The sequence below is a fragment of the Canis lupus genome, chromosome 20, assembly GCF_048164855.1.
Source record: "Canis lupus baileyi chromosome 20, mCanLup2.hap1, whole genome shotgun sequence".
Classification (NCBI taxonomy): Eukaryota; Metazoa; Chordata; class Mammalia; order Carnivora; family Canidae; genus Canis; species Canis lupus.
Window position 1 is genome coordinate 9682983 of NC_132857.1, and position 144179 is coordinate 9827161.

The 144179-nt window shown below is 36.0% G+C and overlaps 1 protein-coding gene, 1 long non-coding RNA gene, 1 other non-coding gene and 1 pseudogene across 3 annotated transcripts; 3 read left to right on the forward strand and 1 right to left on the reverse strand.

Annotated features, from left to right (window-relative positions):
- Positions 1-49478: 49478 nt before the first annotated feature.
- Positions 49479-102749, forward strand: LOC140612039 (uncharacterized). The gene is made up of 3 exons (XR_012013363.1): positions 49479-49763; positions 101936-102007; positions 102507-102749. It is a non-coding gene; the product is annotated as an uncharacterized lncRNA (long non-coding RNA).
- On the forward strand, positions 63133-64915 carry PABPC4L (poly(A) binding protein cytoplasmic 4 like). Its single transcript, XM_072788381.1, has one exon. The coding sequence runs from the start codon at positions 63703-63705 to the stop codon at positions 64813-64815; it is 1113 nt and encodes a 370-aa protein (XP_072644482.1). The 5' UTR covers positions 63133-63702; the 3' UTR covers positions 64816-64915.
- TRNAV-UAC (transfer RNA valine (anticodon UAC)) lies at positions 65733-65806 on the reverse strand. The gene has a single exon. It is a non-coding gene; the product is annotated as a tRNA-Val (tRNA).
- Positions 94278-95489, forward strand: LOC140612038 (alpha-enolase pseudogene; annotated as a pseudogene).
- Positions 102750-144179: the final 41430 nt, after the last annotated feature.

Here is a 144179-nt window from a genome sequence, read left to right on the forward strand (position 1 = left end):
TTACCTACTATGGTGTTTGGTTTAAAATCTATATGTAGTCCATGAAACAGTCTCACTAGGAAATCTAAAAGTTCTATCTATGCTTCTGTATGTTGTATGTTGTCCATTCAGCTCCAATGAACTGCTTGCTACTCTATCTCAATAGATTCCTCCCATAAGGACCTCTAATTTATGAAGCCCTCAATCCAAGTTTACAACTAGGGATAATATCAATTTAAATCCAAACATTTTAAGATGATTCTTAAATATTTATTTGTAGTGCTTTGCCTTTATGCTGGCTTTTAAAATGTTTAGTAAAGAAAAAATTGCTTGGGTTGCGGGGGTGGCCTACTCAGTTAAGTGACTGACTCTTGATTTCAGCCCAGGTCATGATCTTAGGGTTATAAGATGAAGGCCTGCATCAGGCTTAAGATTCTCTCTGGTTCCCTCTGCCTTTGGCTCATAGCGTGACCCCGGAGTTCCAGGATCGAGTCCCGCATCAGGCTCCCTACATGAAGTCTGCTTCTCCCTCACCCTATATCTCTGCCTCTCTCTCTGTGTGTCTCTCATGAATAAATAAATAAATTAAAAAAAAAGATGAATTGCTTTACTGAAAATCTTACTGAGTTTTACTTTGTCTTGCATTTTTACTGTTTTAGTTTCTTTGTTTCTTTGTTTTTGTGTTTTGCCTTTCTAATCTGTAGAGTAAAACCTGTTTGTTGTTAACTATTTGAAAATATAGGAAGGTATCCTCTGGGAAAAAAGCTTTTAGTTCCATCCTCAGTTATTTTATGCAACTTTGAGAAAGCTCATTGTTGTTTCTGTAGTAATTGAAACAATGACATAGGCAAACATTTTTTTAAATGCTTTAAGAGTATCGAAGTATTAAATGTAGATAAATGTCCAGGTAATTTTTAAATATAAAACTGTTTAAGGGCAGCCTGGGTGGCTCAGAGGTTTAGGGCAGCCTTCAGCCCAGGGTGTGATCCTGGAGACCTGGGATCAAGTCCCATGTCAGGCTTCTTGCATGGAGCCTGCTTCTTCCTCTGCCTGTGACTCTGCCTCTCTCTCTCTCTCTCCTCTGTGTGTGTGTGTGTGTGTATGTGTGTCTCATGAATAAATAAATAAAATCTTAAAAAAAACTATTTAAAATACTATATGTAAAAATCTAGGTCAGCATATTCTCATTATTTCTCATTATTATTGGTTATTCTTCAAAATTAAATCAAGAGTAAATATATAAGAAACTATTACCATATATCATTACATGAAATCTAGATAAAACCAAATTTACAGAAAAATTACATTGAAAAAAATCAATTGTGTCTTTATATGTCTTATATTTCTTCTGAATTTTGTTTTAGCATAATAAAAAGATGATAGTCTTATTTTTAACAAAAATAAAGTTTTGGGGATCCCTGGGTGGCTCAGCGGTTGAGCATCTGCCCTTGGCCCGGGGTGTGATCCTGGCATCCCAGGATCGAGTCCTGCATCAGGCTCCCGGCAGGAAGCCTGCTTCTCCCTCTGCCTGTGTCTCTGCCTCTCTCTCTCTCTCTCTATGTCTCTCATAAATAAATAAATAAAATATTCTTAAAAAATAAAAAAGTTTAATGTTTTGGTCTGATTTAGTTACAATAAAAATTACAGAATTATTATATGCTCAATTGTTATAATACCTACTAACACCTTAAAGCATGCAAATACATATGATTTTTATAAAATCACAATGCTATTCACAATGACATTGATGGAGCTAGAGAGTTACTTTAAGTTTTGTGAACTCTGTGAGCATTACAACAGTTTTGTTAGTGAAGAATAGAACTACCCTATGATCCAGCAATTGCACTACTAGGTATTTACTCAAAGGGTACAGAAGTACTCATTTAAAGGGATACATGCACCTCGATGTTTATAGCAGCATTATCTACAATAACAAAGATATGGAAACAGCCCAGGTGTCCACTGACTGATGGATAAAGAAGATGCAGTGCGTTTGTACACACACACACACACACACACACACACACAGGAATATTAGCCATAAAAAATGAAATCTTGCTATTCACAATGACATCGATGGAGCTAGAGAGTAGTTTGCTAAGTGAAATTTTAAGGATTAGTTTTACCTGTGGATTCAGCGTACTATTTGGCCTGTATTTTTCCTATATCTTTATTTTTTATCGTAGTATATTACATATAGTTTTGGATGCTAACCAAAAGGAATGAGAGAGGGCATAAATAAGTAATCAGATATGTCAACAAATGTAAAACGTGGAATACATTTTAAAATCATGAAAAATTTAAATTAGTTTTTTGTGAAGAGATTGTAAATTGTTGAAATTATATGTCAAAAATGACAGGCGCTCTTTGCAGATAAAGTGTTGTTGACATAATCAGGAGATTAATATGTAATAAATAAGGTAACAGTCAGCATTGTTAGAACTGTTACTGTAGAATGTAAATAAAGTCAAGTCACTGATCTCGTTCCTCTGTTGCTGGGAACTTCTGATGGACAGACACCCACTTGCTAAAACTTCCGTGCACAGTTAAGAATGTGGCATATTTAACAGTGACGTAAAGTCCAGAGGTACACATTCCTTCTTAGGGCTCATTTTAATTTCTTGCTCAAGCTGATTTCTTTCTTTCTTCCTTCCTTTCTTTCTTCTTTTCTTTTCTTTTCCTTCTATATTCCTTCCTTCCTCCCTTCCCTCCTTCCTTCCTCTCTTAGACGTAGAAGCCATAATTATGTTTTTTAGCACCTTTATTCTTTTTCTATTTCTTGTATTTTTTCAGGTCCTATAGAGGAGCAAGGCCTCTCATTTTTTTTCAAATCACAGCATACATGAAAAATGATACCAGCATCATAAACTGGGGAAATCTGGGAGGTCTTTGGAGGCTGGAGGAAATTGGATTGGGACATAGGCTACCAGGGTCCCTGCTGTTGCCCCAGGACTCCCTGAAGAGAAAACTATCTCATCATATTTTTAATCTATCCGAGGTACCGGTTCAAATGTGTGTGGTATTTAAGGAGGCGGGATTTGGAATTTTCTAGAGGTTCACATCTAGGCATAGTCACTTACTATGTATGTGACCTTGGATAAATAACTAATCTCTCTGACACTTGGATTTTTACATCTGTAAAACAGAGATAATAAGGATAACCATTTGAAATGGTGGCTGTGATGATGATTAGACCAGAATGCACATACCTTAGCAAATTACTTGGCATGCAGGTCCTAAGCCCTCAGCTATATTTGCCCTTAACCTGCCCTGTCCCCTCCATTTCAGATGTGTTTGGAGCAGAATGGGAAAGGGCTACTATAGATCTATTGAGGACTCAGTCCTAGATGAGCCAAGTCACAGAAAGGGCATGTAAAGCACACAAAGGAAGCAAGCAAGCATCTTTCATTGACATCTTAATGAAATATCTTTGATGGACAAGAACAAGTTATTTGTCTCTTTTTCATCCAGGCTCATCCCAATTTGATGCTACTGCCTTTGGTCCTAAAGATTCTGCTTTAAGCTTCCGTCAGCTCTCACTGTATTTTGGCAACTGAAACTCAAATCTCTTTCCTCTGGCAGTAGAACTTCCCCCATTGATCTATCTTTGATAGGTTGATAATGTTGCCCTTGTGCTTCTCATACAACTCAATAAAGCAAAGTGTTATTTCCTATCATGAATTCAATTATCATCTTTTTCCTCAGTTTATGATCAACAGTGGCCTTTAATGTTTGAGAAGATTTGCTATGCGAGCTCTATGATATTTACAAAGAAAAAGGCAAATGCACAGGGAATGGAGGGGAATGTTAGAGCTCAGTACAGTGATCTAACTTAATATATTCATCCCCAAACAAGATACTGTGTCCCAAAAAGGAGAGATTATTTGCTGGAGATCAAATAAATATTGAGTGGCAGTACAAGGTCTAAGACCCAGACCTCTCATCTCAGTGGTTAGTGCCTATTTTTCCTAGTGTATGCTTGCCTCCTTACAGGAGAAAATAAAGTTGCCTTTACAAGGTCTGGCATCAAAAAGACACAAACCTGCACCCCGATGTTTCTAGCAGCAATGGCCACGATAGCCAAACTGTGGAAGGAGCCTCGGTGTCCAACGAAAGATGAATGGATAAAGAAGCTGTGGTTTATGTATACAATGGAATATTACTCAGCTATTAGAAATGACAAATACCCACCATTTGCTTCAACGTGGATGGAACTGGAGGGTATTATGCTGAGTGAAGTAAGCCAGTCGGAGAAGGACAAACAGTATATGTTCTCATTCATTTGGGGAATATAAATAATAGTGAAAGGGAATATAAGGGAAGGGGGAAGAAATGTGTGGGAAATATCAGAAAGGGAGACAGAATGTAAAGACTGCTAACTCTGGGAAACGAACTAGGGGTGTTGGAAGGGGAGGAGGGCGGGGGGTGGGAGTGAATGGGTGACGGGCACTGGGGGTTATTCTGTATGTTAGTAAATTGAACACCAATTAAAAAAAAAAAAGACACAAACCTTGGATTCAAAGAGCAGTCATGGAATTCTGACAGTTCTCTGAATTTACAAAGTAGAACAGAGGGAAACTGTGTATTTTCTACACATTTGTAATTTCACATACAAATTAGGCAATTCACAAACTTTTGAATTATAATTTACACCTAACGTTGTAGAAGTTAAAGGTATACAACAATGTGCTGATTTGATATATTTATATATTACAACGTGAATACCACTGCAGCATTAGCTAACACCTCTGTCATATCATGTAATTATCTTGTGTGTGTGTGTGTGTGTGTGTGTGTGTGTGTGTGTGTGATGAGTGCAAGTAAGATCTAGTTTCCTAGCAACTTTGGAGTTTATAATGCAATAGTGTTGACTATAATCGCTATGCGATGCATTAGGCCTTCAGGAGTTATTTCTCTACGAGTTGTAAGTTTGTGCCTTTGCATAACATCTCCCCAAATTTTTAATGGGGCATCAGCAATGTGGATGAGATAGATGGCACCTATCAGGGTTATCATTATAGTAATTCAAGTAGGAAAAAGAAACGGTGCTGCAAGAAATACCTCCACAGCTACTATCTATGTGTACAGCTTATTTATTATTTACTGTGAGTCTCATCCAATGATCACAAAAATCAATAGTGAGTTCTTATTATTAATCTCACTATAGTCATGAGTAAATTAAGCTATGATATACAGGTTAAAGGACGTGGTCCATTTCAAGATGTAAGGAATTAAGTCAAAATTTAAACCCATACCTATCTGACTCCAAGTACTGTGGTTCTTTCTATGCCTATGCACACTGTGTCACAAATATTAGAATATTTAGAAGAAGCCTTAGAGAAGAGTCAATTTTAGCCTATTTTTGACTTTAAAAAAATATATATATCAAGTGTCTTTCCACAGTCTTGCATATATATTGAGGGTTTTTTGGTTTTGTTTTTGAATTTTTTGTCCTTTAAATGGCCCCCAAAGTTCTGAAGCCTCAATAGACAAACTTTCACAGATTTTTCAAAGAAAGAGTGACACTGCTCAGGTACTCAGATTGGACATAAGATCATTGTGTTTTTGCCCCTTCCCTGCCTTATCACATCTCAATTGGGTCTTCTTTTTCTCTTAGTGCCTAAAATGAGTTTGTGTAGGTCACTTGTAAATGCAGTCACAAGTTATAAATCTTATATATCAATGATCAAGACTGACAAGCTTTACAATGCAAATTTATCAGAAATGTATAAATAATAATATTTTTCTATACTGGATGAAAGTGTACTAGAAAGTAGTTTTTAACATTTGGGTAGCTTTAAGTTATAATTTTCTCTGCAGTGAGAAAAAAAAGGTGTATGAAAAAATCAGTTGGATCCCCTTATAAAAAAAAATACTGGAGAATATACACTAAATAAGATAAGTGTTTATTTCTGGTTAGTAGGATTACCAGTGACATTATTTTCTTCTGTGTTCTTCTTTATATTTTCTAATTTCCTAAAATAATCTATTATTATGGATCATATATTATGTTTATAATTAGTAAAACAGTTGAATATAACTGTCAGTTTTCAATTAATGTTTCCTTCAATGTTACACTTTTCTTATCTTCGTCTCCTTCTTCCTTTACCTAATCCTTTTATTTCTTCTGTGCTTTTTCATGTAAAGCTTTATTATGCTCATGGCTAATGAATAGTTGGAAGAAGACAGTAAAACATATGGTAATTTCATGCAACCATAAAAATATGAAAAAAATCACAGCCCTAAAGTCAAAGTGACAATTTCCCCTTGCCTGTCATATTGATACAGCATCAGTTAAGCCTTTTCTAATATTTTCCATTCTGATCATGATAGCAAGGCACATAAAAAATTACAAATGAAAACCACCTATCCTCTGCTAGAATCACCACAGTAGAACTATAACATTTTTTTGGTCTATTTAACTATCTCTAAGATCCTAAGTAGGCATTTTGTTTGGAAATATATTCTGGGGAAATGAAACGCATGAGGTAGAGTCACTAGATTAAATAATTATATTGTAAAATATCAAAGTGGATGAGCTGCTTGTGAGGTGGCATAAAACCAATAAAATTCCAAGGACACTGAGATTACAAGTGACCAAGTGATGCCAGTTTTAAAGTCCTAACAATGGGTGACAAATTTTCTTTGCCAGAACATTTCTATTCATGTGAGAAAGGAAGGAGAAAAAAAAAACCCACAAAACTTGAAGAACTCCAGCCAAACAATAGAAATGACTAACATATAATACAAGAGAAAACTACTTAGGTGGAGAACAATAAAATTGAGAATAAATTTGTAAAATGAAGTGAATTGTGAGATCTCAGCTTTACATAGTAAAATTAGCTCTTTATAGTCAAGCCATTTTGTAACATATTTCAAAGGTAGTACATATTTTGTTTGAGTGAACATGTTTGACAGATTATATAGGGTAACTTAACCAGATAATTATGAATAATAAATTTTAATGTCTCTGTGAAATAAAATGTTTGTTCAAAGACAACTTCAGATGTATTTTGCTATCTTGCTTGTCTTTTAATAATCCAGTTGTCAGGACGCTTGGGAGGCTTAGTGGTTGAGCATCTGCATTCAGCTCAGGTCATGATCCCAATATCCTGGGATCAAGTCCCACATCAGGCTTCCTGCAGGGAGCCTGCTTCTCCCTCTGCCTGTGTCTCTGCCTCACTCATGCAATCAATCAATCAATAATCTTTAAATAATAATAATAATCTAGTTGTCTACCACTGCCAGAATGAACAGAGAAAAAAAAAAGATAAAATATAGGGTTACTCACTATCTCTGCCTCACAAGAGCAAATTGAAAAAACATTTTTTTTCTAAGTTCTTCCTTTTTACATAACCCTGAAGTCAGGAAAAGATTTTTGTGATAATAAGAATTTTGATATCTTAAAGATGCTTCAACTTTGAAATGTTCAAAACCAAAATCTTCCTCGTGGATAAATGGCACCACATCCACCCTGTTGTTACAAGTAGAAACCAGGAAGTGATTTCTGACACCTCTGTTCCCTTACCTCCTACATTTCCTGCATTGGATTCATCACCTAATTCTCCATGTCTCAGTCACAAATACCACCTTCTTCATACCCAACCTTCTTCCTTCTTCACATAGTAATAAAGTCTTACCTGGAGCACTGAGCTTTCTTTTTTTTTTTTTTTTTTCTTTTCTTTTATTTGCTTTTCTTTTTTCTTTTTCTTTTCTTTTTTTTAGTGATAATGTTTTTTTTTTTTTTACTTTTTTATTTTTTTAATTTATTTTTTTTATTGGAGTACAATTTGCCAACATATAGCGTATCACCCAGTGCTTATCCCGTCAAGTGCCCCCTCAGTGCCCTGAGCTCTCTAAGTGTCTTACTTCACATATTCTTGCCTTATTCCTATCCATTTTTCACATGAAAAAAAAATAAATAAAGCCATAAGATAGTCCTAGTTAAAAAAAAACAAAAACAAAAACAAACAAAAAAAAACACTTCAATTTTCTTCTTTACACAGAATAAAATGCAAGCACACTGCAGTACCATACATAACTTTACCTGATCTGGCCCCTCTCTGGGTCCATACCTCATTTTGAATTCAACTCCTTTTCTTTTCCATGAACAACCACATGCTGTCCTCTTTTCAGTCTAAAACCTGGTGCATCTCTTTCTGGCTTCACAGCCACTGTACCACCCTGTTCCTTTATTTCAAAATTTCTCCTTCTTCCAACTCCCTTCATACCTACTACCTATGCACCATCTGACTGATTCCCCAAATGGTCTTCCTTTTGCTCACTTCAGGTCTTGCTTAAAAACAAAAGTGGCAGAAAACTGTGACAATCCCTCAAAAAATTAAACACACATTTACCATATGATCTAGAAATTTTACTGCTGGGTATATACTCCAAATAATTAAAAGCAGAGACTCAAACAGGTATTTGTACATAAAGCATTAGTATAAAAAAAAAAAAAAGCATTAGTATAACAAAAGGTGGAGCAACCCAAATATCCTTCAGTACGTGAGTAGAGGAACAAATGTAATTTATACATAACATGGAGTATTACTCAGCCTAAAAAGGAATGATTTTCTGATGCTTGCTGCAAGATGGATGAACCTCAAAAACATTATGCTCAGTAACGCATGCTAAGTAAAATAAGTGAGGTGCAGAAGTACAAATACATGATTCCACTTATATGAGATAAATATAAACAAAGTACAAAAGTGGTTACCTAGGACTAGAGGCATTGAGGTCCAAGTGAAAAGAGGAGTTAGTGTTTGATGAGTACAGAGTTTCACTGGGGGTGAGATGAAAGTTCAGATGGAAAAAAAAAAAAGAAAGTTAAGATGGTGTTGATGGTTGCACAATATGAATATACTTAATGTCACTGAATTGTACACTTAAATATTGTTAAATGAATGCTATGTATATTTTATCACAATAAAAGGGAACCCTAAAAAAATCACAGAGGCACACATTTAAAAAATTCTTTCTTGGCAACCTTTCCCTTATTAAATTTTTCATTAATTTTAAAAGTAAAATATTTAGAATTTATAATTGTTTATGCTTTTCTCTTTTTATTAGTAAATCTTTCCCATATTAGCCTATAAGTTCCATGAGAATAGAAACATTGATTTCTGTATTTTGAGTTGTGTCATTTGTTTTTAGTTTTCCATTACCCATTTTGAGCCAAGCACCAATAGCCACTGAGTAAATATCTGTCATATGAATGGATAAAATTTGCATATCTGAAACAATATGATTTTTTTTTAGACAAACATTTTATTTTGGGATATTTGCAGATTTAGAAAGAATTCTCATATATTCCTCTCCCAATTTTCCCTAGTGTTAATAACATCTTATAATTAAGACAAAGTATCATACTTGCTATATCACTATTAAACTTCAGACTTTATTAAGATTCCTCTACCTTTTCCACTAAATTTATTTTTCTGTCCCAGCATCCAATCAAGGAAAATAGTACTTTTGATAGTAGTTTCCTAAATAAGACTGTAATATCATGAGGGAAAAGCAATATATATACACTTCACATTATTATAACACAGATACATCATTCTTTAGTACTGTATTGTGGGGACTGAGCATTTTGTTAGTTACATAGTATATTTTTCTTTATTTCCGAAGTTGGCGTTGTTTATAGAAAAAAAAAACGTTTTCTTTAAATAATTTCAAAAAAAATTTCCATCTTTAGAATTACAATTTAGCATTCAAATCCTTTTTTTTTTTTTTTTTTTTTTTTTTTTTTTTGCCTTTCTCATTTTTTTAATACAATTCCTTTGGGCTCACACATGTTAAATGCCCCTTAAATTCCAAACACAGAATATTTAAAGAAAGGATTTCCTTCATTTCACAGTACTTTTATCCTCTTCCTTCTTTTTTGCAATTTAAGCATTTACGCCTAGACATCCACACACCACATGCTCTGATTCTCTCAGATTGGCACACTCAGTTCAGCAAACAGGTGTGAAAGAATCGAGCTGCAGCATCTGTGAGCAAATGCCATACAAAACCAGAAACATTTTCCAACAGCTGGACACTAGTTTGAAGACATCCGAGGAATCATATGAACATCATATATTTTAGAGACAAGTGTCAATGTCAAGTTTCTTCATTGGAAAAGCAAACAGTTCTCTCTACTGTCTTCTTCTCCCTAGGCAGAAAGGCCAACACCAATTGATGTTTTATATGTATTTAGCCAGAAGTTTTAATACAAAAACGATTTTTAAAAGATCTCAGAGTTTTTGCATAAAAAAATCAACACCAACATTACAGAATTTGTTGAACTTCATAATTTTTTACATATTTGTTGGCAAACTAAGATTTTAACCACTTTAAAAAAGGCATATTTTCTAATTGGACAAGAGGAATTTACTGTTAAAGCTAAAACATCAATTTTTAATTGCCATTTTCTCTTCAGATATTCCAAATTCATTGATTTATATATTAAAAATAACATTTCTTTCTTTAAATAAATTATCATCACCAATAAGTTCTGAAAGAAATACAATTTTAAATATAACTTAAAATAAACTCATTATGTTGTCCAAATTGTATTCTAAGGTAGGCTTCAAAAGTATTTTTCAATTTGAAACAGAAAAAAAAAAACTACTCTAGAAAAAAAATATTGCAAAGAGCAGGTATTTGGAGTTTCAAACAGTTTAAAAATAAAGAGGGAAAGTGAGTGCATTTAAATAAAAACAATTCTAATGTATGTTTTAAATTACAACTGCTTAAACATCATTTATACCTGAAAAGAAAAAAGAAATTTACTGCAACTTATTTTAAAGGTATGTTACAATATCAAAGTAAATGATAGAAAAGGAAATGTTTGGAAATAGAAATAAGAACTATGTGAAACTCTCATATTAATATCTAATAAATTACAATTGTTCTGCATGTTATAACATTAACTTTTAGGCTTGAAAGGAATATGTAACACCAAAGTCATGTTAAAATATATATTATGGAAAGAGATATAGATTCAAAGTATAACTCTGATACACAAATTATGGATTTTGGCCAATTTCAGAATTAATCTTATCCTCTATTCTGGAATATTGAATATATTAGTATTTCTCCCATATGATTATTCTAAGATTTACAATGAGATTACATATACAAATGTCTTCCTTGCTTTTCTGGCCAATAGTAAACTTGCAGTAATATTTTAGACATTTTAGTAATATATTCCATATTTGATTTTCGTTCAGAGCTATCCAACAAATCGGTGCTCCTCAGCTCTGTGAATCAAGGTAAACTTATGTGTTACTCCCTAAAAGGAATAAATGTACCACTAAGGATTTTTAAAATTTTTTTTTATATTTATTTTATGTCCAAAGCAAGATAGATACTCTAAAATAAGATGAATCTTTTGTCTATATGTATGACCGAATTAACTATAATCACCAAAGATTCAATTGTTAAAACTGCAGTCAAATCTGCCCCAAAATTCCTTTCACCTAATACTCTAAATGTTAGCATAATATTTCCTTTCATTTACATTGTCAATATAATTAGCCATATGCAGCTTAACTCTTCCTTTCTGATAAGCTATTGCATTAATTTAGTTTCTAAAGTTGATAAAGTAAGAAATAATTATTCTTTATTTCTGCTCTAACAAATGTCTATTTTTCCAGGCCACAGTATAAATAATTGCTACCACATCAAAAGACAAAAGGTTTTTACACTCAGAGTCTCTTCACCTCACCTCAGAAAGGGTATGGGGATAATGCTCTGCTTTCCTTTGTGTTTTTTCCTTGAAGAAAGATGTCCTCATCTCATATTCTATTAAACCTACCATTGTTTTATATGTTACGTGACTTGGAGGCAAATAAAGAAAACTGACATATTGTAAGTTAAAAAAATGAAGAATAGCTGTCTTTTATTTTCAATATTGATGAAATATTTTTATTCTATGTAATTTTGTCTTGTCATACAATGTAAAATGACTCCAAATTTCCTATATCACGTACAAATATAGTCTATTTATTTAAAAATTACAAATTGACATTGAGTCAGATTAAATATAAAATACTAAGAGATCACTTAGTAAAATAGCCCATTAAAAAAAAAAAGTAAAAGAGCTCATTCATAGAAGGATCTATGTTATGCTAGGATCCTTCAAGATGGCTTTTTGTATATGTCCTTTTAAATAAGAATCAATTATTTCTTTCATCTATGCTATAGGTCATTATTCAAAATATCAGGTGATGTTCTTGGATATACTTTAGTATATACTTTCAAGCTTTAGTAATACAGTAATTTCAGTTTTATTTCTTGAAATACTTCAACTGCTAGATATAATAGCAGAAGGAATTCTGACACTATATTCTTTTCTTTGAGTTTGAGTATCAAGGCAATATTGAACATACAATGCACTTTCAACATATATTTAGAATTTTACTGATTTGAGAGGTCCAATCTTCTGAACTAAGGCTTACGTGTTCCTTTACTAAACTTCTTGGCCTGAACTTGGGCTATTTCTAGGATACTTGGGACTATTTCTATTTCATGATCTTTGTGATGGAGGAGAAAAAAAAACATACACACAGCAGTTCCTATAATAAATATAACTGTACTTTATTAGCAAACATTAAGTAAGTGGCACCTGTATATTAAATTATGTGGTCTGTACAAAGACTTTGTTGTATTAGTGATTAAATTCTTACAACAGCTCTTGGATTTTTAAAAATTCTTTCTTTGTAATCCATAAGATCCATAAGATCTAAAACGAATGCCCATTTTCACATACAAGAATATCTGTAACCATAACTATGTACGGAGTTCAAATCTAATAACAATTCTACACATACTTATACTTTTGTATAAGTATGATCAAGGAGCTGGTTCAAGATGTCAGCATAGGATGACCCTGAACCCACCTCTTCTCATGGAAACAATAAAGTTATAGCTATGAAATAAATCCCTCTGAAAAAGACCAGAAAACTAGCAGAACATCTTTTCCACAACAAAGGATAAAAGGACCACATCAAGATGAGTGGATGAGACAGAGACTTGGTCTTCTCCAAATCTCAGTCCCACTGCAGCAATCCACAATTGAGAGACTTTCTTCCTGAGGAACACAAGGTTTGTGCCCCACATCAAGCACCTCAGTTCTTAGGACCTGAACCAAAGTGACAAGCTCCAAAGATATCTGGCTTTGAAATCCAATGGGCCTTACATCTAGGACTGTCGGAAATGGAAATTCTGCTATCAGAGAGCTCATCTGCATATTTGCTTGTTCTGGGACCCAATACCAAAACAGCAGTTTGGAGATTGCCTAAACTCACATATACATGATACTCAATGGCAAAAAATCTAAAATTTTCCCTTTAAGATCAAGAAGACAAGGATACAAAAAAAAAAAAAAAAAAAGAATAAGACAAGGATACGTCACACCCTTTTTATTCAATATAGTATTTGAAGCCCTAGTCAGAGCAATTAGGCAGGAGAAAAAAATAAAAGGCTTCCAAATTGGAAAAGAAGAAGTAAAATTGTCACTGTTTGTGGACTCCATGATTTTATAAAAAAAAAACACTAAAGAGTCCCCCTCAAAAAAATCATGCACACACACACACACACACACACACACACGCCGGTTAGAACTAATAAACAAATACAGTAAAGTTGTGGGGTACAAAATCAAAATGCAAAAATCTGTTTTGTCATATACATTAACAATAAAATATCAGAAAGAGAAATTAAGAAAACAATACCACTCACAACTGCATTAAATGCCTATTTATAAATTTAATCCATGAGGTAAAAGACCACACTGAAAGCTATAAGGCATTGTTGAAAGAAATTTAATAATAATAAATACAATTTTTATGGAGCCATGAAACATCCTAAATAGCTAAAGCAATTTTAAGAAAGAAGAACAAAGCTGAAGGCATCATGCTTCCTGATTTAAACCTATATTGAAAGCTACAGTAGGGCAGCCCTGGTGGCTCAGCAGTTTACTGCCGCCTTCAGTCCAGGGCAGGATCCTGGAGACCCGGTATTGAGTTCGCATCGGGCTCCCTGCATGGAGCCTGCTTCTCCCTCTGCCTGTGTCTCTGCCTCTCTCTCTCTCTCTCATGAATAAATAAATAAAATCTTTTTAAAAAGCTACAGTAAAAAAAAAATAAAAATAAAAAGCTACAGTAATCAAAACAATATGATAATAAAACAGAATAGAGTGCCCAGAGGTAAACCTGTGGGTGTATGGTCAATTAGTTTATAAAAATTAGGCAAGAGTGTACAATGGGTAAATGACAATGCCTTCAACTGGAAAAATTGGATATCCACATGCAAAAGAATAAAACTGGGTCATTATCTTGTAGCATACACAACATTAAATTTAAATGGATTAGATATGAATGTGACACCTAAAACCATAGAACTCCTAAAAGAAAACGTAAGTGTTAAGGTCCATGACATCAGTCTTCATGATATTTTTCTGGATCTGACTTTAAAGGGAATGGAAACATAAGCAAATATAAACAAACAGGATTATATCAAACTAAAAAACCTCTCCACAGTGAAGAAGTCATAAAAATAAAAGGCAAGGGAGAAGATACAATTGACCCTTGAACAAGGTGTGTCTTAGGGGCACTGACCACCCCCATAGTAAAAAATCTACAAATAATTTTTTATTCTCCCAGACTTTACCTGCTAATAGCCTATACTGTTGACCAGAAGCCTCACCGGTAACAAATAGTTTATTAACACATATTCTGTATGTTATATGTATTATATACTGCATTCTTAAAATAAAGTAAGCTAGAGCAAGGAAAGTCTTGTCAAGAAAATAAGGAAAATAAAATACATTTACAATACTGTGCTATATTTATCAAAAGTATCCACATAAGTAAGACCTGCACAATTCGAACTTATGTTATTCAAAGGTAACTGTATTTGTAAATCATATCTGATAAGAGGTCAATATACAAAATATATGTAGAACTTATACAGCTCAAAAACAAACAAACAAGCCATTTAAAAAATAGAAAAAAGAAGAAATAAGAAGAAAAAAAAATTGGCAGAGGATCTGAATAGAGCATTTCCAAGGAAGACATAAAGATGGCCAGCAGGAACATAAGAAAAACAAAAACAAAAACAAAAACAAAAACAAAACAAAACAAAAAACCTCAATATCACTAATCATCAGGGAAATGCAATCAAATCCACAATAAGATATCACCTCACATTTGTCATAATAAATATTATCAGAAAGATAAGAAACAAGTCTTGGAGACAATATGGAGAAAATGAAACCCTCACACTCTATTGGTGGGAATGTAAATTGGTACAGCCACCAGGGAAAACAGTATGGGGGATTCTCAAAAAAAACATGAATAGAACTATCATATAATCCAGCTATTCCACTTCTGGGTATTTACCCAAAGGAAACAAAAACACTAATTTGAAAAGATATGTGCACCCCTATGTTCTTTGCAGCATTATTTATAATAGCCAGGATATGGAAAAACCTGTGTCTATTAATGGATGAATGGGTAAGCATAAAATGAGATACTACTCAGTCATAAAAAGAATGCAATATTGCAATATGAGAAAACACAGGTGGACCTTGAGGATATTATATTAAATGAAATAAGTCAGACAGAGGAAGACAAAGACAAATATCATATGATTTCACTTATATGTGAAGTTTAAAAACCAAAACTCAAAGATAGAGAACAGATTGGTAGCTGCCAAAGGGAAGGGTGTTAGGGGGTGGGCAATATGAAATATATGGAGAGGTACAAACTTCCAATTATAAAAAAATTAATAAGTTATGGGTATTTAACGTCCAGAATAATGAAATTTAAAAGATGCTAAGAAAGTAAATCTTAGAAGTTCCATCACAGGAAAAGGAATTGTAATTTTATACGGTGGCAGATGGTAACCAGTCTGATGGCGGTGATTATCTCTCAATATATACAAATATCGAACCACGTTGTATACCTGATGTTAATATAATGTTGTATGTCTACTATACTTCAAAAAAAGACATAATGACCTATGTATTTATATATTCCTCAAATGCCATTCTAGTAACAAAATCAACATCCTTCACAACTGTATGAAGTGTCATTTCCAAATCAGTTTTTTAAAACCTCCCCCCTAAATGTGTCATTAGATTCATTTGCTTTCTGGATACGATAATATAATTCTTTGTCAATGGCTCCAAGATTTTAGATGGAGGTTTCTTTACACTAAAGTACAATAAGGTGTATTTTATTCCTTCCAGTAAGCTGATTTATTGTTGTAAATGTAATTTTTCATTAACCAGAGCTCACAGTATTCATTGGTCATTCAATAACACATACATTATTTACTTAACACTATGAATGTGGGAATAACACAGAATTATATGAAGGATATCTTTAAAAGACAAATGTTAGTGCTGTATTCTGGAATCATGATGTATACTACTCAATATGCTTCAGTATTTATATGTAAATAATTAAGAGAAATGTTTATATAACAATGCAAGTCAGTGACAGATCTGAAATCATCAGTAAAAATAAAACTTGATTCAGCATACTTTATTTCCAAAGAGTGAAATCATATTTAGCACAAACTTTTAGGAAAAAAATGTAAATGAAAAAAGTTACTTTTTAAAATTCTGAATTTAAAAAACAATATTCCTTTATACAAACACACACCTTAAATCCATGACTTATTTTCTATTATTTTGGTCTCATATATGACAGAATGTTTTATCATTTTATTTTGTTGATTATATCTTTTTATGTGATACAAACTTGACTTCAAAATCTCATGTTTGAATTTATCAATAAAGTGTCACTTAATACCAGACATAAAATGGAAATAGATATGAGCATTTTATCCTTTGGTGGGATACAGATCATTACTTTCTGTAAAGATTGCACTTTATTCTATTTAGAACAAGTAAACAGAAAATGTATACTTCTTGGTGTTTAGAGAATAAAATACAAAGGTCACAGGGTGGAAACTTCTATTTAACTTCATGTTTTAAAGACTTTATTGTCGACCCATTTTGCTCTTAGGTCCAAGAGAAGTTTTGTAGATGGAGCTTTTCTAGTTTTCTCATGACATAGTGCATATGATTTTAAAATATAAGAAAAGTAATCCAAATCATTTTCTATAAGCTTTGTAAGTCCTTTCACAGACCAAGGAATTCTTGATTGCAATCCCATTATTCTGTTCTTCTGTTATAAAATGGCTATGTATGGCACTACTTTTAAAGAATGGGCTACTGGGTCTTGAAGTTCTGGATTGAGACACTGTTTTTACTTAATATTTCCATCATGCCTAACTACACGAGGGCGATAGTCAAGTTAGCTTCATAATAGCCAGAAGAAATGCCTCTGATCCAATTGGTCACAGGGCAGCTATCACCAAAACCAATTTCTCTATAATTAAAAGGTGCTCCCAGGCGCTGTAAAAACTTGGAAGTTGCCCATGGATTTGGGAGAAAAAGGGGGATTTTTTTTTCATAGACAGAAACCACATTGAAGCAATTTCTGAAACACACTGATAAGCTTTGCTTTTGAATTTATATTAAAGAGCTCAATAGTTGCTACCTGTGAGAACGGCCGACACTTCTAAACTGACTCATGTCCTGCAGAGATTAAGGACAGAGGCCTCTAAAAGATTAGCGTGTCGCTTGGTTTAAGTGACATACAATCCATTTTATTGACATGGACTCCATCCTGCAAAACAAGCACTTTTTGACTGAAACATAATGAAAATTCGGTGTGCCTTTATAGACCTGCACATAATACGTTTTACACATTAGTGCTAGCTAATATAGGCAATGTCTGTAAATGAAACCAGCAGTCCTCATAAAGGATGGTGTGGAGGCACGTGCCTCAGAATGCTAATTCAGTGGAACATACCCGAGAAGCTTTACATTACTTTTTAATTTTACCCAAGTCTTGCCATGGTCCAAAGTTATTAAGCTGTATTCATTGAATTCGGCAGGCTATTACTTTGCATTGTTACCATTCCTATTGCATCTCGGCATTCAATTGTGAAGCCAAACAGGCTTTGATTTGATTTCTAATTGTTTGTTTTCAGCAACTTGAACCTGAGTTTGTTGCTCCTGTGCAGAACACCAGTGGGTAGGTGAAGAGTTCTCTCATTTTCCTTTTAATGCCATTCTAACACAAAGGGTGGGCTGGATTCCGCCTCTGTTACGACTGGGCTGCATAACAGAGATGTGAAATGCTACTGAATTTAAACTAAGTACATTGGAGGGCTGACATTTTATAACGTTTCTGCCAGCTACCTGGACTCCATCATTATGAGGAAATAACCCTGTGCTAACACCTTGGAAAATAATTTGACCAATGCTTTCTCTTTTGTTTTTGATCTATAGCATAAAAACACTGCATGTGCTGAGGTTGAAACGGGTCAGAAAGCTGGCCTATCACAGCATTATGGGAAGATTTCATTAGAGAAAACTTACTACACAGCGTGAAAACCACCATTTCCATAAGCTGTATCCACTACTTCAACATTGTTGGAAATATGTTCTATAGACATAGAGGGTAAGGAAAAAATGACATGTTGTACCACACTTCATATTAGTCACTTTAAGTTAAATTGCTTTAAGTTAAAACTTCAGTTGCAATAACATATAAATAAAGCTAGGTCATACGTGACAATTATGATAGAGAGGCTTTTAAAGTATCTGTTATCTTTGCAATACAATAATTGTGGTTATTCTTCACGATGGAACATATATTTGTTTATTTTTTGTTTACTTCCTCCTTCACTTCATTTATTACACCAAGTGTAGAAGGTAATTCTTAAACCTGCTGAGCACCTGAATACTGAGAAACTAGTTCTTGCTTCTACTTTAGTTTCGTTTATAAGAAACAAAGCTGTTCAGCAGAACAACTAAACCTGAACAAGTGAGAACAGTGTCGTGAAAGGAAATAAGCACAGAGAATGGGGAGTTTTGTCACAAACTCTGTTACAGGACAAATGCCACTTAACACTTCTGACACTTAGTTTCCCCGTCTATAAAATTAACAGCCTTCCTTATACGACACTTTCTGATTAGTAAAAAAAAAAAAAATTCCTTCATGAACTCTCACTTCCTGACTCAAATAAAATCAGAAATATCTTTGAATAAGTTAATAGGGTCAATTTCTTGGCTGTCTCATGACTAGCACCGTTGAAAGTTATCTACGCAGCTCATGCCAATGATCTCATCAACCATGAGTCATTCAACTAGCAGAATGGAAGGCCACACAGTCCAACAACCTTACAAATTTTTCGGTCTAACTTTGAGGGGATGTTTGCTTGTCTTTTGGAAGAAAATGGTAGAATGTAGCAGAAAGATTACAAGGAGAGACTTTGAAGAAGTTGCTTAAACTCTCTATGTCAGTTTCCCACCTGCAATATATTGGAGACACATCTACCTATAGTATAGGGTGTTGTATAGTATAGGGTTCCTGTCTAGATCCTTCACATTGAATAATGTAATGTGTTCAAAGTTTGGCACACAGCAGAACTCAATGTTTATCCTCTAATCTATTTATTGAATTTTTCTATCCAAATATTTTTTTTAAAAAGTTGATATGTTTATTTGAGAGAGAGAGAGAGAGAGACTGGCTTCTTGAGTATGTTCCACTGAACTAGTATTTGTGCATACACACCACTGGGGAGAGGAGCAGAGGGAGAGAACCTTTACACAAACTCTTTGCTGAGTGTGGAGCCTGATGCCACCAGGCTCCAATCCCACAACCCTGGAGACTGTGATCTGAGCTGAAACCAAGAATCAGACACTGACTGAACCACCCAGGGGCTCCTTTCCATCCAAATGTTTTCTTTCCAATTATTGGGGAATAGTCTGGGATTCAAAGTTGGAGTGCTGACCTTACTTGACAAGGTGAGAGTAGAATGTTCTGAAGTAAAGTGAGACTTTCAGAGAAATGGTCATGAATTGCTATATTTCTTCTCTCATGGTCAGCAGTTATAGTCATAGATACTCTTAATTGTATATGTAAAAAGCATTCTGATCCTGCAGTACCTACCTCATACCATCATTCCCTAGATGTCTCCACCACCAAAACAAAAAGAAAAAGAAAAAGAAAATCCTCCTCTGACAGTCACAGAATTTTGTCACATAAGGAGATAGTAAAATGGAGAGAACAAGGATGGGAAAGTACACAAGATGATGACAAACTTTTGTCATTATTTTATTAAATGATGTAATATTCAGCACCTCTTGAAAGCTGAGAGTATACATGCTAATACAAGTGCCTATAAAAGATATATATGTAAAGCAAAACCTTTCATAATAACCTTTATATACACTGAAAATGTATGCCACAGTCCTACATAATAAAATGATAACAGGAATAAATTCTGAGTAGTGATAATATGGCAGACAGAGAGAGGCTGAGGGAAATATTCACTTTTGACTCTATGTTCCTATAGATATGTTAGAATTCTAATAGTATCACTCTTATAATTGCATTAAAGTAGAGAAAACTTTATCAACAAGAAAGAATTTCTCCTAACTTTTTAAATTCATTTTTGCAATGAGAAGGATATTATTGAAGTGGATAGAAATAGAATATGAACTTATCCCTTGAGAACTCCTCCTCCATCCAAGATCTAGGTGTTAGCAACAGGGGAAACAGAGGGATTTATAAGGCCGGAGAAGATATTTTTTTCTTTACTCTTAGAACATAAACTGGGTGGCTCAGTGTTTGAGCGTCTGCCTTTGGCTCAGGTCCTGATCCTGGGGTCCTGGGATGGATTCCCTCATCAGGGTCACTGCAGGGAAACTGTTTCTGTCTCTGTGTCTCTGCCTTTCTCTGTGTGTCTTTCATCTTTCATCAATAAATAACTAAAATCTCTGTCTCTCTAAAAAAAAAAAAAGAACATAAACTAAGGAGGAGAAATAAAATCTGTGAAGAACCAATTAGATAGAAAGAAGGCACTGGGAATTTAGAGGGATAATAAAACTTCACAAACTAGACTAGTCAATAGATATTTTGAGAAAAAAAATATTTGAGCTGTTACATTATAAACACTTTGTAATCTTAACATTTCTATTTAAATCTAAGTTGCTCAGGGTCCGGGGACTGTCTCTCTATCTCCCTATCTGTTAATCAATTGACAGTAATGAAAGGGATGGATTTTTTTTTTTTTTGGTCTGGGATGACATGCCATCAAAAAAAGAAAAAAATAACATGTTATTAAGAAATCTGAAAGCAGAGTGTATACTATAGAAGCATGATTCTCTATGAATTTACTCAAACCCAGGAAAGTCTGAAATTTACTGAAAAGGTCAGTTGTAAGCAAATCTATGTGAATTTCACAGGGTAGAGTGAACATATCTGTTATATTAGGTGGTTTAAAAAAACAATAAAATTTAATTTAACAAAAAAATTTAACAATAATTTAACAATAAATTTAATTTAACAATAAAATTTAATTTAAACAAAACAAAAACAGCCAAGTTGTCTTTCATGGTGGCTATACCATTTTTGTTCCTTTTTTTTTAAGATTTTGTTTTTTTTATTCATGAGAGACACAGAGAGAGAGAGACAAAGGCAGAGGGAGAAGCAGGCTCCATGCAGGGAGCCAGATGTGGGACTCGATCCCAGGACTCCAGGATCATGTCCTGGGCTGAAGGCACCGCTAAACCACTGAGCCATCCGGGCTGACCTTAAGGTTCCTTTTTAAAAATACAAGAAAGCTTGGATGTAATCACCATGGAAATGAAAAATAAATTGAACAATGATAAAATACATAAATCTATTAAAAAGTGGGAAATCATCTACTCTGGGACCAGAAAATGAATAAACAAGACCTCTTCTTCTATCCTTTCTCCTGGATAAAGGGAGGGGGAAGTATGGGGGATAGAGAGCATGGTTTAAAAAAAAAAAAAAAAAAGATAGAGTAGAGTGCAAACTTGTCCTTTGTTGTCATTTCAACAATCTTCAGGGCATCTTCACCAGGAGTAGTTTCCCTCTCAAGAAACTACTTTGTTCATCCATAAGAAGCAACTACTATTCTGTTAAAGTTTCATCATGAGATTTCAGGAATCCATTCTCATCTTCAGATCCATCTATAATCCTAATTCTTTTGCTATTTCTACCACATATGTAGTTACTTCCTTCACTGAAGTCTTGAATCCCTCAAAAAATCATTCATGACTGTTGAAACCCACTTCTTCCAAACTCCCATTAATGTTGATATTTTGACCTCTTCCTATGAATCACATACATTCTTAATAGCATCTATGACGGTGAATCCTTTACAGAAGGTTTTCAATTTACTTTGTCTAGATCCTTCACAGGAATCACTATCTATGGCATCTGGAGCCTTATCAAATGTATATTTTTAATAATAAAATTTGAAAGTCAAAATCATTCCTTGATCCATGGACTGTTGATTCAGAATAGGTGTTGTGCTTAACAGGCTTGAAAACAACAATCTCATCGTCCATCTCTGTCAGAGCTCTTGGGTGACAAGGTGAATCGTCAATGAGCAGTCGTATTTTGAAAAGAAGCTTTTTTTTTTCCCCCTGAGCAGTAGACTTCAACAATAAGCTTAAAATACTTAATAAACCATGTTGTAAGCAGATGTACTGTCATCCAGGCTTTGTTATTTCATTTAGAGAGCAGAGGAAAAATAGATTTGTCATAATTCTTAAGGGCTCTATGATTTCAGAATAGTCAGTGAGCAATGGCTCCAACTTAAAGTCACCAGTTGCATTACCCCTAACACGAAAGACAGTCAGCCTGTCCTTAGAAGCTTTGAGGCTGGGCATTGACTTCTCCTCTCAAACTAGGAAGGTCATAGAGGTTCCTCTGGATTAATTTTGGAAAAAGTTGTCAAGTGGAAAAAAAACAACAACAACAAAACACACTATTAGGATCATGATTAGAATCATATTAAATCCGTACCTGAATTTAGAGATGATAATCATGCTTATAATATGAATGTTTACCCATGAATATAACTATTTTTCAAAGTACTTTAAATGCTTCTCAATAAAATAGCACAATTTTCCTTTAAAAGATCTTACAGTACTACTGCTAGTCTTATACATAATTTCTTTTAGTTTGGGTACTAGTCTAAATGATATCTTTTAAATCATATATTCTAATTGCTCCTTGTAAGGAGCAACTATAAACTATAATATATATATTATATATTATTATATATATTATATTATATATTATATATATTATATAGTTTATAACATATAAACTATGTTATATATTATATATTATATTATTATATATTATATATTATATATATAAACTATAATATATATAAACTATAAACTATATAAAATCAACTATATTTTAGTACATTAAACTTGTATATGACAAAATTGCCTAATTCTTGGTAAACTTGAGTTTCATTTATGTATACAATCATTGCATCTGTAAATACTGATTTTTTTAAGGTTCTTTTTGCTTCTAATTTTTTTTGCTTTAATTTTCTTATTATTATAGCTAAAACAGTCAATGACCTATTGAATGTAAGTGATGATATGAGGTAGCTTTTTGTTTTCTCCTGATATGAAAGGGTGGTACTTTAAAATATTACCACACTTTTACATTTGTAATTGTCTTTTTGGCTTTAGTTTTTAAATTAAAATTTTTATTTGAAATAATTGTAGAGTAATGTGCTGTTTTCAGAAAGAATACAGAGAAATCTGGTGTAGCCTTTTAAAGTCTCTTCCAATGGCAAAGTCCTATAAAATGGTATCACAACCAAGATATTGACATCAATCTACTGATTCAGCTTTCTCCAGTATTACTTGTATTTGTTTGCATTGTATGTTTTGTTCTATGTAATTGCATTATACCTGCAAGTCCTTATGTTTCAACTGCCATAAGTCAAGATGCAGAACAATTCCATTACCAAGTGATATCCCAACCACATTTACCCTCTTTATTTCTTGCCTTCATTCCTAATTTCTGGCAATTGCAATTATGTCCTCCATTTCTGTAATCTGACAGTCTAAGAATGTCATTTAAATACAATCGTACACTCTGTGACCTTTTGATGTTGACTTTTTTCACACAACATAATTCTTTAGAGGTTCTTCCTGTTTTTACATCATATTTCCATAGTTTATTCCTTTTTGCAATTGAATTATTCCATGGTATGGATATACCACAGTGTGGCTGGGTTACTTATAGTATTTGATCATTATGAATAAAGCTACAATAAACATTTATAAACAGGTTTTTGTGTGAACAAAAATTTCTATTTCTCTGGGTAAAATGCTTAAGAATGCAAGTGCTATGTCATATGATAATTTCATATCTGGCTCTATAAAACAAAACAAAAACAGCCAAGTTGTCTTTCATGGTGGCTATACCATTTTTGTTCCTACCAACAATAAATGAATGACCTAGTTACTGTCCAGGTAACTTGCAATGGTTGCTTTTAAGTGTTAGGCCTGGGAAAAGTTAGTCATCATAAATAACTAGCCTAAAACTGCCATGCTGTGAAAAGGTCCAAGCCCATGGAGAAAAAGACATCATAACAACAACAAAAAAATAAAAGTGTCAAAGTGCCAGGACTGTGATTGAAGAAGCCAACTTTGAAGTGTGTCCTCCAGCCTGGTACCATGCCAATCCCATGTGGATCAGATGTGAACACACAATCAAGCCCTTCTTAAATTCCTGCCTTGCAATATTATGAACAAAGTAAAATGACAATTTTAGGTCACTAAGTTTTAGGAGTAATTTGATATAGACGGTAGACAAATAGTATAGAAAAATGTGTAAAATTGTAATAAATATTAGTTATGAATGTTTATAAGGGTTAATCCTTGATATTAGTATCCTTGGTTTTATGAAAGCACTTTCACAAATGAAAAGCATTTAAATGCAAATATAAAAGTAGATAATCAATATGAATACGTAATTAACTAAAGAAACATAAAGGACCAACAAGCATCAACATAATGATTCATACTTCTCTACTAATAGAAATTGAAACTTAATAAGATGCCCTTTCTGGCTTAAGATGCTGGCAAAGTTGTTTTTTTTTTTTTTTTTCTGGCAAAGTTTTTAACGCATATACTATTTGTGATGATAAGAAAGAATATAATAGATATATATATATGTATAATATGTGTGTATATTCAGATACATGTATAGAGAAATAACTCATATAATTAGGTTTTGTAGTTTCTTTCTTTCTTATATGCTTTTCATTTTGTTCTTTAAAAGTGTCTCAAAATAAGTAAAACAGGCTCAGAGAAATACGTAATAGTTGTGGATTCTAGATTCCATACACATAATAAAATAGAACACAAGTTTTATTTATTACAATCTCTGAATATTAACTTTAAACCATCAGCAAAAATATTCCCAGAATGACAAACTGGTAAATGTTTGGGATTTTTAGGCTGATATTGTGAATGAGTTGAATAAAATTTTGAGGGAAAAATAAATAAATGCTATGAACATATATCAGGATTATTTGAAACACTTCATGTTCCCTCCTTTGTATTTTGGGACAAATAAAATATAGCATACTCAACCCTGATAGAAATATTGTTGTAACTTTTATATACTTTCTTTCAAGTGAATATGTTTTGATTTTAAAGAACTTTCTTTTAGGTATGCATCTTTTAACATTACCTTTATATGCCTTCTGTGAGTAGCACAGCAAGCTGCAACTTAAAAGAATTAGCCCAGAAGGAAGAATCCATGTCACCTCTTAACATTTTAAATTTTCCTTCTTTCACCATAAACATTTGCCACCGAATCTCTCCTACCATGGATAAGGCACTATACCTGCATCAGTTGTATGATGTTGAAGAATGGAAAAATAGCTTCATATCTCCATATAAGTTTATATTTCTTTTTTTAAGACTTTATTTATTTATTCATGAGAGACTCAGAGAGAGAGAGTCAGGGACACAGGTAGAGGGAGAAGCAGGCTCTGCAGGGAGCCCAATGGAGGACTCGATCCCAGGTCTCCAGGATCACGCCCCGAGCTAAAGGCAGATGTTTAACCGCTGAGCCACCCAGGCGTCCCAAGTTTAAATATATATATTTTTTAATTTTTATTTATTTATGATAGTCACAGAGAGAGAGAGAGAGGCAGAGACACAGGCAGAGGGAGAAGCAGGCTCCATGCACCGGGAGCCCGACGTGGGATTCGATCCCGGGTCTCCAGGATCGCGCCCTGGGCCAAAGGCAGGCGCCAAACCGCTGCGCCACCCAGGGATCCCGCGTCCCAAGTTTATTATTTCTATAGAGAAGACTGGCTTTAAATAAATCTGTGCTTACTGAAGGGTAAAAATAGATCTTATCCCTCAACAAAGTAGGTTTAGAGGGAACATAACTCACCATAATAAAGGCCATATATGAAAACTCAGAGGCAACCTCAGTGGAGAATAGAACTTTTCCTCTACAGTCAGGAACAAGACAAGGATATGCACTCACCATTACCATTTAACACAGTACTGGAAGTCTTAGCCTCAACAATCAGACAACAAAAAGAAATGAAAGACATCTAAAAAAACAGGGAAGAAATAAAACTTTCACTATTTGCAATGACGTGATAGTCTATGTAGAAAACCTGGAAAACTCCACCAAAAAACTACTAGGCTCTTTAAAGAAATTCAGTAAAGTTGGAGATGCAGAATCAACAAAGATCTGTTACATTTCTATACACTGATAATGAAGCAGCAGAAAGAAAAATTAAAGAATGAATCACTTTTACAACTGTACCATAAACCTTAAGATACCTAGGAAGAAACCCAACCAAAAATGTAAAAGATCTATACGCTGAAAACTATAGAATTTTGATGAAAGAAATTGAAGATGACACAAAAAAATGGAAAAATATTCCATGCTCATGGGTTGGAAGAACAAATTTTGTTAAAATGTCTATACTACCCAAAGCAATCTACACACTTAATGCAATCACTATTAAAAAAAATAACATTATTCACAGAGCTGAAATAAATAATCATAAAATTTGTGAAACAACAAAAGACCCCAAATGGCTAAAAAAATCTTGAAAAAGAAAAGCATAGCTGGAGGCATCAAATTGTGGACTTCAAGTTATATTACAAAGCTTCGGTGATTAAAACAGTATGGTACTAAAAAACAAAACAGTATGGTATTGGCACAAAAATAGACACACAGATGAACAAAATGGAATAGAAAAACACGAAAATGAACCCACAACTGTATGGCCATTAATCTCTGACAAAGCTGGAAAGGATGTCTAATAGGAAAAAGAGAATCTCTTCAACATATGATGTTGGGAAACCTGGACAGCAACATGCAGATGAATGAAACTGGACCACTCTCCTTAACTGTACACAAAAATAAATTCAAATTGGATGAAAGACTTAAATGTGAGACCAGAAACCATAAAAATCCTAGAAGAGAACATAAACAGTAACCTCTTTGACATTACCCTTAGCAACTTTCCTTATATGTCTCTGAAGGTGAGGGAAACAAAAGCAAAAATAAACTATTGGGATTTCATCAAAACAAAAAGCTTCTGGGACACCTGGGTAACTCGGATAAGTATCTTCCTTCAGCTCAGCTCATGATCCTGGAGTCCTGGGATCAACCCCAGGTTGGGGAGGGGTCCCCTGCTCAGCAGGGAGTTTGATTCTCCCTCTGCCACTCCCCTTGCTTGTTCTCTCTCTCTCTCTCTCTCTCTCCTTCTCTCAAAAAATAAATAAAATTTTAATTTTTTAAAAAAGTTATAAATAAATAAACAAATAAATAAATTCTGCACATTAAAAGAAAGCGTCAACAAAACTAAAAGGCAACCTACAGAATGGGAGAAGATATTTGCAAATGATATATCTGATGAAGGGTTAGTATCCCAAATCTATGAAGAACTTACCAAACCCAACAAACAAATCATTCAGTTAAGAAATGGGAAGAAGATGAATAAACATCTTTCCAAAGAAGACATCCAGATGACCAATACACACACGAAAGGTGCTCAATGTCACTCATCAAGGAAATATAAATGAAAACTACAATGAGATATCATCTCATACCAGACAAATGGCTAAAATAAAATACAACAGATGTTGCTGAGGATGTGGAGAAAGGGGAGCTTTCTTGCATGTTGGTGGGAATGCAAACTGATGCATTTACTCTGGAAAACGGTATGGGGGTTCCTCAAAAAGTCAAAAATAGAACTACCTGATGACCCAGCAATTACACTATCAGGTATTTATCCAAAGAATACACAAATACTAAATCAAAGGGATATATGTACTCTAATATAATATAATAACAGCAGGATTTTCTACAATAATCAAATTATGGAAACAGCCTGGTGTTTGCTGACTGATGAATGGATAATGAATATTACTCAGCCATAAAGAAAGAATGAAATCTTGCACTTTGCAATGATATGGATGCAGCTAGAGAGTATTATACTAAGCAGAATAAATCAGTCAGAGAAAGACAAATACCATATGATTTCACTCATATATGGAATTTAAGAAACAAAACAGACGTACAAAGGGAAAACAGAATGGGAGGCAAACTAAGAAAAGGATTGTTAACTATAGAGAACAAATTGATGGTTACCTAAGGGAGGGTTGGTGGGAGGATGGTTAAAATGGGTGATGGAGATTAAGGACACCATTTGCTGTGATGAGCACCAGATGATGTATGGAATTGTTCGATCTCTATATCGTACACCTGAAACTAATATTAAACTATATGTTAGCTGACCGGAATTTAAATAATAACTTAAAAATAGATCTTTAAAACAAAAAGAAAAAACTGATCTCTATCAGCTACAGGATTCTTGCTATCTATAAGAAACAAACCAAGGGATGCCTTGGTGGCTTAGGTAAGCCTCTGACTCTTGGTTTTGGCTCACGTTGTAATCTCAAGGTCCTGAGGTCGAGTCCCGCATCAACACGGAGTCTGCTTGAGCTTCTTTCCCCTCCCTCCCTCTCTGTTCCTCTCCCTGCTGGTGCTCTCTCTCTCTAAAATAAATAAATTAATTAAACTAAAAAAAGAAAAAGAAAAAGAAACAAACCAAATGTTTAAGATAGTATATCTATGCCTAGGTTTAGTATGAGACCTAGATATTAGGCATAGTACTATGTCTCATAGTATATCTCATACTAAACCTGAGACATCTCTACTTTTTTCTTTTTTTCTTAATAAGCATAGTGCATGATGTCCTATAAAATGTCCTCCAAAGATACCTAAAATAAATCCATTGCTCCCATATGGATTAACATAATCCAGAGATTTTTTTTAATAATCTAAAGGAACATTTTTTTAATATTCAACACAATTATTATATAAAAAGTTTTTCCATAACATTGAGTAAGAGATTTTCAAGTATTACTCTTTTTTTTATAATGCATGGTATTAACATATTATACAGCCAAATAAGATATATGCTTTAAAAACTATAGCACATGTATACATAAATAATACATACATAGCATATAAGTACATAGGTAAAACTTCCTATGTGTTTGCTTTGTCTTTTTATGTTATTTTGATTCATTTAAAGGTAGGAATAATATGTCCTGAAAAGAAAAATCCCCAATAAGTATCTACCACACACACACAAAAAAAAAAAAAAATCAGAGGATTCTCAACATACAAGTTGTGAGTTTTGCTAGTCATTTGACAATAGTAATAATAATAATAAACCAGAATCAATACTTCAAAATGAATAGTTTCCTTTGTAAAAGTATATATTCTGTTGCTATATTTGATTATACTATGGTTGTCGTCGCCATACTCATTGGAAGCATTCATTTTTAAATCCCCTCAGCTAACATTTAGTATTTAGAATGTTCTAGGTGGCGTTCTAAATGTTGTACCAATATAAATTCATTCAATTTTTTTTAAATTCATTCAATTTTTATAAAAAGCCTACAATTTGTTTTTATCCACATGTGGATGTGTTATTATCCACATTTTGGAGAAGAGATCAAGTCACAGAAAGGATACATACCTTGGCCAATGTCATTTGGCTGTTAAGTGGCAGAGCTAGGATTTACTCCACGATATCTAGCTCCAGCCTCTGGATATTTAATTACAAAGCCATTATGTCTTTTAAACAAACTTAGGGCACATTTTCCATATATAATCACTGGTGACAACTTTTTTTTTTTTTTTTTTTTTTTTTTTTGAGGATGCTTTTGCTACTTGGAAAGAGCCAAATGTAAAAATGTAATATAAAATTACATCTGGTGAAAAACATGGATATTCATGCTTGGCAATAGTTTAGCTGTTTAAAAACTCAGTTTTGAGGAATGAGATGAATTTTTATATGGCCTGTAAACAGCTCTTACAACAATTCTAAAAGAAGCAAAATCCAAAATAGTATTTAAGGATGGTCATTATACATAAAATTATTTTATAGTGTTTGAAGAAACTGTAGCTGAAGTTAAAACTCTCACATAGACATAGAGTTGAAATTCACTCTTTGTATGCTTGTATCCAGCACAGTGCCTGGAAAGTTTTTAACTTTGAAAACTTGATTATTAAATGAATCGCTTGCATATATGTTGCTAAGAACATTTCCTTGGCAAATAATGTATCTTGAGAAAATATAGTACTTGAAAGTCTTTACATAATTTCAGCATATAAAAAAGTCATGTAAATGACCTTTCCATATTTGAAGATCACTGTAGCAAAAACATTTTTAAATGCCACACCAAGTGATTCTTTGCAAAAGTTATCCATGAATAATAAGCAAGAAGAAATAGATTGTTTTAGTCAAGTTTCGCCATTAAAACAACAACAACAACAAAAGGCACGGTCAGAGTAATTTAGAATTTTTTAACAAAGGGGTCATTTGAAAAGGTTTAGACAGGCTTAAAAGAGAGCAAGAAGGGCTGAGGAGCCTACGGTGGGAAGCCCTCATCATCCCCAGGCCTCTGAGGGCAAGAGGAGGTCAAAATCGCCTGAACTAATGAAGAGATCTGTGGTGAGTATAGGAAGAGGCCATTTAGCAATAGCTGTGACCTTAGTTAAGGAAAACAGCCTCTGCTAACTTAAGGCTGGGGAGGGGATGCTGAGCTAGGAAAATAAATAATACTGTCCCGCTTCACCTTTACCTCCTTTCATTTGGCTAAACTTAATTTCAGGAAGTCAAGGAATGGGGAGACCCTTGAAGCAGCGCATAGAGCTCCAAAATCAGGACATAGATCCAGGTGGAGTAGGGTAGAAACTGGCACAACAGGTCTCTCAACGTAGGTTGGGTGGGCATCCCAGGGTTGGGGGAATTTTTAAATGCAGATGTGGGGGCTCCCTCTATCTTTCCATCTGATCTTCCAGCTCTGAAATCTGCCTTCTGACAACACATCCAATAAGCATCTGCTTTTGTGTTCCTGGAGATGTGTGCAGAGTGGGCTAGGCCCTCTAGCAGAGAGCTGTAAACTCAAAATATTATCCTTACACTTTCTGTCCTTCGAGAATAAAAACCTTGTAGCTCTATCTTGTCATCACTCTTCACTGCATTCAAATACTTTTTAAAAATATTTTTTCTAGGGCGCCCTGGGTGGCTCAGCGGTTGAGCATCTGCCTTTGGCTCAGAGCATGATCCTGGGGTCCCAGGATCGAGTCTCATATTGGGCTACCCACAGGGAGCCTGCTTCTCCCTCTACCTCTGTCTCTGCCTCTCTGTGTGTGTGTCTCCTATGAATAAATAAATAAAATCTTTAAAAAAATATTTTTTTTCTAAGAGTGCTTGGAGGGCTCAGTCCATTAAGTGTCTGGCTTTGGCTCAGGTGGTGATCGCAGGGTCCTGGGATCGAGCCCCCACATTTGGCTCCCTGCTCAATAGGGAGTCTGCTTCTCCCTCTCCCTCTGTCCCTCCTCCTGCTCATACTTTCTCACTCACTTGCTCACTCTTTTAAATAAATAAATAAATAAATAAATAAATAAATAAATAAATAAATCTTTAAAAAATATTTTTTCTACATTTTAGAATTGTTATATGTGAGTTAGTCCAACTAGGATGCCTTACCGTGACTACCACGCCTACAGCTTTTTAAAAAACATATATTTTTGATATTTTCTATGGAGAATGGTATAAATTATGCACACATTGTTTGATTTTCAAAGAACTGTATATTGTTCAGTCTAAGCGATAGACGCTGTGCAACCAAAATAAACTGGGGAGACTCACCTCTAGACATCTGAATTCAGAAGACTTCAAATATATTTCTGCTAGACTTATTAATAGACCAAAAATCAACTGATTTGTGCAGAACATAAAATAACATATCTTCCTAAAAAATATACTTTTTTATCACCAATAGGCCCACCATGAATAGATTTCTTGGGAGAAAGATCCCTGACCCCAAACCCTTACTGCCTCTACCTATCAGAGTAATGGAGTGGAAGTGAAAGTAGGAGAGGATTGTAAAATTCTTACATATCAGAAATAATTTCTATATGTACCTTCTGTAAATATGTCCAAGCTGTATCCTCTCTTCAACTAGGTTGGTGAAAGCCATATTCTTACTTCTTTCAATGTTACAGTTTTTAATATTTTCTAAGTTTTTTAATACCAACTGGTCTTCAATCATGCCAGGATACCAAAGGGCCCAGAACAGGGAGTCCTGATACTAGTAATGTTTCTAATCCTTTAAAATATTCTGAATTGTAATTCTTTTAGTATTTTTAATATAGATGTTAAAACTGTGGATCAGAGAATTTGAGTAATTAACCCAAGATTACACAGATAATAAGGGATAGCACTGTGATTTAAACTTATTTTTATAATTCTTAGAGTCTTGTTATTTTGAATCTACAATGCTAATTTTACCATATTTCTCCCTATACCTGATCTTTATCTCCTATTTTTTATATTTTGTGCGTTTGGAGCCATAGGCCAAGGACAATAATTGAATTAACACTCTATCTCTCAATCTAATCAAATTCCAAATACTACATTATTTCCATAAATAAATAATAAATAAATAAATAAATAAATAAATAAATAAATAAATACTTTCCCTAAATTTTATTTATCTCCAGAGTTACTATCACCTTTCATGTGGAGTGTTAAAACAGCCCATGATACTTTTCTTTCCACCTTCCAGTTCTCTAGGCATTATTTGTTTTAAAACAAACAGCAATAAAAACTAAATCATTTTTTGCTCTTTTAAAGATTACTTTTTCATACATGATAATGTCCAAACCCATTGAGATGGCATTAAATTTCCTTCAACATCTGCTCCCTCTCTTCATCTTTCACATTATTTTCTATTTCTTCTTCTCATAACCACCTTTTCCCACTAACCACCTTAATTTTCTGATCATTCTGAAATAGACCAAATCCCCTCACTGCTGAGTGTCTTATCACAGATTGTTCTTTAACATAATATTTCTGTTCCTCTTTTCATAGTTATTAATATTTGATCCTACTTGGGATGGCTGGGTGGTTCAGCAGTTGAGCATCTGCCTTTGGCTCAGGTTGTAATCCTGGGGTTCTGGGATCAAGTCCCGCATCAGGCTCCTTGCAGGGAGCCTGCTCTTTCCTCTGCCTATGTCTCTGCCTCTCTCTGTGTGTCTCTCAGGAATAAATAAATATTATAAAAAAAAGATCTAATCCTACTTCAGCCCTCACCTAAACTCCATCTGTCTTCTGTGATTCTATGTTTTTCCCCTAAGTTTTTCAAACACTGATAATGGGAATAATTACATCTTGAACATCTCTACTCGTGTTGCTTTCAATTTCCATGTTAACTGCCCACGCTGAGAGTGAGATTTCTAGCCCTTCTCCATTCCGTCACTCACTCTTACAGGGTGGAGGTGAATGACTTAACCGAATGGTTCATTTAGTAAGAACAAATCAAAAATCCTTGGGAGTACTTTCTCCTTCTTTGTGAGCTATCCGTCCATAGGAAGCAAGCATCCTTCTACATTCCTTCCTGCTGTTTTATAAGGAGACTCCTCAGGTAGGAACTGCTGAAGATCTGCCTTCCTGTCTGTGACATGAATAGAAAAGACTGTTTCTTTGTGGAGCTCAATATTAGGGACCTACTAGCTCCCCAGTAGAAGCCATATACTCCAGTAGCAGTTAGCCATAAGGCTAACGGAACTGTCCTTTTCTTCTCCATATGCTTTCTTCACCTCTTCCAGTTGCTTCAGAGTCCAGGGTAAGTAAGTGATAGATGCAGGATTGAATTCATATATGACTCCATGAGTACTCTTTACTCCTCCACTATTCTGCTCCTTAAACTCGTCTTTCTTTCTCTGTGCTTCTGGAAAGAATAAAATAATAATAATCTGTTCACATTTGCTCACTAGTACAACTCATGTTTATTTTCAGGATTGTCTGTTTATAATTCTACTCTCTGTCACAGTACAGTGAGTTTTTTGAGGGAATAGATCAAATCATAGGAAGTACAGTATAGTATTTATACTGGTTAACTCTGAAATCAAACTACACAGATTCAAATCTGTTTTATACCACTGCTAGCTGTGTGACCTTGGGTATAAGTGAGTTGACTAAATCTCAGCTTGCATGCAGGTAAAGAAACAGGTTCCCCAAACAGTGTCTGACATAGGGTAAAAAGCAATAGATAAAACTAATCACCACTAGTACGGGGGCAGGTATGTAATTTATGATTGCTGAGTGTATAAATGAATTAATAGGGTGGCCACAAAATGTCAAAAGTAGTTCATTCAAGCATATACTGTACTGTTATGCTGTACATTCTTTTGAGCACCTTAATTTTGTGCAGTGACTTGCAATAAAATGCCTTTAATCCAAAGTACTTATTTTAAAAATCAATTAGCACTGTCTCTTTTTTAGTCTCAACTGATAAGCTAAACAAGAAAATCAATCTTGATACTGTATATTTATATAATGTTTTATTACCTCAAATTATGTTATCTATGTTATCTACTTTTATTCTCTTATTCATTCTGTAGTCACTACATTTAGCTTTTGTACATTGGTATTTTTTACAAAATCCAAACAACACTCAAAAGCTACAAATGTTAAATGCTAAAGCCCTGAAAACGTTCCTAAAAGAGTTCTTAATATGCTTTGAACAGTATTACGGTGGGAAAGGGAAAAGCTTCTCAGATCACACACTGAAGTAGAAAATATCTACACATAATTATTAGATGTTTCTGAAGAAGACAACAAAAGTTTATTTACTTATGTCTATGTATGAAGAGTTCTTATTTAAATTTTACACATTTTCTCTTTTTTTGTCTCGTTCTGCTACTTCCGTTTTGCTTTCAGCAAAATAAATAACTAATTCCAAATTAATACCAAGTTTCACTTGTAATAATTTCCCTGTTCCTTTATCTCAATGGATGGGTCAAATATTAAAGAATTTCTTTTTTATTTTAATAACATTTTATTTTATTTTCAAATGTACAAGGAAAATGCAACAATAAGAGCTCCCAGACCCCCTTCACTTAGATCCACTAATTCTCACACTTTGCAACACTAATTTCATCTTTGTCTTTATGCATATATTTATACATACACATTTTATTTTTTCTTAACTATTTGGGATTAAGTTGGGAATATTATACTCCTTTACTTCTCACTACTTCACATATATTTTATAAGAATAAGCATATTTTCATATGTAGATGCAACACATGATAAAATTCCAGAAATTTAAAATCAATACAATATTATCAATCCACAGTGCATATTCCCAAAGTACCCCAGACAAATTACTAATTAGTTGTGGTGGGGAAAGAGCAACTAGACAGTGGAGAAATTGGACGCAAACTCCCCTAAAGAAGTAATTAAAATTAACATCACTAATAATGCAACAAATAGTGCACAAATCTGATATTATGTGCTTCCTGAAAAAATGATGTGCTATCATTTCTTGGAAATCCTGCCAGAAATGCAGCCTGAATCTAAATATGAAGATATATCAAACAAACCCAAATTGAGAGACATTCTGCCTAAAAATTTACTGTCTGTCAAACATGTCGAGGTCAAGAAAATAAGGAAATGGTAGCAAATCATTCCAAATTAAACAATTACTATTAATTATGTAGTAAATCTTACAAGGGCAAGAATGTTACTTCATTTTTCACTTTATTTATCCTTATATTATTGGCTACTTCCTTTTTTCACTTCTTTATTTTGGCATACTCTGTTATTCTTATTTCTTTTAATGATCATCTTTGTTAGTTTAAATATAACTATTTTATATTCCTGGGTTTTTTTAAGATTTTATTTATTTATTCATGAGATACACAGAGAGAAAGAGAGGCAGAGACACAGGCAGAGGGAGAAGCAGGCTCCATGCACCAGGAGCCCGACATGGGACTCGATCCCAGGACCCCAAGGATGATGCCCTGAGTCTAAGGCAGATGCTCAACTACTGAGCCACCCAGGCATCCCTCTACTCCTGTTTTGACTTATGTAAATGTTAGGAATATTGACTTTCAAATATAAAAGAGGAGGACATTTGGGTAATTAATATTCTTTTTTTCTCTCTATGTTAACCATTTTAGTCTTTTCTTCCTTTTTTTTTTTTTACCTTTTTAATTTAAGTCACATTTACATTCTGTTCTATACCTATAATTCACTTTATTAGGATTGTTCTATGTGTTGCCTCTAAAACTTAAACATTAATAAGTAGCATTTATGGTGGTATGATTATGTAAACATTATTCATTATAAAAACTAATTAATGTAATTGGATCAGCTGCCATCTGCTTTCTCCTGGGAGTTTTTCCAAGCTTTTTTATATGTTCTTATTTTTCTGTGCCTCATAGTTTTTTTATTTACTTATTTCTTCTTTATATATCTTCTATGACTTCAATACAACCTTCTAAGAATGGAGTACTTATATGTAATGAATCTACTGGCTTGAATCAGAATCGCTCATTATATACCTTATGTTATTCAATTTTCTCAAAAACTCAGTGATTTGACTATAAGGAAGTAGAAGTTTGTAGTGTGATGTTATTTATAAAATATTTCCTATTTTGCCTTTACAACTTTAACACCTTCATCAGTCATGCCCTACCTGATAATCAAGAAAGAAAATGATAATGTAATTAGAAATATATTCATATAAATATATTCATTTAGATTTCTTACAAAAAATAATGGTGAAAGTCAAATAACCCGCAAGATATCTAAAATGCCAAGGAATTGATTGTGAATTCCAAACACTGGGTCTAATTTTCCTGACAAAATCTATAGACTTTGTCAACTTTTTTTTTCCGTTAGCTGTTATAGATATGGACTATTTATTTCTTCCCTCAAATTGTTTTTATCAACTTCTAAATTCACTAAGATTTTCAAGTAAAACAAAAAGCCAGATAGTGAGAAAGTTAAAGAGTAAGAAAGCAATGGAGAGAAAGAATAAGGGCAATCATAGATACAAGACATAGATAGGTAGATAAATAGTTATTAGATGTGCATCTGTATGTCTGGTGGTTCACCACAGTTTCACTAAGCTGTTAAACTTTAATATGGGTTTAATGTGAGAGCTGGTGGCCCTCATCCAAGTGTCCAGTAGAGTTCTATCGGGATTATGACTGAATTAACATCAGGGAGAGCTGGATAACCTTTTTCAAAATATTTTATTTATTTATTCATGAGAGACACAGAGAGAGGCAGAGACATAAGCAGAGAGAGAAGCAGATGCCATTCAGAGAGCCCCATGTGGGACTGGATCCTGGAACTCTGGGATCACACCCTGAGCCTAAGGCAGACCCTCAACCGCTGAGCCACCTGGGCGTCTCAGAGCTGGATAACTTTGGAGGGTGAGAGGATCCTTATTCAGAGGCTCATTGCATCCTGTTAGAGCTAAGTTGTTAGTAGATGGAAGTATGAATATGCTCACATGGGTGCCTGTGGATACTGAACAGCAGGTAGGCGCTGTGGGTCAGTTATTTAGCATTGTTTCTCTTTGCTGAGTGATACTAGAGCACCAACTTTCTGTCATATTTTCTTAATGTAAGCGTCTTAGAAAATGAAAGCATGAACAGCATTTGCTGTTTCCCTCCATGTCATCCCAGCAGTAGCAGTCAGGACGCGCCATTGAACTTCTTTGGAATTCAGCCTCCTGTCTTCCCAGTCTTTCACAGATGTAAGATAATTTCATTTAAATAATTTCACTTAAACCAATAAAGATAACCATTTAAAGAAGCAAGAATAACAAAGTCTGCCAAAGGTGAAAAAAGGAAGAGGGGGAGGCAATCCATAGTACACTGATAACTAAAGGAATAAAAACTGATGTATTACATTTGAACTTAAAAGAGTTACCACTAAAAAAATTTTTTTAAATAAAAAATAAATAAATAAATAAATAAATAAATAAATAAATAAATAAAAGAGTTACCACTTAACCAACAGTGGGATAGTATCATACCTTGAGACGCCCGAGCCTCAACTCCATGGGAACTCTTCCCCAAAGAGCTCCTACTGCCTTTCTGTGAAATTATTCAAACAACAATACTTAAATGATGATTTGTTTCAAAATGTTTACAATATAGAGAGCTTTAAAAATATTAATGACTCAGTAACAGTAAGCCTTTGCGATTCTAATTTTTTGAGAGTTGTTTAGCTCCAAGTGAGGTATTTAACTCAGTTTAAAGATTTTAAAACCAGTGATTCAAAGGCAAAGGTTACATGGAGACAAATATTTCAGTCATAAAAACAAAGGTCAAATATCAAATTGAATTTGTATTAAATTTCTAGCAAGAATGGTTTAAATGTTGATCTACTTCATTCTGGGGCACCTTGAAAATTCACATATTAAATTCACATATTTCTGTGGAAGATAAATGAAAAAAAATGAGTTATGTTTCTGAAACTCGAGTCTAGAAACTTCCAGGAACAAAGGAAATTTTTAACAAACTTCTTATAAAGCAACATTCTCTCTGGCTTCTTTTATCCAGTATAATTTCCTATCAACCCTCTTGCAACAAGGATATTTATATCTCATTTTGGGTGGATTGCTCTCCAAATAAGACATTTTACACAGTAGCAAGTGTAGTTTCATGATATTTAAATTAATTTTTATTCTGTTCTTTCTGTGAAAATATTGTCAAATAAAATCTTAAGCAGAAAAAAAAATCACTAAAACTACATTAAAAATTGAAAGTAAGTATACTATTACTTAACCTACAGACTGGCACTGTTTACCTACTAAAATAAATATTTCTACAAAATCCCATCTATACTGCTGAATATGTCAAATGTACTCACCTATGACATAATCAATCTTAGAAAAAATGTTTCAACAGTAAGTACTTAGTTTTGCAACGTAAAGTTGATTGAATTCTGAAGTACTAGTTTGGGTTGTATCAAGCATACAAAGCTCATCTAAGAGCAAGCTAAATTCTTCGAAACTGAAAAGAACCCTATTTCATCAACTATAGTCACATCATTCCACGGCAGATGTGATGTGGTTTAAAAAACCATAAAATATTTTTTAAAGAAATATTAAAATAGAAAGGAATTTCAGGTGGAAGAAAATAGGAAAATCTGGTAAAGCTAAGTTTAGCACATAAGAATCCATGACATTTCATCCTATATGGTTTGCTAGAGATAGGCTAGTTAGGTAATTAAATGTCATGACTTCTTGAGCCTTTCCTTCTGTCTAGTGTAGTCTTGAGGATATCACCCCCAGACTCCAGTTAATCTGAAAAGCATGTTACCTGAAACAGACAGACCCTTCCTACACAACTTGTTTGCCAATTTCACCTCTTACATTTTAGACAGTTACCTAGCAAAAAAGGAACAAAACCAATAACAATTTGGTGTTTTAGAATACTGCCTGCATTTTAAACTAGTATAGATAAATTGGGTTCTGTAAAAACTTGCAGTTAAAATTATAAAGTTATCCTATTTTCTAGCCTGTCTTTTTTCTCTTTGGACATAAATGAACCCAAGGGAAAAGTTTGAAAATGAAAATTCATGCTTGAATACTGTAACGGATATATTGAATAGTATCTTCCTCCCACTCCCTCCCTCACTCCCAACACATCAAAATGCATCTTCATAACACATTTTTAAACTTTTAAAAATAAAAATTATAAAAGTCACTCTCTCAATATTATATTCATCATTCAATTAACAAATATTATGTCCTAAAACTTGTTTCTTTTTAAAGATTTTATTTATTTATTTATTTATTTATTTATTTATTTATTTATGAGAGACACAGGGAGAGAGAGAAAGAGAGAGAGAGGCAGAGACACAAGCAGAGGGAGGAGCAGGCTCCATGCTGGGAGCCCGATGTGGAACTCGATGCCGGGACCCCAGGATCACACCCTGGGCTGAAGGCAGGTGCTAAACTGCTGAGCCACCCAGGGATTCCTAGGTTTTTTTTGTTTGTTTGTTTTTTGTTTTGTTTTTTGGTTTTGGTTTTGTGTTTTAATATTTAGGTTAGAGGGAGAGAAAGGAAGGATGGAGATTCAGATGTATAGAGTTGTTGAACAAAATGAAGTTTCAACATTATTAACATACTATATAAAAGCACAATAACACTCAAAAATACCAGAGTTGCCTATTACAGGGAGAATGGAGAATGCATTTTGGATTCTACACAAAAATTGAGCTTCCTTATGTTTGCCCCCTCCACCATCCATCCACCAAACCCAATGGAATCTAAATTATAGGATTCTCTTGCTTCAAAAATTGTGTCTGAGTAGGAGACACTTATCTGGACAGCTGCGTGGGGGATTAAAGCAGCTAATAAATTTAGCAAAGCAGAAAGTACAAAAGAGGAAGAGAGGTTGGACCTGTCAGATCCTAGCAGGCTTCACAGAATCAGATACAAAGGATTTCTGGTGGCCCTGAAGGGAAAGAAATGGTCTGGGCCTTTTCTGCTATATAGCTCACAAATTACTTTCTATGGGTACACACACTACATGGGGTATGTGTCAGTGGATGTCAGTTTCTCACCAATTTCACAATCAGATCAAGAATTTCTCCTTCCATAAGAGTGAGCAAAGAAGTGTGGAGAAGGGATAGGACATATCTAGGCTGATATGAACTCTCCCGAGGAATGGAATCTAAGCCCTCTGTACTCTCTAAAATAATGAAAGATGGAGGCAATAATTGTTCCTCATCCCTACCTTCACACACAACAGCATGACCCTCTAATCAATTAAGTATATTATGCTTGTTGGAATGGGGAAATGATATTTTAAATTCCTTTTGATACTATGTATATGTTATATTCTGAGCCATTTGGGGAAAATATTTTTAAAACACATTTAACCTTTACTTATTTAAAATAAAACCTAAGAATTTTTAAATGTTACTCAACTGAAAAATAAGATTTCACTTGATTAATAAGTAGAAGCTCTAAAACATCATATTTTGGCAAAAAATATTTATTTTAGCAGGCCTGTTCCAAAACAGAATATCAATTTTTTAAGCGATGTTGACAAAACATTCTATCTTGAACTTCATTTTGTAGTTAACCTTGAAGTTAGGTAACATACAGGTGGGACTTACCATGAAACAAGACAAGCATGGACATCCAGAGGCATGGATTGTTTTCCTACTTCTGGAAAAATCTGGCTAAACTATGTGATATAAGGCATGTAAATATTTACATTTGAGTTTTATTGCTATTGTCATTTTGCTTTGTTCTACATTTAAAAAAATAATGAATTGAAGATGATCTCCAAAGTCATCTCCAGTTTCAATGCTTGGGTGGACATATGTGTCTTAATTATTTTTATTACATAAACAGTAGTTGATAATAGTACTTGTTCATGTTTTAATTTTTTCTGAACTTTTTCCAAGAATTAGTAATGATATAAAATAAAAATGGGGATCCCTGGGTGGCGCAGCGGTTTAGCACCTGCCTTTGGCCCAGGGCACGATCCTGGAGACCCAGGATGCATGGAGCCTGCTTCTCCCTCTGCCTATGTCTCTGCCTCTCTCTCTCTCTCTCTCTCTCTGTGACTATCATAAGAAAGAAAGAAAGAAAGAAAGAAAGAAAGAAAGAAAGAAAGAAAGAAGAAAGAAAGAAAAAAGAAAAAGAAAGAAAGAAAGAAAGAAAGAAAGAAAGAAAGAAAGAAAGAAAGAAGAAAGAAAGAAAAAAGAGAAAGAAAAGAAAGAAAGAAAGAAAGAAAGAAAGAAAGAAAGAAAGAAAGAAAAAAGAAGAAAGAAAGAAAGAAAGAAAGAAAGAAAGAAAGAAAGAAAGAAAGAAAGAAAGAAGAAAGAAAAAATGCAGCTGTCTTCTTTTTAGATCTCTATTCTCAGAATTATATACAGCAGACTCTAGGATAAGAATAGTAGATAACATGTGAAATGCTACTGTAATAAAAATTAATTAGTGATTTCTGGCATCTTATAAAATATAAAGCTTTTGAGTCAATATTAATTCAAATCTCTATTGTGATGTAAAATCACAGAGAAAGGGACTGATGTGAAACAGACTCCACTTCTTATACCATGTGAAGGAAAAGGGAGTATTGCATTTATTGAATCGTCGTTATGTAGTGTGGCCATTGTGGTGGACATAAAGCATTCAACTTTTCAAAGATGCTTTGAAATTTAATTCTATTTTATCTGGTTTTCCCTGGATCTGAAGAATTGGAGGTGACAAGCCATAGCCAAATCATTCTGGGCACAGATGCCATGGCCACTTGCCCCAGGCAGTTCCAACCAGACCCTGAGAATACTTTTTCCTGGAAGCAAGAGATGGAGAATGAACTTCATGTAACAATTTGACCTTCCTTCTCCAAAGTCCCGAATAATAGGCCCATCTCATATTTGAATATCCTGCTTTGAGTAACAGATAGATTAATGTGTGTGTTCTTTGTGTTTGTATTTGGTGGGTTTACCATAATCTCAGCTTCTCTTTTAAAACAAAGACCCTTAATGTGACTGAAGATAAGGATGGTTTTCTTTTGACTGTGTATATCATTCTAATATCAAATATTGTGTAACAAGTTTTTCAAGAATCTCTTGGTCACAAAAAAGGATTTTCTAGCAATTATTAGAATAACGAATGCTAGATGAGCGCAGACAAAACTCAATGTCTACATTCTCTTACCACTCATAAAACAGGAGGGAATAAGAAGACTATATATTGTGTCAGATGGGTATCTGAACTAAAAATCTCCTAAGACTTAAAGGATGAATAAATAAATCCAGTCTTTTCCAAAGACTCAGTTCTTTTATCTCCTTGGTCTTCTGACCATGTCCCACTAGTTATAGCTTTGATGAAATCTCCATAGATTACCTTAGTCTCCCAAGGTCATTTCAGCCTTGGGAAATTCTCAAAGCATCTTATTTTTCTAGCAAACACATTTCTCCAGACCTGGAGGCCCCAGAGCCTCCATGGAACATTCCAGATCTGACCTTCCCACTCTGCTCCCCTCCTGGAACCACCAGGCCCCATCATGCTAAGTCCCTACTGCAGGGGAGACCAGGTTCTCCTCCACAGGAAAGGGATTTGCTCACTCATTCCAAGGCTGCCGGGGTCTCCCAAGAAGTGAACTAGGACTGGCTATCCGACCCCAGGGCTTCCTGGGCTGGGAAGAGCAGCAGCCTGGACAGACAGACATTTCTCAGCTCTTAACAGGCATTGCCCACTCCTCTCTGAAGGAACACTCCTGTTTGGGATGGCAAAAATTTTTTTCCCTCTTTTTGGTGTTGGTTAAAAGGGAACACAAAACATTTAAATAAAACTTTCCAAATAAAACTTTCCATTTCACCCTTACATTGTTCCCCCCTCTTTTCTCCCTCTCCCTCTCTTGACATGAAATTGAAGTCCTCACACACTAATTAGAAGTGTAGCCAGACAGATAGATTTACATTGATGAAATTAGCTCAGTGTTAATTTTCAGTAAGAGAACCCCAGTCCCTCTGCTCCGCCTACCAGCCACTCAGCAGATTGTTAGACCTTATATTCAACTGCCATGTGGCTAGATTTTCACTGAGAACATGTAGAGAGAGGGAATAATTTTTAAAATAAATATGTAGATATATTGAATGTTTCGTATATACCAACCTTATTGTAGGAGTTAGGACATGCTAGCAGCAACCTAGCTTTACAAATTAAGAAAGTGAGACATAAAGAAATGAAGTGACTTGCCTATGGTGACTCAGCTTACAAATGCTGAGCTGGATGTCAAACTTTCAGAGCTCCAAGGAGTCAGTGGTTGAGAAAAATGGATTTAATTCACCTATCTCCAGTATTCCATGGATATTTTAAACCTGCCTATTTGAACCAACACTTTATAATTTGGGGGAAAAAAACATTTTAATTAAGTTGTTTGGGAAATTATAGATTTTAATTGCCACAGTTTTCATCACTCTCCCAAATAAATTACTTCTAACTTTACTTTTCAATTAGTCTTTGGGGCCCTTAATATCTTTATTAAATAAATATCAGGTGGGTAAGAAGAAACAATTTCACTGGGTTGAGAAGAATACCAGAGAAGAAAAGATTTCTGTGGCATTAGGAAAAATAATATTTGGTATTTATAATTTATTTCCTAGCCAATATCAATTTCTGTAAGTCAATAAGCCAAATACATTTACATGTCTTTGCTACACGTAAGAAACTTTCATTTTCTTATTTATGAGAAACAAATTACTCACAATTCTTTTCCAGTCCATAGTTTATGGACTTTGTATTTCAAAGCAGATATTCTTACATGGGAAATCTAAGTGCTGTTCTTCAATAACCTGTTTCTACCAAGAGATACGCAATATATTAACCAATCAAAACTATGCTTTATTTATTTTGATTAACCAATTTGCTGAATACAAAGATATTACATTGGTAATTTAACAATTTAGCTGCTCATTAAATCAACAGTATTTCCTAGACATTCACTTTACCTAGATCACTCAAGTAAGCCCTGGGTGTGATTATAAAAGATGAAAACAAATGAAAGTTTCTATTCCCAGGGATGCCTCGGTGGCTCAGTGGTTGAGTGTCTACCTTCTTCTCAGGGCATGATCCTGGGGTCCCAGGATTGAATCCTGCATCAGGCTCCCCGCAGGGAGCTGCTTCTCCCTCTGGCTATATCTTTGCCTCTCTCTGTGTCTCTCATGAATAAATAGATAAAATCTTAAAAAAAAAAAAAAAAGAAGACTTCTATTACCAATTGGGAATGAATGATAGGCACTAATATTGAAGATATATGCATTGTTTTATTGTAACTTATTTATTTAGATATTTACATGTCTGCTTCCCTCCTTCCACTATGCTGTATTCAGCAGTATTTAAGAACTATATCTAACATCATGCTCACCGCCTACCCGCCCCGCCAGCATTTTATATAATGCTTGGCAACTATCAAGCAAACACTTGTTGAAAGCATATGTTAGTTGATTACTACCATTTTACATATGTATCAAAAATCACCTGAAATAGCATATCCTCAAATAAAGGAGGATTTGACATTCAGACACGCTTGTACATTTCCTATATTTTTTTACTCCCTTCAACATAAAAAATACACATACAAACATTTAGCTATATATAATCCATAAACATCTGTGCATAAAAATATATGCATATAGATTTGTAGAGTTTTAGTCTTCTAACCCCAGAGTGTATATTTGAGGGAAGAATTATACTAATTGCCCTTGCAGAAATCAAGTAGAATATTTACTCAGGTAATCTGAAGATATTTAAATGCAGGTTCTGAGAATTATAGATATTGGCATTCCTCCCTGGTGTATGTAAAAGTGAAGAAAACAGTGGAAATAAAATTTTGTTGCTGTATTTCAATTTTAACGATAGTTATTAGTGTTGTTGCTTTTATCAGTCTTTAAAAGAAACTCTGTGAATATGCATCTGTAGTTTACTGAAAAGACTATGGATATAGAAAAATCATATCAAGGAATTAACAATAAACAACAATATGTACTGATTACCTAATATTCTCTTTAAAATATCTCTCTACTATAATTACTCAAACATCCAATAGACATGAAACATTCCTATATATAGTTGAATTAAATTATTACATATTTTGAGCACCTATTCTAATTCTTTAATGTCATGCTTCCATAAAATTATAAATATACCATAAATATTAAAATAGGAATAAATCTTAGTGATCATCTATTCCAGCCTCCCAAGAAGTAATCCTCTTTATCACACTTTTGCTGTGTATTCATATAGCTTCTGCTTGAATACTTCAACTTGTTACTTCAAAAAACCCTGAATTTTCATTTTTAAACTCCTCTTATTTTTAATGAATACCCAGATTATGCTGAAATGCCCCTTATATAATGTTACTAGTCCTGCTCTTTAACATAAAGAGATTGTTAGAACTCGACTTCTCAAAATAATTCTGACATTCTCCATGAACTTCCTGTTTTCCAAGCCAAATTTCCTTGTTCTTCCATATATGTCCTGTGATAAGTCCTATTTTTAGCTTGTTCTACTATTACTACAAATAAGCCATGAAGGCTATTTAATGTTTCTTAGAAGAAAAAATAAAAAAATCAATTTGGTTACCATTTAGTGCTAAACAAAAGACAAATATCAACTATAACAATTAGACTATGATTTTCAAAATAACAGTGGCACTTTTTTAGTAGCACTTGTGAGCTTCATAAGAGCCACATGAATTGTTATTACAGAAAACACTTAATATCACTCACATGAGACATAAGATATGGTTCACAGACAGAGGAAGGAGAGGTAATGTTAAGGTCTATTAGAGAAAGAGAAATATGATAGGAACCACTAGAGAATTTTTCTTTGGGAGTAAAATTACTGAAAGAGTTTTACATCTTCCCCACAAATCGCACTGCACTCTACAGAACGAGGTAAGTCTATGATCGAGAAATGGATTTTGTGTGTGTGTGTTTGAAGCGAGTAGAAAATAAACACCACTCAAAATGAATAATCCCCATAAAAGGATTAAAGTGTATCAATAAAAAAAAGTACTTACTAATAATCAACAAAGGAAGACAAAATAAGTTGTAGTTTACTAGAGAAGTAAAAGATTGAAATGTTTTTAAAGACAAATTATATTGGTGAGAGAATAGAGGTTTGTTGAGGACATTTTAAAATTCACACGACAGGGATCCCTGGGTGGCGCAGCGGTTTGGCGCCTGCCTTTGGCCCAGGGCGCGATCCTGGAGACGAGGGATCGAATCCCACATCAGGCTCCCGGTGCATGGAGCCTGCTTCTCCCTCTGCCTATGTCTCTGCCTCTCTCTCTTTCTCTCTCTGTGACTATCATAAATAAATAAATAAATAAATAAATAAATAAATAAATAAATAAATAAAAATTAAATAAATAAATAAATAAAATTCACACGACATAAAGCAAAAAAAAAAAAAAAAAAAAAAATCAATGAAAACTCCAGTTCAATAAAAAGTTGTCATAGCTTAGAACGTCTGCCAACAGAAATTGTGTATCTAAGTCTTCTAACCACCCAGTTCTCCTGCACTGTAAGAAGGCTGGCTGAATGTCTGCCCCTGCCTAATTTGCATTTTGTATTAGGAATGGGGATGAGGATAATGTTGGTAAGGTTGAAACTAAGGGAATGGTGTGCAAAGTATTTGGAGCTAGAGAGAGGGAGGTGGGTAGAGAGTGGAGGGGCGGTGTCTTCAGAGCAAGGGAAATCCTTCAGTGGCTCACCAGTGTTTGGAGTAATACCCAGGTCAAATAAAGGAGGCCAGAATATTAAAAAGTGTTAGAGACGCATGGAGAGGGTTGTAGGCACAAAGGTAAACTAAATGTGTGTTTGAGTCAGAGCCTACGGACTAATATTGGCTACAATGCAAAGAAGAGCTACCGGAGGAAACCAGAGACAGAGTAGACACCTTCACTCCACTACCTTTCCAGAAACAGCCTCACAATGACCATTCAGTGGTGTCTGAAGTAAAAGGTTTACTTCTACAACATGCCTCACCAATGAAGCCAAGAACTAACCATAGAGTCAGGCTCTCTAGGTTTGTATCCATATGACCTTAGGCAAGTTATTAAGTTACTGTGGCTCATCGGCTTCATCTGTAATGAAGTTAATAATAGTATCTACCACATACTGTCTTATAAAAATTAAAGGGGATAATTCATATATAAAATCGAATATGGCTTATAGTAAGCACAGAGTAACTGTTGGCTTTCATTATTATATCAGATAATCTGGCATTCATACATGTGTCACAATCTCTCCTTCACAAATGCAAAAAAATTAATTACAGAAAAAATTCATAAAGATGACTAGCCTTACATTACTAGAGAAATAACCTTTTTCCTCAGACTGACCTAATATGATTCCAGGTCTATTTATTTTATTTCTGAAACATAACATTTTTCAATATCATTTTTTTCTCTCATTCTGTTACCTTCTGGATCATCTCCTCCAAAAATTTCCTGAGGAGAGGAATTTTTTTCTTTTTCTTTTTTTTTTTTTTTGTGGTTCATCCAAAATTAGCCTGTATCTCTTCTGGGAACAGAACAGCTGGAGAGGGTTTTAGCTGTGTCTGTGTGAAAATTCCAGAGGGTCAAGGAGATCCCTGGGGGATTTATTGGCTCAAAGTCCCTGTCTGTCAAAGTGGTACATCTTCCCATAATCCCCTGACACTTCATCCATGGCCTGTTGATGCATTTGTCTTCAGTGTCTCCTTGACACATTGTCTATTAGGAACTCACACACTATGGTCTTGCAAATTGTTTAATTAGTTAGCTGAGGGGAGGAAGAGATGTAGTAGCAAGATATAAAGGGAAGGTCAATTAAAGATATACCAGGAGTAAAGGCACAAAGAATGAAGACTAGATATCATAAATGGCTACTGGAATGAGTCAACAAGTGGGAAAACAAATTTGAGTGATGATGGAAATAGAAAGTTTCTTTAAGCTTTGTTATTATTGGCTTTTGTTTTCAAAATGCCTACTAGAGTAAATTAGTTGTAGTTAAAAAAATTAGAGATGGACAACACGGAGATTACAGTCACAGTAATATATGATAAACTTCAAAGTTGATAGGAAACTAGATCATAATTGTTCTCACTACAGGAAAGAAATAACAAATGATAATTATGTGACATAATAGAGGTGTTAGCTAATGCTACCATGGTAATGATATTGCAGTATAAATGTATCATCAAATCAACATGTTGTTGTGATCTTAAATTTATACAACATTACATCGCAATCGAATCTCAATGAAAAGTTAGAGACACAGACATGCTTACAGAGACATCAAAAATATATTTAACTTTAATGTTATCTATGCAACAGAAAGAACATGTTTTTGGCAATTAGAGACACACAGATTGAAATCCTCACTCTCCTCTAGTCTGGTTACAGTAGTGTTCTCTAATCTGTAGGGGGGATACAGTTCAAGACTCTCAGGAGATGCCTGAAACTATAGATAGTACTAAATTCTATTTATACTATATTTTTCCTATACATATATACCTATGATAAAGTTTAAACTGTGTATTAGGCACAGTAAGAGATTAACAATGGCTAATAATAAAACACAGTAATTATTATAATATAGTGTAATAAAAGTTAAATGAATGTGGTATCTCTCTGTGTGTCAAAATATCTTATACTGTACTCACCCTTCTTTTTCTTGTGAGGATGTGAGCTAACAAAAGGCCTCCAAGATGAAATGAAGTCAAGTGAATGACATAGGCATTGTGATGTGATGTTTGGCAACTATTGAGCTTCTAATGCTAAGTCAGAAGAAGGATCCTCTGCCTCTAAACTGTCGTTGATGGTGGGTCACTGAAACCGGGGAAAGCAAAACCATAAATAAGTGGGGACTACTGTACTGGACAACTTATAAAAAGTTTCTGCATATGATAGCCAAATCTAAGATGATGGGAAATGTATCTCCCCTTTGCAACTGCTGGCAGAAATGAATAGGTAAGAGTATAAAAAACTGATAATAACGAAATATTTTAAAAAAATAGTAACTGTTGTACTCTTCCCTTGTGCTCAATACTTTATATAGAAATGTACAGTTTGGGTGGCGTAAATGATATGCAACACATAGTTGCTTTTAGTAGTTAAATACTAACATTTTCTTAGAGTAATTTTAGAAAAAAACATAATTCAGATTATATGTCAGTTTGATCTCTTGTATATATAGCAACTTTAAGCTATTTTACTTCCCAATGCCGCTGTCTTAACTCAGGTCATCGTTGGTAATTATCCAAATAATGGTGTGGCTGTCTAGGCTCTCTGTCTCTTTTAAGCCCTTGTTCTTCCTCTCCTCATCCCTGGGGGAGCAGGCTCTTTAAGAATGAAATATTAAAGTAACATAATGTGAGCACCTGGGTGGCTCTGTGGTTGAGCGTCTGCCTTTCACTCAAGTCATGATCTTGAGGTCCTGGGATCAAGTCCCACATCGGGCTCCCTGCATGGAGCCTGCTGCTCCCTCTGTCTGTGTCTCTGCCTCTCTCTCTCTCATGAACAAATAAATAAAATATTTTTTTAAAATTAACATTATGTTACTCTAAACAAAATCATGACAAATGGCAGAGTTTTGTTCTTTTTTATGGCTAAATAATATTCCAGTGTGTGTGTGTGTGTGTGTGTGTGTGTGTGTGTGTGTGTAGAGAGAGAGAGAGAGAAATTAAGGAATAATTCCAGTCAATCCTGAATTATACTCCATCCACCAAGAGACCATGAGCTTTCAGTATTAGGAAGGAAATAATATAAACAATTCAGAATCTCCTCAATACCTTCACGTCATAAAAGCCCAGGATGGTTATAGAGCTCGTGTAGCAGTGTTTGAGTTTGGAGACCAAAGTGAAATGTTCCGGAGCCTGAAAAACAAGATTATGGAGACTTTAGAGGCTTTTTCTCATGCTGTGGTGGACAGGCTAAAAAATATTCCTCAGTACATTTTTGATGAGTAGAAAATGTCAAAAATGTACTCTAAATCCAAGTTGTTTACAATTTTGTTGCGAGGCTAATGCTAATTTTGCTAAGGGCATTAGGAAGGAAGAGGGCTAAGGAAACCCATGGAAACTTTCAAAATGGAGAACTTACAAAAGACATGGGCTAAAGGCCACATCCCAGGCAGCTTGCAGCCTTACTGATTGCATTTAAGCGCATCACAGTTGGGCCAGTGAAGATGGAGAAGTGGTGCTGAGTGCAGAGTGAGACGGCAGAGGTATAAGAGGTATACTGACTGGTAACAGAGAAGAAAGAAAAAAGAATGTCAGTGAGGTTAGTGATGTCTTCCTCCAAATTCAGGAAAGGAGGGATCCCTGGGTGGCGCAGCGGTTTAGCGCCTGCCTTTGGCCCAGGGCGCGATCCTGGAGACCCGGGATCGAATCCCACGTCGGGCTCCCTGCATGGAGCCTGCTTCTCCCTCTGCCTGTGTCTCTGCCTCTCTCTCTCTGTGACTATCATAAATAAATAAAAAAAAATTTTTTTTTTAAATACTAAAAAAAAAAATTCAGGAAAGGAGGTTATCCTTAACTCACGTATTTGTTCAGTGTCAACAGCTGTGAAGGCTTTGACTTTACCCTACCTGCAAAGTACCCTACTCCCAAGTTATCATCTGCATTTCATGGATGCTGCCAAAGACATCAAATCCCTGGATCAGATACAAAGGACTTCACCCCTCAACGTACTAGCAGTGGCTGGAGTGTAAACATTTTCCTCTGCTCGTTCCCGAAGCACAATTACCAAAGGGTTATATGAAAAGAGTCAACTGATCCCTAAATATTGAATAGTTTTCATTAAAGGGGGAGAAATTTGAGCTTAGAGAGCTGATATCTTTTATGAAGGACAGTAAGAATGCTGGCTTTTTGCCTTGGATAGAGACACCATCTCTATCTTCCAAGGCTGTTCACTATATAAACATCCTTGAAAAGTTTGGAACGGTGATAGTGCCGTTCCTCACATTTCATTCAGTGACACAAAAGACCCATGGAAAGTCACTCGTTATCAATATCCATCTCTTCTAGACCATCTTGTCTTCTGAGTGATCATGGTAGAGTAGATTGGCCACTCTAACCAACAGAAGCTGGAACAGATCCACTCAATTTGTCTCATATTTATTATTGATATTAAGGCTGCTACCAACAGGACTCCAAACAACAAGCTGAGATAAACTTATAATATTACTCTCAACCATTTATACCACACTTCTAGACCCAATCAACTGAACAATTCCTATAAACCATCAGCTCTACCTTAGATGGAGAATGACTTCTTATTTTTCTCCATCTGGCTTGAGTACTAATCCTGGTATGGTAGGATGTACACATGATTATACAGAAAGTACCTTGGCTTTTGGAAGGATGAAGTCTGGATAATTCTGTTATCATTAACAAACTTGGAAAAGTGAATTGAAGCTGACCTGAGTGTCTTCCAGGGCCAAAATACTGTTAATTAATCACTTCAGATAAAGTCAGGAACAAATGTCATACCACCAGTTCTAATCAGATGACTCATGATACAGGGATAATTGTCCCTAGGTTGCATATAAATTTCAAATCATTCATCCTCTGGGAAAAAAATCCATGAATTTCTTCATTTTGGAGAACACTCCGCGGTCTTTTGACAGCTATGAGATATACAGATGTTATTTCCTTAAGCACATGAAGGTCTCTTAAGACCATTTTTAAGGTGCAAGATACCATGTTTTCAGGGGAGAGGCAAGTGAATGCCAATCTTCTTTAAAAAAAAAAGATTTTTGGGATCCCTGGGTAGCGCAGCGGTTTGGCGCCTGCCTTTGGCACCAGGGTGCGATCCTGGAGACCCGGGATCGAATCCCACGTCAGGCTCCCGGTGCATGGAGCCTGCTTCTCCCTCTGCCTGTGTCTCTGCCTCTCTCTCTCTCTGTGTGACTATCATAAATAAATAAAATTTAAAAAAAAAAAAAAAAAAAAAGATTTTATTTATTTATTCATGAGAGACAGAGGAAGAGAGAGAGAGAGGCAGAGACACAGGCAGAGGGAGAAGCAGGTTTCATGCAGGGAGCTCCATGTGGGCCTTGATCTCGGGTCTCCAGGATGACACCCTGGGATGAAGGCGGCACCAAACCGGGGGAGGGTGGGGCATCCAGGCTGCCCGAATGCCAGTCTTCTAAACAGAAAAACAATCCCACAGACCCACATAGTACCTCTAGGAAAAAGAGTGTCATTAAAGTTTTTTGTGACCTTATATGGGATTTACATCAGTCAGGGTCACAGGTTGACAGTGCCACTGATGTGTCCTCCTCTCTAGCTGGTGCATCTTTAGCATTCCTAATTTAGTTCAAAAAGCAGGTTTTTGTCTGCTTGTTTGTTTTGTTATGTTTCTGAGGAACTGTCTGGCAACAGCCAGTCCAACCCATTCTCCTGGTCTGTGGCATTCATCTACTACGTGGAATGACTGAATGATCGTCACAGAAAAGGGAGTAGGGAAAACATCTGAGATGGTGGCAGTTGTTTCACACAGGAAGTACAGGAGCCAAGACCATCTCTTGCTGTTTTCAACAGTCTTTACAATGAGTTTAAGGGTAATGGGGTAATGGCATTTGAATCACGGTCAGAGCCACGTGATAGGAGATGGAAGACAAAGTAGTCAATGACATTTAAAATGCTCTCCACACCTTGGAAGCAGCACACCAGGGTGTTTTTCTTCACGAGCAAGCATCTGGGATGATTCTGAAAGGCAGAGATGATTGACGTTTGTCCCTTCACCATATGTCCTGGAGTCCCAGATATTTGCTGGGTACTTAGGTTGATGCTCTTCCTTTTTTGCCACAAAATTGTTGTGTCCCATTTCTAGATCTGTAGTTTGATTCATTTCCCAATCATCTTCTATTTGCACCCAGACTTTTTATCCATAAAGGTCAAGTACCTGAGAGACAATGTTCCCTCTTTTGGTTGGCATGGACCACGATAAAGGGACTTGGTGAGTATTGTACTGCTGAATACTACTAGTACTAGGATAGTGTTCAATTGATAAATGGCCATTATGTCATTATTCTTTCTTTTAAGATCTTATTTATTTATTCCTGAGAGATAGAGAGAGAGAGAGAGAGAGAGGCAGAGACACAGGCAGAGGGAGAAGCAGGCTCCATGCAGGGAGCCCGACTTGGGACTCGATCCTGGGTCTCCAGGATCACACCCTGGGCTGACGGTGACACTAAACTACTGAGCCACCTGGGCTGCCGATGTCATTATTCTTATGGTCTAAAAATATGCCTAAGAAGGATATCCAAGTAGCTGCATTAGAAGAGAGTTTGAAACCCTTGAATTCCTTTTGGACAGGCTACCACTTGGAGGGTATATTAACTGGTCCATGCGGCCTGATGATAACAATAAGGGAAAGTTACACCAGCATGGTCAGGAAGGGATGGAGCAGAACGCCAACTATTCATACTCGGCCAAAAAACCCATCCCGTCGACCCTGATCATTTCTCAGGAAGTGGCCAAATGAGATGATCACTTGCTGTGGACAGCCATATTCAGTGATTAAAATCTCTGACTAAAAGATCTGGACCAAAAATAAATAAAAAGATAGAGATAGATAGATGATAGATAGATAGATAGATAGATAGATAGATAGATATAAAAGATCTGGACCAAGAGGAGTTGAAGAAAGTAGAGTCAGAATCATTTTGAGTTGATTTTTGAGAAGGACATTCTAATTCTCCATAACACCGGATACCTGTGGATAGTGCAGACTCTGGAAAACACATTGAACACTATGAATATCAACACGTTGCTTTGTGGCTTTGTGGAAAAAAATAGATTCCATGGTCAAACTAAATATTCTTGGTTTAAAAAAAATAAACACAAAAATAAGACATTTTGGCTTCTGGGGCTACAATGGTATAGTCACAATGGTGCAGGCTGAGCTTGAACAGTAACACTATAACCTGGTGCATGTGTCGTGGTATGTGCACTGCTCCAGGAGAGGACAATCCTGACAGAGGCTTCCAGGACTGGGTAAAACTCAAAGAAGTGTGACCTTTCCTAAATCGGAAACATAGTTAGGAAATATAAAATATAATGATGGATTCACACAGCATTGGTGGCAATCAGAGAATTGCAAGTTCAATCATGACCTTGATGGTTATCAGTCCCATGAGTCAATGACCCTTAACAAGGACATTTATAGGAGAGTCCCAGATGTTTCAATAAGAAAAAGCTATTTATGTCCAAAGGGCAGTGCTCCCGAAGAGGATTGTCTTTAATCTGCCAAATTGGTAGGAATGTCCACTTGGCACCTAAATTCCTAGTGTAAATCCAGCTGTAAAACCAAAAGAAACAGTATATTGTGTTGTCACCACTTAATGACCCACAAGGTCCATTCAGCTTTTCTTCCCTACTATGAATAATGCCCAAACCTTTCAGTTGGATTGGGGCACTCCCTCCTTCCAAAGGAGCAAGTAGGATTGTGACTTGGGCATCAATAAAGCCATTGAAATTTGACTCTCTCCCTTCCCCTTCAGCATGCTTGAAGGGCCCCATTTGATATCTGGTTTCCCTTTTGGGGACAGGGGAGACTTGGGCCACTCATTAATTATCTTTCTCATGAAAGTGATTAAGGTGGAGGTAGAAGAGGAGAAAAGGATTGGGGTTTGCATATAAGGAAAACAGCACCTTCCATAAAATAAGGCTTTACATTTGTTATCAGGTTCAAGTGGAGTGATAGCAGCCTGGGTTTCAACTAAATGAATTTCCAGTACTTTTAGCCTGCTCGAAGATCTCTCAGGAGGTATGTTCCTAATGACTACCACCATCTCTTTCGGTCTTGGAGGACACCTATTTAACAGCCACAGCCAAAGTATTTGCAACTGGGGCTGCTGGGCTTGTGTACTTTAGCCAATGTGGGCCTACCTCCTAGCACAGTAGCTTTTTTTTTGAAGATTTTTTATTTTATTTATCCATGAGAGACACAGAGAAAGAGAGTCAGAGACACAGGCAGAGGGAGAAGCAGGCTCCATGCAGGGAGCCCGACGTGGGACTCGATCCTGGGACTCCAGGATCACGCCTTGGGCCGAAGGTGGGTGCTAAACCACTGAGCCACCCAGGGATCCCCAGCATAGTAGCTTTTCTAAAGCGATAAATCTGAGGCCTTCACTTTCACCTTGTTTTAACATAGAAGCTAGGGGACTTTTGCAAAATAGTAGAAAGGGGGTTACTGCAAGAATTTGTATACAATTTATTTAATCAATAACATATTCTCCAGTGGCTTATCTTCCTCAAGTGCCATCAAAGCAGTAAGAGCATGAATTCTGGTCAATTAGTCATTGGCAGTTTCCCACAAGAGTTCTTCTGTCTCAGGAAAATCTGGGAAGCCAAAGCTGTTTTCTAGTAGTCAGTACCTGCTGAAAAACAAACACACACACACACACACACACACACGACTTGAGATCCTTTACTCTCGTTTTCAAATGACTCTGAGGTTGGTATGATGGACTATAAGAGCAGCTTATATGAATTTCCTTCTTTTCACATTCAGCAAAGATACAAGTTCTTGCAACTGTTGTCTGAAAAATATCAGAACAGTGTGCCAGCCCTGGATTAATTTTAGTATTAGTTGTTTCAAAGGGACGGACGTGAAGCTGATTACCAGATTAGTGAGGAAATTGCCTCCCCAAGAAATTAACAGCCAGGGCGCCATCTGGGCAGTTGACTTTATATCTATTTCCCTACTGTTACCCTGAAGTGACCTGCCCAATTCCTCCCATTAACAGCCAAGAAACTGAGGAGCCTTTTTTTTTTTTTTTTGTCCTATAGATGGTATTATTTGATCAATGCTTTTTGCTGCTGAAACTCATAGACTTCCCTCAAATCCCACTAATCCATTTGTGAGGCTCTTAGCCTTCCTTTCTATAGATCTATGGCTATGTCAGTATTCCATTCTCATCACTAAAACTGCCAAAAACTATGGAGAATCTGAGATTTCACCTTCACTTGTAAGCTACAAGTTTAGCTTGTCACCATTTTAGGGAAAACGGTGGGTAAAATAAACCATGTTTCTGGGTGAGAGACGAAGACTTTATTATTCATAGTAATGACAATAGCAAATACAATAGCAGGGTGTGTGTGTGTGTGTGTGTAACAGTACTGCAAGCCCAAACTCCCCATATGGTGATGTGTGAACATCCAGGTGACACCAACACCCCATAGCAAGTTCCCTAAAAGGAGAGCAACCCAGTGCTTAGAAGACCTAAATGCTTCATAATGAAGAGGAAACATGCCTGTTTCTTTTTCTTTTTCTTTTTCTTTTTCTTTTTTTAACATGCCTGTTTCATGCTCCAAAGAGAGACGGTACCTCTGTCTTGCTAGGCTGTGAATAAACCTGCACTTTGCTTCAGAGAGGAACACTATCTCTATCTTTCAAAGCTGTCTGAAACATAATTTAAACTCTAGTGCCTTTATTGACAAGCTGTGCAGAAACTAAGAGGTCTGTGAATAATAATTGTCTACCGACACTCGAAACATATGCTTTGAGAACCTACTGCATGCTAGCTCTTATTCTAGGCATTGAGAATATGGTGGTGGTGGGACCCTGGGTGGCTCAATGGTTTAGCGCCTGCCTTTGGCCCACGGTGCCATCCTGGAGTCCTGGGATCGAGTCCCATGTCGGGCTCCCTGCGTGGAGCCTGCTTCTCCCTCTGCCTATGTCTCTGTCTCTGTGTGTGTGTGTCTTTCATGAATAAATAAAAATTTTTAAAAAAAGAGAGAATATGGTGGTGACTAAGTCAAATACAGTGTTTGCCCTCTAGAATTTACATTTTAGAGACGGTGATGGTGGTGTGGAGTGCATGCGTGTGTGTGTTGGTGGGGGGAAGCAGTGACAGAAAATTAAAAAAATACCATAATGAGCCTGTTTGTGGCTCATTTGTATGTAGTAATGGGATCGAATAAGGAGGACATGACATAGCAAATATCTAAATAGGGCAGTTCCTAAGCCAACTGATTAGTTCTGACAGTTTGACAGAATAGCAAGTATCAGGAAATGCAGGAACACACCTAGGCGAGATCGCAGGAATTGCTACCTAAGGAAAAGAATTTACTTTGAAGACAGAAGTTAGCAAACTACAGGAAAGGAACCTTATCACTAGAAGGCATTTTGAGTATTTGAGTTTGCTAGTTATAGCGAGAAACTACGCTTAGGCAGAAAATTGTTGCATCACAGAATGTTTTCACCCAATTACAGAAGTAGGCCTGGCACAGGCCAGGGGGAGATAATAATCATCCACTCTACACTGGTAACAGCCTGCTCACGTTACTTAGTAAGGTACCCCTTTAGGGGTATTCATGAAGGAGTGAAGGAGAATGAGAAGGAAAATTCCGCCAACGCCTAAAGATCGATTCCCAGTAACCCTGTCAATCTTGGACCATGTCTTCTACCGCCTCACTTCCATATATCTTAATGTACAGAGGTTAAGCCTATATAGGGAAACTGGGACACTGCCTTCTGGGTAGGAATCTGACTGACTAATGCGAAGGGCTGCAGTGTAGATGAGTAAAAACTAGAACGATGAGCAAAAAAGATCTCTGTCCAAAGTAGATGACAGTTGCCCACAATGGCTGTCAGAAAGTCATCTCTGTGTGAATGACCAGTAAGGAGATGAATGTCTCCGTGAAAGCTGGCAGACCTTCCTGGTATGAAGAGTAAGCTAGTAAGTAGCCTCCAATCCCTCTCTCTTCATCACGGTCAAAGCACAAAAAGATTCTCTTTTGCACCGGCACATGGGTTCCATTAAGAAAAGCGAGCTAGCCAAAGGGTATGTTCTGACCCTTTCAGATCCCTCTGTTCTTCCTTAACTTTACCCCTGGTGAGGTTGAGATTTTGGCATAATAATACAATGGATTGATGTTATGAGAAATGATCAGCACTGATGACAGAGAACAAGTCTTACTGCTTTGGAGAAAGGAACTCCGAAGGATCTAAGACTACAGAGTGAACAGTTTTCTAGGCTTTGGTCATATGGGACAAACCTAAGATGAAGTCAGAGTTCATGTGGAGCAAGGATGGAAGTGAAGTAGGGAAGGAACAATGACAAAAATGAAAGGGTTTTGGGCACCCATCTGAGGGCAGTCAGATTGCAGCTTTAATGTGTTTCACCACCAGTTGTCTCAATAATCACCATATTCTTAGTTTCTAGAACTATTCTAAAGGATCAACTACCTCAGGCAATGATTCAAGAAGACTTCAGAAAGTTCTTTGGTGTACTTATGATGAGAGATTTTTACTTTAAAATGCATTTTCATATTCAAAATGGTTCATGATTATGCTTCTTTCCATTATTCCTGCTTCCTGTTTCCGTGACTCCGCGACTTCATATTATCTTCACATTACCTTTCTGAAATGTTCCATTAACATGTCACTTTGATCAATTATTCCAATAGCTCCCGTTCAGAATGAGGTCTGTATCCTAGCCTGGCATGTGAGGCACTCTGGCTTATTGCCTTCGTCTTCTCTTGCCTCAATTCCTGCCACTTCCTTCTTCACACTTTGTATTCCCACAATATTAAATGGATACTGGTTGCTACTAACTTTCCTTATCCCTAAGTTCTCCGGGGATTCATAAAAAGACTCCCAAATCGTTTTATGCCCCATCTTCTCTGCAAAGACTTTTTTAACCTTCCTAGACAGAATGGTGCATATATCTCTGTGCTAAATTTCCATCTTATCTATTTCAGATTATTGATTTCACACTGTTATAAACTTGTTTTTTTTTCCCCTAGTAAGAGTTGTGAGACTTTTGCAGAAAGATGCTATCTTCTTCGGTTTTATTGCAATGATGGCTGATATTTTACTAATAAATGATATTTAGGATCGAACTGAACTTTTGATCAATATCTAGTAGTAATCAAACATTGCTTATTGCTTATTGTGTGTGATGTTTCAGTATGACCCATGTGGAGGAGGTTAACTCTGATATGTAAATCACAATCCTCATGCTAAAGAAGTTAACACTATATTTGAATAAAAAATATATGTATACACAAATATATGTATATATACATATATATATATATATATAAAAGCAATTAAAACTGGAAAGAGAGCATAATTGTCAAATGAAATGCAACCCAAATAATCTGAAAGACACAATATACTTTGGAGTAAATATTAAGCATGGCACTTTCAAAATTTAATAAAAGGAAATTTAACTCATGTAATTACTTTCATTAAGACACTGAAGATCATTCTGAGCAAAAATAAGGAAAATTTTATTAATTGTTGAGTACAACAGAGCAGTGATTCAAACAGATGTCAGAAACTACTTTGGTCTAATTACTACAACAGATTTTTATTTTAAAATGCATTTTCATACTCAAAATAGCTATCAATTCAGTTTCCCAAAATAAATACCAAAGTAAGCAACAACCTGCACTGATATCAATATCAATGAATAGAAAGATCGACGGTTTTCCTGTCATTTAAGCGAAGCGGCACCTTCTTCCCGCTTAATTCTGTGAGCCATCCACATAACAAATCTGTACATTAAAGGGACAATTGAGCTAAAAGAAACAGAAGCTTGACAAAATTACAACTTACTTCAAAATGAGGCAAATAGTGGCACTTAGTTGAAATATGCTCAAGTCGACACCACACACAGCTGTAACGACTGGCTAAGGAAAGTGTAAGACAACATCATAGGTGGCATCGTTTTTTGCATCAAGGTTCATCAAAGCCAATGAACTCATGCCAAAATCAGTTTCATGGGTGGAATGGATACGTTAAATAAATTGTTTCATTAAAGAAGTAATCCACGCCAGTCAGCTGGACTATTGAGAGAAAAAAAAATGTCACAAATGGAGCTGAAGGATGACAAAATTTGGATAATAAAAGAACTTCATGTGCATGCAAAACAGATGAAGGACTAGCTTGACAGAGATCTATGTACCGAGGATGGGACTGACTTTGCAAAGTTCTGGAAGCCATTTGTTATTTTTCACTAAAATCCAATGGAAGAAACGTTAGCAAAATTAATTCTGGCAGCAAAATGCAAGATGGACTGGCGTATAGATGGACTGGCATCTAGGCAAAAGAAGATGAATGAATAAAACTCACGCAATAATACACAAGGAAATGAGGCAAAGACAGCGGCAGCTGGAATGGAAAAACAGGGCAAGTGGAAAGACCACCCAAATTAAGAAATTAGTGAATGAACACAACTGACAAAAGAAAAAGATGAGATTTAGAGAATTAAAGAGAGGGAAAAATCACAGATGCGTAAAACGCTTGCTTTGTTAAAATCTAAAAATAAAAAAGAAATAAAAACAGTATAATGAGTAGAATAAACAGGAAGGAGCATGATTGGTAGTAATTTGACACACTGAGGTTTGTACCTATTGCACACAGTTGATTAGAGACAAAAAATATAGTTCTAAATCCTGAATCTGGAAACTCTTCCTCACTCTTCACAATACGTTGAGCGAAGATCACATCAAGTAAAATGAAAAGCCCGTGAGTTCTTGAAATATTTTGATACCTTGTGGTACCTGAATGACTATTGTACAAAGGCCTAATGTGATCTTGGGCATTTTTCCTAGAAATAAGAAGTCTTGAGACAAAATTCTTAAGAAATATATAATCAGGAACTTTCTTTTTAAAAAATGATAATTCTGAACGTGATGATGAAATATATAATCGAAAATTTCCTTTAAAAAATGATAATTCTGAATGCGAAGTTGATTTTATTTACCTTAAATAATGCCAAATAGTGTCTGAATTTTCAAAGCACGTACCGGAATGTTGCTGATATCTATTGATGTATCTACCAACTATACAACGGGTCATTGCCTTGAAGATACGGTTGAAGAAAAGATTATTTATTTGAACTAATAATAGTATAGGAGCAAGACGTAACCATAAGTTTCACAAAACAGAAGCCCTTGGTCAGGATGAATTGGGGAGGAATCACGGACCCATTATTCCATTTTAGATATGTTAAAAGCAATTTGGGTTTTATCATGAAAATCACACTCCAGTTTTAGTGATTTTTTTTTTTTAATGTATCACTAAACTGTTAGAATATCATTATCTTCGGAAGGAGAAATATAGTGTTTTTAGTTCTTGCATTAGAAATGACGCCACTATGGGGCATCTTAGCTTTAAGCCTTGCTATTTAGCATAGTTCACAGACCAACAGAATTCGCCTCACTCTGGAGCTTTTTAGGAATGGAATTTCCAGTCCATTCCACGTTCCCGAATCCGAATCTGCTTTCAGACCGGATCCCCCAGGTGCAGGATTCCTATGTCCATGGAAGTCTGAAAAGCACTAAATCAGCGTTCTATAAACTGATCCACCACATTTTAAAGTCTTACGAGAATCTTAAGCAATCTCTTAAACGCTAGTGGAGATAAGGTCATTATTGCCAAACAAAACAAAACAAAACAAAACAAAAAAAAAAAAAAAAACCTCTGACTGTCAGGAACTGGGTTGGACCTTTCCAAACCTGTCAATCCAGTTAATCCTTAGGCTAGTCTCGGAGGTGAGGGGCACTCTCTCTCCATGTCTCTGGGCACGAAAACCAGCCTCAGGCTAAGTAAATACCACGTTCAACACATTCGGTAGATGTGGAGCAAACCCATTTCTGAAGGGCCCTACGTGGGGCCTGGGGATCCCTTGAGCAGGGCCGCGAGGGTCCCGGACTCCCAGAGGCGGCCGTGGGTCTCTAAGAGGGAACCCGACGCGTTCCTAAGAGACTCAGGGAGAAGCTCCCTTTGCAAAGGGCACGTTCGCGGATTTCTTGAGATGCACGTTCTTGCAAAGCCGGCCCTGGGGGGGGGGGGAGGGGGAGGGGGAGGGGGAGGGGGAGGGGGAGGGGGGGGGTAGAATAATAATAGAAATAAAGAAGTGTGCCTCGGGTTTGGTAAGGGCCGCGCGGCAGCAAGTTGGCAGCGCGGCGCGGGGGCCGGGACGTCGGGCCTCGACCCCGGGGCAGCGGCGCCCTCGGAGGACCCCGGCGCGGAGGGCAGGCCCGGGATCCCGCAGGCGGCCGGCCGGGCCTGCGGGCGGGGGCTCCCGGGGCCACTCCCAGCGCCAGCCTCTCTCCACCCAGGTCGCCGCCCCCCGCTCCGCTCGGCCGCGCAGCTGTCGGGGGCGGGGGGCGGGGGGGTGCGCGGGGAGGGGGTGCGCGGGCCGGGCGGGCGGAGGGCACGCACTCTCCAAAAAAATATTAAAAAGACAAACATCCCGCTTGGCAGCGGGAAGTTGAGCGCGCGAGTTCCGGGTCCCCCGCCGGCCGCAGCCCCGGGTGAGCCCCCAGCCCCGGCCCCGGCCCCAGCCCCGGCCCCGGCCCTGCAGGCCGCCGCCCCCGCGCGCTCGCACACCCCGGCCCGGGCGGGTTCGGGTCCGGGTCCGGCCCGCGCCCCGCGCGCCCCGAGCAGCCGCCGGCAACGCCACTTGTGGAGTTGTTCCCCGCGGCGCCCGTAACTTTGCAGCAAGCCCGGGAGAGGCCTGCTTTTATGCAGAAACCAGCCACCCGCGTGCGTGTAGGGAAGCCTCCGACTGCGGAGGGCCGGGCCGCCCCTTGCAAAAGCAACGCCTTGCACCCCCCACGCCCACCCCAACCCTCGCCCTCGCCCTCGCCCCCGCCCCGGAGCCTGTCTTGCAGACTGCAAAATTCAGTGGCCTTCTGAGGCGGAATTGGTTGCTCGCGGGAGGCGGGGAGCTTGCTTTTTGTTTCTTTCCTTTCTCTTTCCTGCGCTCCCCAGCTGAGACCGTTGCCCTCCCCTGCAGGAGCCGCCCCCTTGCACCCCCCATCCCCGGGCCTCGCGGGCAGGCTCCGCGCGCGCGCGGGGGGCTCGGCCAGCACCGCAGCGGGGCGCGGCGGGAGGAGGCGCCGGAGTCGCCCCGGGGCCGCGGGGGAGGAGCCGAGCGATGAACGTGGCCGCCAAGTACCGCCAGGCGTCCCTGTACGTGGGGGATCTCGACGCCGAGGTCACCGAGGACGCGCTGTTCCGGAAGTTCAGCGCGGCGGGGCCGGTGCTGTCCATCCGCATCTGCAGGGACCTGCTGACCCGCCGCTCGCTGGGCTACGCCTACGTGAACTTCCTGCGGCTGGCGGACGCGCAGCGGGCCCTGGACACCATGAACTTCGACGTGCTGCGGGGCCGGCCGCTCCGCCTCATGTGGTCCCAGCGCGACGCGCACCTGCGGAAGTCGGGCGTCGGGAACGTGTTCATCAAGAACCTGGACCGGTCCGTGGACGACAAGGCCCTCTTCGAGCGCTTCTCGGCCTTCGGGAAGATCCTGTCGTCCAAGGTGGTGAGCGACGAGCGCGGCTCCCGCGGCTACGCGTTCGTGCACTTCCAGGAGCAGAGCGCCGCCGACCGCGCCATCGAGCACATGAACGGGGCGCAGCTCCGCGGCTGCAGGCTCTTCGTGGGCCGCTTCCAGAGCCGCCAGGCCCGCGAGGCCGAGCTGCGCAGCCGCGCCGGCGAGTTCACCAACCTGTACATCAAGAACTTCGGCGGCCGCATGGACGACGCCAGGCTCAGGGCCGTGTTCAGCGAGTACGGCAAGACCCTGAGCGTCAAGGTGATGACCGACGCCAGCGGCAGGTCCCGCGGCTTCGGCTTCGTGAGCTTCGAGAGCCACGAGGCGGCCCGGCGGGCGGTGGAGGCCCTGAACGGCAGGCAGGTGGACGGGCAGCCGCTGTTCGTGGGCCGCGCGCAGAGGAAGGCGGAGCGGCAGGCGGAGCTCAGGCGGGCCTTCGAGCAGCGGCAGCAGGACGGGCTCCGCAGGGCCCAGGGCGCCAAGCTCTACGTCAAGAACCTGGACGACGCCGTCGACGAGGACAGGCTGCGCAGGGAGTTTTCTGGCTTCGGAGCCGTCAGCAGGGTCAAGATCATGCGGGAGGAAGGGCGGAGCAAAGGCTTTGGCCTCATCTGCTTCTCCTCTGCCGACGAGGCCGCCAGGGCCTTGGCCGAGATGAACGGCCGCGTGCTGGGCTCCAAGCCGCTGTCCATCGCCCTGGCCCAGAGGCCCTAGGAGGGCGGGACGGGCGCAGCCGCCGCGCTTGCAGCCGCAGGGCCTTGCAGCCGCGGGGCCTTGCAGCCACAGGGCTTGCAGCCGCGGGGCCTTGCAGCCACAGGGCTTGCAGCCGCAGGGCCTTGCAGCCGCAGGGCCTTGCAGTCAAAGGCCTTGCAGCCAAAGGGCCTTGTAGCCAAAGGCCTTGCAGCCGCAGGACCTCGCAGCCAAAAGCCTTGCAGCCGCAGGGCCTTGCAGCCGCAGGGCTTGCAGCTGAATGGGCTTGCAGCCAAAGGCCTTGCAGCCGCAGGACCTTGCAGCCAAAGGGCCTTGCAGCCAAAGGGCTTGCAGCCGCAGGGCCTTGCAGTCAAAGGCCTTGCAGCCAAAGGGCCTTGCAGCCAAAGGGCTTGCAGCCAAAGGGCCTTGCAGCCAAAGGGCCTTGCAGCCAAAGGCCTTGCAGCCAAAGGGCCTTGTAGCCAAAGGGCTTACAAACGCGCTTGCAGCCGCAGGGCTTGCAGTCGAAGGGGCTTGTAGCTGCAGGGCTTGTAGCCGCAGGGCTTTGCAGCCGCAGGGCCTTGCAGCCGAAGGGGCTTGCAGCCGCAGGCCTGCAGTGGCTCCTGCTCTCTGCCCCATTTACCCCACAGAGGACCGCAAATCCCAGCCGAGGGCTGCTCATGCCAGTAGACTTTGCGATAAGAGTTTTTGTAGACAAAGCTATTTTTCTCGTGTGGGGGGAAAAAATATGAATCTTGCAAGCTGGATTCATTTGACAGAGGCACCCCTTCCAATTACAATATTGTCTCTCTGATTTTGATTTAGGATGCGTAGCAATAAGCATAATTAGATATATTTTTATTACGTTTTGAACCATCGGAAAGGAGATAGTTGTTAAAGTTTATGTCTTATTTTTTTTTTTTTTTAAGAAGTGCAGCTGCATCTGGTTCCACTGGGGAATCGAACCCAGGAGCTTCTGCGTGTAAAGCAGACGTGATAACCACTGCACTGTGGAACCGCAAGCCCCTATCTTCTTTCATATTTGAATACTATTGCTAGCTTTAGTTTCTTCTGTGAAAACATGCTAAAAACCAGTTCTTAGGCCGAAGGATTGCAAAGTAATTTATTTTTCCAAATAGATATTTTCTAGGTTCTCGTCGGAGCTTTTTAAAGAAACCAAAGGTTTAAGATTTGCTAGTATAAATTCAATACCTAGTTATATTTTGAATTAATGTTTAAAGTACTAGGAAAGAGTTGAATGCCTTTTGAATTTATATCCTGGCATGATTGTCCTTCTGATGGCTGAAATTAATGGTGGAGGTTTTTAAGGTTTCCTACAAACTTGACTTCTAGGATATTTTGCTATTCTTTCCATTGGCAGGCTGTCATCTATGTGCTTGCTAGTTATCAACATTGGGGCTCGAATAGTAAAACCTGAACTTCTACATTCCTTAAGTCATAAATTTGTATCAATTAAGGTGACAAAAAGTTGGCCTGGTCTTAATTCTCTTCAAATCGATACAGGTTAGTATTAATGCCTTACGTTTCTTCCAGACACCAGTATTATAAAAGTCAAATATAGAGAATATAGAAATTCAGTTCAACAATTCTTTTTCGATCTCTATTTTATGTTCGATGTAATGATATTATCTCAGGGTTCAGAAGAGTATGTTTCTTTATTTTTTTTTATGGACTCATGTCTCTTTTTATTAGAGCATGAGATTTACATAACCCATTAAGTTTTGGCCTCGATTTATCAGAAGCTCGCTAAATTGATTTTCTGATAAATTGAAATTACATCAATTTGCCTGTTTTCTAGAATAACTTTTAATCCCATTTTCAGATCTCTCTTTCTCTCTTCTCCTTAATCTCTATTATTCATCTTTGTTTTATACTTTTTAAAAAAGAGGGTGTTTTTATTTTGATTTTTACTGTGTGCTATTTGAAATCCACCTTGGAAACGGAGACAAGAATTATTTATTTACATTTAAATAATTACTTTTAAAATTCTGTTTTACCAAAGGTGTCTGGAAAATAGCTTTGTGGTGGTTGTTGTTGTTGCTGTTTTATTTTATTTTTTTCTTTTACTCTGCTTACAGGTTTCCTGTAACCATATATTCAAATCTTCTGTTTCGTATATTACCAGTACAAAAGCTATATTAAAATATTTTCTTTGGCAATACTTTAGCTATGAAAGAATGAGAAAATCTGCTTCTATTTATTTTTGTATGAACTACAGGTTTATTCATAGCACATTTTCTAAGTTAGAAGTCTCTTTGAGACAATGAAAAAATTACGGATCAAAAACTTACAGCAACATATAATTCTATTATTTAGACAAATCGTCTGTTTAAAAGTGTTGCATATCCCCTCAATTTTTTTTAGACATATACACATAGTAATTTAACAAAAATAGAATCCTTGTAACCTTATTACAGATTACTCTTTAAATTTTACAATATGCCATAGTCCACTTCCATATCCACAAATAATTATTTGCATTATCATTTTAATGAGTCTTATTCTTTCACCGTTTGTACTATAATGCATTTCCTCTTGATACACATAAAAGTTGTAGATTGTTTCCTAACCCCCTCTTGTTTTCTTCTGTCATAAACAACTTGGAGATAAACATCCTAGCAAACTTATATATGCTGATATATCCAGTTACTTTCTGAAGAAAATCTGTAATTCATTGGAATTAATGTTTAGAAGGGCAGAGATTTTTAAAATAATTTTGATAAATTTTGCCCGAGTGCTCTCCAGAAAACCTGGTGCCATTTCCATTTCCATTACCAGTATGGAGGACTGCCCATTTCCATATACTTCAAGAATAAGAAATTTTGTTTAAGCTGTTAGCCAATTCAGAATGATAATGTAAAGCAAAATATTTCACGGTAACTTTTTTTTTTTTTATTATTACTACAAAAGTTAAACAGCATTTCTTGTATTTGTTGGCCATCTGTGTTTTCATATTTGTGAACTGAATGTTTCATGATCTTAGTCTGTTTTCCTTTTGGGTTGTTTTTCATTTGTATAGATTTGTTACATTGAACAAAATCTTACACTTTTTTCTCCCATATTCTCACTTTGTTTATAGTTCTGAGGGTCATTCCAAAGTTCAGTCTTTAAACTCAGAATTTCCAGTCTTTTACTTAGGTGGATTTAATGTTATGACTCAAAACACTTTGAGAACTCAAATATACACACATGCAATTAATCTGTATTATCTTCAGTTACATTTAGAGCTTTATATTCTGAATAATTTCTAACAAGACTTTTGTCTTTGAAGTATGTTGCCCACAGCCTATAGTAAATCTCCTTAAAAGTATCTTACTTTTCAAGCTTCATTAATATGTTTGGTAAATACCTACCTACTATAAGAATCTGTGTGAAACTCATATGCCAACTCTAATTCATTGGGCCTCGGAATCACTGTGTTAAGAAGTTTATACCTCAAAAAAAAAAAAAAAAAGTTTATACCTCTAAAACAGAGAGTTTTTAAGGAGAACGACAGGCCTGGGAAGTGTAGTAGGTGTGTCAAGCCTTGACATCTCTTTCTGGATAATCCAGTCTATCAAAGTGTCCAAATATTTGAACAATTTTTCATAATGCTCATAAATGGATGATTAAGATAATATCAGGGAGCTGAGTTCTCTGCTGTGTACACAAGGGAATAATAGGACATAATATCAGATGTCTAGATGAATTGTAGCTGTAGCTTCATGACACTGTATTCTACTTTTTTAGTGGAAATAGCTTATTTTTAATATTTACCATAAGAAATGACAAAGTCAGTTTGCAAAAATATATAATCCTATGGATTTTCTTGATTATTTTATTTGAATTTTGCTCATTCTCAATTTTGTGTGTGTGTGATAATATCAAGTCATCCTAGTTGGCAGTACAAGTTCACCCTTTGAAGAAAATTTAATCATTATGCCCAAGTGCCTTGATAAATAAGAAGAATCTTTACTTTTCTGATAAGCATTCCAGTAAGAGCTAATTTACAAAGGTGCCTTGAGCCACTGCTTCTATTCTTGCCTTCCTCTACCCACACGCATTGCCAAGTTTGTTGTAGAGGCCTGCTGGCGTGCACAGCCAGTTCAATAAATGTGCCTTTCTAACATTACTTAAAATTTTCAAATTTCTAAATATTTTTAAGTTTGTAAGTGAAAATCTGTAGTCAGTAAAAATAAATGTTTTAAAGTGGTTTAGAATTGGTAATGTCCTGTTCTTAGTATTTTTTATAAATCCATTGCGAAAAGATCAAATAAGGTTTAATCTTTCGATGGTAAAAGCGGGTCTAAAAATGATCTTTTTATTTAATTTTTGAGTATGTCTGATTTTCTAAAGATCGGTTTGTCTTAGGAGTAAGCTGAAAACAACTTGAATTTTTAAATGAAGATACTTGTGTTTCATGTCGCAAGACACCGACTTCCGTATAAACTAATATTTCTTTTACAGCTACTCGTAATTATGGGACCATGTTTAAAAAGAGGCACAAACACAGATCAAATTTTGATCAGGAATAATTGACTATTTTTAAAACACTTCTGCATTTAATTGTTAAAGTAAAATTCATCTTACATGTTGAGTATTTAGAATTAGATGACTTGTATTTGGAAAATATGCCTCCTAATGTAATTTTTAAAAATACATGAAACAGCAGATAAAAAAGATTTTCTTAATCTACATTTTAAAGAGTAGAACAAATTAAATATCCTCATGATATCTTTGGCTAGCAGAAAATTCCAATTCATACTAGAAAAGGAAATTTTACCTAACAAAATATTCAGAGTTTAAATATCTTCAGGCATAGTCTAGTAAGACTTCTGTACCACTTTGCAGTCTCTTCAATTCTAGTGACAGATAATCAACTTTCTAAGTTCTGTGCAGAATGCACTTAGGAAGGTCAAAGAGTAGAAATAAGTTTAGGAATATACATCCACTAAACACTGGATATTTTTTATTATTTACATCTAATTGTAAATTTCATTATTTATTTGCTATTTTCTTTCTTCTTTAAAGTTTTGTTTACAAACAGTTCTTAAAATTCCATTTTCTCCCTACAACTAGTTTTCACATAAGTCAAAAAAGGTGATTTTTTTTCTACCTCAAATTGTACAATCCTAAGGATCAAATTATGCAATATCTTTTGTATAAGATTGAATTCATTTTTGTTTGGTAATGGGACTTGTGTTTTTGTACAATCATACTCTGTTAGGTCTAAATTAAGCAACTGCTGAAAAATTTAACTGCAAAGGTTAGATTCAATTTAGTCACCCAAATGGATTTCCAGCAAAAATAATTGTCAACAGATTACAAATGGTTTCTTACAGTAATATTTGAAAATAAATCTACATTTAATAGGTATTGGTTTCTTGAGTTTTAACATAAGGTATAGTCAAAGCCAAATATGTTTTCATGCATGTTAACATTTTAGAATCATAGCACCAGAGGGAAGAGACTCCTCTTTTACTGTTATACAGGCATACCTCATTTTATTGTGCTTCACAGATACTGTGTTTTTTACAAATTCAAAGTTCATAACAAACCTGCATTAAGCAAGTCTACTGGCACCATTTTTCCCAACAGGATCTGCTCACTTGGTATCTCTTTGTCTTATTTTGGTAATTCTTGCAATATTTCAACCTTTTTCATTACTATTAGATTTGTTAACAGTGATCTGTGGTCACTGTTTATGACTTGCTAAGAGCACCATTGATGGCTAGCATTTTTAACAATAAAGTATTTTTTTAAAGATTTTTTTATTTTATTTATTCATGAGAAACAGAGAGAGAGAGAGAAAGGCAGAGACACAGGCAGAGGGAGAAGCAGGCTCTGTGCACAGAACCTGACATGGGACTCAATCCCGGGTCTCCAGGATCACACCCTGGGCTGAAGGCGGCGCTAAACCGCTGAACCACCCCAACAATAAAGTTATTTTTAAATTAAGGTATGTATATTGCATTTAGATATGATGCTATTGCACACTTAATAGACTGCAGTATATAATAGACATAACTTTTACATGCCCTGGAAAACAAAACAAAACAGAAATCATTTGACTCACTTTAATGTGACATCCGCTTTATTGCAATGGTCTGGAGCCAAACCCACAATATCTCTGACATATTCCTAAATCACCAACTATTGTGATATTCTATATAAAGAATTTTAAAAGAAAGTTCCTACTGACAGTGTGATGAATAAATCTTGAGACACATCTAAAATGTTATATGCTTATAAAATGGTTCCGATATATAGAAGTAATTTAACCACAAAGATAAATTCATAGGTGCTAATTTTCTTTACAAAACTATTTGTTATTAGACCCATTAGTACACTTAAATTATAGGAATTAACAAAATTGGACTTAGGTAAAGCTTTTCTCTTTTTTATTTTTTAAGATTTTATTTACTTATCCATTAGAGAAAGAGGCAGAGACACAGGCAGAGGGAAAAGCAGGCTCCCTATTGGAGAGCCTGATGCGGGACTCGATCCCAGGACCCCAAGATCACACCCTAAGCCAAAGACAGAAGCTCAGCCACTGAGCCACCCAGGCATCCCTAAAGCTTTTCAAGCTTTAATTCTGTTTACACAATGTGGTATGATCCTCACACATTTTACCCATGCACTCTGTATTAAAAAAAAATACAGACGTACTAAATTCTGAGTTACAATTATATTTAGATTTGAATCTAAGGTCAGATTATTCTGCAGGTATGCTCAGAGGAAATATTTATAGCTTTGTGTTGGTTTTGTCTCGTGGCCATGTCTTATCTTAGTGTTCATAGAATGGTCTTAACTCTATTGAAGTTCCCTGAATGAAACCATTGAATCCATCAAGGAAAAGAAGAAAAATAATTCTGTTAGCGGCCTTCTTTGCCATAGTAAAGAAAATGCTCAGCTTATGAGAGATATTGGCAGTTTGCACAATGGCATTGCATCAGATTTTGTTAACCCATTTATATTTACATCACTTGGATATTAAAAATACGATCTCTGCTTGAAGTTCTGCCAAATATTAACAGCACATTTGAGTTCCAAAGGCAATGTCACTGAAATTGTGGATGTTATTATAATTTTATTTTATTTTATTTTATTTATTTACATATTTATTTTTCACACAGAGTGAATATTGGTCGTGATTCATTGTGGTGGGTGTGTGTGTGTATGTGTGTGTGTATTTAATTTGGTATTTCCATTGGGATTCTCTTATCTCAGTAAACCACATCTGACAGTCTACAGTGAATCACAATTTTGATTTACATTTTATCTTTGTACATATGCCAGTGGCATACCAACACACCATGGTTTTGACATATTGCCATTCCTAGTTCCTTGAAATTAAAGTAAGGCCTTATAATAGTAATTCCAGAAAATCTTTGTTAATCAAAGAAGTACCTCAATTTGAATGTAAACCAAATATTAGAATTATAACTAGCCTATTTTGACACATCATTATTTTACCGAAATACCACGGGAGGTGTTAGAAATGATAATCTAGTATTATTCACCACTCTGTTCACTAATATTTTACACAGAGTATTTATACAAATGGCATTTATTTATTTATTTATGATTTTATTTATGATTTTATTTATTTATTTATTCATGAGAGACACACAGAGGCAGAGACATAGGCAGGAGAAGCAGGCTCCCTCTGGGGAGCCTGAGCGGGACTCGATCCCAGGACACTGGGATCAAGACCCGAGCCAAAGATAGACACTCAACCACTGAGCCACCCAAGTGCCCCTACAAATGACATTTATATTGCCGAGATTACAATTGATTAAAAAAAAAAAAATTGGCACTGAAGTTACGTGGTAATCTTATTTTATTTTTTTAATTTTTAAAAAGATTTTACTTATTTCTTCATGAGAAACAGAGAGAGGCCGAGACATAGGCAGAGGGAGAAGCAGGCTCCTCGCAGGGAGCCCCATGTGGGACTTGACCCCTGGATCTCAGGATCATGGCCTGAGCCGAAGGCAGACACTCAACCCCGGAGCCACCCAGGTGTCCCATCTTATTTGATTTTAATATTTATTTTTTTTTGACCAAAATGAAACTGTCAAATGCAAATTTGATCGTGTCATTCTGCTTAAGAACTTGTCATGGTCTTCCATTACTCTTAAAGTCAGGTATAAACCTTTACCATGGCTGAGGAGACCTTACATTCTTTGGTCTCTGTGTATTTTTTAATCCTTTTCTTATGCTACTATTTCCCTTAGTCGACATGCTGGAAATAAACTGGTTTTATTTCAAGTACCAAGTATCAAGTTAATCCCTTCCTCATTCAGAGCTTTAACTTTTTATCAGATAGTGTGTTGTCTATTGCAAGGGGTAAAAGGAGCCTTCCAACTTGCTTATGAAAAAAAAAAATGATGAGGGGGGATCTCTTGCCAGATCAAAGTAAATAAGAGATCTTTTCAAAATGGAAATAGTTTTCTTTTTATTTTTCGTCACAAGGGTCAAGGAAGGCTCCTTATGCACAGCATTACCTTTTTGAAATTACACCACATGGCATAGTGTTGCAAGGAGAAAAAAGCAAGTCCTTTGAAAAGGTCAAAGAAGCTCACCTTCAAACATTTAGAATGTTATTTTTAAATATTTTATTATTTTTTTAAACAAAAGTTCATTGTCCTCCCGACCTATGCTTTTTCATGATTTAGGATATAGAGTAGATATGTTTCTTTGTCGGAAATCTGATCTTAAGTCTAGAAGGAACATGAGATGGAAACTGTGCTGCCAAAAAGTAAAGCAGGTTGTAAGTTCTTAAGAAGGTGGAGTACAGGGTAGAGAAATGACACTCAGCAGCAAGTCATCACATCTTAGCAAATTTGCTGTGTTTGGCTTAGGAAGTACACACATAGCAGCAACATATTCCTTAGAAAGTATGGGGGAAAAACGCTGGGGAAAATCTGCATATGGGTGAAGGATATTTATTTAGTTTTTTAATATTTTAAATTTGTATTAAAATATAATGTGTACAGAGAAAACTGTAGAAAGTCTAGGCATATAACTTGATGAATAATTCAGAAATAAGTATATTTGTGTAATTACCACTCAAGCCAAGAAAGAAACAGAACTTTACCTACACCCTCTAGCCCCCTTCTAATCACTTTCTATCACACTTATTCTATGTAATTTCTATCTTGTTGTTAAACTCTAAGGATTAATTTTAGTTACCTTGAATTGTACTCCAATTGATTTATTGAATATGCAGCCTCTTGTGTCACTTTTACTCAAGAGACTTTAGTAAGATTCACACATACTACTTAGCGTACTAGTAATGGATTCATAGTTACTGTCATATACTATTCTGTCTTATGACTATACTGCAAATTATTTATCCTTTTATCATGAATGAACATTTGGGTTGCTTCCATAAAAATTATCCTAGATGTCTTTTTTTTTTTTTGAGCTATAATTCATGAACAATTTTCAAATGTGCAATTCGGTGTTTTTTAGTGTACTCACAAAGTTGTGCAACATCACCATCATCCAACTCCAAAACCTTTTCATCATTCAAAAAGAAACTGCATGTATCCATTAGCAGTCCTATTCCCCACTCTCTCCTCCCCATGCCCAGCACTTGGCAACTATAATCTAATTTGTGTTGATAAGGATTTGCTGTTCTGAACATTTCATATAAATGATATCATATGTGACCTTTTGTCCCTGGCTTCTTTCACCTAGCCCAATATTTTAAAGTTCCATCCACGTTGCAACCATGCATCACTACTCAATTCCTTTTTATGGAGGAATATCCCACATTGTTTATCCACTCATCACTTGTTAAACACTTGTGTTGTTTCTACTACCTGGCTATTGTGAATAAGATTATTGCGATATTAGTGTGAAAACTTTTTTGTGAATATGTAATTTCAATACTCTTGGGTATATTCATAGCCAAGATATATTCTCTTTCTCTTTTTTAACGGATTTTATTTATTTATTCATAGAGACATAGAGAGAGAGGCAGAGACACAGGCAGAGGGAGAAACAGGCTCCCTGCAAGGGGCCCTATATGGGACTCGATCCCAGACTCCAGGATCACGCCGTGAGCCAAAGGCAGATGCTCAACCTCTGAATCACCCAGACGTCCCTATCCTCTTTCTCTTTATAAATTTTGTTTATCTCCGAGTAATCAACTTTTGGTTTCATTAGCTTTCTCCATTACTTTTCTATTTTTTTCTCTTTTCATTGTGTTTCATTTATTTCTGTTTTAATCTTTCCTATTTCCTTCCTTTTTTTGCTTGCTTTGGATTTAGTGCTCTTAAAAAGAGACATAGACCCAAAATGGAGTCACTAGTTCTAAGCTCTGCATCAGCAAACCAAGACTTAATACCTAACCTAATTGGAATTTCACCCTCTTCCAGGATTGGAGCCTTTAACCAGTTGACCTGGAATTACCTACTCAGCACTAGTGAGGTAATCCACCTAATAGACCCCTTTTCATTCCCAAAAGGAAGGTGATCTCACCTGAACCAGTGCACTAATTTTCTTGTCTTGCCCCCTTTCTTCTTTTAAAAGCCTTTCATTAAAAGCTCTTCAGAGCTCCTTCCTATTTGTTAGATGAGGTGCTTCCTAATTCATGAATTATTGAATAAAATCAATTAGGTATTCAAATCTACTCAGTTGAATTTTTTTTTTTTTTTTAATAGATGTAGTGGCAACATTAGGACAGGAGGAGTCTTCCCACAGCTTTTGGGACCATGAGAAACACAATCATGGTACCCACAAACCATTTTGAGTTCTGTGTCTTTCTTGATGTTTCCAAGTGCTGTGGGTAAGTTCCTCTTGGTTCTGACTTCTGCTCTCTTTGCATTGAGTTCCCAGTCTAATTGGCTTTCCAGGTGGGTCGCCATTTGATTGGAATTCCTATTCCTCACTGGGAACTGTTAGTCGTTGAGACAATTCCCTATTTTATTGGAAACCCAGCCCTGGGTTCAATACCCAGACTCCATGTTGAGAAATGCTAGCAATTTAGTCCTATAATTCCCCATTTGTTTGGAATCCTTCCTCAAATTCCATATTGGGAACTACTGGTGACAGATGCAGTTCCCCATTTGAAAGATGAATCTGTGGCAGACTTTAAGCCCATTTGGAAGTCATCTTCCTATGGCATTTCAGATTGACATGGTAGCTGCCCTATTTGTAAATGGATTATCTCCTGAAATTAGCGGGTTTATAAAAAGGCTGAGAATGGGATGGGGACCACCAGTCTGACTGAACTTATGGCCATAGTTGAACACTTTGAAAGGACTTTGAAACAATATCATAAACACAAGTCCATGAAACTATTGGCCTTACAACTACAACAGGTCCAAGGCCAGAGACTTTAGTTAACATGGGTCCTCTCACATTGCACCCTCTAGGGATCCATCATCAAAACACTGGCCCACAGATTGATGTCTGATTGGTAGTCAACTGGGACACTGGGAAAAAGATTGTTCTCAAAGGTTCATGCAAATACTTCAGGTCATACAGAGCTGAATGCCTTCATAATTATCCCCATAGAAAGGCCCCCAAATGAGTCTCTCCCAGAGTTGTTGGAACTCCAAGGTTTCAACCAATAATTCTCATAAGCTGCTAAGAGAGAACTACAATTAAAATTAGTGGGAATCCTTGTTAAATTTCAGTAGATGTCAGAGCCACACTTGCTACTTTAAACCACACTCTCAAAAAAAAATAAATAAATAAAAACAAAAACAAACAAACAAACAAACAAATAAATAAATAAACCCCACTCTCACAGGACAACAAATCCTTCAGGAAAAAAAATCCTTCAGAGTGAAAAAGCTTCCATAGTGAAGGTACCTAGTAAAATTTTAAGAGAATTTCTGTCTCAACAAGCACAAGTGACTCTGATACCACTTTTACTGAAAAACATTCTCTTTTTTTGCTATGTGACACAACCCCAGTCAATCAATAAGGTGGAGATCTTCTTTCTAAGTTAAAAGGGCTAATACATTTTGCCTCCAATGGAGACCTTACCTTAGAGATTTCAGACCAGCCTGAACCTGAACTTTCATGTTCCTTACAATATGTCCTTGATAGAAGAGTAGGAATTCCAACAAAAGTCCCCTGATTTATTTTTTTTAATTTTTATTTATTTATGATAGTCACACACACACAGAGAGAGAGAGAGAGGCAGAGACATAGGCAGAGGGAGAAGCAGGCTCCATGCACCAGGAGCCCGACGTGGGATTTGATCCCCGGTCTCCAGGATCGCGCCCTGGGCCAAAGGCAGGCGCTAAACTGCTGCGCCCCCCAGGTATCCCAAAAGTCCCCTGATTTAATCAAGGTTTCTAAAACTTGGCTACTTCTTATATTGATATAGGGAGAATAAAAATGCAAAACCTACAAAAAAACTTATACAGGCATAACTAAAGCTCTTCCCAAATTACCTCAATATCCATTAAAACTTCAGGGTATATAAGGATTCACACCAGTAGTAGACCTAATTGCCCACAGTTTCATATCCCCTGGAGTAGCCCCTCTAATGCCAATCTTCCTAGCCAAAAACCTAATGTGTTGAGATCGTGACTTGTTCAGGACCTGAGATCTATTAATAAGATAATTATTCCCTTATTTCTCAATTGTTCCAAATTTGAAAAGCTTTTTGTTTTAAGTCCCACCAGACTCAAAACGGTTCGCTGTTACAGACTTTGTTAAGCATTTGTCAGCATCCCTGAGGACCTAAGAGGACCTAACAGCCAATATCCATTTGTCTTTACTAAGAACAATCAACGATATATCTGGATAGTCATAACTCAAAGGTTTACTGAGACCCCTGCCTATTTCTTTCAAGCACTCCACAAGATTTAAAGAAAATCAACCCTCTTACAATATGCAGACAACCTATGCTCAGTTACTGACCCATAAAGGATCCCATTTATTTGCTTACAACAGTTAACTGAAAGACAAAGTAATTAAGGAGAAATTACAAGTATTTGGAGACACTGTTTATTACCTAGGTCATAATCTAAGTGCTGAAGGATTCCAGCTATCTCCAAAAAGAATTTGACTCATTCAAGAGTTTTCCAGGCCCACAACTAAGCAGCAGCTTTGTGGATTTCTAGGTTTGGTAGCTATTGCAGAGCATGGGTTCCTAATTTTTCTTTATTCACTTCACTTTATGAATTTACTAAAATTTCAGCCCCTGAACCTCCTCCTTTGGAACAAAAATATAAGCAGGCCTTTATAAGACTAAAACAAGTATTACAAGAGCTGTCCGCCCAAGGGTTACCTAACCATTCCAAACTTTTCACTTTATTTGTGCATGAAAGGGATAACCAAGCCCTGGGAATGCTCACACAAGAATATAGTAATAAACATAGCTGTATGGCCTATTGTAGTCTACAACTGGATTCTGTTGTCTGTGCATATCTGAACTGCCTTAAGGCTATGGAGCTCCAGCTGCAAAATTAGTAGAAGCCCCAGTGGATTTGACCCTAGGAAATGACATTTACTTACAAACCCCACACGCTATCCAAAAGTCTTCTTAACTCTGAATTGATTCAACATTTCTCTGCAAGCTGACTAACTTCCAATGAGATCCTTCTGCTTTCACCACTTAATCTAAATCCTTAAGGTCTCAACATTCTAAATCCTGTTACATTATACCCTTGTCTGATGAATGCCAACCCCATGACCATGAGGTAATAACATCCCATTTTGTGACTCCACATCTTGATGTGTAAGACATATCTTTGTTACTTGGAAAATTGCTAGTATGCTGTTACTATCCAACATGAACTACTTGAGAGGGGAGATCTCCCATGAGCTAAACCAGTCCAACAGATAGAGCCCTAGACCCTTACCAGAACATGCCAATCATCAGAAGGACAAACTGTTTATATTGATGTATCTTTGGAGTCATCTATGATTTTGTGGGTGTTTTAGAAATGAAGGGGTTTTCTTATGCCCACTGGGATTCTAACCAAAAATGGATGAGTAAAAGACCTTCTTAATGTTATTCTCTTATCTACTGAAATTGCTGTCATCAAAATTGAAGCAAAAGACCAAAGCTGAGTGTCAGGAGAATGTCCTAACTGACTTTCATGCAAAAGCAGCAGCAATAGAATCTATGAAATTTGTGACAATTGTAGTTGAAGTTTTTTCTGCTTTTGCAAACAAACAACAAACAAACAAATGACCTCATGTTGCCAGACTTGGGCATCCTGATGTCCTTGCAACACAGCAACAATCTACTTCTGAATCAGGGACATTAAGAAACACAAGACAGTGGTTAAAGTTCAATGAAACTTGGAAACCAGAGATGGCTTGGTTCTTCCAAGCTCCTTGGCATAACCCAGTTTTCCGAATTTACATTCCTTCACCCACTGTAGTGCATTTACGATGACTCAAATTATGAACAAACATTGGTGGGGAGACTCTAAAAATGTAACATTTTACCACAAATGTCTGATATGTCAGGCCCATACACCTCAAAAAATTATTTTTGTTTCTAGGGATGTCAAACCTTTTCCTTTTGGACCCTCTGAGCACCTACAGTTAGCCCTCATGCAACTGCCTCCCAGTATGGGTTATCAACATGTTGTTACATATGCATCCTGGATGCGCTGAAGCCTTCCCCTGCCTCAAGGCTGATGTCCTCACAGTGGCAAGTAAACTGTTAGAAAATGTGTTTCCCACTCCGTATACCTCCTACAATCTCTAGTGATTGAGGTATCCACTCTAGTTGACAAATCATAAGAGTCTTAGCAAAAAACCTTGCAAATTTCTTGGAATTATCACTCTGCTTATCACCCTCCATCATCAGGCATGGTTGAGAGAACTAATGGGACCGTCAAACTCAAGTCTCTAAATTTGCTGAAACTACTGGATTCCCTTGGCCTAAGGTATTGCCTCTGGCCTCCCTGACTGGTCACAGACCCCCTTTGGGAAACATAAATTCACTCCACAAGAAGTAGTCACCAGTAGGCCAATGTCTATTGGCATACAACTTCCTGCTGATCCTTTATTGTGTTATGCTAATACGACCAACTACTGTAAGTCTTTAATGTCCTATGCCAAAGCATATCATTGACAGGTTGAAGAAACCTGCTGGAACCGAATTCAGAGGGTCTTATTGGTCATAGCCTGGAGACTGGTGACTAGAGTATTCCAGAAACCATATCAGAAGAAGACAGCCCTTGAGCCTTGCTGGAAGGGACTTTTCCTAGTGCTCCTGACCACTGACACTGCTCAAAAACTAGAAGGTATTGAACCTTGGGTACACATCTCACAGCTAAAGAAGGCTCTGTATGACATGTAGTCCTATATGGACACAGGAGACTTCCAAATCAAAATGATAAAGAAAAGAAGTATCTGACAACCATATAGAATGCTTCCACCCAAGATGCCAGATCAAAACTTCACTATTTAACTAAATAAGAAACTCTTTCTTCTCTTTCTTTCCTTTACTCTGGCATTGGCCTGGAAAGAGGTGGCCCTCATCTATGTCTCTCAGGCCATTGCTAAGGGAGGTAACCTTATAGACTGCTTGATCTGTCATCAAAGAATTCAATCTATCCATGATGCTTGAGACTTCCTCATCCTCCCTATGACCAATTTCTCTTCAATTCCCAGTGTCACCATAAACTATGATTGACAGCCCTTAGAAGCTTCTTCCAAAGCTCAACTTTTATGACCAGAACATCCAGTGGCTTTTTATCTTTTCTCCAATTATAATGTCTTGGTCAACTAAACACAAATACCTATGTACCTCTTAGTACAGTTGCACCTCTACATTCCCATGATTATCTAAATCAGGTCTTCCCCCAGTCATGAAAAAAAATCTCAACAGTAGCACCCATCTTTGCAAAGTACTTAAAGTAATTATTTCAGCTTGGGAGGCTTACTTTCAGAATGTGCTGAAAACCCTACTGACACCTGGTTTGAACAGGCAAATGCAATAATCCCTGTGAATGAATCTATTAATAATGCCACATTAACTGGAATGGTTTGTGCACTGACAGGATTTATCTTTGTGGTGATTATCATTTCCCTTAGACCTCTGAATGCCTAGATAACTGGCACATAACCAGGCAATGCCTCTGAGGATATCCAACTATGCCCCCTAACTGCACAAATGAACCAAGACAATTCATTGTTCAAATCCCCTGAATCTACATCATCAAATTAGTCAGGACTTGACCAGGAGGAGTTCATGATTCAGGATTCACTTCCTTTGGCTCTACTTTTCCTGCTAGGTATAAATTTAAAGACTATGATCAGGAACCTCTCCTTACCTCTTGAAAATATTGCAGAATCTGCTGCTAGAACAATAGCTGGCCAACAAAACTCGTTAGACTCTCTGGTCAAGGCTCTTGATGTTAGGATAGCCCTTGATTATCTTGGCTGAGCAGTGAGGTATCTGTGCTTTGGCCAACACTACCTGCTGCATCTTGATTAACACTTCTGAGATAGTAGATATTTGGTCATATAAGACGATTGAGCAAGCCACTTGGCTTAAAAAGGGGACTCCTCTGGGGGAGGGGGTCTTTTTACTTACTTGATTTTCATTGATTTGGGTCTTGAGCATCATAGCTCCAAAGTACAGTCCAGACATTGAGAATTATCTTACTTATAATAATCATAGAATCTCCTAAAGGCATTGTATTCTCTCAAAAGTTTTAACAACTTTTTTAAAGATTTTATTTACTTATTCATGAAAGACACAGAAAGAGAGGGGCAGAGACACAGGCAAAGGGAGAAGCAGGTTACACGCAGAAACCCCATTGTGGGACTCGACCCTGGGTCCCAAGGATCACGCCCTGGACTGAAGGCAGCGCCAAACGGCCGAGCCACCGGGGCCACCTCTCAAAAGTTTTAAATGCTTGTTCACAACCATGAACCACCAAGCAAATGATCTTCCTAAAAGTGGAATGCCAAAAAAGAATGAAGAAAATAAACGACTAAATTTGTGAATCTGAAGTCTGTATTCACCACACAGAGAGTCTGCGAAGAAACATCATGACTTGTGAATATCATACAGAAGATCAGTAAAAGCTACAAGAACTACAGAGTAATAGCTGAGAGTGAAGCTAAAGCCTTAAATTTTGATCATATCTCAGGCCAAGAGTCTGATCAAAAAAGGGAAATTGCTAAAAAAAGAGACAACAGGCCCAAAATGGAGTCACTAGTGCTAAGCCTACCATCAGCAAACCAAGACTTAATACCTAACCTAACTGGAGTTTCAGCCTCTCCAAGGATTATAGCCTTTAACCAGCTGCTCTGGAATTATCACATAGCACTAGTGTGGCTATCCACTTGATAGACCTTCCCATCCCCAAAAGGAAGGTGACCATGCCCAAAACAATACACTATTTTCCTTGTCTTGCCCTCTTTCTGCTTTTAAAACCCTTCCATTTTGCACAACTCTTTGGAACTTCTTCCTATCTACTAGATGAGATTCATGAATTATTTAACAAAATAAAGCCAATTACTCAAATTTACTGACTTACAAAGGAAAGGAATCTGATTGACATTACAATTTTCAACAGCAATTTTTTGTGCCAGAAAACCATACAATTCATTTAAGATCCTAAGGGAAACAAGTTTGATCAAAAGATCTACTATCTAAATTGATCTTCTTCTAGTCTGAAGGCCATGGACAAGCTTAAGAATATGACAGAAATCAGGGAATATTGTTCCGATAAGTCCTTCCTAGGAAAATTGCTAGAAAGTTATATTTAGAAAATATAAACAATTAAGGATATAAGATTAAAACTGGTGATAAACATTGAATATATATTTATTTGTAAGAAGTGATAAACATAAGGAGCACCTATAAAGCATGTGTTAGTTGACTGCTCTGATGTTTTAGATAAAAGTAACACAATTAAAAGTGGTTTAGAAAACTGAAAGTGGATGTGGAAAGTAAAATCAGTTCACTAATTGCCTTATAAGTATTAACTGGGAGTATGAGACATTACTTCAAATTGAATTTGGAGGGAAAGGGAGATGAGGAAACAGTGTTTCTAGTTAAATTCAATATTTTTTTTTCTTTTTTTAGTTAAATTCAATATTACTCATAGAAGGGAATAATGGACAGAATCCAGCAAAGTGAGAAGACTGAGAATATTCTAAAACATATTAGTAAAAAAGTAACCATTAATCTAAAACTACAAATCTTTATAAATACCAAAATGCATGATGAGAAAATAAATTACTACATTTTGATATAATTCCACGTAAATAAAACTTAAAAAAATATAAGAAATTGGAGTCTAAATATATCAATTATATCAATAATTAAGTTGGCTTAAATCACCAGTAGAAAGAAAATATTTTCTTATTGGCTAAAAATTGTGTCAAAAAATAAACCAACCTTAAGAAGTGAAGAAAATAAAAAAGGTGCACCAATATACTCCATTCAAATGTAATGGAAAATAATGTACAGGCTAAAATCTTGATATTTGGAAAGAAAAAACTTAGACTAAAGGAAGTATAAAATGATGAAATCATAATTTTATAAAGTTAAAAAATATTTCTCTGTGAAATTATAATGGTCATGAATTTTATGCAAGCAGTGCAATGATTTTCATTCAACAGCAACTACAGCAGGTTCAGGGAGAAATAGACAAAAACAATTAATAAAAATAAAATTTGAGGGGAACCTGGGTGGCTTAGTTGGTTAAGCATCTGCCTTTGACTCAGGTCATGATCCCAAGGTCCTGGGATCAACTCCTGCACTGGGATCCCTGCTCAGTGGGGAGTCTGCTTCTCCCTCTCCTTCCCCACACTCATTCTCTCTCTCAAATAAATAAATAAATAAAATCTTTAAAAAAATGATAAATAAAATTTGAGACATGTCTCTCGATCTAAGGCAGATCAAATGAGCAAAAATTTTGAAAATACATTGAAGTACTACAAATTTGTTTTCAATAATTTAGACTTTACAGATTGAAATTTTAACCCAAATAAAGATACTGCACCTCTCTTAAATGCACAGAAAATGTTCATGAGAATTTATCTTTTTTTAATATCATAAAGGAAATCTTAATACATTCTTAAAAATAAGAATAAGACAAAGAACATTCTCTGAACTCTTTTCAATAAAACTAGAAATAACAAGATGGAAAAACAAAAAGCTCTCCTATTTAGAAATTTTTTATTTATTTATTTATTTATTTTTTTAATTTAGAAATTAAACACAGTGTTAAACAACTCTTGGATGGAACTGGAAATTCATGTCAAACTGCAATATTTCTCAAAATGTAAATGAAACATAGCAGAATCTGAGGTATAGCTAAAGGAATTATGAGGGGGAAATTTGATACCATTAAGTATATACATTAAATATATACACCAATAACAATTAGAAAAATAAAATAACTAAACACTAAACTTTTGAAAAGTTACTTGAAAGCCAACAATAAATTAAACCAAAAGAAAATAGAACTTGAGGAGTTGTCACCTAAAGCGTGACTCAGCACTGTTTTAGGATATCGGTACTAAAGCTGTGAATAAATAGAGTTCCTACCCTTTTTCAGATGATTTGGATAAAAACTGTCAGTTGGGGAGTGCGGGTTTGTTTTCATTTCTCCCCCAAGTGGTAGTGTTAAGGTAATAATTGTAAATGTAATATGGCCACAATTTGACTGTACAGCTATAAATCTTTACTATTGAAATATGTAAGATTTTCTCAATGGATCTGGTATTTATCAATGACCACAAAATAAACCCCACATTCCAGCATAATTTCCTCATCCTAATATTTTACAATATATTTACAGTATATTTCAAGAAAGTGTTTCTCTTTCCTAGAACCTATTGAAATTTTTTTCCCATGCATCCACATTCATAAGAACATTTTGATAGATATGATGGTTTCTGTTTGATCAATATTAATTTAAAGCTGCTGGATATCCTTGGAGAGCTAATCAAGAAGGTAGAAATTTTTCCACATTAGTGTTGTCAAGTGACAGTAGATTTAAGAGGTAATGAACATTATTTACTTAAAAAGAAAATGTTTTCCCTTATGCAATTACTGTTAGAGGAATCATTAGCCACAACAAAAGCTCTATGAATCAGTTAAACATATGTCTCATTCCATAATTTATACTTCTTCTTAACAGTCTGTGATCCCTTGGGTCAAGATTACTTTAGAAATACAAAGAGAACCCTAAAACTAAATAATTTCTATTATAAAATGAACATGTAAATTATCTGCTAAATTACTTGTACTTAATTAGTAATTTTGCATAATGACATACATTCTCTTTGGGTCTCTTCAGGCTCTGACGGATAACACTTTACAAATGTTACTTAAGTTCCAATTATAGCGCAAACCTTGTAGAAATGTACTATTAATCTAAATACGCAAACGTGAGCAATCCTGGTATTCCTCAGGCAAACTGTAATTCCATATTTCTGCTAAAGGGTACCTTGGCTCATTCTGAATGACTAGGTTTCTTACGTCTATGTTTCTTACACCAGAGACTAAAACTGTCAATGCTTCAAAGTTTGTGATTGGATAACACCTTGTGCAACGGTTACAATAATTTCATTTGACTTTTAGTTTAGAAATTCAGATTATAACAATACTTTTTTTTTTTTTTATGTGAAAGCTGTCTTCTTGGGTAGTTAACATTAAAATAACCATGTAAGTCACTGCTACAACTAATCACACTGCAGTGTTCAGCTTGAATTGCTCTGATCTTGTCCTAATTACTTTTTGTCTTAAGCTATTACATAGGATTCATTGAGAAGGACATTTAGTTGAAATTAAATGCTCGAAAAGTAAGTTATTTTATTTATTTACCAGGTATTTTATTGAGTGCCTACCAGATGTCAGGCTCAGTCTTGGTGATGATGCAATGAAGAAGGCCGACAAGGGTCCCACTCTCAAGAAGTTCACATTCAGACGATGTGTGTGTTATGTGTGTAAATGTGTCTGGGTGTGTGTGGATGGGAGAGGAAATAGATAATAACTAGAGGGACAAAAATAATATATTATCAGAATTTATAAAGTGATATGGGTTTTGATAGAGGAAGAGTGGGATAAGGTGTCTGCTTATTCTTTTTTTTAAGAGAATTATACAATAATTCTCTTAAAAATTAATTTTTGTATTTATTTGAGAGTGAGAGAGAGCAAGAGAGAGTGCTATGGGGTAAGGGCAGAGGGAGAGAAGCTTGAAGCAAAGATTCTCCACTGAGCCCAAACCCCAATGCTGAGCTCTGTCTCAGGACCCTGAGATCATGACCTGAGCTGAAACTAAGAGTTAGTCATGTAACCGACTGAGCCACCCAGGCATCCCTCTACTTTAAATAGAACCTAGAATTGCCTTCCATTTTACACATAAATAAAAAACAGATTTTATACAACTTCAATGTACATCGAGTGGAGCTACAGGGTACATTTTGGGGAGATTGTATTTTGCTTTATTTAGAACTTAACCAAAAGTTTATTCAACATTTTGGAAAGTCATTTCGCCATGGCGGCACCACTTGTGGTATATGAGTTGTCTACACAACCTCTTCCCTGATATTCTTGTATCAGTTTGTGATTATATTTATAAAATAAAGGTAATTTTAGATCTTATTTTAAAGGCTTATACAGAGAGAAAAGTGTCTATATTAGTCAGTTGAATATATATTCTAGGATTTTATCACATCATCCCTAAATGAACATCATGGTTATATTTAATTGGGTAAGATATTTTTCCTATTTAAGCAACAAAAATGTTGAGAATAAATACAAATTTTAAAAAACACAATAACCATAAAATTCTGAAGTTTAAATGAATTCTGGAAAGTGTTATTCTGTCAACTGGATGCTTAAAAACCCTGAAATTCATAACTATAAGCTTTCTTTTCTTTCCTATAAGAAGTAAAAATAATACAAAATATGATGAATCATACAATATAGAGAAAAATTAATCCTGGTGGTTGTATGTGAACATATTTGTACTGTGATGAAAGGTAGTTCAAATGTGATACAATTTATTCCTTTTCACTGAGCAGAGATACTGTTTTTAGATGACTCAATGAGCAGGTAAATGAAAATGAAGGATAATAAACTGAAGTTACCATATACACAGTTCAAAAATAATTTTTTTCAAAAATAATTTTTAAAAAGTGACAGAGGAGATGTCACTTAGAATAACATACTGTAAAAAAGCAGAGCTTTTCAATATTTGAAACCTTTAAAGTTAGTTTACAGGAAAAAAATATTCCCTTTTCCAATGACATCGCTTATATAACAGATGGAACGCTAACGGTTAGTAGGGAACACAGGTTTACAGCCAACCTAAATAGGAAACTCCAGGTGTTTTAGCAAACTATTGCATTATTCATCAACAGCATTTAGTTGCCAAGAACTTTGAAAAAGACTTTAAAAAATCAATGAAGTTACTGGGCTATTAATGCATAATTTTAGTAATAATGTAAAATGAGTAGCAATTTCTGGATGAGAGGCTATTTAGGACATTTTTATTGTACACATTAAACCATGATTCTCCAAAGAAACTTGTTTTTAAATACTTTTCACTATTCATTGCATTTGTTATTTATTTAAAAATTAAAAATTGCAATTAAAGTTATTATAAATTTTTGTGAAGTTAAAAGAAGTGGTTTTTAAGCTACATAGAGTTTCAAATGTACAGAGTCATCAAGGAATTACATAAAAACATACAATACAAAAATAACCCTATTCATGGGAATTTTTAAAGATTTATTTAAATTCCTGTTAGTTACCATACAGCATAATATTACACTTGCACAATATAGTGATTCAACATTTCCATACAAAACCCAATGCTCATCCACAAGTGCACTCCTTAATCCCCATCCCTTATTTCACCCAACCCCCCTCCTGCCTTTCTGGTAACCATCAGTGTCTTCTATTCATGACAGTTTTCAAAGTTTCTTATATTGGCTGAATTTTTATGAAGACTTTTATTTAAAATAGTAAATCAAAAGCTATAAGAAAGGTGTGACACACTGGTATATAATAAATTACATATACATCTGTAGCTAGATATTTATTTGAAAATAATTGTATTTTGATAGTTTAGATATTGTAACAAAATCAACTGTAAATACATAGTAGGAGAGTTGAGAGTTGAGATGATTTTTTTAATATTTATTTATTTATTTATTTATTTATGATAGTCACACAGAGAGAGAGAGAGAGAGAGAGAGAGAGGCAAAGACATAGGCAGAGGGAGAAGCAGGCTCCATGCACCGGGAGCCCGACGTGGGATTCGATCCCGGGACTCCAGGATCACGCCCTGGGCCAAAGGCAGGCGCTAAACCGCTGCGCCACCCAGGGATCCCCCCCCCCTTTTTTTTAAATTTTTATTTAAGAGTTGAGATGATTTTGAACAGAATTACTTTTAAAGAAATTTTGAACAATATTAAACTAGCAGGCACTTATGAAAGTTGTGATTATATTGACATTCACTAACAGTTTGTTTAAAAATATTTATTATTGTCCTACATATCTTTTTTCACCCAGAATGGTAAATCTGTGTTATGTAAGTTGGATATTGAATTTTTTGTAAGTTTTCCTCTTTTTTAAAAAAAATATATAATCACAACTTTCTTTTCTTATAGGTTTTTCGATATTAAAAATGAAAAATCTAAATTCCACTCCTGGTTCTGCTATTTTCTGTCTTGATTGAGCGTATGAAAGTTCTGTTAACTTTCAAGAATTTTTATTTTTTTTTAGTAATTTGAGACTATTTTGTCTACATCCAAGAGCTGCTATGAGAATTAAGTAAAAGAATGTAAAGAGAAAAATGCTTTGCATAGGTAAGTATTCAGAAAATTAAAACTATAATTATTTTTATTAATTTGAGAAGGTAAAAGTATTACAATGTTGATAGACATACATTTTTATACATAATGAATATATATATTATATATAACGAATATATAATATATATAATGAATATTTTATATATATAATGGAATATAATAAACAAAATTCTACTGAGGAAAACATTTTTCATCTTATTTCCTAAATAAAAAATGTAAATATTTGAGAAACTAACTCATAATAACACCTATTAGAATTACACTAAAAAGAAAAGGTGTGAAGAGATAAAGGTGTTAACTAACACTATTGTGCTGTTCATTTTGCAATTATATGTGTGTCAAATCATCACACTGTATACCTTAAATTCACATGTTATATGTCAACATCTTAATGATGCTGGAAAAATTTAGGGAACAGTTAGATGAATGATATATATCTATTATCAATTTTAAAGAGGTAAAAAGGGATCCCTGGGTGGCTCAGTGGTTTGGTGCCTGCCTTGGGCCTAGGGCCTGATCCTAGAGACCTGGGATCAAGTCCCACTTCGGGCTCCCCACAGGGAGCCTGCTTCTCCCTCTGCCTGTGTCTCTGCCTCTCTCTCTCTGTCTCTCTGTGTCTCTCATGAATAAATAAATAAAATCTTAAAAAAATAAAGAGGTAAAAAAAAAAAGATGAAGAGATTTGGATGATGTGTCATATCAAGAAATACCTGTGGCCACCAGAAGCTGGAAGAGGCAAGAAGGGATCATCCCTTAGAGCCTTGAAAGGGAGCATAGCCCTGCTGATACCTTGATTTTGGACTCTGGCCTCTAAAATCAATGAATGAATACATTTCTGTGTTTTAAACAAACAAACAAAGGCCACTAACATATCTTAGTGGTGCTAGTTTACATTTCTGAGACTCACTTGCCTCTGGAATGCAGTGGCATTTTTAATAATTAGATGCTTCCATATTAGATTTGGATTTAGAAAAGAGCCACACAGAGTGGCAGCTGCATATTTGTTGTAGCAAGCATACAAGGACTCCTGTTAGTCCAGGATTGCTGTGTGGCACATCTGTGGTGCCACTAGTCCTCAGAGTCATACATGCAGAGGGATAGGTGACACATGTGGTTTTACTTGAGTTGGAGAACTCCAGCACTGTGTTAATTTTCTCCCTGAATTCAATGGATCTACTTTTTGCCTGGTTGTAAAATAGCCAAGATTAACTATCTGGCACTCCTGAAAATGTTGTGAGACGTGTAATATTTTTTAGGGAATTATTTCCTGCTTAGAGAAGCTACGTGGAGTCTATAATAACAATTTGCAGATACCTAGAGTCATTCTTCCATTTCTTGACTTACCGAATTAGGTGGTGACCGTTGATATGCTGCTATGAAACAACGTTTAGTGCATTTATACAATTACCCAACTTATTTTCTGTTTCCTCTTACAAATATTTCATGAAGGTTTTGATCTTCATTGGTTAGGTTTAAAATTTTAAATTGTAGAATTTTCCCCTTAACTCCACATGATACATGGTATGGAATTATCTAACCTGTTCCTTTCCATGTAACCTTGCTTTTCCAACTTCTATCAACCATATAATTATTTTGTTATTGTTGTCAAAATTTGTAATTATTTTGTTATTGTTGTCAAAATTTAGAACACTTACATTCTATTCTAGCCTGAATGTGAATATACTGTCTGTAAAGAGATTCTGAAGATTAAGGTCCAACAACACAGATTTACAATACTATGATTTATTAATAGATGTTGCAGAAGCAAGTATTGTAAATAAACTTGCAAAGAGAAGAAAACTTTATGAAACAAAATTTGTTCCACTTACTTTGTAATACTTCAAGTATATGAACAAGTGGATTTTGTCTTCTTTTATTATATCACTTGCTCAAATGTATTTGATTTGATTTGATTCATATTCGGAGTGTATCTTTTCAGGACTTTTTTTTTTCCCATGGAGTTCATACTGTTCCCTTTTTCTTAGATTTTTAAAAATAGAAATACATCTCACTTATTTTCCTAGATATAGATGCATAAGAACTAAATACTCTAAAACTTTTCATGCCTGAAATAATTTTTATGCCTCATATCTTTAATTATCTAGGTATTTTTTTTAATTTTGTATCCAAAATACGCCCAATCATTGTATTAGTGTCCTACAGTATTCTTAGGTTCTGAAGAGATTCTATATTAATTCAGTTCTCATTTTTTAAAAAATATTCTTTCTTCCTTTATACTTCAGTAAACTCTTTTTGTTCCTTGTTTTTTTTTTTTCCGTTTACTCATACATATCTGCATATGCAACACCTTTCACTCCTCTACCTGTTACTCATCTGTGCCTTTCATATTGAAGATTATTGATTTTCTCCTGCATTTGGAAATTGTTCTCTGAGGATTTTACTTCCTCTCTTATATTATGTCTTTGGTAATTTAACACTCCTTTTACATGAAAACTGGAACCCCTAAATTCACCTGCTATGTCTCAGTGCTTTTTTTTTTTTTTGCCAATTTGCATATCTATTTGGAGAATTTTCCCGACCTCTTTTTCTAGTCCTTCCATTTTCCCTTTAAAAATTGCTCAAATGTATATACATATTCTTTCTTATTTGATCATTTTTAAAACACTAGCCTATATTCTAATACAAGTTAATTTCAAAAACTTAACTCCTTAGTCCCTAATATTGCCAATTTGATTGTTGGTACTAATGATCTCATCTAATTATAATTATAACAAGGATTATATGAAGAAACTATGTAAAATGTAGTATTTGGCATCAACTTGTTAACGTTTAGAAACTTATTTTTAGGAAGACCAAGCTACATATAGAGCACTTAAAAATCTATAATCTTTCTTATTGGCCCAAATTTTTTTTTTTTTTTTAAGATTTTATTTGAGAGAGAGACAAAAAAAAACATGAGCAGGGAGGAGGAGCAAAGGGAGAGAGAAAAGCAGAATGCCCAACAAGCAGGGACTCCCAACTGGGAGCTCAATCCCAGGACCCTAAGATTATGACCTGTGCTGAAGGCAGGTGCTTAACTGACTGAGTGACCGAGGTGCCCCTGCCCAAGGATTTTCTAAACTTTCTAGAATCTCCCCCTCTCAGCCGAATATATCCCTTCCTCAACCCTTTCAACTCACTTAGTACCAAACACACAAAGGGTACATTAATCCAGTTAAATAAATGAAGAGATGAATGAGTGAATGAATGAATGAGTATCAAAATTATAAAATCATCTTTACATAACGCATATTTAGCAATTATGGGCCTCATTTTCTTTGTTCCTAATTTATTGACGATTTTTAGGAAATAAACTCCTGGATCAAGTTAGTGAAATAAGAAGGACAACACTTAAGAAGTTAATTGTGCTATCCCATTACTGAGGCAAGAATCAATATTTGAAATAAAGAAGGACATTTTACAGTAATAATAAAAAGTCAGTCTACTCAGAAGTTTTCAAAATAAAATGCCTTATGAAAATAATATAACAGCTTCACAATATTTTAAAAATATTAGTTAGCAGAACAAAGATGAGATAGAAATATCTACCTCTATCAATAGGTGATAGAACAAGCAGACAAATGATCAATAAGGATATAAAATATCTAAAAGGCAATATTATGTTTGGCCTAATTGACAAACCTGATGTCTAAAATACTACATTCAACAATAACAGATTTCATCACTTTCATGTGTACACAGAAAACTAACCACAATTTACAAGGCTTAAACAAATTTCAAAAGATTATAATTATTCAGATGATTTTCTCTAATGACAACAAAATTAACCTACAAATCAATAACAAAGGATAATAATAAAATATCCAATTAATACAAAATCAAACAATACATTTTAAATAAACATTGGTCAAGAGAAGATCACACAAAAAGTTTTTGAATAATTTGAAATAATAAAAATGAGCAGACATAGTAAAACTTGTGAGATTTTCCTAAACTGGTGCTTAGAATGTATATATATAATATATATTATTATATATTATAATATGTATTTTACTCATATATATTATTTAATATATATAAAAGAAACCAAAATGAAATATAATATGGATACGTCATTTGCAAATATCTTCTCCCGTTCTGTAGGTTATCTTTTAGTTTTGTTGACTGTATCCTTTGCTGTGCAAAAGCTTCTTATCTTGATGAAGTCCCAATAGTTCATTTTTGCTTTTGTTTCTTTTGCCTTCGTGGATGTATCTTGCAAGAAGTTACTGTGGCCGAGTTCAAAAAGGGTGTTGCATGTGTTCTCCTCTAGGATTTTGATGGAATATTGACGGGATGAGCACGGGGTGTTATTCTGTATGTTGGTAAATTGAACACCAATAAAAAATAAATTTATTATAAAAAAAAGAAATATAATATGGAAATAATCAACTTAAGCCTAAAACTAATAAAATAGAAAGGGAGTAATATCAACATAGTAGATAATATCAGCAAAACCAACAAAGTTGGTTCTTTGAAATGATTTTTAAGATGAATGAAGCCTTAACAATTCTTATTAAGAGGGAAAAAGCACATTGAAAATATCAAGAATTTTTAAAAAGGGACACCACTAAGATTCTACAATTAATGATATAAGAATAATAAAATATTATATACACATTATTTCAATATATTTAACAATTTTACAAAATCCATGAAAACTGTGACTTACAAAACTGACATAAGACAAAATAGAAAATCTGATGTATTCTAATCTACTAAAGAAATTAAATCCATTATTGAAATCTTTTCAAGAAGAACACTTAAGAAATCTTAATGTATTTTTCTATTTAAGTTAGAAATTTCAAGAATGTGACATAAAATTGTTCAGAGAATACAAAGTTATAAAACTTCCTAACAATTTGTAAATCAATTCTTGACACCAACATCTGAAGTTAATAATGGAAAGAATAGTTATAGCCAATATCTTTCATAGACATAGATGCAAAAAACTTAAACAAAAAGACTATTACAATAAGAAATTCTTGGGATGCCTGGGTGGCCCAGTGGTTGTGTCTGCCTTCGGCTCAGGGCATGATTCTGGGGTTTTGGGATCGAGTACCGCATCAGGCTCCCTGCGAGGAGCCTGCTTCTCCCTCTGCCTATGTGTCTATCTCTCTGTGTCTCTCATGAATAAATAAATAAATAAAATCTTTAAAACAAAAAACAAAACGAAATAATAAATTCTTTTTATGACAGAAACATTAACAGAAACACAAACTACAGAGATAAAAATGGTTATAATTCATATAATTTACAAAAGACCTCATTTCAGATTATACAAAATACTGGAAAATAGTAATTTATGAAATTTATTCTAGAAATACCTGAAAAATTTTTACATTTTTCAAGACTCCCCACTATTAATTCTATTATCTTTATTAATAATAAAATAAATATTTGGCAATGTATTTGAAAAGGTACAATGAAATGTCTTATTACAGTCCAAGTGTTCTAACAAATCTAAATGTGTTGACAGAGTAGACAGGTACTATTGAGATAAAAGAACTTTATATTGTAAATTTTCATTTTCAAATAAGATGGTCAGGTCTCTGGGAGCAGGGCAGGACATTGGGGCAGACAGCACAGAGAGGAGCTCAGGGGCAACTTGGTGCACACACACCTTACAGCTGTTCACCCTTTGGTGTCTGCAACACCCTCTCTTTCTTTGCCCCATCATGACATCTGGCAGCCAGAAATGAACCATGACTATTCTCAAGATCTCGACCAGAGAGATCTTTCACTCTCATGGGAATCCCACTGTTTTAAGTTGATCTCTGTACCTCAAAAGTGACTCAGCTGGTGTTTAAGAGGCCCTAGAGATCCTAGACAATGATAAAACATGCTACGTGGTAAAAGGTGTCTCAAAGGCTGTGAGCACATCAATAAAACTATTACATCTACTCTGATTAGCAAGAACCTGACTAGGGGAAGATTGAGAAACTGATGATAAAGACAGATAGAACAGATGCTAACTCCCTTCTGGGAGTTTCTCTGGCTGTCTGCAAAGCTGGAGCTATTGAGAATGGGATGCCCCTGTACCTCCACATTACTGTCTTGGCTGACAATTTTGAAGTGAGAGTATGATCAACAGTGTTGGCAATGAGCTGGCCATACAGGAGTTCATGATCCTCGCATTTGGTGCAGCAAACCTCAAGAAAGCCATGTGCATTGGAGCAAAGGTTCACCAGAACCTGAAAAATGTCATCAATAAGAAACATGGGAAAGATGCCACAATATGGGGGATGGAAGCATGTTTATTCCTAACATTCTAGAGAATAAAAGAGCAGCTGCTGAAGAATGAGATCAAGATAACTGCTTACACTCATAAGGTTGCCATTGGCATGGACGTGGCTGCCTCAGTTTTTCAGGGCAGAGAAAGTGTGATCTGGATTTAAGTAAGTATATCACATCCGACAAACTGACTGACCTGTCCAAATTCTTCATCAAGGACTACCCAGTCTATAGAACATCCCTTTAACCAAGGTGACTGGGAAGCTTGAAAAAAAGTTCATAGCCAGGACAGGAATCTAGGTGGTAGGGAATGGTCTCAAGAGTTACCAACCCAAAACAGATTTCTAAGATTTCGTAGGTGAGAAGTCTTGCAACTGTCTCCTGCTTAAAGTGAACCAAACTGGCTCTGAGATGACATCTTTTCAGGCAAGCAAGTTGGTCCAGTCCGATGCATGGCGGGGGGAGGGGCGGGGGAGCTTCATGGTGTCTCATCCCTGTGGGATACTGAAGACACATTCATTGCTGGCCTGGTAGTGGGGCTCTGCTCCAGGAAGATCAAAACTGGAACACTTTGCTAATATGAGCACTTGGCCGAATATTGCCAGTACCTCAGAAATAAAGAAGAACTGGACAGCAAGGCTAAGTTTGTTGGCAGGAACTTCAGAAACCCAATAGCCAGGTAAGTTCTGCGCACGCAAGCTCCTGAGTCCTTCCATCACTATTGGGCTTATTAGACCTCTGCTTCTGATTTTCCCATGGAAAGCTCAAAGTCCCAAGTGATAAGGCCCTTAGTTTGTAGTTACTCCCATCTCTCATCCCTGTAATGTTCTCTCACTGATTCCTTAGAAGTGTCACAGAGGCGCAACTTGACCATCTGTAACCCTCTTGGTAACTCTAGCTCTGTAATCATGTGATTGACCCAAAACATTATTTTTCTCACTTTGCTTCTCATCATGTGTCTGGAGCCATGTGTATCCATAGTGTAATCTCATAATCTCAGAGGGTATCTACAGGCAAGATCCTCAACAGTTTTGGGTGCAAAATGAAAGGGTCTCAGTGACCAATTAGAAGAAGAAGAAGAAGAAGAAGAAGAAGAAGAAGAAGAAGAAGAAGAAGAGGAAGAGGAGAAGGAGGGAGAAGAAGAAGGAGAATAAATTAAATTAGGTTATCAGAAGGCATATTTAATTAATACAAGTTAATTTAAGGGAAAAAAATCAGGGAAAAAATACCTCTTCATTTTATTCTCATAACATTGAATTTGTTTGGCAAACAAGGAAAAATTCAAGTAAAACATTTTTACTAAGTACTAATAAACTCTCACCATGTTTCAAGATATAAGGATTTGCATGTGCAATAGCTTCACGATTTTCACACAAATTTCTGTGTAATCACAAACAGGTCAAGAATAGGCCTTTACCAAGCATTCTTGAAGTCCCTTAATGTTCCTCCCAATCACAGGCCCCTCACTTTTCCCAAAATAAATACTACCTTGAACTCTAACACAATATCGTAGTCTTGATTTCTTTGTACTTTATCTAAATGGAATCATACACAGTATCTATTCATTTGGATCTGACGTCAATTGCTTGACATGCTGTTTGTGTAACCCCCCTCAGTTTTGAGTTAATTTTTTTAGTTCATGCATTTTCAGGCTATATAATGTCCCATGTAGCAATATATTTATAAATCCCTTCAACTACTCATGAACATTTGGATTATTTGGAATTTTGGCTATTAAGAAGATTGTTGCAAAACATCGAAAACATCTACGTAAAACATCAAAAAACATTCTTGAATGTGAAGTCCTCATACATGTGCATATATTCCTGTTGTGATAGGATTTAATTAAGTAATTAAATACTATTGCTATCTTTAACACAAATCCTAGGATTCTAAGAATGCAAATGTGAGGAGATACTTTGAGTTGAAAGTCAGATCTACACACCAGGAGTCAAAGTGAACAGGAAAACACACACACACACACATGCACACAAAATAATGGCCATTAAAGGGACTGTAGCACAGCTCTGAAACCTCTTCCATCCCTGAAATAAGCTTCCTTGAGATAAAGGAACAAAATTCTCTCAAATATGTATCACAGATTTAATAACTGTTGCTTTGCCAAAATACGAAATAAAATAAAATCAAAAACAAGAAAACAAAAACATCCTAGCGTCAGTCACCTTATAGCTTACAGTCATCCTAATGAAAAGAAAAGCCATAAGAGCTGGCTTGGTAAATATGCCCCAGCAACATGGGCATCCTCTCACTGAGCTTGGGATATTGCCACAGAATGCTGAATGCTCAACCAATTCCCAGTAGACACTAAGGTCAGCCTTAGGGATAGCACCCTCCTTGGAGGAGTTCAGCTAGCCAATGTGATAGATTGTGATAGATAGCTTACACTGGATCCTTTCTACCCTTGAATAGTAAATAATTCATCTGTTTTGGATTGGTATTTATCCTGAGTCATCAAGACCTACTTTAGAGCTCTCCTCAGTTTGGCTAAACTTTAGACAGGCTTCTTCCAGAGTATAGGCCCCTGACCTGGCATTATTTATGGCATTTACTTCAGAAAGCTTTCGACTGGAAATTTTTGTTCTCTTCCCTTGAAATGTGCATAAATTTTCTCCTAAACTCTTGCCAGTTTTTTTGTTTGTTTGTTTGTTTGTTTGTTTGTTTTTTAAACTCAGGGAATGTCTGTCTCAAAGACTTAGGAACAATCTCTCTGAAATGTAAACATCAGAGACGCCTGGGTGACTCAGCGGTTGAGGGTCTACCTTTGGCTCAGGACACGATCCCAGGGTCCTGGGACCGAGTCCCACATGGGGCTCCCTCCATGGAGCCTTCTCTCTCTGTCTATGTCTCTTCCTCTCTCTCTCTCTCTCTGTGTCTCTCATTAATAAATAAATAAAATCTTTTTAAAAAATGTGAACATCAAAGGAGATGACATTCCTATTACCTAGTCTCTAACTAAAGGAGGGTAGGAGCCTAAATTCAATTAACAACAATTAGCAAATGTAGGTAGCCTGATCCTAGAGAAAAACATTTGCAAACTCACAAATAACTCAATGTGCTGGATACGTGCCACTGATAACTCCAACTTCAAGATCCTCGAATACTTTTCCACTAGCTCATCCCAAAGCTAATAAACTCTCCAGTGTTTTGTTTCAGTGGGTGTGAATTCAGTCCCCTTCCCTATTGCAAAATCTCAAATAAGATTGAGATTCCTTGTTTAACACTGTCTGGTGCAATTTTTGCTTTGACATGGGTGTGGCTATGTGTTTCTGTTTTCCTTCTCTATATGCGTTGTCTTGGCCAGCAAATTTTCTCAGGGACAAGTTAACTGATTTATTATAATGGGATCACAAACAGTGCCTTGGAAAAGCAATCCACAGTATAGCAAAAATGGTATAAGAGTGGATTCCTTTGAACCTAATGCCTATAATATTTCCAATGTAAAATACCTTTGTCTGAGTACGTTCTCATCATTGTTCCCAGTGACAAAATTGAGTGCTTTTTTGCCTCCTTTAGCAATTTTTGGCCTTATGGACTAGAAGTCCTGCTTCTGAGAGGAGGGATGTGTTTACCCAGGAACATGTGAAGAGTTTCACTAAACTTAAAATTATTTACTTTTGTTATTTTGAGCTCCTTTTGCCAATAAAACAACAATCAAAAAGAAAGTTAACTATACTGGCAGAGATAATTGACCTCAGTTATCATGAGGAGGTGGTGTTGCTGCTGTGGAATGTGAATAGATCTGGAGCTAAGGAGATTCCTTAGGGAACCTCTTAATGCTTTAATTGAGTCAAAATCTTAAATGGCAATCGCAGCAAAGACATGATAACCAAAGAATTGGAACCCTCCGGCATGAAAGTATGATTTATCCCATGCACCAGTGCTCTTGGCCACCTGAAGTGCTGACTCAAGTTGAGGGAAATCTACATGAGCAGTGGAAGAAAAATATAAAGAATATCAGTTATGGCTAATCTCAGGACCAACTGCAGCAATTGGTTACATCTTCTTGAAATTTGTTGGTTGTCATTTGTTATATTTAATGAATGTGTCTTTTATATAAATCTGCACAAACATAATTTTCTATATTATAAGAAAACTTGCACAATAAGATAAAGGTTATCTTTATTACTTAATCTTAATTTCCCAGATAAATTTCTCTAATTTCATTTCTCAAAAAGAAATACTAACAAAATAGTTAAGTTCTTGGTAAATTGTGTAGGATCAGAAGTGTGTACCTTGGGAATAAGTTAAAAGCAGCTTAAGTAAACACCACACAACATTTGTTGATGAACATTGCCTTTACTTGAAGTTCAAACTAAGAATCATTCTCATGCAAGAATATTTACTAATTATTTCACTTATTTTAAAAAATGAAACTGAAAAGGTTTACATTGGGTCAGCCCATGATTAAAAGTATAGAATTATGTACATCAATAATGAAGCCCCAGAAAGAGAAATTAAGAAAACAATTCCATTCAAAGTTGCACCAAAAATAATCAGATAACCAGGAATAAACCTAATCAAAGAGGTGAAAGATCTATACTCTGAAAACTATAAAACACTGATGAAAGAAATTCAAGACAACACAAAAAAATGAAAAGACATTCCATACTCATGGATTGGAAGAACAGATATTGTTAAAATGTCTATACTACCCAAAACAATCAACGCATTCAATACAATCCCCACCAAAATGCCAACAGTATTTTTCAGACACCTAGGACAAAGAGTCCTGAAATTTGTATGGAATCACATAAGTCCCCAAATAGCCAAAGCAATCTTCAAAAACAAACGAAAAGCTGGAGGCATCACAATTCCAGACTTCAAGTTACATTAAACAGTAGAGTACTGGCACAAAAATAGACACGTAGATAAATAGAATGGAATAGAAAACCCAGAAATAAACCAACAATTATTTGGTTGACTAATTTTCTGGCAAAGTAGAAAAGAATATCCAATCGGAAAAATTCTCTCCAATAAGTGGTGTTGGGAAAACTGGATAGCAACACACAAAAGAATTAAAATAAACCACTTTCATATACCATACATAAAAATAAATTCAAAATGAATTAAGACCTAAATGTGAAGATCCTAGAAGTGAGTGGAGTCAGTAACTTCTCTGACATTTCCCATAGAAACTTTTTTCTACCTTGGTTCCCTGTTGCAAGGGAAACAAAAACAAAAATAAACTATTGGGACCACATCAAAGTAAAAAACTTCTGCACAGCAAAGAAAACAATCAACAAAACTAAAAGGCAGCCTAAGTAATGGGAGATGATATTTGCAAATGATGTATCTGATACATCGGGTTGGTATCCAAAATATATAAAGAGCTTATAAAACTCAACACCCAGAAAATTAATAATCCAGGTAAAAATGGGCCAGAGACATGAACAGGCATTGCTCTAAAGGAGATATACAAATGTCCAACAGACATATGAAAAGATGCTCATTATCAGGGAAATACAAATCAAAACCACAATGAGGATCACTTCACACCTGTCAGGATGGCTAACATCAACAACACAAGAAACAACAGGTGTTGATGAGAATGTGGAGAAAAAAAGAACCCTGTGTACTATTGATGGGAATGCAAACTGGTGCAGCCACTGTGGAAGGCAGCATGGAGGTTCCTCAGAAAGTTAAAAATAGAACTACCTCTATGACCCAGCAATCCCACTATTGGGTACTTACCCAAAGAATACAAAAAAACATTAATCCAAAGGGATACATGTACCTCCATGTTTATAGTAGCATTATTTACAATGGCCAGGGTATGGAAGTAGCCCAAGTCTCCATCCATTGATGAATGGATAAAGAAGAGGTGGTGGTGATGGTGGTGGTGGTGGTGGTGGTGGTGGTGGTGTGTGTGTGTGTGTGTGTGTGTGATGGAATATTATTCAGCCATAAAAAGAAGGAAATCTTGCCATTTGTAATGACATGGATAGAGCTAGAGTATAATACTAAGTGACATAAAATAAATACCATGTGATTTCTACTCATATGTGGAATTTAAGAGCAAAGGGAAGAAAAAGAGCTAGAGAGAGATATAAATCAAGAAAAAGACTCTTAATTGTAGAAAACAAAGTGATAGTTATCGGAGGGGAGGGAGGATGGGTGAAATAGGTGATGGGGATTAGGGATTACAATTGTGATAAATACTGGCTATTGTATGAAGTGTTGAATTACTATCTTGCACACTTGAAATTAATATAATTCTGTATGTTAGCTAACTAGAATTAAAGTAAAAACTTTAAAACAATAAAGTTCTACTTCAACACAAAAAGTGAGGAAAGAGCAAGAACAAATAATTTTCAGGGAGAAAAAAAAACACATGAATTATAATCATATGGAAATCTGCTCAATTTAATAGTGATCAAAGAACTATACACTAAAATGAAGCACCAACTTTCATTTGCCAAAGCTGCAAAGAGTTAACTGTGCTGTTCATTCTGGGGATGGGTGAAGTGTAATGAAATGGACCCTCAAAAAATGCTGGGGGAAGCATAAAGTGAAGTGTGTTATAAAGCTGCTAAAAAAGTGTGACATTCTTAACAAAATTCTAAAAATATGGAATTATAATGTTGTTTTTTAACTCACAGGAGCTGGACTTTTTAGTTCAAATGTCAATGAAATAAATAGCACAACTGATGATGTGAGAAACCCTGATGTATGGAACAAAAGTGCATTATTTTGTCATGATGTTTCTGTTGTGTTCTTTATCAAGGTGACAACATAGCGCACTTCACTGATTTGCTTACTGTGTTCCTGCCTTCCATTTATTTTTCCATATTAAATTTCTTACACGGAAGAAATATGTTCATTTTGGTTTTTTCATCTTTGTGTTCCATTTTAATTAAAATTATATCTATCAATCTTTTTATTATTGTTTCAGGGTTTCTTTTTCTTTAGTGCCCGCGGTTCTTGGTCACTGCTGCAAAGAACGAAGGGGTAGACCAGATGAAGAGTGGTGGGCAGCACAACAAAGTTTATTGAGCCATAGCAAAAAGCTCCTGAAGAGTGACAGGGCACCAGAGGAGTTTCTAAGTCTAGAGATTTTTATGAGAATGTTGGTGGGCTGTTTTAATCCATGTACCTGTCACCCAATCAGGTTTTTGTACATGTGCTCCTCTACCTATCCGGGAGTTGTTCACGTGGCAAAGGGTGGATGGCTCCTTCTAGGGTAAGTGTGACTTCCTCTTAGGGCGGGTCCTCTTTGGCCTTGCCTGCCTTTCTTCTGTTCTTCATTATTATTTTTATCATTTTACAAGAATAATATTATGATCATTAGACATGAGAGTGTTTTAACCTGAATTAAATGCATTTACCCTGATTACGGTATCTATGCAGTTGATCTACTTTAATGATTAAGGAAGCTCAAAAGAATGCATCAATTATTTTTTTAATTTAGCAGTTTGTATTTTATGTATAACCTTTGAAATTGAGACTGGAAAACCAAAAGGAACCCCTGAAAGAAAATACTGTTTGCCCTCCCCACCCCCTGCTGCTTTGCTTCTTTTCTTGCTTCTGTTCTTGCTAGGATGTACACCCATGCCCCTATACATGCCTTAATGTATGTCTTCCTTGTAAGGGACAAAGAGATAATGATATCTTTGGAGTCTTCCAGAACATAAATGATATCTAAGGAATGACCACACCGAGCCGCCATATGCATATTTCAGACCCCTAGCTCAAGATATCTTGACATCAAGACCCCTGGCTTCATGGAATGAGTGGTTTCTAAAAGATGCATGAATCCTGTCCTTGTTCCTGGATGCCTGCTCCTTGGAGCCTGAAAGAACACGTGCATCAGACCATAATTGCCAATAAAAACCCCAGATCCCAAGCAAAAATGAGACTCCCTCCTTTCCCTTCCAAGTCTCTGAGATGCTCCATTTGAATCTCTCTGTATATCTTTAATAAAACTCTGCTTTCACCTCCGTTAGCTCATGTTTGATTTCCAACCTTCAAGAAGACCTTTAGGCTGGTCCTGCAGGACCCTTTCTGGGTTCTTAGACACGGCCTGCTTGCATCAAAGTGGTTATTATAGTTGTTATTGAGTTAAGAATTTATATGCAAAGCCACGATATTCCCAACATAAAACATTTCAGATGTTTGACTGACATACAGAATAAGATATGTGTGTATCACTACGTGTACATTTTATTTACTTTATTATCCAAATAAAGCATTTCCCAGTACAAAATGCATCCACAATCATATCTTAGAAAGATTTAGATATAGATGAGTCAATGATTGGATGTATAAAAACTACATAATCACTGCCATGTCCAAAACACAGTAAAATGACTTATTTTAGAACTACCTCTTCAGTACTTTCTTCACTCTTGAGTTTAAATTCCCCAAATTAAATGTTTATAAATGTCTAATACCAGGGATATCCTTTTGGCATAGTGGGTATAATGAATATTTATTATAGTCCTAAAGAATTGTACTGTCTGAAATTTCTATCCTAGAAAAAACATATTATTCACTTTATATAATAGGCATCTTCAAAAGTACTAGGAATCTCTTTTTTCTTATACATTAGAATAATTTCTAGCAAGTCCCAGAGACCAAATGGATAACTCTACCTTGGCCCGTATGTACTTTTTCCCCATGACCTTCAGAGACCTCTTTGATTATTAGCATAACATTTTCTCACCTCTTAGGTCTCCATTTATGCTTCAACAGCCTCATTTACATTTTGGCTTACTCACTCAGCAATAATACTGCAGAGCTTCATAGAAGGAAATAAGCTATCTATGGACAGGAAATTTAAGCAATAGCTCTAGATTTACATTTTTTAAATGTCTCTATTTTCATTCCTATCAACATCCTTCTGGGACTTGGCTCTTTTCCTTTCTTTATTGTTTATGTCAGCCTACATTTCTCTTATTTTTATTCTTTTTTTCTGGTTTTCTAAATAAGAGTAAAGTCTGCAGTCTGTTTTATCCCATTTCTTTTCTTTAAAGTCCTTTGTTCCACCCAAACAATATTCATCTATAGATAGCCTATCATCAGAATTGTTTTGCTAACATTTTAAAACGGCTGTGTATCAGATTGGCTTATCAAGGCACCAGAGTATAGTATAACCGAAGACTAATTATACTTCGGAAGGATCATGCAATTTGTTTACTTGGTTTTGCAAACACTTGAGGGTGCTCTGGAAAGTTAGAGCATTGATGTTCAAATCATTTCAAATAACTTCAGACTGCCTCCTGGCAGTCATTTTATGTTTTGTTCCTCACAGAAGTTTTAATTAGATAGATCAAAGTTGGTTCTCAAATCATAAGGAAAAAATGAAAAATCAGCATGAATTTTTACACAAACAAGGGCAGAATGATTCAACTTGGAAGGGGAAAAAAGAACTAAAAGATGCAGTTCAGATTAAAAATAATTTTAATGTAATTGAATTGAGATATGCCAATATACTTTAAAAACTGTCTGATGAAAGTGCATCTAAAAGCAGATCCTGAATCACAGCAGGGTCCTTCGTATAATAGAGAAGTCAATGAGAAAAATAATTATAACTGTAAATCTATAGTTTATAGTGGGTCTACAGAAGTATTTCTTTTATGTAAACAAGACTGAACTGCTTTTTAAGCTGGTGGGCAATGGCTTAGAGAAAGCTCATTAAGCTGTTTCATTTTTTCTGTGTCCTTTCATCAGTTGGATGACAATTTAATTATAAATACGATGATTTATGAAATCAATAGATACATATTAAAATTAAATTTGCATCTTTTAAAGTGTAATTTGTATAACCAATTGGATAGATGGTGATGGTGTTCTACCTATGGAAAATTCAAGTAAAGATTGTATTTTATAAGCTGGAAAGTATAGGATAATAAGGAAGTTAATGTTTTGCCTGTTACAATTATTCAGTTGAACCCTATTCTCTATTACTTTCTTTTATAAGTTGTTTATAAACCATGTTGAATTGAATTCTGATGATCAAATAGTTTTATAAATACTTGCAGGGGAATTTCCGAGTGATTTTGAATATCATAAATAAAAAGATAATGTAACATGTTTTAAAAATACGTAAGCATTGAATTCTGATAGAACATGGCGTCTGAATCTTGTACTATTTCAGCCTTTGACTGAGAAGTTACCTTAGGGATTAAGGCATATGATCTTTTCAAATAAAATGAATTGTCATCAGAAGATCTATTTTGCATATTTCTTTTTGAACATTTCAGTTGTCATGAGTAAGATATGCAGGTGAAATGTATAAATAATAAAGCCAGAGACATTAAAAATCTAAGCCTGCCTATTTGTCTAGCAGTAAAAATATGAAACCCTACTGAGTAGAAATTTTAGTCTTGTTTGTAAAATTCCAGAAAAGCAACTTAAGTCATTTTTGAAAAAAAGTTTTAATTATTTAATTATCATGATCTAATATTGAAAGTATTTGAAGTTCCCTTTATATTTAGCTGATTAATGCATCTTTATAATTTGCCTACCAATTCTAATTGATTCAAGAATGAGTTGTAGTGCTTAATTTTTTTCTTAGAGTTGATTTGATTTGATTTATTTTGTTTTACCTAACTCAAAATAATAGAGGACAGAGACAAAGTGAAATTATGCCTGGGATATATTTATTTAAAAGCAAAAACTTAATCTCTATATTAGATGCTAGTGATCTAGCACGTTCTCTGGCTCAAAAACTAATGCTGTTTTTTTTCCAAGTGGACCCAGCCATTAATATCTACCAATTAATTCTTAAAAACAAGTGGAGCTCTAGTAAGAAAATGCAGCACTAAAAACAAGAATTAGTAATATTTTTAAGAGATATTTTTAGAGCAAAAGTACAGCCCAGGAAAAGATACATGTAAAATAATAGGTACACATGTTATTTTCTCCTTTTTCATTAAGAAATGCAATAAATAGAAAGATTATAGTCTTGGTTGCATCTTATCCAAATAATAAAAGAAAGAAGAAGAGAGGGTGTAATCAAACCAATATGAGTTCATTCCTTGGCAAGTCAGAAGCTATACTAGCTGTGTTGTCACATAGAGAAAACTTTTATTTTCAACAAAAAAGATCACAGGGAATACCTTCCAAAACCGGGACTCCTGGAGAGAGAGTGAATAAAGCTCTTTAAGGTTAGGATGAATATTTAGATAGGAAAACCTTATCATCTATGTAGAGGTGTGCATAAGGGCACACACACGCCTTAATGAAACCTGCCCACACCTACATTGTATGGTATGTAAATGAGGCTGAGGCTCCTCCGTGGGTGGAGATTTTAGTATTATAATAAGGTAAAGATAATGAAAGGTCAATTCAGAGGTCATTACAAGGTCTCTCTGTGCAGGCATTAATCAGGTGTGGTTCAAACGGTCTGGGTGGTCTGGGTGGATTAAAGATTTTGTCTGGGCGGTTGCCATTACCTGGGGAGTGGTTTTAGATTTCATTTTCCTGAGTTAAGAGGAAAGCCAGAAAGGAAAGCTTAGGGGAAAATGTGAGACAAAAATTAGTGAGTTTTTTTAGCAGGTGGGAAGTAAAAGCCAGGTCTGGCTGGTGATAAGAGTTTAAGAAAGAAGGTAATGAGCACATGGACTGTTCTCCAAGATAAACCATGTTAGGCCACAAAACAAATATTAATAAATTTAAAAAATAAAAATCATGTAAAATATATTTACTGATCACAGTTGAAACTAGCAGTTCACAGAGGAAGAAAACTGGAAAACTCACAAATATGCAGAAATTAAATAACATATTCTTAAACAACTAATAGGTCAAAGAAGAAAGCATGAGGGAAACTAGAAAACACCTTGAGAGAAACAAAAATGTAAATACAACATACAAAAACATATGGGATACAGTGAAAGCAATATTAAGAGGGAAATGTATACCTATAAATGTTTGCATAAAGAAAACAACAAAACACTGCTCAAAGAAATTAAAGATATCAATAAATGGAAAGATTTCCTATGTTCATGGATTGGCAGAAATGAGAAACAGTATCTTAGCCCAAGTCCTGGATCAGTCAGCCCAGGGCCCGTTTAAGTAACTTAGCACTTGTAAAGTCTGAAAAAACTAAAGCAGTAGAGAATTACCTCATATAGATGGCAAGATACGGACAACTCAGTGGGGAGGTATCAGAACAAGGTTTAATAGAAATCCTTGAGAAAGTAAGCCAACAAACAGAAAAGAAAACCACAGTTAAATTCAACAGAAGAAAAGTCATGGACTCTGATGAAGAGGATGATTATTGAAATTTAGGATGGTTAGAGACTGGAACTTAATGGAACAGTTCTAAGACGGATAATATTGGGTGGAAGTGAAGATCTGATCGTTTACTTTGTTTATTGTCTATATGCCTTTTAAAAAAATAAACTTGGTATGCAAAATTTAAAAAATGAATTTTCAAATATGAAATTTTGTTTCATATTGTTAACTTCAATAACAATCAATAATCAACACTGCTCAAAGTGATATGCAGATTCCATGTAATCCCTATCAAAATTCCAATGAATTTCTGTCAAAAAAGAAAAATCCACCCTAAAATTCATATGGAATTACAAGGAATCACAAAGACCCAAAACAATCCTACAAAAAAATTTGAAGGCTCCTGATTTCAAAATTTACTATAACACCACTGTAACCAAATGTGTGGAACTGGCATAAAGAAAGACATATAGGCAGAAGAAATACAATAGAGCCCAGAAATAAGCCCTTGCATATATCATCACACACATCTGCAAAGGATACTGGAAAAAGTATTTGTTTTAGTCTAATTGTCATGCACCTACCTGAAAATTCTGTTATTAAGGGGAAAAAAGGAATAGATAACCATTTCTACCATATAGAAGAATAGATAACAGTTTCTATCAAATAGAAGTAACAGAGATGGAAACAGAACGGGGAAAAGACCCATAGAAGAATCTAATTAGCTTCAGAAACAATTTCATTCTTGCTGACAAAAGGCTCTGCACAATCTGGCTTCTCAATTCTTTTCAACTTCTTCCTTTTCTTCATTTTATCCAGCCACACTGGCCTTCTTTGTATTCCTTAAAGGCAACGGAGCCTATTCCTTCCTATGAGCCTGCACATACATGCCTACAGTTTGGTATGGTTTTTCCTAGTTCTTTTCAGACCGGCTTATATCCATCTCTCAATTCTCATTTCTTCTGTTCCTTTGAGGTAGCTTCTTGTTTCATTATATTCTTTAGACGGAATTGCCAGATTTAGCAAATAGAAATGTCTGATAACCTGTTCATTGGAGTTTCAGATAAACAGCACATATGTCGTTTTTTAGTGTGAGTATGTACAATGCAATATCTGAGTCACATTTATACCCCCCCCAAAAAAAAAAACAAACTGAAAAATGAAAATCTACTCATTGTTTATCTCAAATTTGGATCTTAATGGGTGTCCTGGAATTTTATCTGACAAGCCAATTATTAGCGTTTTGAAATCTACAATGACATTATTTATTTATATTATTACATATGTATTATATTATTAATGAATGTCTATCTCCACTAATAAATAATACATTTCCTAAGGGCTTGATCACTACAGTATCTGTGAGGCCTAACACAATATAAACTCAATAGTTATTTGTTGAATGAATAAAATAAGGGTGTGCCTATCAACATTACTCTTTCACTGTTCAGTAAGTTTTATCCAATATCACAGGTGAAATAAGAGAAACTAATTAGGCAATACAGAAATGATATTTATATTCTCTAAGATAAAATTACCACTGAAGAGGACATGACTTGGAAAAAAACAAGGGATTCAAAAATATTCGACAATGAATACATCATTTGCACTGGTCACTGGCAAAAGGAGAGTTAACATTTATCAGCTATATTTTGATTAATTTTTTATTTATTTCAACTTTCCTCCTCTTCCAAATTACTGGACATTCAAGTAAAATATACTCAAATAATTCTATTAAATATGTCATATATAAAATAATCACATTTTTTTCCCTCAAAATCTTTTCTCTGTTTCTGTTTCTATCTGATATTCCCTGCAGGAAGCTAATCCAAATGATCTCTACAAAATTTTGGTGAGAATTATTTTGGGAGAGGTTAATTGCTGTTTTACTGAGAAAATGTGATTTAAAAATAATAAGTCAAAAAAATAATAAAAATAATAAGTCAATACTCTAAACAGAATAATAGCAATGTGCATGGACTGAATAAAGAAAACCATTTCTCTTATCAGGCTGTGAATATAGCTATCACATCACATTCTGCTTCAAATTATACAAACGCCAATGAAAAGTTCAATGTTATCAACTTTCTATCTTAGTAAATTTTTATCTTTCCTATTAATTTTATTTCCATTTTATTTATAACTATAAATAACAACCAGCTCAATAGAAAGCTATAGCATGGCCATGCACTGGAAGAAAATTATTAAAAATGTACACATTTATCTTAACTTTGTGTAGTAATTTAGTATGATTTCCCTGAAACTCTAAATGGATATTTATTAAACTCCAACAAATATCTCAAAACCCATTTGAAACAACAAACAAGTGACAATTATAAAGCTATTTAAGCAGTGGGATAATGAGAGAACCGGCACAAGTAATCCTAAAGCTCTAATAATTACGACACGCTACAGGTACAGAATAGACCGGTCAATCGGAAAAACTAGTAATCTCAGAAAACAATGCTAGCAATTATATGCAACAAAAAAGATATTTATTATCCATGACATTTTTTAGAAGGAAATTTGTGAGAGCAAGTGATGATTTATATTTTTTTAACTGTGTCCTACATGCTTCTCTTGACAAATAGAGAAGAAAGATTGAGTGTCCAGAAACTATCTTTAGGCAGGTGAATGATATTGTGAAAAGAAGCATAAGAGTGTATGTTGGGGGTGAAGAACAGAGAATGATGGGAAGCTATCAGAGAGAAATTTTGCCTTGAGGGGAAACATTTAGAGAATTGGAGAACTGAATAAATAGGATGTTTAATGAGACTACGTGAGAAAAATCTCCTTAAGGAGATTTAGAATAAAGCTCTATATTGCTCATTAAGATTTCTAGTTTTAATTGTGGTATCCTGGAAAAGAGATTGGGTCATGAGAGGCCCAAGTTGTATTTATATCATCTGTATTTAAATTTTCATTATAAAAAAAAAAGTGATTTAAAAGGAAATTAAATACGTAACGTAGAGATACAAAACCAAAGTAAATATAAGTGAACGTTTAAAAGTTTTAACATAAAGAAAACTTTTCTAAAAATCAACAGAACATATTAGGTGGAAATGGTGATGATAGATAGATGTGACTAGCTACACATTTTAAATGATGGTATTGAAAAACATAGGAATGTCAAAATCAAAGGCTTACAACCAAACCAAGCTTATATGTAGTAGAACAGATTGATTGCCGCCAGAGATTGGGGGTGGAGACAGAGGGGTGGGTGAAATAGTTGCAAAGGGTAAAAGGCACAAACTTCCACAAACTTATTTATGTTAAGTCATAGGGACATAATGTACAACATGATGACTATACTTAATACTGCACTGTGTATTTCAAAGTTGCTAAAGAGAAATATTAAAGATCCTTATAATAAGAAAAAAAATGTAACTATGTATGGGAATGAAAGTAAATTAGAATTATTGTGGTGATTATTTTACATGATATACAAATATCAAATCATTATGTTACTTTTCTAAAATTAACGTAAGGGACGCTGGGTTGGCTTCACAATTTAGCACCTGCCTTCAGCCCAGGGCATGATCCCAGGAGTCCCGGGATCGAATCCACATTGGGCCCCCTGCCTAGAGACTGCTTCTCCTTCTGCCTGTGTCTCTGCCCCTCTCTCTCTGTGTCTCTCATGAATAAATAAATAAAATCTTTAAACATTTTTAAAGTAAATTAAATTAATGTAATATGTCAATTATACTTCAATAGAAAAAATATATAAATAACCATTATATGAATAAAAGGAGAACAACCTTTTAGTAACCAAGATGTGCCAGTTATAAAAATGAAATGAATGTAATAAAAAATACGAATTCGAAAGATGAAAATTTGATAACTTTATTATTTATTGACATTTATATAGATTGAAGTGGGATCTTATCAAAATATTATGTTCATGGCTGGATGAGAAGAATGTTGTGGCCTGATGAGAGAAACTGGTACAACATGTTGGACATATTCATCATATTGCACTAAAAATGGCAGTACCAATTTATATTGTATCCATGAGCACAGGAAACTGTTAAGATGACATACATTTCGTTTATCTAGTGAGTCAACATCTGTAAAAGTGTCTGAGATTGAAATAGATATATGAATAGAAATTCATATATAAAGTATCTCCATCAGTAATGCCATTGGTGTTATAGTAAACACTTGTAAAATTGTAGTATAATAGAAATATTTAGACAATCTACACACTGTAGAAAAAGTAAATTATAATGTGTTATATGCATAAGACTACAGTGATCATGCCGATGGAGCCAGCATGTCAACATTTGTCCTTTACTCTTCTAACCCAAGCAGGAAAATCCAATGTAAAGGGCCACACTGGGAGCACATATCATACCATCTTTTCTACCAGTAATCCTTACCTCTCATCTAGCATATGCTTTTTAAATACAATTGTCTACCTATATGCCTCATTTTTCCTCAAAACAGTGTTTTTCCAGCTCCTTGAAACTGCTGTGTCTCTAAACATTGAGATTTAACTAAACAGGAGTTGAACTTTGTGCAACTAAAATGTCTCTTATATTTTTATCTCAAAGAAATTGCCTACATCCAACACTAAATTAGATTTGTACTCCATAAAACAAGAAAATGCTGGAAATTTTGGTATTGCCATTTCTTTCCATTTCTTCTATGTTTATTGATATCTCAGAACACTGGGAATGACTTTTCCCCCCTTAACCCCAGATTTAAGTACTGTGTGTCTCCTACTCCCAAATAATCTTATAAAGTAGTAATAAAGGGTTCTTGCTTCTGGGATTGGTATATAGTTATACCCTTAAGGATATCTCCTCAGTTAACATTTCCCCAGTTGAAAACCTCTTCTTTCCTAGTAATCACGATCATTCTTAGATCTTACTAGGGTGGGGACAGCCACACCCAATAGTGTGAGTGGGAGTAGCCACACCAGCAAGACCAACAATATGATTGGGGGTAGGGGCTTTGGGCCAAGTGATACCAGCCCAACTTTCAGGAGATTGCTGGAGATTGAGCTCAATTACATAGGTAATAAATTAATCATGCATATATAATAAGGCCTCAATAAAAACTCTGGACATCTTGATTCACAGGAGATTCCAAGGTTGGCAATATTCCATGTGTATCACCACAATTCAATGCTGGGAAAGTAAAGCATCTTGGGGACAATGGAAACAGCCATTTGGAAACCTGTCAAACTCTTCCCCATGTGTGTCTTTCCATAGCTATTTTAATGTATCTTTCCCTGTAATACATGTAAATATGAGTATTTTAAGTTTTTGTATAAGTTTCAGTGAGTTGAGTTTTGTTAAGACTCAACTAGCAGGGATCCCTGGGTGGCGCAGCGGTTTGGCGCCTGCCTTTGGCCCAGGGCGCGATCCGGGAGACCCTGGATCGAACCCCACGTCGGGCTCCCGGTGCATGGAGCCTGCTTCTCCCTCTGCCTATGTCTCTGCCTCTCTCTCTCTGTGTGTGTGTGACTATCATAAATAAATAAAAATTAAAAAAAAAAGACTCAACTAGCAAATAATCTCTAGAAAAGTATTAAAACTGAGGGTGGTTTTGAGAAACTTGCACATTTGAAGTTGGTGTCAAAAATTAGGGTGATCTTGGGATGCCTCGGTGGCTCGGTGATTGAGCGTCTGCCTTTAGTTCAGGGCATGATCCCAGAGTCCTGGGATCGAGTCCCATGTCGGGCTCCCTGCATGGAGCCTGCTTCTTCCTCTGCTCGTGTCTCTGCCTCTCTCTCCCTGTGTCTCTCATGAATAAATAAATAAAATCCTTAAAAAAAATATTAGGGTGATCTTGTGTAGACTTTTCCCTCAAACTATGTAAGTTGGGCCCTAACTCCTTACGGTTGGGATCAGTAGTCTTGACCAAACCTTGCCATCTGCATAGCTGTGCCCTTTATCTTTATACTTTGGTATAAGGTATAGGAAGGGCCCTTTATTGTCATTCACTCCAGGTTCCACAAATATGAGGGAGGAGGCCTGGAGCTTCAAACTGACACCTAAGAAAGGGCCAGAAGAGGCATTTCTGTTGGGCTGAAATAATACTTGAGATGTTCAAGAAACTGACTGATGGCCATTAGACTGGATTGTGGTGAATGTGAACTCTAAGTTTTGCCTTACTGAATCTATTCAAATAAAAAAAATTGTCCAAAGTTCAAGCTCAGATAAGTGTATCTTCCCTTTCACGTACCATTGTTCCACCACCAGAACTGAAGGGCATTTTGTGGCCATACCAATAAATCCCATCACTTGCAAGCTGAGGAGGATTTCATGTTCTGGAAAAACAGAGGGTATTGAGTATTTGCCTGTAGAACATCTGGTATCATTGTAGGCCAAGCCTTGTTTCAGTGAACAATGATGATGAATGCACCCAGTCAGAGGCGTCTATGAGCTCTGCCTCCACAGCTACTCCTTCAGAAAGATGTTCCTGGATGAGAAGAATCTCTATCCATGAAGCATAGAAAAGACTGTCTTCAAGCAAACAAGGCTCATCTAGGTGGATAATTTTTTTTTTTTTTTTTTTTTTTGCCATGGGCAACTAAACTTTTACCATTTCAGGTAAAGAAGGGTGTCTTTAGGTATCTAGTTCTTCATTTGCTGACTTTCAAACAACCAAAACTATAATATACTGGGAATATCAGAGAGCTACAGAGGTACTCTCAGGAAAATCTTTTGCATAGAGACTATTGTTGTCATTGAGCCACAATGTTAAGAGACAGGCTTTGCATTCAGCAGATAGACAATCCTGCATGGCATGACTGTGTAGTCACCTGCCAGTACTTCTAGTTGGCTTTCATTCATTCATTCATTCATTCATTCTATAAAAGTATTCATCTATGTGAGTCAGACACTTTTCTAGACTCAGGATAAAAAAAAAAATCCTTTGTCTCCAAAACTTACAGGTTACTGGGGAAGGCAGATGAAAGAGAGTGAGAGAGAGAGAAGGATAGAAACAGAGACAGAGAGCATGAGAGGAAAGGGGAAGGGAAAAGGGGAGAAGAGGAAGGAGGGAGAGGGAGGAAACATGTAATTAGTGATAAGGAAGGAAAGTCAAGAAAGAATGATAGAAGTGTTGGATTGGGGATAAAAATTCAGAAACGGTGGGCCAGGAAAGTTCTTTATTTTTACTCTACTTTGCTTCTGGCCTGGCCCTTTTATCTAGATAATTTCTTCTGAGGCAGCCAAGGTGGCTTGACTGTGTCTCAAAAGAGCCTTCCTATGGGAATGGAATGAAATATAATCAATCAATAGTTTTGAGGCTTGTTGAAACAAAGATTAATGATGGGAAAGAGGACAGTGTTACATGGAGACTTATGGTTGTGTACTGGTCACATTAGATGCAGTGGCAGTCATCGGAAAATGAAAGTAAGACAGGGCCAAACCTCTGAAAATGTGAAACTGCAAGGAAACAATATTTATTTGCAATACAAATAGGATTTCGAAATATTCTTTCCACATCTGTTTTTTCGTCCTCGCTGTTAGAGCTGAGCATCAGAACCTGAAGGGTAGTGAGCAGAGAAGACACTGGTGAGCTGGAGAAATGGGGGTGCTCCCGTCCAGACGTGGGGCTGACCGCACAATACCTGCGTTACTTGGGGAGGGGACAGAGAGCGTGTCAGTGCAGATGGAAGACAAAGCTACCAGCTTAGCACAGAAGGACAAACTCCACTAGAAATCAAGGGGTTGGAAAAGAGCAGGGCAGGGTTTGGTAATTTTGCAGGTGAGCTCTGAGGCAAAACACAAGCATGTAGGCGTGCACACACATGCACACGCACGCCTGCTGTGCTGCTGTGGCAACCTCCCGGACCTAGGAATTTCTTTGACCACGGAATTTCTTTTGGCAGATAAGAATCTGCAATCTGGCCACCTGGCCATGCACAAAGAGAATTCTCTAGCTAAGGGAAGCCCTTGACTTGCATGAGAAGCAAGAGTCAGGCAAGTGCTGACAATGTACCCCCTTTTCCACACTAGCTGTGCTCCAGTCGCTGTTTAATAACTTGAGTGTCTTTTGTCTCTTCTTTAAAGATAACTCAGGGAAAACCTGTGAGCCTCACAGCACCAACGTGTTTTCACCTCCAGGTATTTGCTTGAAATGCTATTTCCACTCACTCTCTCAGCACCTCTCAATGTCACTGTCTCAGGCTGCTCTTTGCTGATTACTATGTGAAAGATACCCTACTGGCCTTCACTATCTCTCTACCTGGCTGCTCCCTCCTCCCGCTACCACACCCAACAGTGTGATAATATATTTATGTGTTTCGTTTCTACCTTCCCTTCTGGAAAGTAAGCTCCATGCTGAGAGTAGTACCTAACACCTAGCAGGAAAAGAGTTGTTCTATAAATCCATAAGCAAAATACTTAGCAAATTCCCCACGTCAGTCCAATAAGGATTTGGGCATGTGCGTATTTGTAATCTCATCTAAGGAGCATCATAAAACATAACAAATGTTGGCATGTCTCCTGTCTCCTGGTACATCATGGATTTTAGGAAAATATTTCCATAGCAGTACTCATGCTAATTCTATAAATCTTGGTCATGCTAATTAAATAAATCTTGGAGTAAACTCATTTTTTTTTTCCTGGTAGCAGGATCTCTTAGTTTTCTAATCCATAAGGGCAGATAAAAGCAAAATCAGGACATGCAAAAAAAGTCAATTTTAAGGAAGCACACGTTGCCTTTTTTTCTGTCGTAGAGTCAATGTTTGCTCGGTCCTTTGTGGTATTCTGGGAAGAGTATGCATATTACATATGAAGATAGACAATAAGTGGGAATATTTTAGAAGTATCGTACATGGTCGCCAGGTTTCTGAATCTGACATAAAATTCAGAATTTATAAAGAATGTCAGAACATTTTTATTTTCCATTCCCATTTATTTTTATTTCAGAAACAACTATCTTCAAAGACTGTGACAATCAGCTCTTATTGTCGTTATTTAGGAAGTTTAAAAGTCCTTTCTTTTTTTAGTTTTATTTTTTAGCGCAGTTTTAGTTTTATAACAAAAGTAAGAGGAAGATGCAGAGATTTCCTGTGTACTCCCTGCCCTCACACATGCGTAGCTTCACCCATTATCAAGATCACTCACCAGAATGGTCATTTTTACCAAGGATGAAACTACATTCACACATAATCGTCCAAAGTCCATAGTTTACTTTAGGAGTCACTTGTGGTGCTGTACATTTTATGGATTTGGAAAATAGCTTAAGGACATATATGTTCCATTATAAAATCACAGAGACAATTTCACTGCCCTAAGAATCCTCTGTGTTCTGTCCAACCTGCACCTTCATCTTTTTTATTTCCACTCATCTTGTTATTGTCTCGATAGTTTTGCCTCTTCCAGAGTGTCATATAGTTGGAATTATGTAGTACGTAGCTTTTTCAGATGGGCTTCTTTCTTAGTAATAATCATTTAAGTTTCCTCTGTGTCTTTTCATGGCCAGATAGCTCATTTCTTTTTACTGCTGAATATATTCCATCTTCTGGATCTACCACAGTTTATCCATCTGCCTACTGAAGGACATTTTGATTGCTTCCAAGTTTTGGCAATTAGGAATGAAGCTGCTGTAAATATCCATGTGCAGGTTTTTGTGTAGACATACGATTTCAAGTCCTTGGGTGAATATCAAGAAATGCAATTGCTGGATCATATGGTAAGAGTAAGTTTAGTTTTGCAAGAAACAGCCAAACTGTCCTCCAAAATGGCTGTACCATTTTGCATTCTCAATGCAGCATATGATTTATAATGTTGACCCACATCTTCACCAGCATTTTGTGTTGTCAGTGTTCTGGAATTGGCCATTCTCATAGGTGTGCAGTGGTATTTCATTATTGTCTTAATTAGCATTTCCCTGATGATGTATGATGTAGAGCATCTTGTCATATGCTTATTTGCTATCTATTGATGAGGTGTCCATTAAGATTTTTGGTCCTCTTTTTAGTAGGGTTTTTCAGTGACTTATTGTTGAGTTTCAATAGTTCTTTGCATTATATTGCATAATAGTCCTTAATCGAATGTGTCTTTTGCAATATTTTCTCTTATTCTGTGGCTCATCTTCTTGTATTCTTTTTTTTTTTTTTTAAGATTTTATTTGTTTATTCATGAGAGACACAGAGAGAAAGGCAGAGACATAGGCAGAAAAAGAAGCAGGCTCCCTGCAAGGAGCCTGATGTGGGACTCGATCCCGGACCCTGGGATCAGGTCCTGAGCCAGAGGCAGATGCTCAACCACTGAGCCACCCATGCATCCCATGTCTTCTTGTATTCTTGACATTCTCTTTCACCGAGCAGAAGTTTTTAATTTTAATGAAGTTCAGTTTATCATTACTTTCATGGGTCATGTCTTTGGTGTTGTTGTTTTTTTTTAAGATTTTATTTATTTATTCATGAGAGACACAGAGAGAGAGAGAGGCAGGACACAGGCAGGAGAGAGAAGCAGGCTCCATGCAGGGAGCCCGATGTGGGACTCGATCCCGGAATTCCAGGATCAGGCCCTGGGCCAAAGGCAGATGCTCAACCGTTGAGCCACCCAGGGGTCCCAATGTCTTTGGTGTTGTATCATGGCCATGCCCAAGGCCATTTAGGCTTTCTCCTATGTCATATCCTAGTAGTCTTAGTTTTGCATTTACCTTTAGGTTCATGATCCATCTTGGGTTAACTTTTGTGAAGAGCGTAAGGTCCGTGGTGAGTCCTTTTGATGCAGGTGGATCTCCAGTTGTTCCAGTATCATTTGTTGAGGAACCTATCTTTGCTTTATCATACTGCCTCTGCTTCTTTTTCTAAGGTCAGTTGACTCTATTTATGTGGGTCTATTTCTGGACTCTGTTCTGGTCCATCAATCTATTTGTCTATTCTTTCCCCAATACCATACTGTTTTGATTACTGTAGCTTTATAGAAAATCTCAAAGTTGGATAGTGTCAGTCCTCCTTCTTTGTTCTTCTTCAATATTATGTTGACTATTTTGGGTCTTATGCCTTTTCTCATAAACTTTAGAGTCAGTATGTTGATGTCCATAAAATAAAGGTTGTTGCTCCTTAAATCTGAATCTAGTTTTAGTATTTTCCAGCTATGGCAGGTTAGTCAGTGTGATTAGTTTGAAGTAATATGATTTTCATTTATTACTTCTGTAGCTCTGTTTGAGAAAATCTTTAGTTATTTCAGTTCACATAAGAGTATGATAATCCCAGTGTTGTATATGCTTTAGTATAATATAATTTATCATACAAACTCTAAAGTTTTATAGTCGTCTTTGAGGGAAATAGATGTCATGAATCTCATTACTGTATGTGTGTGTTTGGGGTACCAGGAAGTCTGCGGTCTTTTATGGTTAGCCTGACTCCTACTCAGTTTAAGAAGCTCAGAGCTTTGCCAATGTAATTTTATATGTAAAAAGAGAGCCATTGTCTAGACTAGATAAGGCCCTACTACACTAACTTAAGGCTCTATAATGTTGAGAAAAAAGAAGTTGAATCTTCCACAAGTAAATGTTAAGAGAAGAGCTATTGCAAAAGCTCTGTGCTAACTTACTTTTTTTTTTATATATATATTACTGTTCTTCATTGGTAAGTGTTCTATGTCTGCATCAAAACTTCCTGCTGAAGGAATTCTTACTGATGCAGCAGGAGGTATATTCGAGTCTTCATATTAAATAGACTAAATCACTTCATTTCCTAAGCACCCTGGTAGTTTATGTATCTCTTAATTATACCAATAATTGCTGGGCATGCATTATTGCTAGTTGCGTACAATTACTAGTTGTATATGTCTCCAATTCTATTATAAATTCTTAACAACAGAGAACATGTAACTTTTTTTAACTTCAAACAGTGCACTGAAGATTGCTTTACATATAACATTTGACCAATACATGTTTAACTGGGCCATTCTTACATATAAATCCTAGAGGCAATAGATGGATTTGCCAATTTTAATTATTGCCAAGTCAAGGTTCTCAAGAGAAAGAGAACCTATAGGATATAAATATATATAAAAAGACATATTATAAGGTACTGGCTCATGCAATTATGGAGGCTAAGTCCCAAGATCTGAAGTTGGCAAGTTGGAGAATTGATAGTGCAGTTTCAGTCCAGATGCTGGTAGGCTTGAGATCCAAGAACTGATGTTATAACTTGAGACTAAAGAGAGGAAAATAAACAAACAAACAAAAACAAACAAACAAACAAACAAACAAAACAATGTCCTAACTCCAGGCAGGCAGGTAGGAAGAGTTCTCTATTACTCACAGAAGAGTCAGTCATTTATTTTATATAGCCTTTCAACTGATTGGGTGGGGCCCATCCACAGTAGGGAGAGCAATCTGCTTTATTAGTTTACCAATTCAAAGGTGAATCTTGTCCACAACACTCCTACAGAATGATGTTTGAATAAATATCTGGGCACACTGTGATCTAGTCAAGTTGATACATAAAATTAAACACCACACCAAGTAATTAATACTTTTATAAGTAATTTTCACACTGTTCACATGGATTATGATGCTTAGACCATACGTCCCTGGAGAATATGTGTCCTTATCCCTTTTATTACTTCATGCTGGATGACAGTCCTTATTTCTAATACTTTAACTCTGACAAGTGACTAAAAGATCTTTTTGAAAGATCACTAAATCTGGGTTTTATGGTGCTGTTTTGAAAAAATTCATAATGTGGGCAGCCCTGGTGGCACAGCGGTTTGGTGCCGCCTGCAGCCTGGGGTGTGATCCTGGAGACCTGGGATCGAGTCCCATATCGGGCTCCCTGCATGGAGCCTGCTTCTCCCTCTGTCTGTGTCTCTGCCTCTCTCTCTGTGTGTCTATGAATAAATAAATTAGAAAAAATTCATAATGTTTTAAAAATAAATGATCTGTTTTTGTTACTGGATAAGAACTACAAATCTTTGGAAAACTTGAGACTACTTATTCTCTTGATAGATCTGAGATCTTCATGTTGCATATAGGCATTTTTTACTCATTTACATCACTGTATTCATTTTTATGAATTCACTTTTTTTCTTTTACATACACATATGTGCCTCTCAATGCATATTGTGTATCTTCCACTTTTACGAAGGCAATTAGGAGGGTGAGGAAAGACATATAGGTTAGACAGCTATTTTTCACAAAAAAAGAAGTGACAGCCTTTTGTTCTGGAATGCCATTTGCATTTATGTGATATTTTCTGATGTGTCTATCAAAGCGGGTTAGTAGTACAGTGTTCAATAATTCATGATGTACCTGTATTTTTCATCTCTGATGACCTTTTGACATGGCCTTTATATGATTTAAAAAAAAGGTTCTCAATTTCTCTATCATTCTGGTATCTGGTATTTATAAAATTATGAAAACATAAAAAATAAAAGTGAAAATCAAGTATTCATGCAGTGAATTTAGGAAGAGGAAGATTAGATGAATATATGAGGCCTAATTATGTTTAGTCAGGGTCCAAACATTGATTAGAAAACTTGTAAAACTGTAACAATAACACAGCAATAAGCACTTGAATCATGCAGATTAACCACCTACAAATTCACCAGATATTTAAGCTTTAGCTGTATGTAATAGGTATATAGATTGAACAAGATTAAACATTACTGCCTTTCATTGGATCAAAAAATCATTATTTTTTCAAATATTCTCTCTTATTGTGGGAGTGCCGAGTTTGGAGAAATGTATATATATTTCTATAGACTCTATTGTAGATAGATAGATAGATAGATAGATAGATAGATAGATAGATAGATTATATATATATATATATAATATTTTTCTCCTCTTGAAAAATTGTTGCCTATCAAAATAGAAAAAGCATAAGACTTTCTTTTTTTTAAAAAAACGTTTCCTCCCACTTTAGCCTTTTGGTTTTTGGTAGCTTTATTACAGGGAATAAGTTTTGCCTACTATCTCTGTTTTCAACAAGCTATAGTTAAAAAAAAAAAAAGCCAGAGGGAGCAGTTCGTATCCTCCTGTCATGATCTTGGGGCACTGATTCTTTGCAACTACATGTCTTGGATCACCCATACTTTGAGTGGATTCATTATCTCCCATTTTCAGGAGAATTATATAATTCTAAGTGCTACTTCATACTGATGGTACAATGTAGTTCTCCCTTGGCTCATTTGCTGCTTCCATGAAGGATGAAGTTAATGATTTTATTCTAATTCTTTTCTTAAAGAGTAAAATCCATACCCCCTAATTTCAAATAGACGTTTGTTTTACTACGTAAAAGTTTTTCAAATATTAATGATGGAACCAATATAGTGAAGCAGAATGAGCTAGATAGATTCAGAAAATCTGGGTCATATCCTAGCTCAATCTAATTTTTTTTTCCCCTAAGGATTTATTTTATTTCTTACCATCAGTGGCACATAGCTCTCCACTAATGCCATCCAGTCAACTTGCTGCACAAATGCTATGCAAAATTGCTTGAACCTTTTTGCACCACAGCACCCCTTATTTCTAGCACTGTTTTAAAAGAATGAAGATTAAGCCTACACAGCATGACTTGTAAAGCACAGCTTTACACTCTAATTATGTATGACTCTACATATATCCACATTTTTTTACTTAGAAGATACTCGAACAACAAAAAAGACATTACTTGTAAGGCTCATTACAGAGTATAGTTATGAAGTCTGCCCTTTGATTAATGAAAAGATGCGGTGTTTTTAGATCTCGTAACTATTTGTGCCTCTGCCTCCGCCCCTTGACTTATAAGCTGCTTGACACATATGCTCAATTACAGCTACCTTGTTTTTAATTGCTGCGTGTCAAATTGATTGATTGTTGTCAATTTCTGGCAGTTGCAGCAGGCTGCATTGCTTCCTGTCATGAATCAGTTTACATTTATTTGATTTCCTCTGCCCACCATAAAGCAGCTGCTTGGAAATCCTATTATTATCATGAACCAACCATTATATGACTTTGGGATATCTGAGATTCAGTAAATATCATTTTAAAGTCAGAGGACTGACACTGTTCCAAAGTAAGGAACTATTATTCAAGCTTTCAAAGCTGATTATGAATTTGGTCCTGAGCAAACTTTTGGTTGAATGGATACGCCCTAATCTGAGAGGAGCATTTTTGTATCTTTGTGTTGTCTCCCGCTTTTCCTGTGTGTTTCTGTTGACTCTAGAGTGCAGCAAGTTCTTGCACATTTATGGGTGATAACTGTCTAGTGGGTGGATGAAGGTTTGTTTATACCACATTAATGTGGGCGTGAGTAATGAAGATAATATGTGTTTTGAAGCCTGTCAGAGCTGAGTTGAAATACTCACTCCACTATATGGTAGCTGCATTTCCTTGCTAATATTTTTCTGGGAGCTTCTATAGCCTTATCTATTGAAGTTTATATAAAATATGACTCTGTAGACTTCTTTATTTTCTAGGATTAAACAAGATTATAAATGTAAAGTGGTTAATACGTTGTTTGCCACATACTGTGTGCTCAGTAAACTTGTTTTCCTTCCACGGGTATCTCATAATGGTCAGTTTGTATTTAAATGATAGAAACTTGATTTTGATATTTCAATATTAATAGCAAAGTTAGTTTATTGTTACCACAAAGCTGATTTAGAAGTTTATCATAATACCTGTCTTCAAAAAGAGAGCTCTTCAAAGGGCAAGAAGTCATTACTATTCATTTTAAAGGATCGAAATTGTTTAGTATACCTAGTATGTCATGGAATATATTGCTTACAATGTAAAGGACTGAACTCTGGCTAAAAGTAGCTTCATCATTTCAAAAGAAGAAAATTTAAAATTAGGATAAATGATATACAATCAACCCCTGTTGGGCCACTGGTAAACACATACAACTTTAATGCATGGAATTCTAGTTTCCTTGCCAGTGAAAAGGCATTTATAGCAAATAAAATAATATCAAGTGAAAAAATCCTGAAATGTTTACACCATACTTTTTTAAACTATTATTAAAAAGACCCTATTTTACTGGTTTGTAAAATCAATACATAGTATTTATTAAGTGGGAGAAAAAAATCAGAAGTGTTTCTTGGACACTTGATTTAATTTTCAATGGGAATATTTAGTTGTGGAAAAAGAGATAATTTCCTTTCTTTCTATTTTATTTTTATTCCCAATTGATCAGGGCTTCTCAACATTAAAAAATCTCAAAGGAGCAAATGTAGTTATTTCATTATTTATGTCCTTTTTAAAAAAATATTTTATTTATTTATTTTAGATAAAGAGAGCATGAACAGGCGGGAGGAGCAGAGGGAGAGGGAGAAGCAGATTCCCCACTGAGCAGGGACCCACGTGGGGCTTGATCCCAGGACCCATAGAGCATGACCTGAGCTGAAGGCAGCTGCTTAACTGACTATGCCGCCCAGGTGTCCCAATTATTTATGTTCTAATAAAAAATATTGTCAGTAGCTTTTGGTAATAGTGAAAAGTCAGGAAACAAAGTCAGGAAGCACATATTGCAAGATTATTATTTTTTTTTACTGAGAGATCATCTGATTTGGATGCTTTTTTAAAAAAAAATCCTTAATGTCCTTTTAGGTTTATATTTTATTTTATTTTTTAATTTTATTTATTATCTGACAGAAAAAGTGAGAGAGCAAGAGTGGAGTGAGGGGCTGAAGGAGAAGCAGACTCCCCATTGAGCAGGGAGCCCAATGAAGAGCTCCATCCTGGAACTCCAGGATTATGACCTGAGCTGAAGGTCATATGAAGAAAGGGAAGAACCTCTAAAGTAATGGAATGGAAATGGGTGGATTCTGTCAAATGTAGATCCAAATCCTGATCCTGTCCCTAATTAGCTAGCTGTGTTATCTGGGGCGCGTCTGTAATAACAGGAAAGCCACAAAATATTTGAAGACTAAAGAGAGAGGTAAAATGTATTTTGCATGATTGGTAGCAATAAAGACTTGTTTCTTTGTTATTTTTGGAAGTTAGGGGGATTAGTGGTTGCAATTCTAATTAAGTGGTTTGCCTAATAGTCCATTAGAGAAGGAATGTAGAATTGAATTAAGAACATGTATTTCAGAAACAAACAATAAAGCATCACCAAGGTATTTTCAGGCATCAAACTGATACACCTCGAAGGGTGACTGGATGTTGCAGAGAAACAAGAAACGAGGAGTCAAAACCTTTGGTGATACCCTTAGATTAGCTAGAGGACAGAACTGACAGTTTGGAATAAATAGTGGTTTGGAATGCAAAATTTAGGAATTCAGGCTGTTTGGGAAGGCTGTTTGATGAAACCCTGTCTTAGAATTTGACTCTCTTATAACCCAATGAAAATAAGCTAAGTGTAGTAAGAAGCAAAACAAATAAAACGCTTCAAGTGGTAATCAAGTAAAGGATAAAGCCTACCTACTCTAATGTCTTACACTTTTAAACATTGAATGTCAAAGTAATAGAAGGTTCTTAAATAGAGGACAAGCATAGTGTTCCACCCCTTGGTGCCACAAGAGTTGAGTTCACAGTACCTTAAGAATCCTTATTAATGCTCTCAATTCTAGGGAGTAGCAAACTGAATAGCACATCATTTATTTTCTCTTTTTGTTTGAGAATTAGTGGAAACAGCTGCTGGGATAAGTAGGTAGGCTGGGGAAAATAAATGAAGGAGATGACCCTCTCTAAATAGAGTTAACTCTCCAGGGTTATTCTTAAACTGAGTAAATAATTGGGATCACATAAAAACTGTACTCCCTTCTGGATCCCTGACACTTATGGGGAATGAACTTCTGTACAGATATTTTTAAAACTCTCAGAAGGAAGAGCATAGCTCATTTATTCTGAAATACATTTCGGCCTTATCTGCTCATCTGAGATTTTCACCTTCTCTATCCATCTACTCTAGACCACACGCAGACCTCCAACTATAGCTCAGAGGGGAAAACAAACTGCCCTCAGATATGTGGGAAGAATGACAAGAATTCTCATGCAGTCCTCAAAGCAAATTTCAATGTTGGATGGATTTGGCCCCAAATAAGTAAGCCTACAAAAATAGTATCAGGTAATGAAGGAAATATATACCAATGCATGAAAAATATGTTAAAACAGATGAAATAGTGAGAAACATAATATCCCAAAGTCAAAGAAGCCAGTTCAAGAAAGAAAACAAAATTTCTCGCAATTACTTCCAGCTACATAAATCAGCTCAGTAAGAATATAATTTAGTAAAATAAGAGCTGAAACACCAAATGATTAATGAAGACCTAAGAAACTGTGAATCAACACAGCACCCATTTGGACTTCATAGTGAGAAAGAACAAGAAAGAGAAAATATACCACTAAAAACCAAATCACTTTCGAAGTGGAAAAGCTTGAGATGATTGTAATAGTTGAAAAAACATTTAAAGACTATACACTTGGATGTTTCATGATATATTTCTAGAGTGCAAAGGTATAATATGGACAATAAAGTGTACTTTCTTAAAATGAAATATCATAAAAGGGTCCTATATCCTAACGAATTTAAGAAAATAGAGACACATATTCCCATACAACAATTGTTTTTCAAAGAGAGGGGAAAGAAAAAAAATATTTTGTGGGGCGCCTGGGTGGCTCAGTGGTTGAGCATCTGCCTTTGGCCTCGGGCGTGATCCCGGAGTCTTGGGATCGAGTCCCACATCGGACTCCCCACAGGGAGCCTGCTTCTCCCTCTCCCTATGTGTCTGCCTCTCTGTGTGTCTCTCATGAATAAATAAAAAAAATATTTTTTAAAAAATATTTTGTAAATGGGCAAAAAAGAGCAAATTAGGTGAAAATGATCAAGCTGGTCTCAGGTCTCTCTTTTTCTCTCTCTCCTTTTAAAGCAAGCAAACAGAATGAACGCTAAAAGACAATGTAGGAATGACTGCAAAATCTGAGGCTGACAGTGCCTTGAGAAATGTTGCCAGTATACATACAGCCCATTTAGGATTAGAATCAACAGACTTCTCCCATATGAACAAATTCAGTAAATATACCATCCTTGAGTTTTTCTTCAGGGTGAAGCAGAAAATTACCCACTTGACCACTACATTTAGTCAAATGAAAGGTGAACTTATACGCTGAACTCCGTAAAGGAGGGGCTGTGTTAAAGAACTCATGGTAAATTTTGAATTAATAGAATTTTCTGCAGTGATACTCACTTCGTGCTCCTAACTTGGGTCATGGGCTTTAGTCTGATAGTACACTGCTTTTTTTTTTTTTTGTAATGTTTGAAATTTTTATGATAACAATATGCCATTTTTATAAAAGCTATTGAGTGATTTTGTTTAAAAATAGAAAACAAACAAACTTAGTAGCAACTATACTGCAATATCAATAAAGATTAAATCAGGTAGTGGGGACAATGAATATTGTTCTTTTCTCCACTTTTATTTTTTAAAATATCTCATTTTCTTTTTAATTAGAAAACTTTAGAAAACCTAGTGAAGGATGTGTTAAGTTTGAGGTGCCTTCAAGTTACCTTGGGGAGGTGCTTCTCTGGCATTTGAGAATAGACTCTGAAGGTCATGTTTTGAGATGCAGATTTGATAATGATTTGACTAAAAGTGACAAATGAAACCCAAATGGAAATTATTTTAGAAAAGTACCAACAGAGTATCTGAGGCCAGAGACCTGAGGACATCATTGCTTTTAAGAAACAGATGATAGAATAAAATTAGAAAATACTAGAAACCTTGCTCACTTACTCCTTTAAATTGGTGAACAGGCTGAAAATTGGTGAGCAAAAAAGCGACAAAAGCCAACAGAATAAAGTTTCTTTTCTAATACTCATGTATTTCCCACTTCAAGGAAATGTATTAATTCTTTACTAATTCATGGTGTCTTGTCAATGATTAGACTCATTTATTGAGGTTCTAGAGGTGTACTTTTACTTCTGTAAATGTTTTATTTTCACTAATTCTCTAACTCCCATTTCTTTCTGAATGCCAGTCTTTGCAAAAATAGATGTTAAAGCCACAACTGCCTTCTTCTATTAATTTCTTGTTCCCTGCACCTGGAATTCTAAGTTCTGCCCATGGATTTAATCCTACACTGTCATTCTGGGTCCTCAGCAAATGCTATCAACTCCCTCTCAATCCATTTTCCAGCAGGGAATCAACAGGGTAGAAAGAAAAATGACTTTTTAGTTTGTTTTCTCAAAGAATAATACAATTGCTATGTATTTATTATTTATTAAGAAAATATTGTCACCAATCACTTGAGTTTCTTCAGGTGAAAAAGCCTTAAGATTGGAGCACATTTAGAATTATATATCATGGATATTATGTTAGTTTTAAATAATTGATTTTATTATCAAGTTCTTATACAACAGATCAATGTTTGAAATTGACCTTTATGTCAGGATCAATTTGTCTTGATGTTTTGAGAATAAGATTAATTTATTTAAAATAGCTTTTATTAGAAAAAGCAGCCACTAAACTACAGACCTCTATTGCTATGAAGGAGATTTAAACTCATTTTCATGTTACCTAAGTAGTTAACATGGAAATCAGATGACTATAAGAAAGGAAGATTACATATCTCTGTTTTATTTTGATATATGAAAAACTCTTAATTACAATTTAAGTCCTGTATTTAAATTTCCAATAACCTCTATCTTGTTAAAATAATTTATCAATGAAATATGCATAATAGCTCAAATAGGCGGTTTCTCCTTTCAGTGTAGCATTTACATTAAAATTAAAAATAGCGTCTCTTTTACACTAAGAACATGCTATTATTTTTACATTCAGTTTGACAAGCTTAATAAAAATAAAAGTATAAAAAGCATAATAAAGAATTACACTGAGATCTTTGAATTATCACTGACCTTGTCCCAACCAAAATAAATTATAAAAATGTTAAGGGAAAAAAGGAATTGTAAATTGGAATTTTCTTATGCAACTCAACAGATATATCATTGTTGTGAACAGTAATTCAGTAAAAACACCTAAATGGGGACGCCTGGGTGGCTCATTGATTGAGCATCTGCCTTTGGCTCAGGTTGCGGTCCTGGGGTCCTGGGATGGAATCCCACATTGGGCTCCCCATGGGGAGCCTGCTTCTCCCTCTGCCTGTGTCTCTGCGCCCCCCGCCCCCATAAATAAGTAAATAAAATCTTAAAAAAAAAAAGACCCTAAATGTATCTAATAACAAAGTATTCCTCTAGACCTGTTTAATTGTCATGGAAGACCAAACCTTGAGGACACAATCCTGTGTCAGAGATACAGGCCCTTACTCTGGTCATAAACAATCAAGGCATATTCAAAATGACTGTGATTAGTGAGAATGTCAACTCCAGGAGCTGACTCAGACCTACACTCAAGGCTTTGAAGAGCCTGAACCTGGGACTTGGTCAAGCAGGCCCCATGGTGGTAAACAAGGGATAGATGTGGAACCTCGTGTTGAATTCTCACATGAGGCCTAGAGGGCACACCTGGACTCAACCCCACAATCTACCAACTTCGTTGTAGAAGGAAAATTTTAGTAGTTGCTCTAAATAACCTAACTTATCTGTGAGAAAATGTGTTGTTTGAAGGTGGGTCGATGATATGGAACTAGAAATGTGGTATTCAGTGTTCATTCTCTCTTCCTCTGTCTCTGTCTCTTTGTCTCTCTGCATGTGTATATAGAAAATAAAATCATGATTTTATCAATCTGCTTGCAGCACAACATAAGACCTACAGATATCAAGTATTTTCAACATTCAGGGCTCAATATTCAGGTATCTACTGAAATGCCCCCAAATCATCATTACTTGGAAGTTATCTACTACTTCCTGGCCCTGGAAAATGCAGCCCCAGATTATGTATGGTTAGTCCAAAGTGCACTTAAAGGCAGTAGTGTGTATGTGAGTGCCTGTGTGCACATGTGTGTGTAAATTAACATTATTATTCAATGGCTTTTTTGGAGCAGCAGATGAATGACTACTAATTTAACTATTCTCTTTAAACCCAATGATTTTCTGACTCTTTGAAGGAGCAGTATCCAAGATCTATTTAATAATGTAAACTTTGAAGACACATTGTGGATATGACTAGTACAATTTAACAATAAAGTTAGATATATATTCACTGATTTAAAAATAGGCATATATTTTTGAACATTAATAAAAACATTTGGCTGCTGATATAACAACATATCAGCACCACTTTTTGATTTTCGTTTTGCTTCATATCATAATGGCCTTTTAGATTAACAACAAACTATAATGTCCATGTATAATAACCTCCTAAGCCAGGCTACGAGTTCATGATAAAATGCACATCCAATAATTCTGGAGATAAATGTCTACAAAAAGTAGAAATCACACTGCCTTTCTAAGAGGAGAATATTGTTGATTTTTGAAGGAAAAGTATACAGAAGCACAAGTAGGTAGGCAACAAAACTAGAGGGAATATCCAGGCTCAAAATGTAAAACTCTGGGATTTTTCTTTTAAGGTTTTATTTTTTTTATCTTCCATTTGTTCAGGGAAAAAAAAATAAACTGACACTTTCTGTGGATATTTTATGATTGTGCAATATTTCTTTTAAAACTCTTGTTTCTATTTCCAGCAACAAATTTTAATACTTTGGGTTAATACAGGTCATGCCCTTTCATTTTTATATTACTATCTCCTACATGCACAAAAGAAGAATGCATGATCAGATGGCCTGCATGATCTTCAATAACATATATGATAGTAGAGATGATGCAATATGGGTTATTTGGAATGAATGCTGTTAATACTTTGTATCCTTGAGAAAAAGAAAACAGTCCCTCCCCGTTGGCAACAACCCCTGGGATTATTGATTGGGCATTGATATTGCTAGGAGATGGCAAGTTAGTACAATTTTAGCCTTATGACACTCCTCCTGTGTTTTAGAGAAGTTGTATTAAAATAAGTTACCATGGAATTACCTCTTCTTCCTATCTAATTCGGAACAAAGTATCATTTTCTTAAAACCATTTCCAAAAATCACCTAATGTAAGGCCAGATCCTAAAATTCCTTTTGAAGCCTTCTTACTGAGACAGTCCCATTGGTGTGTGTTCTCCTCTGGCAAGTTTTGGTTATTATGGTTGTTTTTATTTTTACAGAACTATCAAATATTAAGTATGCTCACATATGAGATTTCCTACCTATCATCTTTCTCAGGCATTTTAGAATATTGGTAATTTAACTCTCAGTTAAATTCAAGATTTAACGAAGTGTTGGTCAGGATTTTTCCATAAGTCAAATGACATTAATAAGAATTTTCTTTCTCTTTGCCCTGTGGGCCTTTTTTATATTTAAAAATATGATAAACATTTATATAGTCTATTTTCATTATTCCTGGGTTCTACCTTTGTGAATTTGCTTACTAAAATTTAACTGTAATTCTCAAATCAATACTTGTGGCATTTTTATGGACATTTGTGGACAGGTACAGTGCAGCAAAACCTTTGAGGGGTCTGACTGGCATATTTCTAGCTGAGGACAACCAATACAATGCCCTGCCTTACAGTTTCAACTCTCATACTGTAATCAAGTGTTCTTTTTGTGTCTATTTAATGCCACATTATTATTATTTTTTGTGCTTATTAGTAATTTTGCTATTTAAAATGGTATTGAGGTGCTGTCCAGTGTTCTTAAGTTCAAAGATGGCTATCATATGCATTATAGAGAAAAATATGTGTTGGATGGGCTTTGTTTGGACATGAGTGAAAGTGCTATAGGCCATGCAGTTTAATGTTAATAGATTAACAATATATATTAAAATAAGATGTCTTTAAAAAGAAATGTAGGGCAGCCCCGGTGGTGCAGCGGTTTAGCGCCGTCTGCAGCCCAGGGCGTGATCCTGGAGACCCTGGATCGAGTCCCATGTCGGGCTCCCTGCGTGGAGCCTGCTTCTCCCTCTGCCTCTCTCTCTCTCTCTCTCTCTCTCTCTCTGTGTCTCTATGAATAAATAAATAGAATCTTTAAAAAAAAAAAGAAATGTAAATGAGCTAGGGAAAATAAACATACAAAAGGAGGTATAGGGCCTACTCTGGAGTATGGGTACTGGAAACAACCCAGATATTTAAATGAGACCCAGGAGAAAATGTGTCCTAGGAAAAACTTCGTAACTATAAATTGTCTGATATTTATAAAGCTTTAAATTTAGCTTTAAACTATCTCATCTCTTTTTGCATCAATATGATCTATCATTACTCTGTCTATGAAAACATAATATATATACATATACATATATATATTTTATGGAGAAAGGTAAAATCATCAGGGTCTCTACAATTTATCATTAAAATGTCTGGCATTCAAGAAAAATTGCAAAACACGGCAAAAGACATGAACTGAAAATAAAAATTAAACAGTAAAAATCAAAAAAAAAAAAAGTAAAAATCAGAAAATATAAACAGACTCACAGGTGATCCAGATATTAGTTATCAGATACAGGTTACAAATTAATTAATAGAAAGTACATATTGATTACTTTGTAATTTCAAGAAAACCGATGACAAAATTGAGAATATCTGGGAAAACTGAGGTTTTATAAAGAATTGTCATCTAGAATTCTAGAAATTGCTGAAATACAATTATTAAAGTTAAGAACTTAGGGGCAACTGGGTAGCTTAGTCAGTCTGACTTGGTTTTGGCTCAGATCATGATCTCATGGCTTGTGGGACTGAGTCCCAGCACCTGTCAAGTTCCATGCTCAGCAGGGAGTCTGCTTAAAGATTCCCTCTGCCTCCCTCCTCTCTTTCTCTCTCTCTCACTCACTCTCAAATTAATAAATAAATGTCAAAAAAATAGGAACTTAATAAATGAGCTTAATAACAGATTAAACTAGTAGAACAGGATTAATAAACTAGAAGGTGGAGTTGTAGAAAATATGCAGAATAAGACAGAGAAAAGAATTGGAATAAAGCACAAAAAACTATATGAAACATCAGAAATGATGAAAAGTTCAAAATAAGTATACGTGGGGTTTCAGAAGGATAGAGACATAATTTGAAAAATAAAAGTATAAAAATGATAAAATGCATCAAGCCTCGAAGTCATGAAGCCAAACAGATTACGGAAAGAATGAATACAAAGAAACCATATTTAAACACATCATAGTAAAACGATTGGAGAGCAAAAATGAGAAGAAATATCCAGTGCAGTGCAAATGAAATGAAATAAAAAGGATACATGGCTTTTAAAGAAGCGAAAAGTAAACTGAGAGCTGACTTTATAATAGAAATGATAGAGGAAAGAAAATAATGTAGTGATATGTTTTAAATTCTGAAAGAAAATAACTACCAACATAAAGCTTATAACCAATAGCAGCATCCTTGAAAAATAAAGTTATAATACAAATATTGTCAGACCGGGATGCCTGGGTGGCTCAGCAGTTGAGTGCCTGCCTTCGGTCCAAGGTGTGATCTTGGAGTACAGGATAGAGTCCCACATAGGGCTCCCTGCAAGAAGTCTGCTTCTCCCTCTGCTTGTGTCTCTGCCTCTCTCTCTATGTCTCTCATGAATAAATAAAATCTTTAAAAATATATACATTTTTTTCAGACAAAAATAAGAAAATTTCCTGCCAGTAGCCCTGCATTAAAGAATTGTCTTTTTTAGACAACGTAAATAAAGTGATTGATCTCTGATGGACATACCAGAAAAGGAAACAACGAGAAACAAGATAAAAGTTAAAATAAATCCAAATAAATACCAAATGTTTATAATGTTAACAATAATGTTTTTGAAGTTTTTAAATACATGTGATATTAAAAAGAATATTAAAAATAACTGATAATGCTAACGAATTCCAACGAAAGCCACAGTGAGATACCACTACAGCTCATTAGAATGGCTAAAATGAAGGAAAGAAAGAGGGCAGTGGAGACAGAGAGAGAATAATATGGGAACAGAAAAGGAATAACAAGTATTGGCAAGGATATTAGAGAGTGGATTTCTCATATAATGCTGCTGAGAGTATAAATTGATGATTGGTAATATTAATTTGGAAAACTGGCCATCAGTATTGATTATGAGCTTATGTAAACCACATGATGTAGAAATCTTACTTCAGGATATAATACCAAGTGTGTGTGCGTGTGTGTGTGTGTGTGTGTGTATGTGCACACATACCCTAGGACAATATAAAAGAATGTCTAGAACACTATTCCAAAAATCCAATATTCAAATGATTGCCATCTGTGCTAGGACTGGTTAAACGTCCATCAAGGTTAGAATAGATTTCTATTATTTATTTTATTTTTTAAAAAAATTTCTTTATTCATGAGAGACACACAGAGAGAGGCAAAGACATGGAGAAAGGGAGAAGCAGGCTCCCTACTGGGGAGCCGGATGCAGGACTTGACCCCAGGACCCTGGGATCACGACCTGAGTGAAAGGCAGGCTCTCAACCACCTTGCCATCCAGGTGCCCCAAGGTTAGAATAGATTTAAAAGTGTGTGCAGCAATAAACATTTACAAAACACTGTTACAAAACTAGGGACATGTATCTCCCAAATATAATGAATGTTAAATAGAGACTCAGAGTACTTTCCATGTGACATAATTTACATGATATTTTAAAATATATAAAAAGCAAACTATTCTCTCATGAAGAAGTGAGTAGTATATATATTTTAGGGAGCATAATGAGAGGGAGAGGGCACATCGGTAGTTTCTGGGTATTTGGTAATATCTGACACAGTGATTTGGGTGATACTGAATGTTGCGAAGTAAAATCCATTGATCTGTAAATGTAAAATTTGTGCACTTTTCTTCCTTATACTTAGACATGAAAAGCCCACATAAAAATATCTATTTCTACTAAGAATTATTTAAAATTATATTAGCTTGTATTTAGGAAACTTATGTTTTAAAGGTAGCTCCTTAACTTATTGCATGATATTGAGAAATGAATCAGTATCACGTAGGTGTGTGTGTGTTGTTAGTGTCACTTATGTTTAATTTGTAAAATACAGTATGGCACTATAAAATCACTCAGTTCTTCTCCTGTTTTAGAATACTTTAACATCTTGCATGTGACTATATATAACAATACTTGTTTAAGATACATATGTCAAATTTCAAAACAAAATATTTGAAAATCCAAGCGTATACTTCAAAGAAAAAATAGTGCAATTATATCGATTAATAATCTCAAGATTCATCATTGATAACAATGATTGTATTTATATCTAGTACCTTAATTAGGAAGAACTTGCACCATTTTAGAAAAATGGATGCTGGGATCCCTGGGTGGCGGAGCGGTTTGGCGCCTGCCTTTGGCCCAGGGCGCGATCCTGGAGACCCGGAATCGAGTCCCACGTCGGGCTCCCGGTGCATGGATCCTGCTTCTCCCTCTGCCTGTGTCTCTGCCACTCTCTCTCTCTCTCTCTCTGTGTGTGACTATCATAAATAAAAATAAATAAATAAATAAAAATAAATAAAACTTTAAAAAAAATGGATGCTGTAAAACAAGAAACTATGTTCATATTGTTCTTGAGACATAAGTAATTTACTTGGTAAAATTGTCTTTAACCACTCTGTCCCAGTCTACATTTCAGTTGATGAATCATATTATGTATGACACACAAGTGACGATCACATTTTTATAAAACCAGATGGTAATTGCCAATTACTAACTGAGAAGTTGTCAGGCCATTGAAACAAATGAGGGAATGAAATGAAAGGTAGAAATCTAGGAAATAAGGAACATGGGGAAGTTGGTTAAGTGTCTGTCTTGGGCTTAGGTCATGGTCCCAGGGTCCTGGGATGGAGCCCCGCATTGGGCTCCCCACTCAGTGGGGATCCTGCTTCTCCCTCTCCCTCTGCCTGCCTCTGCCTGTCTGCTTGTGCTCTCTCTTTCTCCCTCTCCATCAAATAAATAATAACATCTTAAAAAAAGAAATGAGGAACAAAGAGAAGGCCCTTTGTGAATTCTCACACCAACAGGTGGAATCCAGTTACAGATAAACCAAATTTTAAAATATTAACAATAGAGGAAAAATTAAAAATGAAATATCAACAATAAGGGAAAATTGATTTTTTTTACCTATTTGAAACTCTTGATCAAACAAGATAAACAAATTTTTATCCAGGGATTTGACTATTGTCATAGGCTGTCATGAATTTCAATCATGATCTTACCCTATCATTAAAAATATTCCAAAAATTATAGAGTAAAGCAGTTAGTTTTAATTTCTCATTAGTCAAAAATAGGCAGCCTATACAACCATGAGAACAGAGTGTGTTATCCATATAGACCTGAAAAGCTATTAAAAGCCCAAATGTGACTACTGCTAAATTGTTCCTTAACCTACTTACAAACTTAGCAGAAAGCACAACGCTCCTGGTTCAGAGACAGAGAACTTTATTACTCATGGCAGAGTAAGCAGGATACTTATTACATTGTTTGTGCTGAGAACAAAATCCTGGAAAATGCATTCCTGGCATAGTCAACAAGAAAGTTCAGAGATGCTCAGGGCCCGTTGTCTCTCCCAACAAGTCTGCATAGGCTTCCCAAAACATAATAGGTTTAACTCTGTTGTACTGTTTGCACTGTATTGTCCTTTTTATGCATTATAATTATTTTCTACCAACTAGGCTGAAAAAGTTGTAAGAAGAGTCCACTCGTTTTTGTGACCTTAGCATCTATGGACATTAAAATAAACTCGGCATTTCCTCTGCTTCTCTATAGCTACATAGCGTATGGCCATGAATTTAGTACCTTAAAGCAATAGCTATATCATTAACTCATGATTTCTGTGATCAGGATATCAAAAAGGACTTGTCTGAGCAGATCTGGCTCAGGATCTCTCAGAAGGTTGTAGCCAGATGGCTGCTACGGATAGAAATCTGTGAGCTGGGAGATGGGGGGCTATCTGGGTGTTATTCTCAATCCATGTAGCATTGGGGGTTTTCTATCTGGTCTCCCTGCAGGAGCAATTGTGGTTCTTCAAGGCAATGTTGTCTCAAGGGACTCACACTCAGTGCTCCAAAGGAAGACAGAGACATTTTTTTTTCTTCTCAGTTACTTAGTTTCAGAAATCACTTCCTTCATGTTCAGTGGCCTATTGAGATATAGGAAGAGAACATAGGACCCCTCATAGAAGGGCAGGAATATCAAGATCACATATTTCAGGAGAGAAGATATTGTGGCCATGTTGGAAAAATTACAAATGGCTATATTGTTTTAGACATTATTATTGAAAGAAAAAAAAATAGAAGAAAGGAAGGGAAGTGTGATATTGTGATTCAAAATAAGAAACACATATTTGGTGTTCATTTCCATTTCTGGCACAGAGTTCCTGAAACTCTTTGAATTTGTTGAGTGATAAAGGCCTCTTAATATGCATAACAAATGCTCTTCAACCACACTTGCTATGTTAAGGAGGTGACTTTTGGAAGATACCTAAGAATGAGGGCTGGTTGCCAGGGGAATCAACAAGATGATGAAAAGATTAGAATTTTCAATCCCACCCCTTGATCTCCAGGGAAGGAAGGGACCTGGAAGCTCAATTGACCACCAATGGCCAATGATTTAATCACTTGTGCCTACATAACAAAGCCTCTGTTAAAACTTAAAACGATGGGCTTTGGAGAGCTTAGAGTTTTGTGAACCAGATGATTCCGTGTGCCTCCATGCTGGGCCCAAACTCCACAGAGACAGAAGTTCCTTCACTCAGTACCTCACCACATCTATCTCCCCATCTAGCTATTGTTTCCTATCCTTTAATATCCTTCTTAATAAACCAGTAATCTAGAGAGTAAACTGGTTTCCTGAGTCTTGTGAGCTGTTCTAGCATATTAATCAATCCCAAGCAAGAGGCCGTGGTAATCTCTGATTTTAGCCATTTGCTCAGAAGCACAGGTGACAACCTGGCATCTGAAGTAGAGGGCAGTCTTGTGGGACCAAGTGCTTAATCTGTTGAATGTGACACTGTCTGGGTAGCAGGTAGCATCAGAATTGAGCAGAATTGTAGGACACCCAGCTGATGCTAGAGAATTGCTTGGTGGCGCACAAGATACTCCCTCCACCTCAATGCATTAGAATGACGGTGCAAAACTTACAAAAGAAAAGGAAAGATGACAGAGAAGGAAGGAAGAACGGACAAGAGTACAGCCTAAAGATCATAGAAATATAGTTATAGTAACAAGGCAAAAAAGTACAAAACGTATAGATATTGTGGATGCCTACATTTAATTGTTGTATTCATATGTTAAGAGTACTATCGTCAATTAAGTTTGTAGCAAATGAAGGAACTAATGGATGCATAGAAGATTGAGAAAAATTGGGATCCCTGGGTGGTGCAGCGGTTTGGCGCCTGCCTTTGGCCCAGGGCGCGATCCTGGACACCCGGGATCGAGTCCCACGTCAGGCTCCCGGTGCATGGAGCCTGCTTCTCCCTCTGCCTGTGTCTCTGCCTCTCTCTCTCTCTCTCTGTGACTATCATAAATAAATAAAAATTTAAAAAAAAGAAGATTGAGAAAAATTTTGAAATCTGATTGAATGGTTTAAAAATAACAATAAAATAGGAGTCTCCTAATTCTAAAATAAATGCATACATCTTAAAGTTGTTTTACATTTCCTTGCAGCCATTGGCAGCACGGTATTATTTCCTTCTTACCAAACACTGATACTAACTAGTAGTTCGAATTAAACAAAACAAAACAAAGTTCTTTTATTAGGAATACTGATAAAAATGAAGAATGAGCAAAAGATGGAAAGCATAAATGAAGGAAGTAATTAATTAAATAGGTGGGGACACACAATTTTTAATTTCAATTGGTTAACAGCGGAGGCTTTTCTCTCACAGGAACATGGATTTTCGTGATTCCAATTGCCTTTATTTCTGAAAAGGGGAATTTGTGGATTTTCAAATACATTTTTGAGTCCTTGAAAAACATCAGAGCTATCCCTTAAAATGGATACTGTGTCTTATATCATTGTTGGTCAGTGGGCTTTTTATTACTTTTTGTTTGACCTTGGCATCATTTCCCGAGAAGTTTCTACTGCTGTAGGCTGATAGGCAATTTACTTACATGTAACGTGACTCCTCCGCTTGGCTCCATAATCGTCAACCTCTTTGAATGCTACCTGGAAACTTCTCAAGTGGGTGTGAGTGACAGGTCTGCTGATAATGGAGGTCATGCCACGTGGCGATGAGGGGTTCTGACTTTGCAGTCCTTGATGCAGCTGCTGCCTGTCAATTGTTCTTTCTGCCTTTATTGCTGAGGGGCGGGGGGGGGGCTGTGTATATAAGGAGATAATAACATTACCTTGGAATATTTTATGACAATACATTAGACTACAGTTATGTCTATGTTTCAAGTTTGTTCCTTTCCCTATGCAAACAATTTCAAGCCATTTAATTGGTTTTTCGGTCAGCACATAGTCTTAAAAAACTAATCCGAGAATGATCCTTTATAGAAATAATATTTACTGAGTTTTATAAGATATCACTTTTCTCCTTCCCTTTTAAGTCGCTTTCATATTCCCTATATCCCCAGATGTGATAATAATCATAAATACTCTGATTTAGATGTTCTTTCTTAAATGGACTTTGCTGTAAGGTGCATCTAGGTATCGTTAGGTGATTCTTAAGGCAGCGCTCTTTATGTAGTAAACAAAATACTAATTTGACATCCTTGACTCTCTCAGTATTTCTCTCTTCACCATCTGTTTTTCTGAACTGAACTTCTTTATTATCATGGGAGTTATCATGTTATCTTCTGCATCAGGACATTCAAGACATCCTTCTTATTTTCTGGAATAAATCTTACCCCCTGACTCTGCATGGTACCTAAATACTCCTTCCTCATATGCTAACGGTTCTCTTCCAAAACATTATTTCTCTGAAGACTGACATTCCTAGCTGTATAGCTTCTAGTCCATGGTTCCATAGAAATTCAAAAATACTCCTACACACGACTTCCCTCGCCAACACTTCACTTGACTATCTTACCTTCTAGACTATAAACGTAATGGGTGGCTCTGGTTGAACGTCTGCCTTTGGCTCAGGACCTGATCCCAGGGTCCAGGGAGCCCGCTTCTCCCTCTGCCTATGTCTCTGCCTCTGTGTGTCTCTCATGAAAAATTAAAATAAAATAAAATAAAATAAAATAAAATAAAATAAAATAAAATAAAATAAAATAAAATAAAATAAAATAAATTGTTAAATAAAAAAAAAAAACCCTTAGTGAGGACAGAGACCATTTGCCTCATTACCACAGTGCCTAACCCATTACAAGTGCTCAATAGAGAATATATGAATACATTTGAGCTCAATTTTAATCCTGCTTCCTAGCTTGTACCAACATTCTGAAAAAGTGCTCCCTGAAGAGAGAAGTTAAGGAAGAGAAAATGTAAAAAAAAAAAAAAAAAAAGAGAGAGAGAGAGAGAGAGAGATGTCAGAGTGGAAGGGAAGGTAGAAATGAGAAATACTCAGGGAGAGAGCAATAAGACAAGTATGGCGTGATCTGTTCTCTATATAAAAGAGATGAGCTAAAATAAGAGTGACTGAAAGGACCGTTCAGTTTCCAATGAGAAATCTGCACTTAATGAGACTAATACCAAAGATATATATATATATTTTTTAATTTTGCAAGGTGCTCTTACATACCCTATCTAATTTGTTCGTATACAAGCAACATAAATGAGTTTCATGTTTCTACCCCTGTGATAAGTGTTAGAGGTGAGAGAGGGAGTCTGTTTTGTGTGAATGGAGGTCTTGGTCCTTGGATGCCCCACCACAAATTTACCTGGGGGATCTGCACTCCAATTAGGAGAGCAACGAGAAGTAAAAAGGTTATTAAAGTGAAAGCACACTCCCAAGGTGGGAAACCTGTCAGGTTCTGTGAGGTAGAACCTGCCCCTAGGTTGTTTTGGACTTGGATATTATTGGGTCTCTCTGGGCTGGAAGGAGCTGTGGTGGACAGCAAATATATTATAATGAGTCTAGGGGCTACCCTTGGTCAGAGGTGGAAAAGGGGAAACTATGCTCTACACTTGTGGCCGTCCATCCATTCTTGATATATGTCAGCCCCAAGATCTCAGAAGCCACAAAATCAGGATGTTGAGCCCCCAGGGTTATAACGTGTGGCTCTTTTTTACCAAGGTTCCTGCTTCCTGCTCACCCCCTCCAAGGACTTGGGGCTCTGCCTCAGGGCATTCCTCGCATTGCTCCTGTCTAGCTGCTACCTAAAAGTGTCTCTGAGGCCGTCCCATGCTTGTGGAAAACCATTCCTGGTTATCTCCTGAGTCCATCCTCTCCTGCCGGTCACCATTTTCTTCTGCTTTGATCAGCTATTTACCCTATTTCTATTAGAAGTTTCAAATAGCTTCCACATCTCTCCTCACTTGCTTTCTTGGCCACTCCATATCCTCCGAAGGGCTTCCAGAGGGTTCCTCTAAAATTTAAAATTTATCATTCCACCCAGCTTTAAATCATTCTGTGACTTCCCATCACACTCAGGTAAAGGTTGAGTATAATTTGTTGCCTGTCTTATTTATATTCCTTTTTCCATTATGCCTCCCTCTTCTCCCAACACTTTTTGATTATTTATAGATGCTTGAGAATGACCTTCTCTCATACTCCTCTGGGCCTTAATAGGAGTTTCTGCTGTCTAGCATGACTTTCTCCCATATTCTGTACTTGGTTAAATGCCTCTTATGCTCAAACATGCAATTCAAGTGTCATCTCAGCTCAGGAGTCTTTCGTAATAATCCCTTTAACTGAATGAGTCCCCTTTCTTCTTTAGTTTCCCAAAATATGTCCATTATATCCTGCATTATTGTATTTTTGCTTCTTACTACAATATTCCACTCTGATACTACAGACCTTTACTGAGGACACAGATAATTCACTGATCATATACATATTCTGAATACTTAAATCTCTACCTGGTTGAGCATATTTATCACAGAATATGGGCTACACACTAGTTTTAATCCAAGGCAAATGATAAATATCCATTTTGGTGTTCCTTAAGCAAAAGCTATCTCTTTAAGAAGTGAATTTAAATGGTCAATGGAATCCAAGTAAAATCTGAACAAATAGGAACTTGGAATGCCATTTTTCATTTGTGTCTGTTTTATTTCCCTCCCTTTTCCCCTTTACTTCTCGGGACTTTAGTGCTTCGGGGGGCAGATGGTCACTGCAAAGCTCCCAGTTCATACCCCTTCACTGGTATTGACAATAATTTATTTGCTTTTCTGAATTTCAATTCCAAATTTCTATGGCAAGAATGACTATCAAGATTTCAGAGATTAAACCATTTGTCACATGGTCACTTTTTGGTCAATTTCTGGTGTTCAGGCAAATTCAAGTAGAATTAATTGGATAGAATCATTCTTGTCCGCTCCAACAGCTTTTTTAAAGAAAAAGGATTATTGTAAACTGAGTAAATAACTTTACATTGATTTCTCTTCTCTGCACTTTCCCTTTTTGGAGGTGTTCTTTTGGTTCTTTTATTGTTTATTGTTTGCTAGATTCTTCTTCAAGTATTTTTCTCAGATAGAGTGAGTGGTATATTTTCTTTGTGTATACAAGTGAAGTCCTTTCACTTTGTTAAATGAATTATATCATTGTTGCATGGAGGATTCTGTGGGGCAGCTCTTTTCAGTAAATATTATTAGCCATCTTTGGGTTCCAGTGTTGGTGAAAAGATACGAAATTTACTTGTGAGGTAGTTTATTTTATTCTAAGTGAGAGCCTTTACAAATGTCTTTTAATTTTTGAATTTCTCAAAGTTTGTGCTGTTGTGTCATCAATTCTACCCAGCATAAGGTCATCATTTGCATATTTAGATCTTTATTTATCTTAGGGATGTTATTTTCCTTTTGTTGGAAAAATTATTCTCTCACATTCATTTCTTTTTCTCTTCCTATTATTTGTATATTTCCTGGATTCACCTGTCATTTCTCTAATTTTTTCTCTACAATTCATAATCCTCATGTCTTTGATTTTTCCCTCCTGCTTGTCATGGTTGTTTCTACTTGACAACCAAAGTCTCCAATTTAAGCCCCAACTACGATAATTCTCCACCAACTACCAATAATTTTTGTGGAAAAAATCACATTTTTTATGTAATATATAAAGATTGTAATTTGTGTTTAATTAAATGGAATTTTTAGAAAATATGCTTTGTTTTTGTTTTTGTTTTTGTTTTTTTTGCTTTTCTCATTTAATATTTCCATGTGGAAAATACTAGAAACTTTAGTAGTCATCAGTTAGGTGTTTCTGTGTTTTTGCTTAGGGTTGCGTAAAATACCTTGATTTAAGTATACCTCAATCCGCTGAACTGTTTGCCTGCCATGAGTAAATTATTTATTTCTCAACTTTGGTTCATTCCTTTTAAATAGGAAAGTGTCTGGGTAAATTTCAAAATGGCTTTGAAGTGGGCCAGAGAGTTCTGTTGAATACGTTATTAGGCAATTAAAACATATTTAAACAGACATGTGAAAATGTTCTTTCTGCCTTTATATTTGTCCAAAACTGTATCAAAATGATCTGTTTTTATGGATAGAGTGAAAACACCATCCCTAAATCAAGAAGAAGAAAAAAATAAAAGGTCAGAGATAAATCAGAATTAAATCAGTTAAATGTGTAGTGCAGAACAAATGACGCAGCCCAGAAAATTAACCCCAGAAAAAAATAAAAAAAGAGTCAATGAACATCAAAGTTCATAACTGGGAATCGTGATTAAAATCACAAGCCATTCATAATGAAGATCCCACAAGACAAAAGGTCAAATTTGTCTAATGCCTCAGTTTATATATTCTTGAAGGAAATTGCTAAATATATTTATCAGGATTAATTGTAGACTCTTCATTCTTATTCTTAAAGTGGTCAGATGCCAGACTAATGCAAGTAATAATTGACCTAAGTATTCAGTTTTGTTTAGCTTAAATTGTTACATTGTAATTTTTATTAAATTTGACCAGAGGCTTTGCAAGTGTCAAACATAAATAAAAGAAGGAGAAAATTTAAGAAAAGAATGTACACTAAAATTCTCAATTCCTTCTGTGCATAAAAAATAATTATTGTGCCTTTTTATTTTTTTTTTCTTTTTATTTTTTTATTTTTTTTTTGTGCCTTTTTATTTTAATAGGCTGAAATAAATAATATCTTTGAGAAGTGGAATATCAGTGCATCCTGTTATAATGTGATAACTAATGTTTGCAGGTTTTTGTTTTTTTTTTAATTTCATCCCAATTGAACTAGACTAAAATAAAAAATCCTTTTGTAAAGTTCATTTTATGGGTTGGAAGATGAATTTTGGATCAAATTCAATTAAAAATACTATGCATCCCAATTTTAGTCCACCAAGATTGCATTGATATATGTGCACATATGTTTGCATGCTAATGTCAGATGTATAATTCCATTTATTTATATGTATATTTAGCATAATTTAGTGTATTTTTTAGTGTACTAAAATTTTTCATGTAATTCAATTTTATTCAATCTTGGCTTTCATGCTGTGTTAAAAAATAAAATAAGAATAAGGTATTTGTCTTTCATAATTGAAAATTAGGCAGGAGAATTACAGGTATCTTTGGTTGCAAATGTGGCTGTGACTAAAAAAATGAATGACATTTGCTGATACAACGGGGATTATATCTGTGGCCCTTAGGTCAAATCCTGCTGGCTGCCTATTATCATATGTCTTGAAAACTATTGCTTTCACACATATTTTTAAAAAATGGAAAGAAGAATACTACTTCATGATATGTAAAAATTATATGAAATATAAATTTCAGTGCCCGTAAATAAAGATTTACTGGAACACAGCCACCTTCATTTATATTTTCTTTGGTTGCTTCCATGGTACAACCACAGAATTGAGTAGCTACTACAAAGGATGTGTGGCTTGCAAACTTACAAATATTTACTATCTGATCCTTTACAGGAAAAGTTTGCTGACTCTTATGATACAACATACACTTTTTACAACCAAAATTATATTTAATTTTAAATGTAAATTTAAAACACAGCTTTCATTTGAGTATTGCTAACTATTAACTATGTCTTACATTTCTTTTTCTCAATATGAATTTTGAAATGACTGGATGAAAACAAATTGCATGTACAACAAATGTGGATTTTCAAAGCAAATTAAAAAATATAATAAACTGGATTTTTAAAAAAAAATATATGTTGATTATAACTTGTGGCCTTAATAGAACTGAGTAATAATGCTGGAATCAATCCATTTTCAAGTGAGAAAATGTTTATCCCATGCATATCATATTCAGGACATAGAAAATTCTGTGGAGC

Coding starts and splice junctions, on each gene's coding strand:
- PABPC4L (XM_072788381.1), top strand. CDS start 63,703: ATGAACGTGGCCGCCAAGTACCGCCAGGCGTCCCTGTACGTGGGGGAT.